Source organism: Lygodium microphyllum, chromosome 8, assembly GCF_053477565.2.
Source record: "Lygodium microphyllum isolate KBCC chromosome 8, Lygodium_microphyllum_v1.1.10, whole genome shotgun sequence".
Classification (NCBI taxonomy): domain Eukaryota; kingdom Viridiplantae; phylum Streptophyta; class Polypodiopsida; order Schizaeales; family Lygodiaceae; genus Lygodium; species Lygodium microphyllum.
The window spans coordinates 131,883,096-132,027,274 of NC_141142.1; the positions used below are offsets into that span (position 1 = coordinate 131,883,096).

A 144,179-nucleotide genomic window follows, 5' to 3' on the forward strand; every position below is an offset into this window, starting at 1 on the left:
CTCAAACTCCAGTGGGAACAAGAAGACTGCCAAATCATGACCAATGTTGAGCAACAACGTGTCGTTAAGACCTCCGAGTATGACCCCACTTATGTAGCTCCAACTTTCTATAGGGTATTGACCACCATTTGTAACTGTCCCTTCGAAGAGCACATCGTGACCCAGCCATACCTAGATCGAATTCTAATCAAGGAAGAAATACACATTACTAGCAAGATCGACTTCAGTGACTTCCTCATGGATGTTCTCACCTACATCACTCAAGTGGGCATCCGTCCTTTTGATATGGACTGCTATGCCAATCTAGAATATAATCTGAACTTCTATGATTGGCTCATCCGAAAGTAAAATGCCGCAAGCCAATGCTAAATGCCCTTGACCTCTCAACCCTTAATGCTAGAAAGGATTTAGGGTCAAGGTGAAATCAAACATGTAAACATGTAAGGTGAATGAAATGCATGGATAAACCATCCATCAAAGTCCAAGGAGTGAAAAAGAGTGAATAAAAATCAATTCGTGTGACTAAGGAAAAGGTTGTAAAGTTTTGGAATGAATGGAGTGCTTGAAGGAAAAAAATACTCTTTTGTATGTTAATATGCTATTCTTCCCAAGAAAGCATAATCAATTCCTGCTTGCTTTCCAATAATAAGTTACCTGAAGGATACTAATGGTGAAGTATGGCACCATAATAGATACCCACAATGGTAAGTCAAGAGAAAAGCAACAAACTTCCATTCTAAGAGGAGTAGGCAAAGTATGGCCTCTCGTTGGAAACAAGGGCTTACAATCAATTCAGATTCTGGCATATCCTGAATTTAGAACACCTAGTCATGGAGGAGCCCATCATCATGCAATTGGTATAGTGCAAGCTGCAAAAGTATGTGGAGAAGGTGCACCAAGCCATTGACTATGAGAAGTGCACAGAGTCCCTTCAGACCTTCAACAAAAACCGGCGAGGCACCGTCACGGTGCATTTAGAAAAGGAAGACTACCAAGTAGAAATCGAGCTCAGCCCCCCTAAGCTAGTACAAAAAGCACTAGGCCTACCAAACAAAGTGGAAAAAAGGCCAAAACAAGATGTGTACGACATGCTGGGGATGGACAAAGTGATAGTCCATACCAATGACAACATCAGCTTAGTCGATATCCTCGACCTCGAGGTTCAAATCTAGGCCAAAATGGTGCATGCTCTGTTCTCTAGTCAACAATATAATGCTTTGATAAAATAGAATCAACGTACCAATGTTGGAGAGCATTGCTGCCCAACGAGGTAAACCTTAATGGTTTGTGAGGAAGTTGATAGAGACATTGGCAAAAGCATTAGCCACCACTGGCGAAAGACCTGCATGGGGATATTCCACGGTCTCCAAAGCTAAGAAATTGTCATCCTCAAAGGCCTCCACCATTGGCTTTGGAGGAATCTTGACAGCCATCGTAAGAGAGGCACTAGGGAAAGCACAAGATGATGAGGCAGTTGGTGGGATGCCAAATAGGTCCCCTCTGCAAAAGATAGGAGCAGTCCTTAGTGCGCAGTGAAAGGACCATGTGTGAGAACAAAGGAGAGCAAGAAGCACAATCTATAGGGGCCAAGAAGTCAAAGAAAGAGATTCCACAGAAGAAGGCCCAAGGAGAGAGGGGGAGGAAGAATAAGACAGACCTACAAGGAGCACAAAGTGAGTCCAAAATTATGAAAGAACGACAAAGGAAAGAAGAAAGGGATGAGGCAAAGAGAATAAAGGAGGAATCCAACATAGTTGAGGAAGATAGAAATAGAAGAACTAAGGAGGAAGAGGCGGAGCTTAGGAAGAAGGAGGAAGACAACATAGCTCTCGCTATCCGCCTCTCAGTGGAGCAACCTTCAAGACAAGAAGAGTTAGCAACCATGAACCCAACCCGACACAAATGTCCAAGCACTAGCTCCAAGAAACCCAAAAGCCTGCTACCCCCAGTGAAACCAAGGAGGGAAAGAGCAAGGGTTTGATCCACCCTATCCCACCCACCCTACTACCACGGTAGATGCTAGCAATCTTATGGCTTGGGTGCAATTCTCAAAGAGGCAACTCAAGGTGTGAGTGTAGGAACCCCTATGATGGGTGCACGAAGACAGGCAACTGCAGACATGAAATCCAAACGGGACCTCAAACGGCCAAAGATAGAGGCATCTACAACCACTCGTCCCTCTGCACTGCCATTGTCCACAACCTACGATGCCTATGTGCAAGAACTCTTGTCATAGCTGGAATGAGAAAAAGAAGAAAAGAAGATAGTCGTAGGCTAAGCTCGAGGCCAAAAGGGAGACGATGGCAGAATCTCAATCAGAGAGAACCCGTCAAGTGGCCATTTATCAATGAGAGATCAAGGAGCTAAAAGTGAGGCCAAAGGGGAGAAGACGAGACATGGCAAGCAAAACTCCAGGGCAAAAGCACACAACCTCATGAGCCTACAATGCAATTTTGATGAGTTGGTAGCGTTGTACAAGGATTTGCAAAAAGAAAATGAAAAAATCCGAGATGTCGCAGTGCAGTTAGGAGCAGTACAAGAAGAGAGAAGCCGACGGCACCAAAAGCACATAGCAAATTTGGAACAAAGGCTAGCCTTGGAGCTTGAAGAATAACAGCGCTTGGAAAGAGAAATCAAAGAACAAGAGAAGAGACTAAGGGCATTAGCTTATAGCCACAATGAAAGCGTAAAAGAAGTGAAGAAAAAAGTAGATGACTAGGTGAATAGGAGCAAAGAAAAAGTGAGTACCTTAGCGCGTCGACTAGCCCTTGTAGAAGGCGACAAGGTGCTAGCAGAGAGTAGGGCAAAGACTGCACAAGTGACCTTGGAAGCCCAATAACACGCCTTCCTCCGCACTCTCTTGGATGCCACACAATTTGAGGGAAGAGAAGGCCATTGAGCCCTTAAGGAAAAAGTTGGTGATCACCCGTAGGGCCCTACGGCATGGGCTACACATCCAAAGGCAAATTGCTAGGCCCATAGAAGCAGAACCACCAGAGAATAGGGGAGAAGAGAGGCGAAGGCTGACTGAAGACATAGGGCCAAGTTTTGAAAGGGGACAACAAGCTGTGGCTCCTTAATGGGAGGTTTTTACAACCAAGATGCCGCCCCCTACCCCTCTTTTTGACCTCAAACACCAGCAAAGATATCTGTGCAATGACTAGATCAATGTGTGGCAAAACAAGAAGTTAGCTCCATATGTCACTGTCACTACATCTAGGGATTCTCAAGCTAGGCACGTTTGGTGGCTTCGGTTGGCTGGCTCTGTTTCTAACCCCCTAGCCCATTTTGATGTCCCACATCACGCTTAAGGCACCTCAAGGGCAGGATTTCCAGGCCTGTCTCCCTAAGCCATGCACCGCACCTCCAACGATACACACGAACTCAATCCTCAAGTGTGGGACAACACCCAGGCTTGACCCAACTCCCAATTATGCTCGCACGAGCACTATGCACCACATGGTAATGTAGACACACCCCCAGGTAGTGCATCTTCTTTTCTTTTCAGGTACAAACCAATGCTGCAACCCACCAGCTTCAGAGGCCTCATCATCCATGCAATACACTCTCAAGCCCCACCACTTCAACCAGTTGATCAATTTCTTCCAAAGACCAACCCCCTGCAACCACATCATCATCAACTTACACTTCCGCTATTGCACATGTCACAATGCAACCAAAACGAAGCAAAGGAAGACCAAGGAAGCCTTAGAACACAATATTAGTGAGTTTGGGATCTCCCAATTCCCATTTTTTGAATACCAAAAAGGTGGCATTCGGATAACATGCCCATAAGTTTCTCAAAACCATATGATGTGACCTATCATTGGAAAGCACTTAAAAAATAGAATCTATTGAGCTATAGAGCGCTTGATTTGGAGGTATAGTGTTCAAGTTATGACAAATCCAAAGATTTGACCACATGTCCTAAACTTATGGAAAATTCCCATATTTCTCAATATGGTGTTTTAGTCAAAAAGTGAATGAAGAAGCTCATTAAGAACAGTGCAGGAGATGACAACCTCTGAAGCAACATGGGGGAGCTCTAACTACTTTGGCGAGGTCCCCTCAAGGATGAGGGAAGTCCTGTCAAGGATGAAGGATACTCTCTCAACAATGGAAGAAAGCACCAAATATTCTAGCAACACTCTCTCAAGCATGAGGGAGAACCTCCGAAGACTCTTGCAAGGAAAGTACGAGGCGCAATGTAATTCATTTTATGAGAAATGCCAGGTTTCCTCCTATGCAAGTGGAAAAGTTTGTAGCACGGGCTTAGGTGAAGGGGTAAGGCAACTTGAAGGGACTAAGGAGAAGACATGTCGTAGCACCCTCAAAGGGCGAGAGGGGGATCCGTCCAACACCATCTTAAATTTCAAGGACAGATCCGCCCTCCTGCCAACATCCCAGAGGGATCCGTCCAACAGCATCTGCAATTTCAAAGGATTGATCCACCCCCTGTCCGCATTAAAGTGGGATCAACCCCAACACCATATTCAATTTCAAGGGCTGATCCATCCAACACCATCCCCTGCAAGGGCTTGTATACAAACTCAAAAAAGGCATCTGGCTACACCCATCCCACCTTCCAACTACTATCCATTCGTGCCATGGGACTAGCACTAGGCTAAGAGGGGGGTAATGTTAACCTTAGCACAAAAAAAAAGCAAAAAAAAAGAAGTGAAAAAGCGCAAGTCGGGACCTAAAAGAGGTGGCCCAGACGAACACAATGGAAGAACCAGGAAGAAGGAAAACAGTCGAAAGCACAAGGGCTGCCTTAAAAGCCAAGGCAAAGGCAAAAGTGCACTTTTAAATACGAGGCACCTCTAAAACTTTTTGTAAAAGAGCACTAGGCTCCCTCATGTGCAAATTGTAAAGGTAGATGGGCGATAGGAAGGAAGCTAGAAAGATAGGAGGACAATGGAAAAAAGGGCCTAGGCCACAGCCGGCCATGTAAAAAAGGGGATAAGGGGATGACCGCCCAAAAGGGATTTAGGGTTTTGTATATAAAGTTGAAAAGTGAATGAGGAGCTCATTCTTTGGTGTGTGGCAAAGTGGACTGATCTTCTTCTCTCCTTCTTACTTGCTTGTGTGTGCTTGAGAGAGGGAGGGAGTGTGAGAGTGTGAGGGTGAGGGATCAAGGAGAAGAAGCTCTCCATCATCTCCTCTCTTCTTCTCTTCTCTTCTCTTCTCTTGTCTCACGTGCGGCTATGGAGGATAGAGCTTGAAGGTGGAGGCTTGAGGCTGCTTGAGCTCACATGACAAATCGTGGAGCTATCGGAGTGCTTGAGGGTGGAGGCAACTCATTTGGGCATCAAGGTAAGCTCACTACATCCTGGTAGGATCGAAGGTGCCTCGACTAGGTGAGAGATAGCCCTAGGTGTTGGCTTGAAAGGCTTGAATAATAAGTGGTCTGTGGGTCTTGGCAATTGAGTGTGAGCTCGCCTCTATACCGGCTATCTCCAATGCCAGGTCATTACCCAAACAGACAGATATAGTCATACTACAATAGGAGTGAAACCACTCTCTATAAGGGGTCACATGAAAGGAAGCCCTTGAATCTATCAACCAACATTGAGTATATCCTAACAAAGCATTAGTCAAGTGAAGCATCCAAAGAAGAAGTTGCCAAGACAAGATCATCAAATATATTAGGTTGCACTGCATTAATCTTCTCAATCTTGATACTAGACTTGCTAGGCATAATGTTGTAATCATCATTCTTGTCCTGCACTTTACCCTTTCCCATTTCCTTGTGCTTGTCTTTGTGCATTTTATGGCAATGTGGCTGAATGTGACCTACTTTCCCACAATAATGATAAGTAAAACCAGACTTACGATCACATGACTTACTACAAGACTATCCACGTGTCCTAGACCGAGACCCATTAGAGTCTCTACCATAGCCATTTTCATCATGATGGCCTCTCACAGTCAATACATGGGATGTACGGGAAGAATCCACATTATTCACCTCTTCTGTCAAGATGGCACTCTGAATATCCTACTATTTCAACCCATCCTTAGCATAGAGAGCCGTACGAAAAGTGTCCCATGACTTAGATAGAGTACCAAGCAGAAATAAAGGATGCAAAGTATCCTTGAACTCGTGAAGCTAAATGACCGATTATGGAGTGAAACTCATTCAAGTGTGAGACATAGAAGTCCCTTCATTCATGCAAAAGTCCATCAACTATTTCAGTCAATACATCTCAGAGACATGACTCTACTTGTCATAAAGATTCTTAAATTGTGTCCAAAGCTCATATACAGTCTGATTTCCAGTTGCAACAATGCAGTGAACCTACTTAGAGAGTGATAAAATAATTGTGGACTTGCATGGCTCATCTAGTTCATCCTAATCCTCAGCAACAATATCTTTAGGTTTAGCACCCCCATTTTTGAGTGGTCGAACATGCAATTTCTACACTAAAACTCTAGATTTTTCAACAATTGTAATTGGTCCCATCTAGTTTCTCAATATCTAGGTCTTTCAACAGTTGTAATTGGTCCCATCTAGTTTCTCAATATCTAGGTCTTTCCACAGCTGTAATTGGTCCCATCTAGTTTCTCAATATTGAAGATAGTGCTGTCAGTAAGAACCACTAGCCATATCTAGGTCTTTCAACAGTTGTAATTAGTCCTATCCAATTTCTCAATATTGAAGATAGTGCTATCGCGCGAGAACCACTAGCCATAATGAGACCAAGCAAGTACAAAGAAGGGCAAGAAGGACTATTGTAATACCCTACAAATCAACCCCAAAACCACTCCTAAATCAAGAGAGAGATAGGAGACACTGCCAAAGTAATGAGTTGGCCATAAACTGTAAGCAAAATACTATCAAGTCTAGGTGACTGCCCTAAAATAAAATGCATAAAACTAAAATGACACGTTGTTGTAATAAACTGCAGCAATATGCTGATAACCAATTGTGAGAAACCAGAAAGAAAGAAGCCAGAAACAATCGGCACTGAAGACAATCACAACTACAATATGTTAAAAACCATACATGCATAGGCATAAATGTCATGCACATGGTAGGTCTTAAGGGTAATTGAAGAGAACTTCCAAATGCATAACCCATTGAGTAAAAGCTCAATACATAACCTAGAAGCATTTAAATACCACTAAAAACACCTTAATAGACATAAGTACCATGTCCAAGCCAAGAGATCAAATCAGCCCATGATAGGGTAATTGTATCCAATAAATATCAAGAGAGCATGTACATGTCACAATCAGCCCCATTGTCTCATTGTAATAAGCTCAAGCTCAACTGCATAAACTAAATGTTATCCAAGTGCCACTATGGCTCAGTACATAAAGACGAGTAGCTCCCACTAAAGCAAAATTTGAATATCAAATGAGCAAGCAAAGCTCAAAACATCATGTGAATGACATCTGAGTATCCAAGATCCATAGAGCATACATCCGAAAGCGTTGAATCCAAGTAGTCTAAAAGATTGTGACTATAGCGTCCAAGGACAGGAATGATAGCCAATGTCAAAGAATCCAAGCTTCAATCTCACCTTGGGAGCATGTCATAAACATATCCACATGCATACATGACAACCAAAGTGTTAGTACATCCAATATTCGGTACTTGAGTAGCTCCAAAGCATAATGAGCATAATCTTTATTAGACAATTGCTTCTTGTCCACTATGAACAACAGGGATATGATAGTCAAAACTGAGTGAATGCGAGCTCAATCAAAGCCCAAAATCATTCTAAGACATATGTTAAGCATCCCCAAGTGTTAAGCAAACATTCATGCATCAATACTAAGCCCCAGAAGCATCAAGTGTGATAAGATGCATATGCTTTTTTTAGGTAAATGACATCCAGCCACATTATTACAACAATGAAATCTCTGAGAAAACTAAGCCAAAGATGTACTCAAATCAGCCCAAAAGCATAACCAGCAAAATAGCATCCATGAAGCATCAAACATGCATTATGGAATTTATGTTTGCTGCGCAAACCAAAACAATTCTGTTTTGTGTGAAACAAACAACCAAAACCTACATAGAATCAACTTTATGAGTGCCAAGATTCATAGAGCTCATCGTGCTCTTCGCTTTTAGCTATAAAACACCTAAATCCAATATTATATGCAAAAGTCATGGTCAATATATGGCAATGATGTCAAGCTATCATAGTTGTCCATACTTCTATAGCATGCTTTGTATCCACTTAAAATGTATGAAAATGGCTACTCCTTAGCTCAATAAGCACTCAACAAGGCTTAGCTAAGCCTTGGGAAGCTCCTCAACAAGCACGAAGTAAGCTGAAACAAGCCGAAATATACCTCGATAGAAAGAGACAATGGCTACCATGAAACCTGAAGTTGAAGCTTTGAATTTGAGCTGAAGCAAAGGATGAAGAAGCTCCTAGAATGGTTAGCTCTAATGCCAGTTGAAGGGAGTGAGCTCAGAGTAGAAGCACGCGAGTGGAAGCAAGAGCTATGGTGGAAGGGGAGAGAGAGAGAGAGAGAGAGAGAGAAGATATGAAAACTTTGATAGTCACAATGTGTGATTAGCCTTCCCTTTATTCAATTGTCATTGAAAGAATAAAGTGATAGTGATGGATGCCCACCACTTGCAGTGTATAGGTGTGTGGATACTATCAATGTAGTAATACAGAAGTAGCTAGGCACATGCGCCTTTACCCCCAGCAAATCTATTCCTTGGGAGACTTGTATTCTAGCTATGATCAATTCTAGTTAGCAATTGAAGGCGAGGGCATTACCACTAAGAAGATACCTTTGGGTTTACCACACATGTGTACTCTACCAGAGGGGAAACAAATTGAATGGCACATATAATGAACAAATTATTGTGAGATTATATTCCTCGTTTGATTGTGCCATGCTTGGATGATGCTCTTGTTAAAGGATGTGTAGAAGGAGAGAAAGATGAAGAGTTGAATGATCAAGGATGTAGAAAATCTATTGCTAGTCACATCTCTGGCTATGATAAGATTCTGGCTAGACTTGAAGAGGTCCACCTTACTCTTTTTGGTCAAAATTCTATCTTTGGAGTGGATGAAGTACTAATTATGGAACATATGTATGGGCCTTATGGTAGAAGGTCATCTCCAATGAAGGTTGATCCTAATGGTAGGATGCAAGAGACAAGTTCTTCTATTTCAGAGGTATGGAGGTTTTTAGGTGCATGTGTATTCTATCTAATTTGGATATCGCAAAAGGGAAGAGAGAGAAGACTACAGAAAGGAGAGAGAAGAGAAAGAATAGGAGAGAGAACGACTAGAGAAGGAGAGAGAAAGAAGGGAAGCCATCAAAGTTGTGAGGAAGGTGAAGAGACTTAGTTGATTCAATTTATGGATACCCTAGTTGAGTCCCTTACGCCTTTTATACCCTCAGGCTGCCAGTGTGGCAAGGTATTTTCCTCATGTTTTCCCACTCTTTACATAGACGACAACAACAAAAATTGTGGATTCATGTCCTCCATCTACACCATAGATTGGGCACCAAACAACAACACAAAGGAAAGTAGCTCTAATAATGAGGACTCCAAGGAGAAGGAGGTTAAAAAGGCCTAAGAGGCACAAGAAAAAGGGCAAGGGCTACAAATCCTCGGAGAGTACTCAAAAAGCACCTACAATTACCCTCTAGTCTTCTAAGTGTGCAAACTTAGTACATCTCATGGGATGATCAACTATGCACTATTGAACAAGCATTGGTTTGGGATTTGTAAACTTCTACCCACAATATGAACATGTGTTGATATAATACACAAAGTCAGCAACTTAGGACAAGAGATGGCAAGGAATGTAGTTTTCTACACCCATAGCATGACAGAATCGTTGCTCTAGTAGTATTTACACATAGCAAGACCTAGCTCTATTTAGCATGGAATGTGTGGGTCGAGATCATGAAAGAGGCAATCAGTGGACCCCTCAAAGAAAACCACAAGACCTATTTATATTTCATGGCAAAAGGTACTAGAGGCAATAACAAAGAAAAAACATGAATTCCTTCAATTAGTGTGGTGGAAATAGTGAAAATCTTTGAGACGACTGTCAATGTCATGGCATGCTCTAATAAGCTGATTGTTTGACATGAAAAACAATCAAGGGGCCTAAATTTGACCCCAATAAGAGGAAGCTAGGCATCAAGTAGCCACTTGGTCCACATCTAAGCCACCTATGATCCAAAATCTAGTTCCACTCTTATTTTAGATGATTTCCTAGTAGTTCATTAGGATCTCGAAGTGATTTTGAGGGCTTTAGTTAAAGTTTCAAGTCCTCGAGTGCATCTAGAGAATGTTCTAGTAAATGCAACCTTGCCTTCAAATATTTCATAAGCATAGCATTGAACCAATCCTTGAATCTAGTTCTATCTTGTTGGCATCGCCTGTTGCAAATTTTGCAACCTTCAGTTCCTAACCCTCCTATCTCCAAAGTGGCAATGTCTATGATGACAACATTGGTGGACATGGTTTAGAAAGCTCAATATACTCTCATTCCATGAGGCTAGTTATTGGGCGCAACCATTTTGGTCATTGCAGTGTGGTATAATTTAGGTAAACATCATTCACTAGAGGGGCCACATGCAAGGAGTTTAATTGAGTGGGAATTGGCTTCTTTTCTAGTTCAAATAGTTAGCTAGTAGCAAGTATGCCCCTTGGGAATTCTCTGCTCTTATTTAGTCATTGAGGTTACCAATATACCATTCTTGGTTCCTTTTGTGGTTCTTAATATCAAAGTTGAGGCTGAGGACTACTACGTGCAATGGGGGATGCCTTGGCTACACCAAGTGAGAGTTAATCATAATTGTTAGGCTCATCACAAAATCAAGTTTTCCTTTACAAAGGTTGCACCTTCACCATTTACATTGCAACTTATGATTGTAGAAATAATAGATATGGTGGAGGGCTTGGAAGCTTATGAACATGAAGCATTCCTAGCATCTAATGCAGATCTAGTTCCCGAGTTCATTAAGAAGTCAAAGGATGATCATGATCCAGCTTCAAAGCTTGGCATGGAGGATTCAAAAGTTACAGCTATGACAACTTCCAATGTAGTGAAAGTTCTAGAATAAGGGGTAAGGACAATAAAAGAGCTTTTGATGAAGTGAGATTTTTAGCAAGAATTTTCTAGCAACCCTCTATTTTTATTCTACATAGTCCAATTGTTCCATCCTTTCGCACCATCACCACCCGGCTCTCTCTCTCTCTCTCTCTCTCTCTCTCTCTCTCTCTCTCTCTCTCTCTCTCTCTCTCTCTCTCTCTCTCTCTCCCCCCCCTTGTGTGTGTGTGTGTGTGTGTGTGTGTGTGACTCACATGACCTCTCACTATGTGCATCTTGTGCCTACTCTGTATGTGCATGCATGTGTGTCTTTCCATATTTCCTTCACATCCACCTAACCCCTCCATCTCCCCCCCCCCCCCCCCCCCCGTGGGGGTGTCCTAGATGCTAATTGATCCTCGATCTAGGCTTGGATAATACATTTATCACATGTTTGAATGAGTGGAGCCTCACTACATAGCTCTCCTTCTCTTGCCTTCCTTTGTCACCTTGTTTGAATCGTGCCTTTTTAGCTCCTCCTTGGCCCCAACCACATCATGCTTATCATATTTAATTGCTTATGAACCTGAAAAAAATGGAGGCAAGCTTGAACATAAACCCTCACACACACACACACACACACTCTCTCTCTCTCTCTCTCTCTCTCTCTATACATACATACATACATACATATAAATATCCCTATGGTTTGTGGTAGGTATGCCAACAATCACATCATATGAGAAGAAGGTATGGTTTGGGATAGGTATGCCAACAATCACATAATCTAAGAAGAAGGTATGCAATTGCATAGCCATAGTGGAGTCATCTCTTACGAATGCTGCATAAGTGGGATGTGTCTCTCTCTTTGGGTACATTTTTATCTATACTTTGAGCATTACTTCTCTATAAACATTCCTTCTTTATAAGTAGAAAGTTGCAAAATTCATTTCATATATTTTGAAATATATAGTTCAAATACACATCCACATTGGTTTTAATCCCCCATCCTGGTAAGCCTTAGGTGGTGAGACTTTATGCTAGTAATTTTGGTATAGGAGCAACTTTTGTCTAGAGTATATATATGTGATATTTGAAAGCAAAAACTTAATGATGCACTAATTAGATATATAATAGTTGAAGGAAAGGAGTTGTTTTTTATTCCTATTGCATTTAATACTCAAAGATAATGCCTTTACATGCCTTGAATTGTGGTTTAATAAAGCATCAATATTGGAAATACATTTTAGTAATGTATTGATTATATAATGAAATGTAGATGTTAAAGAATGAAGTCCATTGCTAATGCAAACTCTAGGTGAAATCAATAAGGTTGGCTTCTTTGGAAAATTAGAAAATAAGCAGAATCAAGGACCCACTTTAGTGTAGACCCTTTAAATTTCCTTGCTAATTTCTTAAGTGACTATTTACTATTTATGCTTCACCTTTTGATATTATGAGCAATTGAGACTAAGTTTAGGACACATTTTTGGTAGGAATAATTCAAGAAGTTTAAAAACTATTCTAGCCACAAGTTCTTCTAAATATAATCTAATGGGCAATGGGCAAATGAGAGCATGTGAACTATGTTTTGGAGGGTATCCAATCAGAGAGAGAGAGAGAGAGAGAGAGAGAGAGAGAGAGAGAGAGAGAGAGAGAGAGAGAGAGAGAGAGAGAGAGAGAGAGAGAGAGAGAGAGAGAGAGAGAAGTTTGGATATGAGATGATAGAGAGAGATAAAGGGAAAAAGTCGATTGAGGAGGAAAAAGAGGTGTAACATATAAACACGGTGGTGGTGGCAACGACAATGACAATGATGACGAAGGGTGGAATAAATAGACTATGTGAAACAAAACTAGGGGTTGCCACAAAAAGCTCCCTCCAAAAGCCTACTCTTTGTAGACACTTTGCAGTAAGAACAAGAATTCAAGTACATGATGAAGAAGGTCACCTAAGTAAAGAAGGATGAGTTGGTGATAGTGTATCTGCACAATGATTATACATCCAAGCCAATCAAGATTAGTGTTCCTATAGAACCCACTTGTATAGTAATCCACAATGCTATGAAAGTGGCATGATTCTATGTTCATTTATCTCATGCATCACAAGATTTGGAAGTACTTTGGTCATTTTCCTATGTTGCCTTCTAGTGCAACACACGGTGGAGATTGATGGGCACCTTACAAATGTGTTAGATGATCTCAACCATTATGGTGTGATGGTTAGGTGCATATAAAGTGAGTTTACATTACCACATTTTTCATTGTATAATAGAATAAGTTCCATTTCGTTCCCATTATAAAGCTCACGTTTAACATAAGAATATATGCACATAAAGCTTCACTTGAAGCTTGTTCTATGCAAGAACTATAAGGTATGAATTTGCATTTTGTTTGAAATTTTTTTCTTTAAAAAGTGTTATATATAATATCTTGATTTCATGCCAATTAAAGAAACACCAATCCATTCAAGTGCATTCTTTTAGATAATAGTTACATTTAGCAAACAATCATGCTAGCATGATAATACTCAATATGAAAAGAAAAAGGCAACTTTACTTTGTCACTAGTGTGGTTGCATGTGTCTACCTAGTTCCCCACCCTTGTAATGTTTCTTTCATCTCGACTCTTTATCTATCTTATTGCAAGACCTCAAGAGACGAAGAGCTCGGATACATGCGCAAGTGGATGCAATATATATACACGTGCTTGTGTTTGATGTCTGCTTCATATCAGTTGATGTACAATAGCTTTGGGGCCCATTTATAGTGTGTTAAATGATGGGACTTGCTCATATGATTGGAGTACCCTCATTTTTGAGTGTTATCCTAGATTTTGAGGGTACTCGAAGGCCCATTGCACACTAGCCTAGATAGACTAGGTGGTGCAACTTTTAGAAAAGGGTATCATGCTTTGAAATCAAGTTGGGCAGCATGAACATACCGAATGGGTTTTTACTCATGCGGACACCGTTTGCATGCCTCGTATTTCGACATGCAGCATATGATGTTGGAGTGAAAGTTGTTGGGGTGGATGTGAAACCTGCCTAATAATAACTAAAAGGAGTTGAATTACGTTGTAGGATGTCCTTGCTTGCCACTTTTTTTTTTGTGGTGGCGTTTTATCTCCAGCTTGTTGTTGGTAGGTAGTTTATGTGCGCTATACGAACTACAACTTGCATGTGGCCACTTCCCACTCACTTGCTCTCTTCTGGTATATCTCCACCATGGATGACGTGGCATCCGGACCGGAGTGAGACAATGCAAACCGAGGTGACTCTTATTATTTGTTTGTACGCAGCCTTGGTCAGATTGCCTTATTACTAGGCCTGGGTTTGGATGAGACCGCCGGCGTGGGGCGACGCCAAGACCACCGCCAGGTTGACGAACCCAACCCCCACGAGGTGCATGCAGCGACTCAGACCATGGCGGGAACACAGAGAGAGAGAGAGAGAGAGAGAGAGAGAGAGAGAGAGAGAGAGAGAGAGAGAGAACGAGCGATTCTTTCATATCTTTCGAACAGGAAAAAAGCGCAGCACGTAGAAGATGCCGGTTTTGCTGGTATTAGCGATCCTAGCATTTGGTGCAAAAGAGGGCGAAGCAACAGACGACAATGGAATCTTTGATCCTTGTGTCAGCCTTGTAAAACTGAAGAAAAAGGATGGTATCACCCTAGGGGTAGGGTTGGCAGGGGACGTGTCTTCATGGTACAATTCGTCAAGCACAAATCTGAACCTTCTTTCACCTTGTAGCAGCCAACTGGCCGCCGTGAGTTTCTCAAACTGTCGCTGTTTACATACATTGAAATGTTACAATCTGTCAGTCCTTTTCTTGAACCTAATCAAGTTTAGATGTAATATACTGCCATAGAGAGAGGTTAGGTGGATGGAGGTGTGCACGAGCAGTCCATGACACTGTTCGAGGTTCACATGAACTGTTTGAGGTTCATAGGGCCCTGCTGGCACACGAGTTTTTTATCGGCTTGCCTGCATATTCTCTCCTTTCTTTCTGCACGGTTTTGCCTGCATGCAATCGGCAGTTATTGTGACAGCCATTTGGGGCCTCATGCACTTCCTAAACGACGCTGTGATTAGCCTTGTATCTTTCTCTTTGATTTCATTCCACGATAAAGTGTGACTTTTTATTATGTATCCTGGTGCGCCCTACCATTGATAACAAATGTGTGAAACATGGTGGGTTTCACCTTCTAGCAAAAAATGCAAGAAAAAACAGCATTTTCTATAAGGAAATGGCGGTGTGCTAAGACTTTCTAGATTCTAGAGCCTTTCCTAAGGGGTTTTACATCTCTCACATACTATATTTGCATTTAATAAAGTGCGTGGGATTGTCTACCCAGCTAGCTGAGCATTTAAACAACCCCATGGTTCTTTAATGCGGCACATTCGCTACAAAATATTGACGTTGACTTTTTAGGACCAGTCATTGTTGTCGAAGACTGCTAATGCCAGAGAAGAGATGGGACTTTGCCACTGTGATTTTGTCATCTAGCAAGTTCCTGCTGGAGATGCTGTACCACCATCCTTTTATGTGGCATAACAATCTTTTGAAGGAGAAATTGGTGCTGATTTTATATGAGAGGTAGGAGAAGCTTGCTATCTGAGGTTTTGAAATGCTTGAGATAGGTTTTGTTTCTAACACTCCTTTTCCTGATAAGTTATTGGTTCTGGTTTCCTATGGGAGATTTGTTGCTTCGTTTAGGTGTTGCCCATGTTAAAATGTGAGCAGAAGTAGGAAAATGCAAACAATACGACCGAGAACTGGAAAGGAGATGGAAGCAATGAATGATCAGTACTTGTGCCGAAGCAGATTGATACAAGGCAGCCCTTGCACGTGACACATTATGTTTCTGAGCAAGGGTGTTGGGCGAGTGGAGATTGGAAGGATGGGAGACATAATGACCGAGTGGATAGTTGTAAGTACACATGACTCTGCGAGCTAAAACTGGTTCAAAGGTGTCCTGGTCCAAAAATAATAAAAAATAGGACAATGGTTAAAATTGGACCAAAGTGGACATGATTGGATAGAGCTCCTATGTGCCTCGTTGACTTGGTGTAGGGCTCACAAATAGGAGATGACCATGAATTTTAATACTTTCCCTCAATGGCTCTTAGATCGTGGGTATGTTTGAACTCCCAAGGAGTGCAAATGAGGAAGAAACAAACATCATAAGACAATAAACAAGCTCCACCACTTGATCCAAGATCCTCTTGGACATAATGGTGCTAGATCTTTATGTGCTTTGTGTGAGCTTGAAAATTGGGTTCCTAGCTATGGCCATGCACATCTGACTATCATTGCAAGAACTATTGGTTGTCTCTATGGAGAGACGATATTTAATATTCACCTCAAGAAAACAAATGCACTAAGTGCGCTTTAGGGTCCCATAAGCTAAACCTTAAACTTTGGTTGGTTCCATGTGTATGAAAACAGAGTGTGCTGGATCACTTGCATCCTTTTGCATCCCCCATCTCTCTACTCTGCCCATCATCACTAGTTGCGACTGTGACCATCTGAAGGCTGTCCACACCTATATTTGGTTCCAACTGCTGTCGCCATCACTCTAGGCCTTTTTGTGATTGCTCTAGCCCCTATTGGAGAGTTCCCAGCTCCTGCACTGCTTGTGAAGACCCGGTGCACTGCTGTGTTTACATCAGAATAGGCTGTCCTGCTGCTGCTCATCACTTATAGGTCTTCTACAGCTGCGGCAGGCTACCTGGCATGCTATCCTTCACTGTTGTCTGTTGCCATGAGGCATACAGGCTGCATTTTGAGTCTTTCAACACCTTTCAGCATCAGCCTGATCTGCATTTGCATCTGTAGTAGGCTGTTTTTGAGTTTTACAGCACTTTTCAACATTGGCCTGATCTGTGTTTTGCATCTACAATATGTTGTTCTTGAGTTTTAAACATTTTTCTACATCATCATCTGCTTTGATTCATGGTTACTGCACTTGGGATTTGTCTTTGGTGGATGACACACTCCAACATCTTCCTCAGCCCACTCCTACAAGAGTCATTGAGTGTTGGATTGGTTTTCCTTTGAGTATTGTGTATATACATTCATTTAGCTTCATTTGATTCTCTTTTACCCTATTTTGCATTTTTGTGTTTTTGTCTGAGTTATCGTCTTTTAGTTGTGTTTGTACATTCTATGTTTTCTTAGTGCAAACCCTAGCATATCTTCATAGGCACTCCTCTGACTTTCCCATCCCAAGAGCTAGAGATACTACAATCCTATGTACTAATAATGCCTTAGGAGCTGGCGATGGCATAACGCATTATTACAAAGGCCACCCTAGTATTGGTGGCCCTTGAGGAGATAGAGATGTCTCTACCCTACGTTTTTAATCCCTTTGTGTGTTATTGATGCATGATGCACCAATGAGTTGGGTTCCCGCATTTTACGGAGATGTGACTTCAAAGCTAATACTGTCATAGGTCTTGTTGTAGGTGGGCCATAAGAGAGAGTAGGAGATGGATTGCTTTGATGCATGCTCCGAGGACTTTCCTCTCTTGCTTGAGGTAGTAGAGCTAGCAGAAAGGAGTTTGATAGGATATACTCCAAAAGACAGCAGATTTAAGTGTTGATTGTAGAGGCAAATGGGTCCAAGAGATTCAGATGCACCCCATGAGGATCTTGTTGTGGCATGTATGAGGTTTTGTTGGACAACTTTTTAGGCATGGCTGGTTCTTGGGCTAGCATTGAGACCGATCCCTCAGCTCTATTAGGTATCGCTCGTGTTGATAATGGATCTCCCTCATCTCTTTGGTGTAGCCTTTGTGTCTAATGCCCCATGCACCCAAGCGGTGCTAGTTTGGGGACTCCATGAATAGTCTGAGGGAGGTGTTTCCACTAAATAGTGTGGGGTATCTAGCTTGGATTATGTTGTAGGCCTTGCATGTGTAGATATAGTGCTCCTTGCTCTCCACCACCTCAAGGCATAGTTTGCAAATCCACTTGGCTCTAGGGATGCAAGTTGCTCTTCCAATCTTGATCTTGAGCTGATGAAAGGAGACCTTAAGGTAGCCAACGGTTGCCTGCATGCTAAGACTTCAAGCTTGTCTGTGTTTGTTTATGTGTGTGATTGACGGTCTAACTGTATGTCCAACTGTACACAGCGAGTGTGGGACATTTAATAAGTCGGTGGTCTTTGACTTATTAACCACAGTTAGTACATTGGCTAGATGACCTAGTTGTAACTATTCTCCTCTACTAGTTACTTGAGGGAATAACGAAAGAAAGGGGATGAGCTGACTGCTCACTCTCTGTTGCTCCAAAACCTACTCTCTGTCATTTAACATGGTATCAGAGCCTTCTTTAGTAGCAGCAGACCTTGAAGTAGATCTATTCAGCAAGCCACGTGCTGCTGATTCCTGTTTTTCTTTTGTATCAGATAAATTGAAGAGCTTGAAGTATAAATGAGGTCTTTTGAAACGAGAAAGCTTTGTTAATATTTCCATCTGCTATTGCCTCTATTACGCAGCCTGAGAAGAACAGACTCCATGCCTGGTCATAGGAAAAATATCCTGCATGCATTGAAACAAGTGGACATCTCTCTCCACAAATAGGAGACTACTACTGATCTGTAGTCATATGACAGTGTGATCAAATTGGCAGGCAGCTCAGATTTAGCTGGGAGTTGGGGGTCAGCATTGAGCTAGGTAACCAGCTGCTCCACCTCGGCATTGAAACCATGCACAAGCTCGTTGATATACTCCACACAATTGCTGTCTTTGCTCTTGGTTGCCAGCACATTGGGTGTGCACCCCAGACGCCCTACCCCGGATATCACAAACCTCTGCGCCCCCAGCTGAAACAAAGTTATGAGCTGCTGTGCGAAGGTCTGAGTCACAAGCACTTTGTATTGGTCTGGGGTATACTTCTGGCTAATCCCGGTTGAGTTGATGAGATAGTTGTTGAGATAATCGTTGCTCCCCAGCACGATTGCAAACAGAGACTTGGACAGATACTTGGCGGTTGCCTTTGGACCCCCCAGCAGGCTGGAAGTTGGATATCTGTGTATTGAAGGGCAATCGGGCCACATAGTTCTTCCCAGAGCTGTCTAAGATGCCACCTGCAGCAGAGGCAAAGTTGACCCCATTCAGAATGGCTGGTCCAGTTGTGTTGGGATTCAGGTAAGCCGGAAGGAAAGGGAGCCCCAAGTATTGGCATGAGCTCATGGAGCAATATGTATGCTGTAGCAAACTGATGTAAAGCAGTCTGAATGTGACCAGCAGACCTGTGTAATGCAGGTTGAATACACTTGATGTGTATGATAACTCATAGGCAACACTGAAGTCTCAACAGACAGTGATCATTGAAAAGCTTATGCTTGGTGGATGCTTTACGAAGCATATATGTTATCTCTTATGTTTTTGATCTTGGATTGGGAGTGTTAAAGGCTCAGTGTTTGAAGATAATGACATGATAGAATGTGTCTAGAAGTTCTTCAGCACTGACACAGGGCACCGTTTGATCCACCAATGTTTTGGAATGATGGATATGACTATCAAGAATGCTTGATAAATGTTTGTGCAATACCCATGTACACCTGGGCATGATTTAAAGAGATTAAAAATTCAATTTTGGAATGCATTTACGGATCTGGAAATTACAGGCTGAAATCTGTAATTTGAATGTATGATAGTTATCACTCGAAGGTCAAAACATACTGGCATCCATTTGGTACCTGTAAGGCTTGAGTCATGCCATTGGAGCTGTAGGTTTTTTTGTGGGATATTGTGAGTATTAAGTGCCCAAATTTGGACTGATTTGCTGCTGGTTATAGCAGGGTATGAACGGTTTTTATTAGCTGGAAGAATATTTACTTTCATACATGATGTACATGCACTGCAATGTGCTCAAATGGACATGTATGGATACTTGCATGTAGTGGCAATTGTCTGAGATGCTGTGGGCTATGTTGAGGCATAAATACCCTTGCTTTGGTTGAGAAAAGGCTGCCGGTTATGCACAGTTTGCTGCTCATAGACTGCTTGTCTGTTCACTACCAGTTAAGTGTGTTTACATACAGAGTATGCAGTAAATGCAGTCCATACAAATAGGTTGTTATACCTAGCTGTATTGCCACTTGACTTGGGATATGGTTGACATGTTTATGGACTGAAATACTTTGATTTGAACAAAGGGTTGCTGCTGAAAATAGTCATTGAATTGGAAGGTAAGTTAAGAATCGTTGGTTTGTAGGAAGTTAGGCAGTGTTCACAACATGGCAAATGCAGACAGAATAGATAACATAACCCAGATAGTGGGTGAGAAACTTGACAGCAACAACTATGCCATCTGGAAGTTTCGCATGAAGAACTTCTTGATAGGAAAAGGATATTGGGATTTGGTAACAGGAGCAGAGGCTGAACCTAAATTGCCTATTGACAAGAATCCCACTCCAGATCAGCTAAGAGCTCATAGAGCTTGGACGGAAAGAGCATGCAGGGTTCTACATTGGCTGTCATTATGTATTTCAGATGCTATGGTAATGCAGATTATGAACTGCGGCTCTCCAAAGGATGCATGGAATACCTTGATCAGGTACTATGGCACTACCACAAGTGCCAGGAAGATATAGTTGAAGCAAAAATTCAATAATATGGAGAGAAAGGGTAGGTCTATTCAAGACTATGTCACTGAAATTAAGATCATTGTGAACCAGTTAGCGTCCATTGGCACATAGGTGGAGGATGAAGACATGGTTGCAGTTGCATTAAATGGCTTGGGGCCTGAATATGAATCTTTTGATGCTTCCATATCTGTGCGGGTTGAAATGCTAGATTATAATGAGCTTGTGGCATTGCTCATTCATGAGGAAGTCAAACTGGGATTGACTACTAGTTCTAGCAGCTCTAAGAGCAAGGATGCTGTCCTTTACTCAAATCAATGGGCCGTGGCAGCCGTGGTAGGGGATTTGCTCGTGGCAGAGGGGCACCACAGAATATGTCTCGTGGCAGTAATACCCAGCAGGGGTTCAAATGCACAAGGAGGTGGCAATTTTAGAGCCAGGGGGAGATCTAGCCCTAGGGGGCAGAGGTGCTTGGCAGCAACAGTGTGTCTCTGACAATCCTAACAAGGATAAGAATTGTCATTATTGTGGCAAGTACAGACACGTTGCTAAGGCCTGCTGGAAGAAGCAAGGCAATTGGAAGGGCAAGTAGCATGGACATTATGCATCATCCAGCCATACAGTGGATGATTCCGTAGATTGGTTGTTTGCCATGACTTACATGCAGAATAGGGCTGCTAAGAAGTTGAATGTAGATGATGTTTGGTATATTGATTCGGGAGCATCGAATCATATGATACCTCATGGTGACTGCTTCACAGATATGGTGCCTGACAAGAATGGCTATATATGCACAGGTGACGATACGTAGCATAGCATTGAGAACAAAGGCATAGTACCTTTGGTGATTCATGATGGCAAGAAGAAGAACTTGCATGATGTGTTGCATGTCCCATCCATTGTGAAGAATTTGTTGTTTGTGGGTTAGATGACTAAGTAGAATTTACAAGTCCATTTTAATAAGCATGGCTGCTTCATTGAAGAGTTTGGTAATGGCTGCAAATTGATTGCTTGTCGTCACAGACATGGCAGGATGTTCACATTAGATGCCACTTTACCATAGTTGAATTCAGTAATGTTTGCTTATGGTTCAGGCACAGTCAAAGACCTAGAAATATGGAATAAAAGAGTGGGGCATGTGAATATTCAATGGCTGTAATTGACGTAGAAGAGACAGCTTGTTATTGGCTTACCGAAGTTTACTTACACTGATCTTGGTCATGTATGTGATGCCTATCAATTTGGTAAAAGTCACGATTGCCTTTTGTCAGGCATGTATGAAACAACAAATGACCTTGCAATTGGTCCATTTTGATGTGTGGGGGCCAGCCCATAATGCATCTATGGGAGACTCTAAATATTATGTGACCTTCATAGATGACTTTAGTTGCTATACTTGGGTTTATATACTGAAAGCAAAGGATGAGGTGTTTGCTGTTTTTAAGTAGTTCAAGAAGCAGGTTGAGAAAGAATTTGATTACCACATCTCTTGTCTGAGATCCAATAGCGGTGGGGAGTATGTATCACATGAGTTTGACAGTTTTTTGGTTGAAAATGGTATTCATAGGTAGCTTACATGTAGCTACACTCCACAACAGAATGGAGTAGCTGAATGGAAGAATAGGGTATTGATGGAAGCTGCTCGTGCTATGATGAATGAGAATAATATGCCGCTTTACTATTGGGTTGAGGTTGTTATGACAGCCATGTACATTTTGAACAGGACTCCCATTGCAGGCATTCATGATGTGATACCCTTTCAAAAGTTGTATGGCTACAAATCTGATGTTAGTCGCATGAAAGTATTTGGTTGTATTGCTTATGTGCATATTTATGATGAAAAGAGAAGTTGGATCCGAAAGCACATAAATGTGTCTTTATTGATTATGCGCAAGAAAATAACGTATATAAATGTTTTGATCCCTCTACACTCGGGAGACACTTGTGAGCAGGGATGTTATATTTGATGAGATGGCTACTTGGTATGCATCACCTACAGCAATACTGTCTGACATGTCTTCTGCACATGCTTCTACAATTGGTTTGCAGCAGAGTACTGCATTGACATGTCCTAGTGTTACGAATGTATCATCCCCTGTCTCTCCGTGGACAATGAGATTGTGCAGTTGTGGCTCATCGTCCATTGACACCATTATGTCAATGAGGGGGAGATATGACATGATGGACAGTAAAGGAAAAGAAAAAGTTTTTGATACACCTGGCATGATGACTTCAGGCTATGACTCGGCTGATAGTCTTGACACCGAACTTGGTATTTCTACTGTGTATACGCTTGGTACTCCGCAGAGTAGGTGTGTTCCGCCTCATGAGAGAGGGGAATCTAGTAGTGTACCACAGCTCAGATGCTTGGAGAGGGTTAGGTATCTTGTGGATAGATTGACTTACAATGGTTACTTTGCGAAGCATTATGTTTATACGACGAAGGTTATGGAGGTTAAAGAACTTGCCACTTATGCTGAAGCAGTGATGGATAAGAATTGGTGCATAGCCATGGATGAGGAAACGGCTGCCTTGGCTGAAAATAGCACTTGGGATCTTGTTCAACTGCTAGATGGGAAAAGACCATTGGCTGCAAATGGGTTTATAAGGTCAAATGCAAGTTGGATGGCAGTGTAGAGAGGTACAAAGCCAGGCTGGTCGCCAAGGGATATGCTCAGCAGTATGGTCTAGACAGCAGATGGATGTGCTTTCCTCAATGGTGACTTGGAAGAGGATGTTTACATGGATCAGCTTGAAGGGTATGCGCACCCTAAGTTTCCGCACTATGTCTATAAGCTGTAGAAAGCTTTGTATGGGTTGAAATAGGTTCCTAGAGCATGGCATGCAAGGATCAGTAGTTACTTATAGAGTTTGGGTTTCATGGTTGGCAACTGATCATAGTTTGTTCACGAAAAAGACAGACAAAGGATTGGTGGTGTTGGTTATTTATGTGGATGGTTTGATAATCACAAGTGATGATGACTTTGGAATACAGAATGTCATGAGTATGTTGAAATCTGAATTTGATATGAAGGACCTAGGTGAGCTGAAATTCTTCTTGGGTATTGAGGTGATAAAGGCAAATAATGGTTTATGGTTGATGCAAAAACACTATGCCATGGAAATGCTGAAAAAATATGGCATGGCTGAATGTAAAACTCTTGATATACCTTTGGATCGAATGTTAAGTTAGACGTAAACACTGGAGCTGAAATTGATGATGTCACTATGTACAGGTAGATGGTTGGAAGCTTGATCTACTTGACCATCACAAGAGTTGATTTGAGTTATGCTATTGGGCTCATAAGTCAGTTCATGCAGAAGCCCAGAAAGCCACACTTGGATGCTATTAGACGGATTATGCGGTATGTAAAGTCCACTGTAGATCATGGGTTGTTCTATGAGAAGGATAAGGCCCTGGAACTCATTGGTTACACTGATGCGAATTGGGCTGGATGCTCATATGATCGCAGGTCTACGAGTGGTTATGTCTTCAGCTCTGGAAGTGGGATGATCAGTTGGAGTAGCAAGAAGCAGCCGACTGTTGCATTGTCTAGTACTGAGACAGAGTACAGAGGTGTTGCTTCGACAACCTGTGAAATTGCATGGTTGCTTATGCTAATGGCTGATTTGGATATGTAGGTGGATGCTCCAGTGACTTTATTTTGTGACAATCTTAGTAGTGTACTTCTGGCAACAAACCCAGTTTACCATGCCAGAATGAAGCATATTGAGGTATACTACCATTTAATCCGTGAGATGGTTCTTGCAGGCAGAGTGGATTTTATGCATGTGAAGACGAACGAGCAGGCAACATAAATCTTTACCAAGTTTTCAGGTAAAGATAAGTTCAGTCAATTTCGACAGCTACTTGGTGTACTACTGTTATCTTGAGCTTGAGGGGGAGTGTTAAGACTTCAAACTCTGTCTATTCGACATTCTAACTGTATGTCCAGCTGTACACAAGTGTGGGACCCTTGTATAGGGTCTTTTTAGAGATAGCTGCAGTTGGGCATTGGTTGAGGATATATATAGTGTTAATAACCTTGAACCAAAGGTGCTCAAGGAGCTCTGCGGTGAATAGCATAGAGTGTGCCATGTTCATTAGAGTCTGGTTCCTATGCTCTACGACTCCATATTGAGAAGGGGAGTCGGTAGAGGTGAGGTGATGAGAAATGCCGTGCTCTTGTAGAAACTCACTGAACTCATGGGAGGTATACTTACCATCACTGTTACTTCTCATACATCCTATAGGACGACCCATTTGGTTATGCATCAAATGCATTCATGTTGAGGAGTAGTTAAGGTGTCAAATTTGTGCTTTAGAAAATACACCCAAATGTATCTCAAGAAATCATCCACTATCAAAAAGAAGTATAACATGCCATTTAAGGTGGCAGTGGATGTCGGCCCACAAAGATCAACATGGATCAATCTTTGGGGCGCCTTAGCTCAACGTGTGGTCTACCGAGGGAATAGAGTGCGGTGGTGTTTTCCTCATAAAGAGAGTCATACCTGAGATATCCTAAGCAATAATACCATGATCATCCTCCTCTTGATCATTCTTATGATGGTATACCTTTTGATCCACGATATTATGGGCAAGGTTTTGCACATTCATTAGGTCAATATCTATATTGGGATCCAAACGTTTATCTTTCACGAGTTCATTTGGCTAAAAACTAGTCATTTTATCTCTTATTCTATTATGTAGACAATTTGTAGACAACTCTCTATTTTGGCTTAGTTTTGATTCTGATTTGATTACAGAGTAGTCACACCTATATTGACTAAAAGTATTTCAATGCACTTTCTTTTGACTCATCATAGATGCTCATTGTTCGTCAGCTCCTGTGTGGTGGGTAAAGCTTGGAAATGATGGAATTTTGAGCCCTCTGCTATTAGTTGAGAAAGAAATTGAGTATCGTGTAAAGGTTACTAGGTTGAATTGCACCATGAGCAATTACTAAACTAGTCCGAGAGTCTAGGATCTTGCCACTATGAAGAAAACTACTCGCCCCAAGTGGCAAAGCTGTTGAACGGGTAACAGGTTCACCCAACTTAGGGGACATAATATATATTGTCCAGCATAGCGAGATCTAGACCCAAATTATTAGCAAAATTGACGTGACTTGAGCTTGAATCTTGATTGATGCCAAAACCTAGACGCACCCAGTTACAAGGGTTGGGTAAGAAAAATGTCTTGGATGGGGGTCACATTGTCGAGCTAACAAATGCATTCCATGCTGATTAGCCTCTTAAATCCCCAAAACATGTTTATTTAATGAAAAACACAAAATTGGTGCGCGGTTTGAGAGAGTTTCGCATTCACGTGAAAATCTTCGTTATCAGTCTTCCTCCACGTGGCTATCTAGCCTTTGTGACTATTGCCACCACTCCATCTACTACTCCAGCCCCCTTGGCGACTGCCCTTCCAACTGTTGCTTGTGCTTGGCTCTTCTTCTACTGTTGCGTTTGGCCTCAAACAACCATTGCTAGCTCTAGTCGACACCTCTTTTACTGCATTTGGCAGTTTCAGCCATCGCTGGCATCATTATGCATCTCCACTACTATTGCCAGGCATCCTATTGCTTCCAATGATTTGCATTTTGGTCTTCTACACCCTCCAACACACTTTGACTAGTGGTTACAACACTTCGGATCCATCTTTGGTGGATGTTACACTCCGACACTCATTGCTTTGCCCTTGAGCATTTTGTACTCTTACATTCATTTATTGCATGGTTGTGATAGGCATCCCCCTCACTACCTGCAATCACCCACCTCCTTTGTCCTCTCAGACGTAGGGATCTCTATCCTCTGCTTATGATATGTGATCTCACATCCCTTGGGTTACTCCTATTAGTAGTCATGTTTGTTAGGCCTTGTCATCTCCTACCTGTGAGCCTCAGTTTGAGTCAGATGAGGAGCTGTGACCTGTCTGTCACTTGTTTTGATAGAGGAGGTAGCTCATTCTAGAGCATTTAGTTTTGTGTGCATTTCCCGGGCAGTTACTGCTTTTCATAGTCTCCCTACACCTATTGGACATTGTCCACCCTTTTCAAGATTTTTTTTGGGCATTTTTGGCATTTTCACCAAATGTTGGTCGGCCATATTGTTGCGTACTCTCACATGGTATTAGAGCATGGTATCATCGTTTGAGAGAGACATAGAGTGCTCGATTCTTGTAGAGGAGGCCATCCACATTAGTGGTTTGCCGAAAACACAGCTTTCTTCTTAAGGTGACAACTTCTTTGTGCAGGCAATAGTAATTCTGCCCTAGGCAGACCCTCTATGTCGACTTCCTTGTGATCGTGTAGCCGTTTCCTCCTGTTTTGGGGTTGTCTACCGCCAAAACGATTTATTTTGTTGGTGTCTTGCAAGATTTTGAAGATGTCTTACCAGTAGTTTCGCGGCTTAGATGATATAAATGAGGAGCTTTCTCAGCACTCCTTCGAATGGTAGTGAGATTATCGCATGGATCATGAAGAACGGAGGTTATGTAGCTTGTTTGTTCGGGAATAACTTATATGTTCAATCTACTGCAGAGGGGGTTAGCTATATCTTGCTATACGTTGATGACTTACTCATCACAGGCTCAAATTCTGTTGCCATATCAAAAATTAAGGCCAAGCTTAGTGCTACCTTCGAGATGACAGACCTTGGTTTGCTGTCTTACTTCTTGGGGATGGAGGTAGTTCGATTTGGGGCTTGTATTTTAGAAGTTGCTCTTCAGCTCGTGGAACAACATACTTGAGATCAAACACGGCCAGTGGCCACGCCTCTTGAGGGTTCTCAAGAACTTTGTGCGTCTACTATGGTCGATTTCTTGGCTAGCTTTTTTCATGCATTTGTGAAGGTTGTACTCATCAATCATCCTCTTCACTGCATCTTTAGCATTTATGAGTTTCCTCAAGTTGCCGATGCTATGGTACTTGAGTTGGTTGAAGACTCTTGTCTCGATAGCCAACTACTACCTATTATGCTCTTCTTCCAAGAATGGAATTTGTGCTGCCATTTTGGGTTCCTGTTAAGATACGAAGACCTCTATTAGTTCACTTGCAAGGCCCTCTATACAGGTGCTCGTACTCCCTTCTTTGCCCAAAGAGGACCGATTTGATGGTTCAAACTGCTCGCTTTGGTCATGTAAGATGGAGTGTATCCTTGATACCTTTAATCTTTGGAGTTTGTTACCCACCCTATTTCTCGTCCCGTGGAGGATCCCATTGTTGGATCATCGATGGATCGTGCCTCCTTATGGAATTGGTTCAACTCTAGAGCTTGATCTTTCCTCTTTATGAGCTTACAGAATTCTGTCCTAGTACATGTGGGCAGGTTGCAGAAAGTAGCAGACGTGTGGACAAAGCTTGCTTCTTTGTACCATCAGAAGACATTTGTTCACTGGATTACTCTCGAGAAGAAATTTTGGATGCTTGTTGTTGATGATTTTCCTTCCATAAAGGATTATATTAATAGGTTGGAGGATATGAGGGATGAGCTTTCGTCCCTTGGTAGGATGATCTCTTTAAAAGATATGGCTATGATTCTTTTGACTTAGTTGCTATCTCCCCAATTTGATGTCTTTTACACTAGCCTTCTTACATCGAGGATCCATGAGAAGCTTCTATGGGAGGAGCTTGCCCTGCTTGTTTTGGAGCATGACAAGCGCGCCAAAGAGGTTGCTAGTGGTTCCACCACCAAAGCTTTTGTTGTGGGATCGAGAGGGGGGGAAGAAGAAGAAAGGGAAGTCAAAGGCTACAAGATAGGAGAGTTCTTGAGGTTCTAACTCCAATTTGAAGAAGCCTAAATGCCCATATTGTGGGAAGGAGACATATCCAGAGGAGAAATGTTGGAAGAAGTACCGTCACCTTTGTCTGGGAGCAAAGGATGGAGCTCAGAATATCCGAGCCTTCTACCTCTACTCCAGCGGTTACCCATGATTCGGTGTTCCTTTATATTGTTGAGTTGGAGGAGCCTTCTTTAGTGGTTGCCTCATCTTTTGAGAGGCCTTGGTTGGTTGATAGAGCTTCTAGTCATATGACTCCATGAGGTGATTTATTGCAAGATCTATCCCCTTCTGAGGGTTCAATTACTGTTGGTGGCATTGTGTTGGTGTCTATTTGTGGTGTTGGCACTTTGCCTTTGTGTCGTGACTGAGCTTCAAGATCCCTTTCATAGGTCCTTTATGTTCGGGACTTTTGTTTTCCACTCCTCTCAGTTTATGGCCTTACTAGGCTTGGTACTTGGGTTGTCTTCACTGAGCAGGCTGTTTGTATTGAGGATTCTTCTACAGGGGCTATTATCACGACAAGTTGGTAGGAGAGCGGGCTTTATAGGCTTCATTCACCTTCTCTTATGCAGGGTCCTTCGAGGCAATTGCCTATTGCTACACCTGTTCCCGCTTGTGCACCATCTATTCCATAGGTTCCTTCCCATCTCCCACCATCTCCTTTGGTGGTTCCCTTGTACCCCCCATCCCCTTTAGAGGGGGACAATCTCCGTTATGTAGCTATGGATTCCTTGGCCCCTAGTGTTTCAGAGGGGGTTTCCCAGGATTGTGAGGAGCTTCTTTATTGGCGCTCTACATCAACGGACTTCATCGACATTGGCATTCCTCTTGTCACCCCAGGATCCTTTTTTCCTTGGCCTTTGCCACATCCAGGATCTAAGAGGGGGTGTTAACAGTCATGTTTGTCATGCCTTGTCATCTCCTGCTTGTGAGCCTCAGTTTGAGTCAGATGAGGACTTAAGGAGCTTTGACATGTTTGTCACTTGTTTTGATGGAGGAGGAAGCTATCTCTAGAGCACTCAGTTTTGTGTGTATTTCTCGGGTAGTTATTGCTTTTCACAGTTTGCCTACACTTGCCGGACATTGTCCACCCTTTGTAGGATTTTTTCTGAGCATTTCTGACATTTTTACCAAATGTTGGTTGGATATATTTTTAGCCCTAGATTTTAGATTGGCCGAATTTGGGGATATTTTGCTATTTATAGCCTCCCCCACTTAGTTGGTAGCTCATTCATCTCATCTTCCTCCTTCCCTAGTAGATGCACACTCTGATTCGGTCATCTTCCTCCACCTTCGATGCTGCCATCATCATCAGCCTGATTTAATGCTCTCATTGACGCTGTGGGTTGCATGCAAGGATTGATTAGTCTTCTTCCGCTTTTCCATTTGTATTAGCATTCTTTCTTGTTTAGTGTAGATTTCATTGGTCTTTCCTTGCAGTCTCTCTCTCTCTCTCTCATATGAATTGTACCCAGCCTATATACCATTTTGTACCTACTCAATTAGTTTATCATAGCATTAGATGGTAGCTTTACTGGGACCCGAAAAATTTCCCAGACATTTTGTATGTAACGTTTTGGTCTCATAGGCCAACTTGGCCTTTCGTAGACGTTAATATAACTTTCTTTCTCTCCCTCCCTCCCTTCCTCCCTCTGTGTGTGTGTGTGTGTGTGTGTGCGTGTGTGTTTCTTTGTCTCTATATTTTCGTTCTTTTCCGTTTTGCACTCTCACTACTTCTACGCAGAGCTCCAATCCTCCCTATCCACCATACCCCCATTGCACACCTTATCCATCTCCTAGCACTACCACTCCTGTTGCAACAGCCAAGAATGCCTTCATGGATAAGACTTGGTTTAATGGGTTGAATTTCATCCCTCAGTCAAACTTCATGTAACAAGTGCTTGAATCTCAGGGGGTTTGGGACCTCGTCGTTGGTCTAGACCTATGCTGACTCACCCTGATCTCAACCGTCAATGGAGAGCCCGCAATGGCACAACCAATGTTGAGTTAGTGCGGGGATTGCTTCTTGAGTTCCACTCTAAGTTACAACATTTTTCTGTTGGAGTCATCTCATTGACTGCTATGCGGTGCAAGATTACATTGATGTGTCAATCTCGATTTTGAGCTTCAAAAGTTTTCAATTAAGGAAGGAGATGATCTTAAAGTCAAGTTGGCATTAGCGGTTACTCGACGAGTTTGCCACTACTAGCTTCCCAAAGATGATGATTAGGCCATGTTTTTCTTGAACAAGTTGCTTGACAAATACTTCCATTTTATTCAGCATATTATCTCACTACCTAGATTGCTGACCTTCTACGAGTTCAAGTGCAGCTTTTGCATTATGTATGGCTACATGATCAACTCTACAAGAGGGTCTTCACACAACCTTACTCTGAGCAAAGGGGGTTGGTTGCCTCTTCAAGTGTCAGCTTTTGCATTATGCATGGCTATATGATCAACTCTACAAGAGGGCCTCCACACAACCTTACTCTGAGCAAAGGGGGTTGGTTGCCTCTTCTTCGTGAGGAAAACCAACAGCGGCAAGAACTCGCAAGATGGGAAGGCAAGCCGATCAAAGGGTGACACCTCTTTCTTAGATGGAACCAAAGAAACAAAACCCATTTGGCAGCAACTCCCTAAGAAAAATAGGTTTTGCACACATTGCTAGAGGTTGGGCCATGTGGACAAGGAGTGTTGTACAAAGGCCTAGGGTCTTCCACCTAGAAAATCATAGTAGAGTGCTGCGACTGCCTCCGCACCGATTGGCCAATCCAATGGGATTACGCCTCTTGTTGCACTATTTGCTCCATCTATCCCAGTGGTTACTAGACATGTGGTATGCGGTCAGCCTCTGTAGCCTATATCTTTCACCACTAGTGAAGGATTAGCTGATTGGCCTGCTGAACTTTATGCATCCACTTTACATTCACCTCCATCTAGGACTACCTCACCACCTTGTCAGGCATTTCATTGGCAGAGCCTTGCTAGTGGGCATATGCGATGGTAGCCACATCCTTACATTCGCTTAAGCTTTGCGCTTTTAGGTCTTTCGGCTATTGAGTCAGGCCCATAGGATTTTGTTCTTAGATTTTCATTCTTAAGTCTTCTGCTCCATTTACTCACACATACATACACATTTGCATCATTGCATTGTTCATTCAGTTAGCTTTTCCTTTTTATTTTGTTTTGTTTTTTGGAGCATCTCACTATTGACCTTTGTACTGCAGATCTTTCTCTCTTTTGCAAGGTTTTGTTTTCAGTGTAGGGCTAATAGCAGGTTTGTACCAATCCTGCTTGGGTTGGAGACTTGGGATGCGTGCCATTCCATCATGGTTTTATCATCCTAGAAGTTTTAGTCTTCTACCAGCATGGAGGCTTTCTCTCCCAAGGTGGATCGTGCAATATCTCTCTTGATGCTATCATAATGGTGACTTCTGTCTTGTTCTTCTAGTTGGGATACTTCCTCAGATCATGGTTCTGGGTACCACATGAAGACCGACATTTGGTTCTTCTTCCTTCTTTGGCATCGACATCCATGGTTAAGAGGGGGTTGCTACTTTTCTTGGTATTCTCTAGGTTTCGGCACTTGTCTTCGCCATTGGCCTTTCCTCCCCTATTGTACCTTTTCCTTTCCATTGCATGATTTGATGATCTTTGTAAAGGGTACTTGGGCAAGTGAACAATTTCGCCACAAGGGACATTGTCTAAGTGGCACTTGTTGCATGTTGTGTGAGTATTCTTAGCATGTAGCATCCTTTGCATCTCATTGTGTAGAGCATCCTCGGGCGAATCCTAAGCTGTCTCCACGAGAGGCTCTTACACCACACCACGCCACCACTCCTTCATCACCCCTTTCCTTGTCATCGACACCTTGGAGTGGATGGGTAGCTTGTTTATTTTGTGATAGGTTGGACCTAGCCATCCCTTCTTATTCTCCCATATCGTACAGTTACTTAATCGATCACCAACTAACTCTCCAGACACCTTTATATTTATTTATTAAAAAAAAAAAACTACATAGTTCATTGTGGTTCCATCCACCTTTGTAGGACTTGGGAGGCTACTTGGCAGCCAATGAGCACCCTTTGTCGGATGCCCTATCCTCTTTTGGGTGACTTCTTAGACTCCCTTGGTAAGATATCCATCGCCTTTGTAGTCTTAGTAATCCATTGGGCAGTCAGTGTGCACCCTTTGTCCCTTTATCCAATGACTTGGTTGCTTTGGGGTGGAGTGCCTTGGGTAACCTTCCTTTCTAGCCTTGTTTTGGGCCTAAGAGGGGGTGTTGAGCTAAGAAATGCATTTCCCTTCTGTAAAAGGCAAGCTTTCCCTTGTCCCTAGCTACCTTGATTCTTGGCATGCACTCCCTCATGTGTCTAGTTGGGTCGATGTGAGGTCGTCATCCAAAAACACACTGGTCCCCTTCGACGCTTGTAGTTGAGCTAGGAAGTCTCTCCTAGCCTCAATGGTAGGGAAATAGAGGATGAGAGCATGAGAAAGAAAGAAAGAAATATATATTAATGTTGGTAAAAGGCAAATGTGGCCTATTAGAGGAAAACCAATATATCTATATCCAATGTCATCTCATTGTAAGAAAGTTGAAGTGAAGATAGATGAAATAAATGTATCCTAATATGAGGCTAAGATCTATTAAAATAAAAATAAAATAAAATAAAAATGTATCCTAATATATGAGAGAGAGAGAGAGAGAGAGAGCAATGTTGATGTGTCTGTGCTTCCGCCAAGCAACCCTTGTTGCTTGACGACTGGCAACCGTAGCAGCTCGTGGTGTGCCTGTACCTATTATCATCTACTTGACATGTGTGCCTTGGGTTCCTGTGCCCTAGGGGACCGTTGCCCTGCTCGCTTGGTCTTTGACTTGTAAGTTGTTTGTACCTGGTGCGTTTGTCCTTGACCGTTGATCTATACGTCCTAACCTTGTGTAGGCATGGGGCCTTTGTCCTACTTGTTTGCTCTTTTGCCCTACCCATTGCCCATGCCTTCAACAATTGAGGTAGCTTGTGGGACACGTGTGCGTGCGCGCACACACACATACACAGATCTGCACTGCGCTGTGTTTTATGTACTACATGCAATGAGACATTGCTTCACCTCTTTGTCTCTTGCCCTATTGCGCGATAGATCTAGAATTTCATTTCCCGTGTGTGGTTCTTGGTGACCCAACACCGCATACTAGTTCGTTTGTGGATTATGGGAAATATGTCCTCTATGCCCTCTTTGTCTTCAGATTGTTCCTGCCTATTCCATTTTCTTAGATGGACAGCCGTGGGCCACATATGGCGTACTCATAATGCCTTTATTTTTGATTCGGTATCGGACATCCATGGGCATGTGGCCCGTGTGTGTGGATTGGTGTTATGGCAAATCACTTCTATGATGTCAGCTGACTTGGTCCTTCCGGACATTGCTGCTCCTTGGTTGGCGATTGTTCGCTCTACTCCAACTGTTCTTTTTGTCTGATTTATTAGAATCGGTTATGTAATAGGTCGTTTTGAGAGCTTGCTCACATCTTGTAAATTTCTACAGAGACAGTGTGAGAGAGATTGAGTATGCTGACATGATGATTTGATGTAATAGAATGTAAGAGATAGAGAGAGAATGTTGACCTGGTGGTCTCATGTAATATTTACTACTTAATTCAATTATCTTCACGAAAGAGAGAGAGAGAGAGAGAGAGAGAGAGTGTGTGTGTGTGTGACCGAAGATGGCGCCCGCTCGTGACCTGCCGCCTCGTCGTCATCTGTTGCCTGGTCCCCCCTGCGTGCAGACGGCATAGGCCGTCGCCCGTTCGTCGTTCGTCCTGGAGGTTGGGGTCCTTGCCGTCGCCCTTCCGTATCGTCAGCCTTCGTTTTCACGCGACCTGCTCCTCAGCGCCGTTCTAGTCCGTCACGGGTTTCCTTTTGCCGACTTACTGGCCACTCGCGCTGCCACGCCTGCAAACGCCCGTCTGCCTTCGTCTACTCTGCTGTCCGCAGGTCCACTTGCTCGTTCTCTTCCCTTCTGCAGAGGCGCCCGGGGCTGCGGTCAACCCTAAGCCCCACAGTCGTCAGACAGGCAGCGTCTTGACCAGCGTGCCTGTTGATCTGTACACAGAGAGAGAGAGAGAGAGAGAGAGAGAGAGAGAGAGAGAGAGAGAGAGAGAGAGAGAGAGAGAGAGAGAGAGAGAGAGAGAGAGAGAGAGAGAGAGAGAGAGAGAGAGAGAGAGAGAGAGAGAGGGTCGCGTGCCGCCCTGCCATCGCTAGGTCTGGCGCGACCTGCGGGCGCGTTTTCCTGCGCCGCCGCCGCCTGCAAACCCTACCTGTCGCCACCCCGCGTTTGCCTCAAGCTCGTCGTCGCCCCTGTTCGCCAGGCGTTCGAGTGTCGTCACCACCATCGCGGCCTGCGTCTCTGCCTCTTTCGACCAGTCACGCCTGCGCCCTGCGCTGCGGGCGTCATCCCTGGTGCCGTCGTCAGGCCGTCCTGCTCCTGGAGCTGGCGGGAGCAGTCGCCCTGCCCCTGGAGCTTGCATCTTCTGTTCCGGCCGCCCTGTCAACACCTAGCTGCCCTCTCGCTGATGCCCTATTCAGGATAGCATCCTCCTGACGCCCTCTTCCCGGACGCTGCTGACGGACCCCTAACCGACATCCCAGCCTGTCCCGTCCTGCTGTGGAGACCGCCCGGCCTGTGTTTCGCCTGTCTGCCCCTGCACGGAGACAGGTAAACCTCGGTTTTCATTAGCTCTCCTTGCTGAGTACACCCTTGGACAACGCCTCGGTACAGGAAAAAGGGAAAGCGAGAGAGACGGCAAAACAGAGGGTCAGTCCTCATTCGAGAGCAAATCATCATCTATGATGGCTGGTTTGGATCTGGACTTCATAGATCAAACAGTGGCAGCACTGGGCCCGGATTCTGATGCGGAGGAACCCGAGGATATGGTTCCATGCAATGAAGAGATGCCCCCTGGTCCTGACATCCAGCCTGCGGGGAAACGTACCAAGCATGCTTCGGAAGAGATAGGCGTTTCTCAGGATCGGTCCTATGCCCAGGTTGCTTCGGATTCGGTGGACTCTCAGGAAGTGGACTGGGAACACTTGCTGGAATTTGCAAACACTTTGCTTGGCGATTATGTTCAACATAATCAGGAAGCCTTTTCCGACTCTGCACCTGACGATGTGCTGGATGCCACCGTGGACCCAAAAACTGTCCTACGCTCCTTTTCGGTATTCTATGATCGCGCTGTGATACTTTTCTTCACTGGTCGAATCCCGTTGCTTTCCCGTATTCGCTAGTGGTTGCAACATCTGCTACAAGGGGACTGTGTTGAAGAGATTTTTATTGGCTCCCGGGGTTTTTTTGAGGTCCTGTTGAAATCAGAGACGCACCGTGCTGCTCTCCTGTCGAAACTGCCTTTGTTTTTTGAATGCCGATTGGTTCATGTGGTTCCATGGCGTCCAATGGCAGATTTTCAGCGTCTGCTGCAACGTGAATGCCCGGTCTGGGTCGAGGTGGAAAACTGTCCGGCTGTTTATTGGCCGCTATTGAAGGATGCTATGGCCGTTGTGGGCACTGTTCTGGTCCCTCCCAGTCTCCGGGCTGTGAATCGCAACCGCTTGTGTATGCTATGGGACACTGCAAGAAAAAGGCCTGCCTGGTTACGCCTCAATTGCCCTGGCATGCACCCTTTACACTTTCGTTTGAAATGGGGCAATTTTGCAGGGCATTGCTTCTCCTGTGGACAATTGGGGCACTTTATGGCCGAGTGCCCGGAACAGCAACACACTTCCCATAATGGCCATGCTGTGCCGCCCATGGAGGAGATGGTGTGTGATGCTCCATCACTGGATGCTACCCATCAGCCCCAAGCTTTGGCCAAAGGTAAACAACAGGTTGCGGGTCTGGATTCTAGCGCCAATAATTGGGTAGAAGTAGGTGCAAAAAAAGGCAACAGGGTTGTTGCGGCCATGCAGAACAATGTGCCTACTACATCTCAAGATTCCATGCGTACATACATGCGAAGGAAGGAAATGCAGTCTTCTGAGCGCTCGGCTCCTGCTATGGTTTCCTCTGGCCCCCGTTATCAGTCCGCCAGGAAAATGTCTTCGGATCGTTCTAAGGGTCCCTCTGCGAAGCTCGCATTTGATACCAGAGGTAATGTCATTACCCTGTGGGACCGTCGTTATCCCCGGTCCATCCCAAAGCCAGCAGATATGCCGTCTACTTCCAAATCTGGTCCGCAGTACTCTTTTGCAGTGTTGGCAGATTTCTTGGACGAGGGAGTCCTGGACATGCTCGCTGACAAAGTCCAATCGAGGCAAGCAGTGCCTCGCACCTGATTTTGCTTGGAGTATACATGAAAATCGCCACGTGGAATGTGCGTGGAATTTGTTCTCGCCACAAGCAACATGCTATGTGGACTGTGTTGCATGAAAATCAGTGGGATGTCCTGTGCGCTGTTGAGCACAAGAGTCACGATGAAGCCGGAAAAGTGGTAGATTGCCAGGGCTTTAGACTGTTTTATGCTGGGTCACAGGCCATGCATTATTCGGGTGTGCTCATGATTGTCCATGACAAATATCAGCCTGTTCTGATTAAAAATGATGTTCATGGCCGTTTTTTGGTGATTGAAATTATATTCGAAGGGGAAATCTTATGGCTACTTGGCCTCTATGCTCCGAATGATTCCATATCTCGTCGGGCGCTTTGGCAAACTTTGCAGGCCTCCTTGGCACTTGGTAGACGGGGCTTCTTCATGGGGGATTTCAATATGTGTGTGGATTCCTCCCAGTCCACATCGGAGCATTCGGTGATGGATACACCGGAAAGTCGTATGTGGCAGGCGTTGGCTCTTGACGTCCTCAAGCAAGATCTCTGGTCCTGGTTACACCCGTCCGCTACAGGGTTTACTTTCCACTCTGCCCAGTATGCAACAACATGGTCGAGATTGGATCGTATATATATCATGCAGAATGATGATTTTCTTCCTGAGCTGCTCGAAATAAAAGTATTGCAGCAATATGCCCTGTCGGACCATTTCCCTCTGCAGCTTGAGCTGCTTGCACAACCCATTGCCCCGTTCAAGCAATTTCTAGAGAGACTCCCTTTGCGTTTCAATTCGTCTTACCTGAAGCATGCCCTCTTTCAGGGCTATATGCAGCAATTGATCGACAGATTTCTCTTCGACTTCTCTTCTCAAGGCCCTGCGTCATTTGACCGATTGCTCGCTAATGTGCAGCGGGTTGCGCGGCAGTATGGGATCCACCATGCCTCTCTTTGTCGGCAGCGTCGCAAGGCAGCTGAGGACATGCTGGCTTTGGTTCGTTCTTTGCTGGTGGACACTCCGGATGATGCCTTTCTGCTCGCACTGGCCATGCGACTGGCGGATCTTATTAAAGAATTCCAATTGAAATCATATCAGCAGGCCAAACTGCAACATCTGACAGAGACGTTGCAAGATAATGCATGTCAAACCCATAAGTTCTTTCGAGCTCTTCACGCCTCTCCTGCTAGGGAGAATATGACCAGACTTGAGGATGCAGAAGGTCACCTTATCATGGATCCGCAGACTATTGTGCAGATGTGCAGGAATTATTTCCGTGACCTTCTCGGCACCACTTCTCCACCCTCAGATCAAATCACTCAGGCCCGTTCGGATTTTTATGACCTGGTCCGCAATCAGCTACCGCAGGACATGCAAGCTATTATGGAGTCGGATATTTGTGAGGCAGAGGTTATGGACGTCTTGTTACATTTGCCCAAGGATAAAAGCCCGGGTTGGGATGGTCTCACCAATGAGTTCTTCGAAGCTTTTGCTACCCAACTGGCGAAACCATTGCAGGCCTTGTTTCAGCAGGTGTGGCAAACCGGGATCATGCCTTCCTCATGGAAAGAAGGCCTTATTAAACTGCTTCCAAAAGTTCCTTCGCCATCTACGTTGACACAGTGGCGCCCCATTTCTTTGATGGGTTCAATGTATAAAATCTTTTCCAAAATAATGGCGAATCGGCTTCATAAGCATCTCCCGGCCATTGTGCATCCTCTACAGTATGGTTTCATTAAGGGCCGAAATATTCTGCACAATGTATTGAATGCTCAACTAGCTATTGATTATGCAAGGCATTCTAACCAGGAGGTAGTACTGATTCAATTGGACCTGGAAAAGGCTTTCGACTATCTGGATTGGTCTTTCGTCGCTGAACTTATGTCGGCTATGGGCTTTGGTCCCCGGATGTCTCGTCTAATCTACACCGTTAGCGCTGCGGCATCTTCGCGAGTCATGCTGAACGGAGGTGTTACTGAGCCATTTGTACTTGCCCGCTCCGTCAGACAAGGATGCCCTTTGAGCCCGCTATTCTTTGCCCTCGCGACACATCCAGTTCTTTCCATGTTATCCCATATGGTAGCCTCTTCTTAGTTGGCCGGTCTGTCGCTTCCTTCAGGACAGCACTTCATTAGCCAATCCCTGGCGGATGATACTTTTATGATTTTGCGGGCGGACAAGGACAACCTCAAGCGCGCATTGGATGTTTGGGGCATCTTTGGGCAAGCCTCCGGCCTTCGCATCAATGCGCTCAAATCAGCCATTCTCAGCTGCACGGAGTCGGATTTGCAGTCCTTAGATTGGCAGGGTCTGGTTGTTCCTCGTGGCTCCATTGTCAGGCACCTTGGGTATCCTTTGGGTGTCGACGTTCCACCAAAGCAGCTTCTGCAGTGGATTTCTCAGAAAATGGTGGCCAAGTTTATGTATTGGAAATCTCAAGCCTGGCCCTTCCATATTCGTCTCAAAGTGGCCCAGACAATTATGCTGCCAATGCTGACATATTTTTTGCCATTATTGCCCTGGACTACTACCACTCTCAATGCTCTTACTCAGTCTATTCGCTTCATGCTATGGAAGAAGGACTCATTGCATGCAGGTATCTCCTGGATTTCGTGGTCGCATGCCTGCACCCCTAAACGCATGGGTGGCGGAGCTATTTTAGATGCCCAAACTCACATGCAGGCACTCCGTTGGTCTCTCTTCCGCGCCATGTGTTCGGATCATCATCCATGGGTCGATATAGCCCGTTATCTCCTTGAGAGCCATGGGCTTCTACATGGCAATACCCAAATCCGGACTTCTTGGTGGCATGTTCTTAATGCTGATTCGAGGTTCTCCAGTTCCTCTTCGTCGCTGCTCAATCATTTGGTATTTTCCTGGAAACGGGTCCTTCTAAAGGCTCAGTGGCATCCAGCGGAGGATCGCTTGACTACGAATTCTTTTCAATTGGAATTATTGGCAGTCTCGCGTTTACTTGCATGGGAAGGCAAAAACGAGCTTAGACCACAATTCAACCGGATGGCTCGTTTGGGCTTGTCTTCGGTCGCGGATGCCACCCTTGCTAGTCGCAATGTGCTTATATCATTTCGTACAGCCAGGAGGCTTTACAGGATTCCGCGGGGATATAGGCCTTTATGGGAACAGCTTTTGCGGATGCTCCAGAGCAGACAACCCTTTCCTGCCCTTGCTTCAGATCATCCCTGGCAGGATTGGGACCTACAAGGCCGGCTGCCTTTAAGCAAAGCTTCTGCTAATCAAGTTTATCATATTCTGATCAAAGATCAACAATGGTTACTTACCAAAGCCAATGCTTTATGGGGCCTACGAAAATCCCGGTCCTGGTGGAGGGCAACTGTGATGGAGGGCTGGTTGAACAAGACCCCCTTCAAATGTAAAGTATTTCTTTGGAGAGTGATAATTGGTGGTCTTCCGCTTGCGTCGGCTCTTTCCAAGCGACGAATTTCCAATGGCAACTGTTTCTTTTGCACCACTGCGGTGGAATCAGCCTGCCACAGATTTATTTCTTGCCCTGTCGCAAAAAAAATCTGGTTCTTTTTGTCGGCTATTTGGCAAGGAGCGGTTGGAGTCACGGTGCGCCCCTTTGATTGGGTTTTCGGGCAGCCCAAATACCCCACTCCTGCACAGCCACATATGAAGCTCATGTATCATTTTCTTCGATATTGGGGCTGTTGGCATAACTGGACAATTAGGAATGCTTTTCTTTTTGACTCCGCCTATAATGTTCAGCGACATATTGCGAGGCTTAAGGGCCTTTTGTATTGGCAATTAGATCTTCTCCGGCATTCTGATTTGCTCTCTAGGGAGGACTTCCGTCCCTGGCTTATGGCAATTTCATCTGCCCCCTTGCCATAACTTTGTAACATGTAGCACTTAGCCCCTCTTTACATGATGGCCTGGATTGGCGTCATGTATCTTGTAATCAAGTTATCTTGTACCTTTTTTCGTAATTAATACAATTACCTTTTACGAGAGAGAGAGAGAGAGAGAGAGAGAGAGAGAGAGAGAGAGAGAGAGAGAGAGAGAGAGAGAGAGAGAGAGAGAGAGAGAGAGAGAGAGAGAGAGAGAGAGAGAGAGAGAGAGAGAGAGAGAGAGAGAGAGAGAGAGAGAGAGAGAGAGAGAGAGAGCTTGCCACACAGAGCGTGCGACAGCGTGAGCCAGCAAAGGGAACGAGCCCTTCTCTGCTTGTGGACGTGCCTTCTCTGCACAGCGGCCGTCTGTTTCTGCGTACGCGCTTCCCAAGCTTCTTCGTCAGTCCAGTGTCGGGTCCGTTTGGCCTCAGAAAGTGGAGAGCAGCCTGCGCATTCCTGCCTCCCGTGAGATCTTCGTTCGCCCTCTGACCGCCGGTATACGCAGTGATACACCATGGCTGGCCTGGACCTGGATTTTATAGACCAAACGGTGGCAGCGCTTGGTTCGGACTCTGATACCGAGGAACCCAACGATATGGTTCCGTGCAATGAAGAGATGCCCACTGCTCCTGACTTTCAGCCTGCAGGCAAACGCACCAAGCACACTTCGGAGGAGTCAATGGATCATCAGGATCGTTCCTATGCTCAGGTTGCTTCGGACTCTGCAGACTCTCAGGATGTTGAGTGGGAGCATTTGCTAGAGTTTGCCAACACTCTACTTCGCGATTATGTTCAACATAATCAGGAAGTCTTTTCTGACTCTGCACCGGAAGATGTTTTGGAAGCCACTGTTGACCCCAAATCTGTCTTGCGCTCCTTTTCAGTATTCTATGATCGCGCGGTGATACTCTTCTTCACTGGTAGAATCCCCCAGTTTTCCCGTATTCGCCAGTGGCTGCACAGTCTGCTACAAGGGGAATGTGTTGAAGAGATTTTTGTGGGGCCCCTTTGAGGTGCTGTTAAAATCTGAGACGCACCGTGTTGCTCTTCTGTCTAAACTGCCTCTGTTTTTTGATCGCTGTTTGGTCCATGTTGTACCATGGTACCCAATGGCAGATTTTCAGCGCCTGCTGCAATGGGAGTGCCCTGTATGGGTTGAAGTGGAAAATTGTCCGGCTGTTTATTGGCCACTGTTGAAGGACGCCATGGTTGCTGTGGGCAGTGTTCTGGTTCCTCCAAGTTTAAGGGCAGTGAATCGTAACCGCTTGTGCATGTTATGGGACACTATCAGGAAAAGGCCTGCGTGGTTACGTCTCAATTGCTCTGGCATGCATCCTTTACACTTTCGTTTGAAATGGGGCAATTTTGCAGGACACTGCTTGTCCTGTGGAAAATTAGGGCATTTCATGGCCAAATGCCCAGAACAGCAACACACTTCAGATGCTGGGTATGTTGCCCTACCCATGGAAGATATGGTATGTGATGTTCCGTCGCAGGATGCTATTCACCTACCCAAAGCTTTGGATAAAGGTAAACAACGGGTTTCGGGTTTAGATTCCCGTGGCACAGACTGGGTTGAAGTACGCGCAAAAAAAGATACCAGGGTGATTGCTGGCATGGAGAATTTTGTGCCTTCTGCGTCACAAGATTCCATGCGTACTTATATGCGCAGGAAAGAAATGTTGCCATCGGAGCATTCTCCTCCTGCGATGGCTTCCTCTGCCCCCCGTCCTCAGCCCACTCGGAGAGTGTATTCGGATCGTCCAAAGGGTCCACCAGCTAAGCTGGCTTTTGATACCAGAGGCAATGTCATTACCCCGTGGGATCGTCGTTATCCCCGCTCCATTCCCAAGCCAGCAGATATGCTCTACCTCCAAATCTGGTCCGCAGAACTCTTTTGCCGTGTTGGCTGATTTCTTGGATGAGGGAGTCCTGGACATTCCCGCAGAAAAGGTCAAATCGAGGCAAGCTGTGCCTTGTACCTGATTTTCTTTTACAAAACACCCATGAAAATAGCCACGTGGAATGTGCGAGGAATCTGTTCCCGCCATAAGCAACATGCCATGTGGACTGTATTGCATGAGAATCAGTGGGATGTCTTGTGTGCTGTTGAACGCAAGAGTCACGATGAAGCTAGAAAAGTTGTGGATTGCCATGGCTTTCGTCTGTTCTATACAGGGACACAGGCCATGCGTTATTCTGGTGTGCTCATGATTGTACACGAAAAATATCAACCTCTTCTTATTAAAAATGATGTGCATGGCCACTTTGTGGTGATTGAAATTTTATTCGATGGAGAAATCTTATGGTTACTTGGTCTCTATGCTCCGAATGATCCTTTATCGCGCCGGGAGCTTTGGCATACTTTGCAAACTTCTTTGTCACTTGGCAGACGGGGCCTCTTCATGGGGGATTTCAATATGTGTGTTGATTCTTCGCAGTCCACATCGGAGCATTCAGTAATGGACGCGCCGGAAAGCCGTAGGTGGCATGAGTTGGCTCTTGCTGTTCTTAAGCAAGATCTCTGGTCCTGGCTACACCCGTCTTCTACAGGGTTTACTTTCCATTCTGCCGAGTATGCAACAACATGGTCGCGGCTGGACCGCATATACATAATGCAGAATGATGATTTCCTCCCTGAGATGCTTGAAATGAAAGTGTTGCAGCAATATGTATTGTCGGACCATTTTCCTCTGCAGCTTGAGATGCTAGCACAACCCATTGCACCTTTTAAGCGATTTCTGGAGAGGCTCCCTTTGCGTTTTAACTCGTCTTATTTGAAGCATGCAATCTTTCAGGGTTATATGCAGCAATTGATTGATAGATTCTTACTGGACTTCTCCTCTTTGGGCATTGCTTCGTTTGACCGATTGCTCTCTAATGTGCAGCGGGTTGCTCGGCAGTATGGAATCCATCATGCCTCTCTTTGTCGACGGCGTCGGCAAGTAGCGGAGGGCTTGTTGGCTTTGGTCCGTTCTCTGCTGGTGGACACTCCAGATGATGCATTTCTACTAGCACTGGCAATGCGTGTGGCTCATCTTATTCAAGAGTTTCAGTTGAAATCGTATCAGCAGGCCAAATTGCAGCATCTGACAGAGACTTTGCAAGATAATGCGTGTCAGACTCATAAGTTCTTTCGAGCCCTCCATGCCTCTCCTGCTAGAGAGAATATGACTAGACTCTTGGATGAAGAAGGGCACCTGGTCCTTGATCCGTAGACTATTGTGCATATGTGTAGGAATTATTTCATCGACCTTCTTGGTTCCACTTCTCCACCTTCAGCCCAAACTACTCAGGCCTGTTCAGTTTTTTATGACCTGGTCCGTAATCAGATTCCGCAGGACATGCAAGCCACTTTGGAGTCAGATATTTGTGAGGTGGAGGTTATGGATGTTTTGTTACACTTACCCGAGGATAAAAGTCCTGGCTGGGATGGTCTCACCAATGAGTTCTTTGAGGTTTTTGCTACCCAATTGGCGAAACCATTGACGGCTTTGTTTCAGCAGGTGTGGGAAACAGGGATTATGCCTTCCTCATGGAAAGGACTTATTAAATTGCTTCCAAAGATTCCTTCGCCATCTATGTTAAAACATTGGTGCCCAATTTCTTTAATGGGTTCTATGACAAAATCTTTTCCAAAGTAATGGCGAATCGGCTCCACAAGCATCTCCCTGCCATTGTGCATCCTCTTCAATATGGTTTCATTAAGGGCCGAAACATTCTGCACAATGTATTAAATGCGCAACTGGCGATTGATTATGCAAGGCATTCTAATCAGGAGGTCGTACTGATTCAATTGGACCTGGAAAAGGCTTTCGACTATCTGGAGTGGTCTTTTGTTGCAGAGCTTATGTCTGCTATGGGCTTTGGTGCTCGGATGTCTCGACTGATCTACATCATCAGTGCAGCGGCGTCTTCGCGAGTCATGTTGAATGGAGACGTTACCGAGCCATTTGCCCTTGCCCGCTCTGTTAGACAGGGATGCCCATTGAGCCCTCTTTTCTTTGCCTTTGCGACTCATGCAGTTCTTTCGATGTTATCTCATATGGCAGCTTCCAATCAGTTGGCTGGATTGTCGCTTCCTTCTGGACAACATTTCGTTAGTCAATCCTTGGCTGATGACAGTTTTATGGTTCTGCGGGCGCATAAGGATAACATTCGCAAAGCATTGGATGTTTGGGCTCTCTTTGGTCAGGCTTCCGGCCTTCGCATCAATGCGTTGAAATCAGCCATTCTCAGCTGCACGGAGTCGGATTTGCAGTCATTGAACTGGCAGGGTATCGTTGTGCCTCGTGGCTCCATTGTCAGGCATCTTGGCTACCCCTTGGGCGTTGATGTTCCCCCAAAGCAGCTTCTACAGTGGACTTCTCAGAAACTGGCGGCTAAGTTCCTGTATTGGAAGTCTCAGGCTTGGCCATTCCATGTTCGCCTCAAAGTAGCCCAGACAATTATGTTGCCGATGCTCACATATTTCTTGCCCTTGCTGCCCTGGACTACTACTACTCTGAATGCTCTGACTCAGTTTATTCGTTTTATGTTATGGAAGAAAGATTCCTTGCATGCAGGCATTTCCTGGATTTCTTGGTCGCATGCGTGCACCCCCAAACGCATGGGTGGCGGAGCTATTTTGGATGCCCAAACTCACATGCTGGCCCTCCGTTGGTCTCTTTTCCGCGCCATGTGCTCAGATCATCATCCGTGGGTCGTTATAGCCCATTATTTCCTTGAGGAGCATGGGCTTCGGCATGGCAATACCCAAATCCACAGTTCGTGGTGGCATGTTCTTAATGCCGATTCCCGATTCTCTTGTTCCTCTTCATCACTGCTTGCCCATTTGGTATGTTCCTGGAAACTGGTCCTTCGGAAGGCTCAGTGGCATCCAGCGGAGGATCGCTTAGATGCTAATTCTTTTCAACTGGAATTGCTGGCAGTCTCGCGGTTACTTTCATGGGAAGGTAAACAAGAGCTTCGACCACAATTCAACCGTATGGCACATTTGGGCTTAACTTCAGTCGCAGATGCTACCTTTGCCTGTCGCAATGTGTTAATATCATTTCGTACAGCAAGGAGGATCTTTAGGATTCCGCGTGGATACAGGAATTTATGGGAACAACTTTTGATGGTGGTCCAGAGCAGACAACCCTTTCTTGCCCTTGCTTCGGATTGTCCTTGGCAGGATTGGGACTTTGAAGGCCGGCTGAGTTTAGGCAAAGCTTCCGCTAACCAGGTCTATCATCTTCTGATTAAAGATCATCACTGGCTGGTCACTAAAGCTAATGCTCTATGGGGATTGCGTAAATCCCGGTCATGGTGGAGGGAAACTGTGATGGAAGGGTGGCTGAACAAGACACCCTTCAAATATAAGGTCTTTCTTTGGAGGGTGATGATTGGGGGTCTTCCGCTTGCTTCAGCTCTTTCCAAGCGACGAATATCCAATGGCAACTGTTTCTTTTGCACCACCAGTGTCGAATCTGCCCGTCACCAATTTATTTCTTGCCCTATCGCTAAGAAAATATGGTCGTTCTTGTCAGCCGTTTGGAGAGCGGCGGTTGGTTTCTTGCTAAGGCCCTTTGATTGGGTCTTTGTGCAGCCCAAATACCCAACACCGGCACAGCCACATATGAAGCTCACGTTTCACTTTCTTCGATATTGGGGCTGTTGGCATAACTGGACCATTCAGAATGCTTTTCTTTTTGATTCTGCCTGTAATGTTCAGCGGCATATTGCTAGGCTTAAGGGTCTCTTGTATTGGCAGATACATCTTCTTCAGCATTCTGACTTACTTTCCTGGGAGGACTTGCGTCCCTGGCATATGGCAATTTCCTCTACATCTTTGCCATGACCTTGTAACTCTTAGAACTAGAACCGTTTCACATGATGGCTGAGTGCCATCATGTATCTTGTAATCAAGTAAACTTGTACTTTTTTCGTAATTAATACAATTACCTTTTACGAAAAGAGAGAGAGAGAGAGAGAGAGAGAGAGAGAGAGAGAGAGAGAGGTGCAAGCTTCAGAGTTTGTTCCTTTTATCTGTTGATAGACTTGCATGCAATTGGGGCAGACTCTAGATTGATTGCGAACCTGCACGTACTTAGCTAGATGCAGCGAGAGAGGAGGAAGAAAGAAAGAAATATTATCGTCTACATAAAGCCAATGTGGCCTATGAGACAAAATCTAGAGTACATCCATGTCTAATGTCATCTCATTAGTAAGGTAAATATAATATTAAAATAAGTAAGTAGCCTATGAAACAATGTTGAGAATAATTGTACGATGAGACCATAGAGATAGGGAACGCCCGTTTCGGCACATAGGAACGGATTAACGCGTTCCGAGAGGTTTGAGCCTAGGAAATGCGAACGTTCCAGCCCGTTTCCCGACCCATTCCCTCCCGTTCCAGGCCGTTCCCTGTTCGTTCCAGGGCCATTCCCTGTTTGGAACGGCCGTTCCAGCACGACATTTTTTTAATTTTATTTTTTTAACTTTCATTTTAGTGGGCCCGTTTCCCGCTCGTTGCCCGTTGCGCTCCCGCTGACTCCTTGGCCCATTTCCCTCCGACTGCGCTCCCGCCGACTGCTCTTGCCCGTTGCTCGCGCCGCTGCTCTTGCCCGTTGCTCCTGCCGACTGTCCCTCAGCTATTGTTCCGCCCGTTGCTCCCGTTGATTGTCCCTCGCTCACGTTGCTCCCACGTACTCCCATTGATTGTCCCGCCTGCTCTTGTCTGCCCCCACTGCCTACTCCCACCTGCTCTCGGAGCCCGCCTACCTCTCCCGCCTCTCTCGCCTGGCGTGACTCCAGCCCGTGATCAGATGAGGTCTTGAGGATCATTATCTCGATTCTCCCCCAAATTTGGGGCATTTTGGATCAGACTTCAGTTGTTGGTAGTTGCCCCAAAATTTGGGCCTTTCTCAAGGATTGGAATTTGGGACTTAAATTTGGCTGCAATGTCCCCAGATTTGGGGCATTGGGATCCATCATCCCGGGATCTAAAAGAGCCCCCAAATTTGGGGCACTTTAAATCAATCATTGCCCCAAATTTGGGAGTTGGAAATGCGCCAAATTTTGGGGCATTTTCAGCAAGGGAATGCTGGCTGGAATGCCCCAAATTTGGGGCATTTTGAGTCAGTCATTGCCCCAAATTTGGGAGCTGAAAATACGCCAAATTTTGGGGCATTTTCAGCAAGGGAATGGAGGCTAGAATGCCCCAAATTTGTGGCATTTTCAGTAGAAGGAATGCAGGCTGAAGTAGCACCAAGGTTTTGGCATTTTTAGCAAACATTTAACACACGCATGTTGAAATTTTGGCTGCAAATTTCTGCAAATTTATTGAACTTTATTGATTATTTGTCACTTTTATATAGGTGGCAGCATTGACATCTATGGGATCTTCATCATTCTCAGCAGGTACTTTGTTAACAACTGGATGAAGTTGAAGCACTACTTGGTCATGGTGGGATGAGGTAGATGCAGGGGTGCCATTGAGAGGTGGAGGGGCTCGCCCTTGGAAATGCAAACTTTGATCTTATGCTCGCACTAGTGGGGTTAATAAAGTGAGAGCCCATCTTCTATACGAGGAGGGGAAAGAGGTGCGTTTTTGCACCAATGTATCAATTGAGAAAAGGCAGGAGTTACTTGACCGCATAGCCACTTCTATGGGGAATTCACATGCCAGGAGGACTCCAAATATAGCAGTGGATCCAACAACATGGACTCCTAGGCCAGTAGGACATGGTGCTTCATGCAGAAGACCACTAGGATTAGTGGCTACGCAGTCTTCTCATGGGCCATCAGTGGCAGCAGGTCGTGGCGTTAGACAGAGTTCATTGTACACTTCATGGGAACCAAAGAAAAAGAGGAAACAAATGCAACAGTGGCACACTTTTTTTACTGTGACCATATTGCATTCAAATCAGCCAGGTCACCTTATTTTTTAAATATGGTGACAAAGATTGCAGAGTATGGACCCACATATAAGCCCCCTTCATCAGAAACTATCAAGACTACATTTCTTCAGAAGGAGAAAGCAGCCATAGAGATTGCAACAACAAATATTTGCAATCAATGGGCAAGAAATGGAGTGACATTGATAGCAGATGGATGGAGTGACACACGCCATAGGTCCATACAAGGTGTTGTCGCATATTCTCGTGGAGATGTATACTTTATTGGTAGTCATGATGCTTCAAAGACTGGAAAGAGTGCAGATGTATTGGCATCCGAGTGGTGCGAGGTAGTGTAAGCTATTGGGGCAGAAAATGTAGTGCACTCTGTGGCAGATGGTAAACCTACAAATAGGGCAGTAGGAAACATTTTAATGGCAATGTATCCACATATCACCTTTAGTCCATGCATGGCGCATTGCTTGAATTACTTGTTGAAGGAAATTGGGGACTTGCCATGGATTGCATCTCTTGTTGCGAAAGGCAACAAGATTATCACATTTATATGTAATCATCAGTACTTGCATGCTGAGTTTCGCAAGAGAAGTGACAAAGAACTTCTCAAATACTCGGATACACGATTTGCATATAACTTTCTTATGCTTGGCCGATTGCACTATTGCAAAGGTGCAATTAGGGAGCTATTTGCTAGTGATGAGTATGAAAATTGGACTGGGGCTGCCACTGCTACTGGTGTGTTATGCAATGCATATGTCTCTGATAGAGATTTTTGGGATGAGGTGGATCGCACCAACCAAATGGTTGATCCTATTATGCATATGTTGAGGCTTGCAGATGGCATGGATCCATGCATTGGAAAGATCTATGAAGGTATGGATCGCATGATTGAGAGGGTGGAGAGTTTGGAACCAAATGCAGACAGGCATGAGCAGATCAAGGAGTTATGTATCAACAGATGGAATGAGTATGACTCTCCTATGCATGCTGTAGCATATGTGCTTGATCTTGAGTTTCAAGGAAAGATGCAAGAAAGAGACCTTGAGGTAGTCAAGGCTTGGAACACATTGCTTGCCAGGCTTTATCCTAGCCGTGAAATGCAACACAAAATTAAAAATCGGCTCTTTGTATACCAGCAAACATTAGGGATGTTTGGTACAGAGGATGCACTAGAGGACATGACAAATATTGGGGCTGCTTTATGGTGGGAGGACTACGGGGTAGAAGCTCCAGAGTTGCAAAGTTTGGCTATTCGTATTCTTAGCTAAACAATTAGCTCTTCTTGTTTAGAGCAACTATGGAGCTCATTCAATCACATTCACTCAAAGAAGAGAAATCATCTTGGTACAATGAAGACGAATGACTTAGTTTATGTGAGCTCCAATCTTCGCTTGCTAGCTCGTACATCACTTGCAAAGGCTGATTCTTTTATACGTTGGGAAAAAGATGACGATGATGATGATGATGGTGATGGTGATGGTGAGGATGTTCAGGAGGATGAGAATTCAAGCATAGTGGAGCCATCTTCCATGAATTAGAGTGCTTAAGCCTTAGCAGCTAGCCTTTTGGAACTTTAGAGTATTGACTTGGAAATTGGGGCTCTTGTAACTTGGATCTTTAGACTTTAAAGTTTAGTGCATATTTTGTGTCTTTGCAATGCACACTTTTTGGACTTCAACATTGTTGATTACAATGTTGAATCATGAATGCGACAATCCATTTCTGATTACAATGTTTTGAATCTTTATTATTGTTGAAACTTGATTATTATGTCTCTAATTTCACGAATTATGGTTGTTATGATATCTCTCTCTAGATTCTAAGACTTAAGTGTTGATTCTCTCTCTCTCTCTCTCTCTCTATATATATATATATATATATATATATATATATATATATATATATGCCGTTCCCTCCGTTCTTGCTCCCTAACTTTGGGCGTTCCCCCCGTTCCAGGGGGTCCCGTTCCCGTTTTCCGTTCCTGGTAACTATGGATGGGACTATGCTAGGGTTGAGCCATGTCTAGTGTTGTCCCATTGGTAGAAAAGAAAAGAAAAGGAAAACCAAATCTGATAGAAACATGTACAAAAATTGTGGTGGAGACTATAGACTATAGCTGATCTCAAGATCTGCACATGATCTCAGCTACGATGTGGTTCCTAATTGCTCTAGTGGTATGCCTAATGGCGAGTCTTCGGTGTCTCATGATAATGGCTCCGATCTGGTTGTGGTGCGGCCTCCTTGTAGATGGGGTTATCGTGCTCGACGAAGTGAAATGGCTCTATCCAATGTGACTCCATAGTGTGGAATGTAAGGTGTCTGGTGTTGAAGTGGCTCTGTCTTTGCTAGGCTAGTAGTGTCAGTAGGGTCGAGTCAGTGGAAAAAGTCAGGCATTGCTCTGTGTGGGTCCCTCTAGGTGAGCTCGCCTCCTATCTTGCAATAGTGCTGTGTGGTGCCTTTATAGCTCCAGGAGAAAAAGATCTAGGCATCTTTGGTCCTTGTACTTCATGATGTGACAAAGAGGTCGAAAACCATCACGGAAGAGGTAGTGGTACCATCCTCATATGCCATAGTACACTATACATCTGCATATGTAGTGCTCCTGTGTCTCAAGCTCTTTGCCTCAAAGCTGGTAATTGTATCCTATGTTGGGGTATCTGCCCATTTGCTTGTCGATATCTATAGCCTATGAGAGGAGGTGCGAATCTGTCCGATAGCAGCCCGTATGCTGTGGGAGAGATGCATGTCCATGTATGCTGGATGAATAGTAAAACCATCATTAGAGACATAAGAAGTGACTCCTGTAGAACTCCATCCTTGATCCTAGAGGGAGTGGTGGGTGGGTGCATGTCCTCACTATCTTAGTTCTCAAGATATTAGCTTTGATTACTTGATTCAGCTCTAGTCGGTTGAGAGAAAGTGTAGGGTAGTCAAAGCTGTAGTCAAAAGGTGGAAGGCAGTCAATATCCAAACCATGTAGACCCATCCAAATAGTCATATGTGAAAACCAATGGTTCTTCTCACTTCATGTTGCTAGTTGTTTAGATGAACTTAGTGCCAAGCTTGAGTATCTATGATGTGGAAGCTCCTATAATCTGTGCCAAAAGGTCATTGCCTTGAAGAGAGAAACACAAAGAGAGAGAGAGAGAGAGAGAGAGAGAGAGAGAGAGAGAGAGAGAGAGAGAGAGGCAACGCCTTTGTGTAGACAGAGATTTGCAGCACAGGAGAGAGAAAGAGAAGGTTCCTTGGAAGACCTGCACAACCTTTAGGTGACCCATGTGCTCACAATCCAAAGACCTGCATTGTAGACTGACAAAGATAGTGAAACAAAAAGAGGAAGGGAAATAGCTACAGGGGTGATGCTAATACTGTGTTTATGGACTGATCAGAGGCTATAGTTGTTCCAAATTCCATAGCTAACGATGAAAAGGAAATGGTTTTATGGATGGAAGAAATGGTACCTTGTTTAGATAATTAGTCAGTAGACAAACATCCCAAATATGCTTCCGATGGATCTATGGGCTTTGCGAAGGCTTCTACTCCGGTGCGTACTCTTGTCCGCTCTTATGTGCAAGTGGCCACTATCTTTGAGGACTCTCGAGAGTTGGATTGGAAGTACTTGCTTGAATTTGTAAACACTTTGTTGGATGATTATGTCATGAGGACATGTATTTTTGAAACCTCACTTAACATGTGGATTAGTTTTTAATTACATAGTTAAGTGAATGTTGCACATGTGAGGTGTAATTGTGGTTAGAGTAAATTTACGAGCTTGGGACTCGAGGAAATCACGGGATGTCAAAGGCAAAAGTTGCTATAAGTTATGCCGCACAGGTACTTGGTGGTATCTGGTGCCAGTTGTTGGCCTAGGTCTTCATTTGGCCATAAGTGTCTGATGGTGACACTAGAGAAGTGGCGTTTCATGCTACCTAACACCAATTTGATGGTCAAAGATGGCGCAGAGACACTCGAGAATGGAAGTTGCCTAGCCAATTTAATTATTGGCTAGTTAGATTATTTTTCGAGGCACCAAAATAATTATTAGATTAGTTTTCAATATTTAAGGACTGAAAATTAATATTTAATTATGGATAATGCTGGAAAAACCATTTGGGGAGGTTGCCACTTGTCAAAAATGCCCATGCAAGATTGAAAAACGTCTTTAGAGGTTGGAGAGAGGCATTTTTAGTATATTCAGCCTACAAGAGAGAGGGAGGAGATGTTGCTGGTCTGATTTGCAGCCATTGGAGGACCTTCTGAGGCAGCTAGGGGCAGAAGAAGACCAATCAACAGCAGGTGACAGTATCTACAGGCTGTTGAGATAGGTCTACAAGCTATTGTGGCAGGGAAACAGCTGCATTTGATCGATTTTTAGTCATTCTTCGCGATAAAACTCTGAATTTTCTCTCTCTACAGCTTTCCCTCTCATCTCTTAGCCATTTCACAGTCTTCCTTCGAAGATCTCAGCATTTGGACCCTTGGAGGCTGAGAAATTGCACATTTCTATGTTGTAAACTCTAATTGGAAGCTCCAAGATTTGGAATTTTCAGGACTGAACGTGAAGTTCAGCTAAATTCAGGTGGAGAACTAGCCAACCATTAAATTTGGGGCATTTTTATTGTCTATGAAGTGGGTGAAGGCCAATTAAGTGCCCGAATCAAGGGGCAAATCAGAATGAAGACTTGCTGGCCACTTTGGATAGCAAGGGGAGTTTGGATTGCGAAGGGGATCGGGAGTATCCCATTGTAAATCAACTTCTTCTTCAATAAAGCTAAAAAAATACCGAAAGGGGCACCAATTTTGGGGCCAATCAGGTGTGCATTGTCCAAGATCAGTAGGTAAATTCGTATTTTCAGATTTGTATTAGTTGTTTGCTGCTATAATTTAGTTGTAATCAGGGATTGACCACCCATCCACGAAAGGAAGGCTGGTTACAAATTATGTTTACCAAAATCTTTACAGTACCGTAGACAAGGTTGAGGAAGATGTTGTGGATGCTAATGTGGATACTAAGGTTGTGCTGCACTCACTTTTTGGTTTTTATGAAAAGGGTGTCATATTGTTTTTAACAAGTAGAATTTTGATGCTTGCCCAAATTTGTCAATGGCTTAATGTCTCCTTTAGCATGAATGTCCCATCTAGGTGGAGGTTGAAGCTTGCCCAGTGGTATACTGGCCGTGCTGCTAATTGGAACATATTATGTATGTTGTGGGATACTGGCCATAGGAGGCCTAATTGGGTGTACATAAACTGCTGCAGTATACATCCATTTCTCTTTCAGCTCAAATGGGGAACCTTTGCAAGCCATTGCTTTTCTTGTGGACAATTAGGTGACTTTATGTCGGAGTGTTTGGACAACGTGGATACAAATGTTGCCCCTGCGGGGGATGTGGACATACACCCTTGACAAGAGAGTATATGGGCAACATTTGGGCCAGACCCTCAGCTTTGTCATGTGGTGCCCATGTCATCAATGGATCTCCATAATCTCTATGTGATGTAGACTTTGTGTTTGGTACCCCTATATCCTGGTCAGCGTGTAGCTCTGATCTTCTTTGTTCTTTGGATTGTCACCCTTCTTTGTGTAGATGCAGTGTGTGGGTTCGCTATTTGGAAAAAATTAGTGAGTTAAGATTGTCTTCCCCCTCTTTATAGGATGTTTGAGTGGAGTAATGCTTTGCGGAGCCTTTGGATCTCAAGTACGAAAATTGGCACAAGCGTCAGTGGTCTAGATTTCCATGACTAGTCTCAGGGAGGTATCACCTTTGAAAAGTGTGGGGTATCTTGCTTAGATTGTATTATGGGCCTTGCATTTGTAGATGTAGTACTCCTCACTTTCCACCTCCTGGCAACATAATCTGTAAAACCTCTGGACTTTAGGGATGTGGGTAGCTGTCTTTGTTTCAATCTCCAACTGATGAGAGGAGAGCTTGAGCTAACCAATGGGTTCTTGCATCTCATGCGGTATGTATACGTCTAGGTATCTATGTCTCTCAATGAAACCGCCCATCTTCGGCCTCATAAAGTGGTCCTCGTAGTATGACATCTTTGTTGGGATAAAGGCCCTTTTTCACCTCCGTGTATAGTACACTTGCACTATTTAGTTGTGCATGTGAATGCACCCTTACGTGCCCTAAGTATAAATACATTTTATTCTTTGTGTACCAACACATTGTTGGTACATGCAAATTGAATCGTACTTTCACTCACTCTCTCTCTCTGTGTCACTCTCACTCCTCGAGCTGCTGCTCACTCCTCCAGCTGAGTTCCAACAATTGGTATCAAAGCAAAGGTTGTGTGCGTTTCCTGAGACCACAGGCATTAGCTATTAGTTGCAAGATTGATAGGCGGCAGTCAGGTCGCGAACAAGTCGAGCAGAGAACAGCTCGAGGCAGATGGCCAGTCGAGTCCAGCCGATTAGGCAACAACCAGGTGTGGACCTGGCGGTAGGCGACCAGGCAGCAGCGTGGACCAGTCCAGCATTCAGTGTGTAGCACAGCGACTGCAGCAGGCAACGGCAGCAGGCGTGACAGGCCAATGCAACGACTAGCGGGCAGCAGGTGCAGCGGGCAGCAGGCAATAGACGCACCTGATGGTCGGGCAGCGGGCAACAGGCTGCAGTGATAGGTTGCCGGTAGACGGGCCATGCGATGCCCTAGTGGGTCAACAGACCCCTCCCTTTTTAAAAAAAATCAGAAATTTCTCTAATTTATGAATTTTCCCTTTGCCTTAACGGGGGTTCGCCCTTTGGAAGCACAATCATCAATTTTGTGCAAATTTGGGCCTGAAAATTTGGGGCTTTTCCCAGATTTGATCTCGTCTATGCCTGGCAATGACATTCAGGTCAGAAATTGTAGACATTGTGTGTTTTGACCTCAATCAAATTAGGGATTTTGCCAAATTTGTCAGAATTTTACTCTTTTCGAGTAAAATTTCTTGACATTGGACCCGAAAAATTGGGGCATTTCATGCATTGGTAAAATTTTGCTCAGCTGGGTCAGATTGGCTGACATTTATGCATTGTTGGACTTGGAACTTTGGGGTTTTGTGTAGAATTTGGTAAATTTCTGCAGTATTTACCCGTGTGGTGGCTGGTTTATGTATAAACAGCAGAGATTTATTACTGTTTGGGGAAGAACAACAATGTATATGCTGGTTCAGCTTGTGCTTCTGCAGTTCGGTGCATTTACTCTTGTGGTCGTGATAAAAATGGTTGCAACTTCTTTCAATTCAGATATTAGGAGTTTGATGGAAATCAAATGGTTTGATGGTCATGGCTTTGACCTTTGGAAAGACCGTATGCAGGGCATATTGTTCTTAAAGGATTGTGAAGATGCTTTGCAGGAAGATAAACCCGCACAAATGTTTGATGCAGATTGGGTTAGAGTTAACAAAAAGACTGTGGCTTACATAAAGATGGATGCCACTGATGACATTTTGATAGACATTAAAGGTTTAGATACAGGTTATGAAATATGGGAGAAGCTGAAAACTACCTATGAGGTCACGACACCTGTTAATCAGGTGCATTTAATGCGCAAGTTGGTGAATATGTGACTGGATGAGTCCAAGCCTGCAACTGAGCACTTGAGTGCATTTACTGGCATTTTAAATCAGCTCAAGGATGCAAATTTGGATTTTGATGATAAGTTGAGGGCGATCTTTTTGATCATGACACTACCTGATTCTTGGGAGACCTTGGTGGTTTCTCTTAGCAATAACCCCAATCTCTCATATGATGGTGTGAGGGGCTCAATCTTGAATGAAGAAATTAGACGTTTGTCTAGTGAGAAGGCAATAACTCAGCTTATAATGTAAGAGGTAGGACTGAAAGGAAAAATGCAAATGCTGGACAGAGAAATAGAAGCAAGAGCAAAGGAAAGGAAAAGAGTGACATTACTTGCTATTAGTGTAGTCGGAAGGGCCACAAGAAGCCTGATTGCATGTATTACAAGAAGGAATAAGAGAGAGAAAAATACAAGAGACAAAAAGAAGAAAGAGGATAAAACAGATGCATCATAGGCAGCCAAAGGCAAGGAAAAGGCCAATGTGGCCTCCAGTGTAGTCATAGAGGAGCTTTTAGATACAAAGGCTGATGTATTATGTGTAGTTGATTATGATGCCCTTGTATGTCATATATAGGATATGCAGATTACCAAGGCTGATGTGATTGATGCAGTTTTGTCAGTTAATGATGGTGTCACTCAGACTTGGATTGTAGACTCTGGTGCTTCTTTCCATGTAACTCCTTGTTTGGAGTGTTTTGCTATGTTCAATGTAGGCAGTTATGGAAAAGTGTACCTTGGAAATAACCATGCTTGCAACATTGATGGGATTGGCACTGTACACTTGTCTTTAGATAATGGGCAAGAGCTTGTGTTGAAAGATGTTAGATATGTGCTTGGCATCAAGAAGAGTTTACTATTTGTTAATCAACTTGACTTGCATGGTTATACTACACTGTTTGTGGTGGTTCGTGGAAATTGAAAAAGGGCTCCATGCTGATTGCAAAAGGAACCAAGAAGGGCACTTTGAATTGTTTGTATGGTAAAGCTTTGAATGGCAAGTTTCTTGCAGTTGTTGAAATTGGTTGTCATTTGGAGTTATGGTATAAGAGATTAGGCTATATGAGCCAAAAAGGACTTGATGTCCTTATCTCTTTGAAGAGGGTTGATGGAAAAGGCTCTAAACTTGACTTTTGTAATGACTGCCAGTTTGGAAAGCAAATGAAAAATTCCTTTTACTCTGGTGTCTCTCGTAAGTTCAATGTCTTGGACTTAGTGCATTCTGATGTATGTAGTATGCCCATGAAATTGTTGGTTGGTGTTGCATAAATTGTTTTTTTTATTGATGATTGTTCCAGGAAGATTTGGGTGTATTTGTTGAAAAAGAAAAGTGAAGTGTTTGCTTTTTTTAAAACTTTTCATGCATTTGTGATCACTTAGACAGGTAGAAAGCTGAAATGCTTGAGAACTGATAATGGGGGTGAGTTCACAACTACTTAATTCAAGTCTTTTTGTGACTTTCATGGAATTAAGAGGGAGCTTATAGCTCCTTACAGCCCTTCTTTAAATGGGGTGGTTGAAAGATATAATAGGACTTTATGTGAAAGAGTGCGGTGCATGCTATCCATTGCTAATCTCCCTCATGAATTTTTGGGAGAGACAATTAAAACCGCAGTTCACATTTGCAACCGCTCTCCAAACAGGTCCTTAAATAATGGTATCCTTGAGGAGGTTTGGTTTGGCAAATCGGCCTCATATGACCATTTATGCATATTTTGTTGTGATGCTTTTGTGCATGTTAGAGACGAGCTGAGGAATGAACTCCAAAATTCACCAAAGGCATTTTCATGGGCTATGGCAATGAGGGTGAATTTGGCTACAGAGTGTGGTTACCTCAGTCCAAGAAAATTATTTGCAGCTGTAATGTTGTGTTTAATGAGGCAAAATTGTTGAAAGGTACTTTAGCCTCTAACGAAGACATGAAAAAGGTCAAATTTTAGAATTTGCAGCCACCTATTACTTCAAATAAAGAGCCTCATGGTGCTGTACCACAGGCTGAAATTGATTTTCAGCCGGTTATTTTTGAGCCAAATGATGATGGACAGCAAATAGAAGCACAAGGAGGTCATGGACAGCAAGATAGACTTGCTGATTATGAAAATGCAGGTGCTGGTAATGAAAATGAAGGTGCTATACAACATGAACAGCATGCTGAAAATAGCTTAAAGCAACCAATAAATGCTGAAAATAACATATCTCCAGATGTAGACCCAACTCCTGAAAATATAGATAATTGGGTACATAGGTCTACACGTATAAGAAGGCAACCACATATGTATGACCCCTCTTTGCACTATGTGATACTTACAGATGAGGGTGAGCCTCTTACATATAAAGAGTCCATGTTATACAAATTCAGTAATAAGTGGGAGCTAGCTATGCAGGAAGAGATTAAATCTTTGTATGCTAATGATACTTGGGATCTTGTGTCGTTGCCCAAAGGAAGCCTCTTCCAAATAAATGCGTTTACAAAGTAAAGACAGTTGAAGGGAAACCCAAGTACAAGGCAAGATTGGTTGCTAAAGGGTATGCATAGAAGAAAGGGATTGACTTCTAAGAGGTTTTCTCACTTGCTGTGAAGATGACCACTCTACGTATGCATTTTGCTCTCACTGCTGTATTGAACTTAGAGCTGTACCAAATGGATGTAAAAACAACTTTTCTGCATGGTGATATTGATGAGGAAATCTACATGAAACAGCCTGAGGGCTTTGTAGTTCCTGGAAACGAGCAATTGATGTGTAAACTAAAACGCAGCTTGTATGGGCTGAAGCAAGCACCATGGCAGTGGTACAAGATTTTTGACACTTTTATGCTCTCTCATGGGTTTACACGCAACCATGCAGATCATTGTTTTTGCGTGAAAAAGGATACAGATGGCAGCCCCATCATACTTGATTTGTATGTGGTTGATATGTCGCTAGTTGGGAAAGAAAGGCGAGCTTGGATGCTCTCAAAGATCAGCTGAAATCAGCCTTCTCCATGAAATATTTGGGGAATGTAGAGCATATTTTGGGCATGAGGATTCGCAGGGATAGAATGCAGAAATTGCTGTTTCTATCTCAAGAAAAGTACATTGAGAAGGTACTGGACAGATTTAACATGGCTGAAGTTAAGCCTTTTGGGGTACCCTTACCTCCTTATCTTAAGCTTAGTAAAGCTAACAGCCCAAAAGGTGACGTGGAAGCAAATGTTATGAAGGGAGTCCCTTATGCATCTGCTTGTGGCTCTCTTATGTATGCTATGGTTGCTATTCATCGAGACATTGCTCATGCAGTGGGAGTTGTCAGCAGGTTTATGTGAAATCCTGGCAAACCACATTGGGAAGCTGTCAAGTGTATTCTTCGATACCTAAAGGGTACACAAAGAAAGTGTATTTGCTATGAGCAGGGTGCACTTAGTTTGTAGGGTTATTGTGATGCAGACATGGCAGGTGACTTGGACACTCATAGGTCCACTAGCGGGTATGTCTTTACAAATGCTGGTGGGGCCGTTTCTTGGTGTTCCAGGTTGTAGAACATCGTAGCACTGAGTACTACTGAAGCTAAATACATATCAGCTATTGAAGCTTCTAAGGAAGCTATATGGTTGAGCAGACTTGCAGATGATCTCGGCATGTCTATGGATACTGCTGTATATTGGGATATGATAGCCAGAGTGCTGTGTATCTAGCTAAGAATGCCATATATCATTTACGCACAAAGCATATAGATGTGCGATATCACTTTATCAGAAAGATTTTGGAAGATGTTCTAATCACATTGACCAAGATCAAAACACAGGACAACCTTGCAGATGTTCTCACTTAAAGTCTAAGCAAATCTCAGCATGAGCATTGCATACGACTAGTGGGAGTTGGTTAGAGGTTCACATTAGAGGTTCACATCAGACCTTTAAGTGGGAGATTGTTGGGATAAAGGCACTTTTTCACCTCCGTGTATAGTACACGTGCATTATTTAGTTGTACATGTGAATGCACCCTTACGTGTCCTAAGTATAAATACATTTTATTCTTCGTGTATCAACACATTGTTGGTACACCCAAATTGAATGGTACTTTCACTCTCTCTCTCTCTCTCTCTCTCTCTCTCTCTCTCTCTCTCTCTGTGTGTTACTCTCACTCGAGCTGCTGCTCACTCCAGGTGAGTTTCAACAATCTTCAGGGGGAGGTGCTAATGGGGTAAGATCCATGTATGCTAGATATGTAGTTGATAGAGATCTTGTTGTATGGTCACCATGTTCCTCTCAATGTGAGAGAGGTGTATAGAGGGAGAGTTAAGGTCATACTAGAAGTAGGAAAGGGGGGAGGGGGTTCCATGTCGATCCCATATCATGTGAGCCACTGCTCTCTTTGTGTATATCATGAGCTCTCACGTCCTACTTGCTCTTGTTGTCTGGAAGCCTTGCGAGCTCTTCTAGGTAATCTGCCTGGGTGCATGCCTTGTTCTCTGTGTATAAAGTTGATGGTTTGGAAGAGAGCCTCTGTCATCATGGAGGGTGCTACAAACTTTCCTATCATAATCTCATGTGATACTGATGGTTTGCTGTAGATCATTCGTGAGAGCCTATAATCTGCGGTCTCTCAACTTGTGTCCATAGGTATGTATTCAAGGCACGGGGAGCTACATCCACACCAATAGGATAACCCAAGTGTCAGGTAATATCTCCTTTAGAAATCACAACTCCATGCCAACCCAAAGCTTGCAAATCATTCTTTGTACAAGAAAGCACTGTATATTTTTGAGCATTAATATGAAGTCTTTATGCTAAAGCAAAGAGATTCCACGTAACCATTGCTCGATTAACATTAGTGCAATTAGCCTTAATAAACATAAAGGAATCATCAGCCAACGATTGACCCAAAAGTTGGGCACTACTAGGAAGAGACAAACCAACAATGTCACCTTGATCAGCCAACTTATCTAACAATGAGAGCATTGGGTGAGTGACCAAAGCAAATAGCAAAAGGCTGAGAGGGCAGCCTTGCTGAAGAGACCGAGACAAGGCAATTTCATCTATGATCCCTCCATTAAGTGTAATATGAGCCACAACACCTTGACTAATGGTATCAACAAGAGAAATCATGCAAGGACCAAATCCCATGTTGGACATCAACTTCCGCAAGAAAGACCAGTTGACATGATCAAATGCCTTTTCAAGATCAAGCTGAAGCATAACAACTTGCTAGCGTGAGGCTTTGGCATAATCAATCCCCAGTTGAACATTCAAAATGTTATGCATTATATTCTATCCCTTAATGAAACCATATTGATGTGGATGAACCAAGTGCAGGAATACTTTTTGCAATCTGTTGGCAATGATTTTAAAGAAGATTTTATACAAAGAACCCATAACAGAAATGGGTCTCCATTGTTTCAAAGAGGTCGGAGAAGGATGTAAGAGATGGGAAATAAGGTATATAGAGGAAGGTATAAAAGGTGAAGGTACCAATCATTCTATATCCAGTTTTGACATAATACAAGTCTCCTTCATCTTCTCTCTCTGGAGTCTCCTTCATCTTCTCTCTTTCTCAGCTTTCATGGCTGCCATTTCTCTCTCATTTTCTAGTCTTTCTCTCTCCTCATCACTCTCTTTCTCTCTTTTACACATTTTCTTCTTTCTCTTTTGCAGTCTTCTCTCCTCTCTCTCTCTCTCTCTCTCTCTCTCTAGTCCTCTCCTTGATAAGTGGTACTAGAGCTGCTCAGGTTCATGATCTAGTTAGTCACATTTCATTTAGTTTTTCCTCTTCAGTCATACAAATCCAAGAACTTCAGGTACCCAGGTACAAACATGGCAGGGAGCACTGGAGTGACCAATGGACATTCTCGAGAAGAAGACAGGCAGCATTGAAAACTTTTCAGAAATTTCATCATAGATTTTTCTAAAACTATCAAAGATGCCATAAGAACATTTTGAAGGGCATTCTCCCCTGCTTGTCTCCAGGCTGCTCAACCGAGGAAGAGCTCTCTTCAAAACCAACTGACCGATCTTCCTCTATGTCTCTGATGTCTTTTGCAATTCCTTGTGCATGTAGAGCATCATACACAGCTTCAGGAGTTACTGCAGCATCTGCATGGGTTAAAACAACATGAGAAGCAGTCCTAGGGCTGTTGTCAAGTGATTCAGCCTGATACGCCCGTTCTCCTTTTAAACCCTCTGACCTCATGATCCCTCCCACCTTTTGAAATGATGAAGGCATTGCATCAATCTCATCCGGGGTTTTCACCGGTGCAACTCCAAAATCTGAGCCCTCTGAGCCGATGAACTCATCCTCAAAACCATCACCATCTCAGTCAGAGCTCTGCTTCTGCTTGTTCAATTCATCTTGCTGTTTTAACTTCACTTCAAGGAGTTGTTCAAGAGTTTTCGTTCGAAGCTGCTGGGCATACTGCTGCTCTCGAAATTCATACTGCTAAGCAAAGTTTTGTAAGAAAATGGCTCCCTTTTACCAGATGACATCATCTCAAATTCCAGTTGTTCTCCAGTATCTATCCTGCCTTCTCCATCATCAGCACCTTAAGCAATACAAACACCCTTATCAGTAAGTGCGACCTCTGAATTTGTTGCACCATCTAAACCTGATATTGTACAGGATCCAAGCTTCTCATCTGGATGATCCAGAGATTCCTTGTCAAAACATTGAACAGGAAAATGCTGCACCTTCTTCAAGCCTGAAGGAAGAGCACACAGAGATCCATCAGGTGAGCCAAAAGAGAACTTCAGGCTTCAACTTTGCCAAAGCAACTTTTGCAAGACCCATCAATTTATTTGCCTTCAGATTGTCTTCATCCATCACCTAAAGTACAAGTGCCTGTGTTTCTTGGTCCTCTACATCAAACTCCAAGACCTTGTTCCATACTGGATTCAAGTTGTTCTCAACAGTTTCTGAATGATCTTTGAACAGAACACAAACATAGGCAATGACATATGGGTCTGATTTCCCAATCATTTCTATGTTCTTTAATGAGAGCCCCTTCAAATATGTAATCCTCAGTCTTCCTTGAAGTTTCAGATCCAAATCACTCAAATAAACAGGAGTCTGGGCAATTGGTACTATTATCCTTTGAGGCCATTCCAAGGTGTCAGATACAGCATTCTCAACAATATTTTTGATTACATCTGATATACCTGGCATACCAGATAGACTTCCACCAATGAGTTTCAGTTTGTACCTTATCTCATTTTGGCTCAGCTAAGAGGGCCACAGTTACATCTGCAATACATGGTATGTCTTCAGCAAGCTTATGTATGACTCGAACTTTGGCAAAGATCCTTAAATCTTTGAGCTGAATAGGTAGAGTTGCATCAACTGGTGTTTGAATAAGCAAGAATAATACTCGCATCACCTCCCCACTTGAAAGGCTTTCAGGAATCTTGTCTGACAGCCTCTCCAAGCACCTGAATCTATTCAAAGATTGAACATAGCTGTCCTAAGATGGAGCATAGCTGTCCAGGGCTGGGCAAAATTGTTGCAATCTGGGCAACATTGTTCCTACCTGCATGATGCTGTCCTCAGACCTTTTGAAGGGTTCCATAGCTGTTCTATGCTGTTTTTCTGAGATTCAAGGCTTTTGCAGAGAGATCTATCACAAGATCTGGTGTCCAGCAGATTAGTTTTCTTGTGCCTACATGGTATTTCAGCTGTTTAATTCAGATTTGGTGCTTTTCGGTCTTGGTTGGTGAGATCAACAGGGTCTACATTGATATTAGAGCTTCTTTACAAGAATTGGGAGGTTGTACGAAATGCCCTTTTGTTGAATGAGTCTAGAGGCTGTACAAAATGCCCCTCTATTGAATGAGTGTGAGGTTCTTCTATTGCCATATTGGATGACATTCAACTTGGTTGACAACAGGGATGATCTTGGTACTTGACAGAGATGAACCAGCTGGTACAGAGCTTCTTGCTTGTTTTATCTGATCAAAGGAGCCTGCCATGTCAATCTTTCTCATATTTGAATCTAACTCATGCTCTTTGACATAAAGCCTTGCACCAATTAGAGACTTGTAGGAGAGGCACCAACGCTGATCTTAGTAGTTGACATAGCTTATTGATGCAATTCACCATGTGCAAGACAAGAACAGAAGTATGTTCTAAGAATCAGAAGCATGAACAGTATCTCAGAAAGCACAAGGGTAGTTGAAGCCACTAGGAGTCAGTCACTGTCTCTTCTCTTCCTTTTGAGTGCCAAGAGAAATAAGGTGCCTCCAAGGTTGGCAATAGGTTGACACCTGAAATTCTGAGGAAAAATCTATTGTATCTGGGACTTGCTTCCTCTTGTATTTACCGGCCTCCATTGCCACTGCTTGCACTGTACGACAGATCCATCATACCAGAAATCATAAACATGGCTGAAGTGACTGCATTTGCTGTTATCGAACATACCTCGAGACATTAATCTTGCTGTCGTCTCTGGTTGTGCTTGCTTTTTCAGATTCTGAAAGCAACTTGATTACAATGGCAATTGAGATCAATAACTCCAGCTCATTGAACAAGGTTGGCTTCAAACACAAGCTAATATTGATAAACTTGGAGCATTAATTGATCATTATATTGCTCTTATGAAGGCGGACAAAGAAAATAGAGCAAGACTTGAATCAAGTATGGATTTTCATCACTGTGGGTATTATCAACAACATGATGAGTATTCTCATGGGCATTATGCCCTTGATGCTTATGCTTATGGCCAACATGGGATATGGTGATGCGATACACTATGATCTGCATACATCTTATGAATATGGGTAGCAACAACATGCAAATGAACATGAGCAGTATGCAAGTACATTTGGAGAGCATGTTAATGCTTATAGATATGATGCACCATGTCATAATACAGAGTATCATTCCGTTGAACCTTGGCAGCAGAATGGCTATCATGGACAACATGCTTATGCGTATGAGCAACCATCTTTTCAGCAACATAGTTATGATTATATTTGTGAACCTTCCTTAATTCAAGAGTCTAGTTCTTATGGACGTGATGATAATGGTCATGCTTATCCGTACTCTTTTAGCTTTGATCATCAACAAGTTCATAACTACCATGGTATCATGTATCCCAATGAGTTTATACCTCATGATCACCCAAATGTAATGATGAGTTCTTTTCAAGGTGCTGATGATGAAGAAGAGAGCATTGAGCAAGTTGAACAACAAGAAGGGGATAATGAGCAACATGATCAACAAGAAGATAAGCAAGAAGAAGACAATAACCAAAAAGATGTACAAGAAGGGAACAATGAAGAGCAAGATGTACAAGATGATGACATATTAGTTGAAGAATCACATGAGTCACTCACAGATGTGGAGGGTTATGTTGAGGGTTTTAGAGTCTTGGAGAAACCTCGTGATGATCTTATAGAGCATCATTTTCCACTTAATCAAGATGAAGATCATGAAAACTAACCGTACGAAGAAGACCTAGCTGATCAGCAAGATGATCCTTTAGTAGAAGACAATGTATATGAAGATCACTTGGTAAGTGATCAGTCTTATGGACCATTTGAGGATGAGTATGAGAATGCTAAAAATGAAGACTCTGGAGTTCTTGATCATGCTTATGATGGATTAGTTGAGGATATGCATTTGCTCACACTCAATTAGGGTCTACACCAACTAGAAGATGAGTGTTATGCATATGATTATGGTTATGAAGACTTGGATAATGATTTTGATCATTGGTATACTGATAATGAAGATGTGCATGAGACTCATGATGGCTATAATTTGATGGATGATGGATATGATTATAGTTATGATTGTGGGGATCTTTCTTCCTACCCATTTGACCCGGGTGGTCAAGATTATGAGTTTGATGACAATTTTCCTCTTCTTGATCATTATTATGATGGTATACCTTTTGATCCAGGAGGTTATGGGTAGGATTTTGCACCTTCATTAGGCTAACATCCATATTGGGGTCCAAATGTTGATCTTCCAGAGGTTTATTTGGTTGAAGACTAGTCATTTTATCTCTTATTCTACTGTAGACAATTTGTAGACAGCTCTCTGTTTTGGCTCAGTTTTAATTCTGAATCTGATTACAATGGAGTCACACCTATCTGGGCTGAAAGTATGTTCAATGCACTTTCTTTTAACTCATAGCACACTTGATTTGGATGTGGCCATCAAAAGGTATCTTAATTTTACTATAGTAGGGTCTATAGTAGACAGCAAGCTATCTATTGTTTGCCAGGTGTCCTTCTTTGGAGTTATGGTGGTCTAGTTCTCAGTTTTATAATTTCAAATGGATGTCCATATGGTCTATTTGCTTTTCCACTTCTAACTCCATCCATTACTTAGTATGTATTAGTGCTTTTTCTATTTTTGTAGCCACTTGTAACAGAGTAGTACTTTGATTTCCTTTACATTCGGCCATTGTAAACAGTACACCAATGTTTTTGAGGACAAAAACTTCTTTTGAGTAGGGATGGAATGTGAGAGATGGGAAATAAGGTACATAGAGGCATGTATAAAAGGTGAAGGTACCAATCATTTTGTAGCAAGTTTTGACATAATACAAGTCTCCTTCATCTTCTCTCTCTCAAGTCTCCATATTTTCTCTTTCTCAGCTTTCATGGCTGCCATCTTTCTCTTTCAGTATTTCTCTCTCCTTTTCTAGTCTCTCTCTCTTTGTTGGGTATCTCACACGCCTTACTTACGCCTACGCTCATATGGGAGTGTGCGGGTGATCACTAGGACACTGGGGCACTTTTTACTCTCGGTAGGAGAGGTTTTTTCCCCCAGATTATGTGTACTATTTTGTATGTGCTTGTGGTGCACACTTACGGGCACTTACTGTGTTCGGGTGTGAACAGCCCCGTATAACCCTAAGGTATAAGGGTTATCATTTGTACTTTCATCTGACACTCTATTCAGTACTATTGCATTGGGTATCGTGCTCAACTCTGTCTCTCACTCTCACACTGTCTACTGCACTTCAGCTGCACCTCGATCCTCTCCCATCTGACATTTGGTATCAGAGCTGTCCTCAGTCAGCAGCCTGGAGTCCCCGTCAGTCTTGCCCCCGAGTCGCCAGCTCTAGACCTGCCCAGTACTGCTCTGCGCGCAGCTCACAATCTCCACGTCAGCAGCTGCCCGTCTTCTCACTACAGTCGTCCACGTCAGCAGCTGCCCGTCAGCAGTCGCTCGTCAGCTCGCGAGCAGCTCCACTTCGCCAGGGCCCTGTTTCGTGCAGGCGGAGTCAACGCCTGCTCGCGACCTGCCTGCCCGCTTCAGATTCGCGCAGCCCGCCAATCAGCCTCCCGCCGTTTTTGACCACGTGCAGCCCGCCTGCCCATCGCGACTGGTCAGCCCGTCTGACAACCTGCTCCCGCCTGCCCGCCTGCCTTTGTCACGTCAGCAGCTCGCGACGTGCTGCACGACCAGGTAAAATTTTCAAAAATTTTATTATTTCAGCCCAGAATAAAATTCTGGAAGCGGCGGTTCACACGCGGTTGGCACAAATTTACTGGAAAAGTAAATTTCATGCAAATTTCTGACTGAATGGTCAGAAAATTTTGGGGCTTTTGTGTATTTGGAGGACAGATGCATTTAAACTGCTGATACAGTCACAGACCGACTGTTTTTGACAGAGATTTTGGCAAAATTTTGGGGATTTATTCATAACAGTGTTGCACTGCACTGTTTGCACATTGGGAAACGTGCTGTGTCTGTCTGTGACACATTGAATGCACATTTTGGGGCTTTTGTAACAGACATTTGTGACAGAAATTTTGGGCAGAAAATTTTGGGGCTTTTGATGTTTTAGTGCTGCTGAGCACTAATTGCACCTTGGGAAGCGTGCATCAGTGACAGTTTTTTGTGACAGAGTACCCTTTGCACATTAATTGCAGACTTGTGTTTGCTGCAATTTCTGGAAATTTGCAGATTTCCAGTCCGTACTGCATTGACATTGCTCTATTGCCTTTTGGGAAATAATGGCAAATCAGGGAGGAGATGTATTCACCTATGTGTCCAAGGAAGACCGATTGGATGGGAACAATTATTCCCTTTGGTCTTTTATGATGAAGAATGTATTAGTGGCAAAAAATTTGTGGGATTACGTCAGTGGAGAGGAAGCACGACCGGGAGTTGTGGCTCCCGCTACTCCTCCTCCAGGAGGACGTGCAAGAGGGCAACCTCAGCCCCCTCCACCTCAGCTCGCTCAGCCACTTCCCCCAAGAACTGCAGCTCAGAAAACTTGGGATACACGGGATGCACAGGCTATGTCGCTGATTGCATTGGCAGTTCAGCGTTCTATCATTCCTCATATTCGTTCAGCAGCTTCTTCACAAGAAGCTTGGTTGATATTGGAGCAGATGTTTGCAGGAAAGAATGAGACTCGCATCTCTTTCTTGAAGAAAGAGCTAGAGACTCTAAAGATGAATGAGGGTGATTCTATGCAGGATCATCTCAACAAAATTCAAGACTTGCGGGAGCAACTCATGAATGTGGATGAGTACTACTCAGATGCGCAGCTGATTTCTACGACATTGAATTCACTGGCTCCCTCTTACTTGGCTTTTCATACTGCCTTGAACCTCACTATGAGGATTTCGAAAGAGCCCATCACTTTCATTCAGCTTGTCAGTTTGCTTCTAGAGGAAGAGCAAACTAGACGGAACAGTGGTGTGGATGGTATAGCCTCTGAGCAGGCTTTTATGTCAAGGCAGAAGGGTAAAAACAGCCAAGGGAAAAATGCTTCGCAGAGTTCTGGTAGTAGTAACACTTCACAGACAAGTCAGAAACAGGGGGGCACGCAAGCCAAGAAAGGAAAATGCCATTACTGCAAGAAGCCTGGCCACTACATCACTGAGTGCAGGAAGCGCATCGCCAAAGAGAAGAAGGAGTCAGGGATGTCTGTTTCTGCAGCTCCTTCCACTGCTAGTGAGTCCGCGTCCTTTGTTGCAGACAGGGACTATTGTTTTTACACTTGTAGTTATGATGTCTCTTGGGCTGATAGAGCATTTAGCTCTACAGAAGATGCTGACACTTGGTTCTTTGACAGTGGTGCTTCACGGCATATCACATCTCGTAGAGATTTGTTTGCTTCTCTTGGTGCACCTCCCGTTGGGAAGTCTGTTCAGTGTGCTAATAATGCATCATACCCTGTTCGTGGTATTGGGGAGATTCAGCTTACAGCCATTGATGGCTCTATTCTCCGCCTACAGGATGCTTTGTATGTGCCTGGCATTAAGAAGAATCTGCTTTCCATTTCTTCTATGGCACGTTGTGGTTTGCAGGTCACCTTTGATGATGACCGTTGCATGGTCCGTGACAAGGAACACATGACATTGGTCTTGACAGGTTCTCTGTGTCATGGGTTATATGAGTTGGATGCTCTTTCGGTAGATCAGTCTGCATATTTGACATCCACTCTTACTCCTGCTATGTTAGAGGCAGAGTTATGGCATGCTCGTTTGGGGCATGTAAACTATGGCAGCTTGATGCTATTACAGCGTACTCAGATGTTGGAAGGATTACCTCTCTTGGAGAGACCTCCTGAGCATTTATGCGAGGGTTGCATTTTGGGGAAAATGCATCGTTTCTCTTTTCCCCGTGATGTTGCTTTTAGAGCAACAGCCAGATTGCAGCTTGTGCATTCGGATGTTTGTGGGCCCATGCAGACACAGTCATTGGGTGGTTGTTACTATTTTGTAACATTTATTGATGACTTTACACGTTTGTGCTGGGTCTACTGTTTGAAAAAGAAGTCAGAAGTGTATGATGCATTTTTGGCTTTCAGTGCACTTGTGGAAACTCAGTCTGGTTGCAAGATTAAGACTCTCCGTTCGGACCGAGGGGGGGAATACATGTCCTCTATGCTGAATTCTTATTTGCAGCAGAAGGGCATTATCCATCAGTACACTACTGCATATACTCCACAGCAGAATGGGGTAGCAGAGAGGAAAAATCGGTCACTTATGGAGATGGCCAGATGTATGCTGAAGGCAAAGAGTTTGCCTCATAGTTTTTGGATGGAAGCCGTCATGTGCGCTTGCCACATTTTGAACAGATGCCCTACCAAGGCCTTGAAAACCGTCACACCTTTTGAGGCTTGGCACAGCCGCAAACCTTCTGTTGGCCACTTCCGTACTTTTGGGTGTCTTGCATATGCCCATATTCCATAGGTACTTCGAAAGAAGTTGGACAGCAAGGCTGTAAAATGCATCTTTATGGGATATAGCAGCGAAAGCAAAGGCTACAGACTCTATGATCCCGTGACCAAGAAGGTTTTTGTCAGCAGGGATGTTGTATTTGATGAAAAATCAGAATTATCCTTGGCTGGTTTTGATACATATCAGGCTGCCCGTGATGTCTTTGAAGGGCTGCTGCCCATCACATTTGGTGATTCAGCTGGTACTTCAGCAAATGAACCTAATGTTCAGCCAGCTGCTCCTATGGAACATGCAGTAAATCAGCACATTGCTGAAACTGAAATTCAGCAGGAACTTGTACACAGTCAGGAAGCAAGACAGGTGCCTAGATGGTACACGCAGACTATGAGAGATAGTCATTTGGAAACACCCTTGGCTGGTCGTACTCGAAGGCAAACTCGACTGCATGATTCAGCACATTCCATGGAGTTTGTTATGGCAGCATGTACTCATGATAATGAGGAGCCTGAATGTTTTGAGGATGCACGACATAGTGTGCATTGGATGGCAGCCATGCAAGCTGAATTGGATTCTATTCATAAGAATCATACTTGGGATTTGGTGTCTTTGCCAGTTGGCAAGCGTGCCATTGGTACGAAATGGGTCTACAAATTGAAAAGGAATGCAGATGGATCCATAGATAAGTACAAGGCACGGCTGGTAGCTAAAGGCTACGCACAGAAAAAGGGCATTGACTATGAGGAGACCTTTGCTCCTACCTCCCGTATGACGACCATTCGGTCTATGATTGCCTTGGCTGCACATTTTGGTTGGAAAGTGCATCAGCTGGATATAAAGACTGCATTCTTACATGGGGAACTTCAGGAAGAAGTGTATGTACAGCAGCCCATTGGTTTTGCAGTTGAAGGCTCAGAAAATTTAGTATGCAAGCTGAAAAAAGCTCTATATGGTTTGAAACAAGCTCCACGAGCTTGGTACGCAAAGATAGATGCTTTCTTGCTTAGTCAGGGGTTTGTAAACAGCCCATCTGAGTCTACCCTTTATGTACATAAAGAGGGGGGATCCATGCTGATTTTGTGTCTATATGTAGACGACCTTTTGCTCACTGGAACACGTGCTGATCAGATTTCAGCATTCAAAAATAATTTACAGCAAACTTTTGACATGTCTGACTTGGGTATTTTGCACTATTACTTGGGCATCCAGTTTGTACATGATGCTAGAGGAATTGGATTATGTCAGTCAAGGTACATTGGGCAACTTCTTGAGAAGTTTGGCTTACAGGATTGCAAGCCAGTTTGTACACCCATGGAACCTGGGCTCAAACTGTCATTACATGATGACAGTGATTTGTTTGATATCCATACTTATGCTCCAGCAGTGGGATGTCTCATCTATCTATGCCACACTCGGCCAGACATACAATTTGCCGTTTCAGTTTTGAGCAGGTACATGCATCAGCCTCGTATGTCGCATTGGCAAGCTGTGAAGCGTGTGTTTCGTTACTTGCAGGGTACTAGAGCTCTTGGATTGCTTTATGCCAAGGGGGGACCACTGCAGTTACATGCTTACAGTGACTCTGATTGGGCTGGTGATTTTGATACTCGTCACTCCACTAGTGGCAATTGTTTCTTTCTTGGCTCGTCATGCATTTCTTGGCTTAGCAAGAAACAATCCACTGTTGCCACGTCGTCATGTGAAGCTGAGTACAAGGCAGCCTTCACTACTGCAGTTGAGTGCGTATGGCTTAGACGCTTACTTGCTGATTTGGATGTATCTGTTACAGAGCCTACTCTTTTATATACTGACAGTCAGAGTGCCATTGCAGTGGCACGGAACCCTGTGTTTCATGCTCGCACGAAACACATAGAGATTCACTACCACTTTGTCAGAGAGAGGCTACATGCAGGTGATATCAGCCTTGTCTACTGTCCTACCACCAGCAATGTGGCAGACATCTTCACCAAAGCTCTTCCACGAGACAAATTTGAAGCATTTCGCGATGCTTTGAATTTGACGCCCTTTGGTGGCGGATGATCCTTGTACACTTGATCACTCTTCACTCCAGGGGGGTTTGTTGGGTATCTCACACGCCTTACTTACGCCTACGCTCATATGGGAGTGTGCGGGTGATCACTAGGACACTGGGGCACTTTTTACTCTCGGTAGGAGAGGTTTTTTCCCCCAGATTATGTGTACTATTTTGTATGTGCTTGTGGTGCACACTTACGGGCACTTACTGTGTTCGGGTGTGAACAGCCCCGTATAACCCTAAGGTATAAGGGTTATCATTTGTACTTTCATCTGACACTCTATTCAGTACTATTGCATTGGGTATCGTGCTCAACTCTGTCTCTCACTCTCACACTGTCTACTGCACTTCAGCTGCACCTCGATCCTCTCCCATCTGACACTCTTCTCATCACTCTCTTTCTCTCTCTTTTGCATCTATTCTTCTCTCTTTTGCAGTCTTCTCTCTCCTTTTTCTCTCTCTCCAGTCATCTCTTTGACAAAGGAATCTTAGGCAATAACCGAATCACAGTAATCTTCTAATCCGAAGGCATCCAATTGGAATTCCACACTTGCTGATACAGGCGAGTTAATAGATCCTTAATCTACTCAACATGAGCTGAAAACAGCTCATTAGGAAGCCCATCCTAGCTAGGGCTTTTCCTTCGTGGTAAATGGAACAACACATCCTCCATTTCATCCTCTGAGATATCAGCCTCCATCAAATCAACCCATTCAGGCTTAACCTGATTACTAACCAAATCGCAAATGTATCAACGAGCAAAGTGAACAACATAAAAAAGAATCTTTTGTGGATCCAACAAAGATTTACAAAAGTCCACACACATTTGAATGATGGAAGCAGGATTAGTCACCATAACACCTTGCTCATCCAACAAATGCACAATATTTTCTCGAGTATATTTTTGATTTAAATGAGCAAAAAATTGATGAGATTGATAGTTATTATCATGCAAAGCTTTCACTTGGGCCAATAATTTGTATTTAGCATATTCTTCCTCGTGAAGAGATTGAACTCTACATTTCAACCATTCAATGCATGTGAGCAAGTCAATAGTAGTATCCCCTGATTGATATAGAGACAATAAGTGGGTCAACAAAGGTTGCGAATGCTGCAATTCAGCTCGAAAAGAAGAAGCATGCTGAATACCATACTATTGGGAAAATGCTCGTGCATTATCCCTAAAAACAACCCATGCTTCCATCCCTCCAGATAGGACCCTCGAGCTAAAACAAGCAATCAATTGTTGAATACATTTCAAAAACTGATTTTGCAGCAGAAAAGATTGGTTGAAACTTAGAGGCAAACGAGCAAGGAGAGCCTTAAAGGCATGGACAAGTTTGTGGATCAAATCCAAAACCAAAGGATAGTGATCTGACAAGGCATACTGTCGTTCCACTCATATATCAGTGACTGCAGGAAGAAAAGAATCACTTTGAAAAATGTAGAATCTATAAAGTCTGGCCCAAATGTTTGGATATTGAAGAGAACAATAAGTATATCCAGACTGTGAAGGATGCATCTAGGACCACATGTCCCGTTTCAAAGACAGCTGCCAAAGCATCCCAAGTTTGCTACTCAGGACCATCCATGACCAAGTGTGGTGAAGTTGTCTGATCCGTAGATACACATGCATTAAAATGATCCATAAAAAAACCTTGATGAGCCATGGAAAGGCAGTGCTAGTCATCCCTAAGTTGACAGCGTTCCCGAGTAGTAGAAGGAGCATATATGCCCACCAACCACAAAACCTCTTCCTCATATATGATTTTCAGCATCGGAAACCTGCTGCGAGGGTCCTGAGAAACCAAGGATGGTTGCAAGGAAGATCTAATGGCCAACAAAACTCCAGATTTGTATGGAATCTGACCACTAAAAAAACTGTATAATCCTTGTATACATAAGATGATCTTGTCAAAACATGCTGTTTGTGCTTAACAGCACAAGAAACATCTCAATTACTAGCTAACATAACTTTCCACAATTGATATTGCTTACTCCTCGAAGAAATGCCTTTAGCATTCCATAAAGCAAGTCTCATGATTAACCACAGGAGAGAAAACTCCCTTTTTCTAACAGCTCATTCATCTGACTCATAATCTTCTCTTATTGGGCTACATTGACTCTATAGGGTGGCTTATTAGGGAGGCATTTTCCAAAAAGATTTATATCATGATCTTTTGGAAAGCAATCAACATGGATTTTCAGAAATGACATGTGATCCTTCTCTAACTTAGACATGTTTCCAACATTCTCACTCTTATCTTTATCCTTAGTAAAAACCAAGTACACTCAAATATAAATTTTCATTACTTTAGAAATGACAGTTGCATATACAACATAGATAGATTCACCTTTCAATATTCTGTTAAGTGTGAGTGTCTTTTCCTTATATTGAATAGCCATCTTTTTTGCACAAGAATCAATCACTCCCTGTATATGGTGACACCATGGCATACCAAGCAATACATCACTACCCTCAAGTGGAGCAATGAAGAACTTTTCATTGTCCACATATCCCTGTATATGCAACCAAAGCTTTTCAACGAGTGGTGTGACAAGCTCTGCATGGCCTTTACATGCCATTCCAACTTCCCCCATGGGTCTCATCTCATCCTCTCTCATGCGCCTAGAGGAGCTGCCATGTCAACAGAGATGAAGTTGGCTCGTGCACCATTATCAAAGAAAATCAATGCATGTTGATCTCTAAATTTGTCCCATGCTCGACACAACTCAGCAACATCATCATTGGGCTTATCACTAACAACATTGGGCACCATTCCTATTGATGTATTGGGTTTCTTTCCTTTAGAATCTCCTTGATTTTCTGTTTTTTCAGCTTGTTGCCTATTGGGACAATGCTTTGCAATGTGACCCTCTTGTTCATAAATAAAACATTTATTTGCAGCCATCAATTCTCTACGTTGTGCCAATGTTTTCGAGCCCTTTCTTTGTTGTTTATTTACTGGCTAATTTTCAGATCTGCCCCTTTTCTCAGCCTTAAACAACTTTTATTCGGCTTCTCCCCACTCTCTAGGAAGCCGGAATCCTTTCCATGCGGCAAAGCATTGGCTGTAGTAGCAGTCTCTATGAGTTGAGACATGCTAGACACCGTGGATTTAATGCAAAAATCCCAGATTCTTTTGGGGAGCCCACAAACATATTTTTTCACTTGTTCATGAAGGGTTATGGGGCAATTTGAAGTAATAGGCAGCAATGCATCCCAAAACCTCTTATTATATTACTTCAAATTCTTGCATTCCTTAGCATCTAACTTAAGTTAAGTTGTTATAATGTCCACCTCAAACGTACTTCTTAACCAATTTGATGGAAACATTTGCTTGAATTGTACACAAGTTGACGATACTCTACCAAAAGAGTGGACCACCGTTGCAAGGCATTTCCTTTCAAGAAAGTGGCCGTCTTTAGAATCTTGGAGGACTCTGTGAAGTTTCCCCTTGAATAGGTTGTATCAAATCGCTAAATGAAAGTCAAAGCTTTCATCCTATCTCGTGCAGCGTTGAAAGACTCAAACTTCATTGCTTTTCCATCCTCATCAAGAGTCTTTTGTTGCCCCTTTGGGTGTCAAGTTGTCATACATTGGTTGCTACAAAAGGGATGCATTCGTTGAATTTACATTAAAGACAATGCCAAACGGAGCATTGGCATGACTAGCATTCATTCCTTGAGTCCCATAAGCAGTTGGGGGTGTTGATGCATTACCAAACATGCTACTTTGTGCCCCAGGCATCAGGCTAATGTTGCTATACATAGGATTTTGCATATTTTCAGGCACATTTGAATTCATTGGGCCTTGCACACTATGCATTGGCTACTGCATACCACGGGGATTCGTGCCATACATTTCTGTATATGGTCCTTGTCCAACCATAGCATGAAAAATCATGCTTCCATAAAAATAGCTTGGCTGTCCTACCATAGCATGCATGCGTAGCTGTCCAAAATCCATTGGATTTGCACTTCCATAATGGCCTTGCATTTGCATTTCTTGCCTTGTAGGTAGCAACTGTTTTGCTTAATTAGCATCTTTGGGAGCTTCAAGTGAAGGGTTTGGCATTACCTTTGGTGCACCTCACTGTCTCAAATGTGTGGAAGATTTCTTCTTCTTCTTGTCTTTGTTGTCCTTCTTTGAAGTAGTAAAAAAATTGGGTAAATTGAGGATCCCTTGCCAATTCAGCAAAGAGATTTGCTAATGTCCTCATCCGATTCTTGAACTGGTCATCAAATTTCTCTTCACTTTGCTAGTCATGTGTCTCATTATGCCTTGAAGGCCTTGCAACTTGCCCAACAACATCATTTTCAGCTTACCGTCCATGGTTTGAGCCTTGCCCAAGATTAGACATTGCATTTCCTTCATTCCCATGTGAATGTTCATACTGAGAGGCATAATCATTGCTTCATTGCATCTCATTGTATGAAGACATATTGCTGTAATTTCTCAGCTGAGAGCAAAAATCAGCACTAGCACAAAGCTTTGGCTTGCAATGAGGTGCCTCTGGCCCACCAAATCAAGGGATTGAGTGGTATCCCGACAATGAAACCATGAAATCAGCCTTTCTTCTTGGAAAGGATGATAATTCCCTAATCAAGCACTTAATTACAACAATCAGCAAATAAACATAAATTGAAATGCACAATCTACTTTAATAATCTTAGACAAAAGACACACGGTTGGCCCCAAAACTAGCATCCCTTTCAATATTTCTTAAGTTTAATTGCTAGTGGATTGAGTACAAGTTGAGATTTCATAATCTCCTTTGCTGATCCAAAAGCCCCTTGGTATACATACAATCAGTGAGCAATGGACCAGTTGGCCCTTGATTTTCACCCAGGAATTGCACAAACGGAACCACCAACTGGCCGAATGTTGCCCCAATTCAAAATCGATGGCTTGGCAATTGAAATCCCTATCAATTCCATGAGTTTTAGATGCTGATTTTAGTGTACAATCCCTTCCCCTGTTGGCATGGGTCCCAAGGTGATTGCTAAACCCTAATTTCTGCAGAAATTTAGGGTTTATAGCAGAGATCTCTTTGTGTCCACCGAATTTGGTTGAGATCTGCTCAAAATGGCTAAGAAATGTTGAAATCTCTTGAGAATGGGTTGAAGGTGAGAGAAAGCGAAGATGAGAGAAATTTGATTTTCTTCTCAAGAAAACCCTAAATTTTGCCTACTCCAATCTGCATTTAATGCAATCACCTATTGCCAAGGATCTCCAAAATGCTATCACTTGATCGGCAATGCTGTTGCCAGCCCTTGGAAGGTAACTCCTTGCTATCCCCTTTCTGTTGAGGCCCCCAGATGCTATCTTTTGCACCAAATAACTAGTCTCTAATTAGAAAATGGACCAGTAGCTCTCTCTCTCCCTCTCCCAAGTTGTAAATTGATTGAATGGCTGAGATCTAGCCCCAAAAATGTTTGATTAGTTCGCACGGGTATTTTTGCCAAATGGCAGCCTTCTAAACCCATTTTTCAGCATTGTCCATCCATTTAACTAATTTTTTGAATTAAATAATCCTGAAAATTAATTTCAGCCCTTTGACCCTGCCCAAAATCAAATGTGTCCATCCATAGTTAAATTGCTGAGGCCATTTGCAACTTCGAGTGGTCCGCAACCTTTGTTGACCCTTAGACTAGCATTAATTAATTAATTAATTAATTAATGGTAGTTCCTAGTGTCACCATTGACACTTATTGGCCAAACAACTGTCCTAGGGTCAAAACGGACAACAATTGATCCCCAAAGCCCAGTTGGCATAACTTATCACAACTTTTGCCTTTGACTCCCATTGCATCCTTGGGGTCCTTGGCATGTTATCATGAAATAACTGCCGTGTGTATCACTTGTGTTAAACCACCTTGCACATTTGATAACTTAATCAAATGTTATTAGTAAGATTAAAGCATCTCAAAATTTTATGTCCTCATGACTTGTTTTGCCTCCTTGGGTCCTCAAAGTCATACATATTATACTGTTTGCTTTGTATCATTGCATTAAAGTCTTCCACAAGAAGAATCTACCCCAATCCAGAGTAGTATATAATGTCATCTGATAGGTCAAGAAAGGGTGACTCCCTCTTGCTCCTCCATCTCCATCTTCCTCCCGTTGTCGTGTCTCCCCGTTAGCATACCTCCACCCTTTTGGTTGGTGGGAAGTAGCATAGGGCGATACATAGCATTTGACCTTGTGAGATCTCCACCCGCACCCCCATATATCGAGCTTCAGGGTCACATGCCATGACACATACACAATCTTGTAGCTCCTGTAGAATCAGTGCTAGTACTCATGTTGATGCTTGTGTGGTGTCTCTTGTGGTGTCATGGTGATTTTTTGTATTGCCCTTGTAAGCTGACTCTCAAGTATATCCTTGGACTCTAGGTAGACCTATCTCTGGGCTTTGATATGTCTTTGTAATCATAACTATATCCTACTTCTCCATCACCTCCTCCATCCTCGCTGGGTGTGTTCGCGCTTGCAATTCCATACTACCATCCTCTAATGTGGGTGACTCATGGGCCAAAAATCCCTATTCAACAACCTTCCCATCAATGATGACTTGGCCATTTGTGTATATTACTTTTTTCCCTTTCTTGCATGCCCGGATCACCTTAGGCATGTGAGTCCTTCGATGCTCCACTTGCATCTTTGTGAGATCTTCATTAATGAAGATGGGATCTCCTGGTAGCCCCTGTAGGATCACTCTCTTTTTCATGAAAGTTGTGCAGTCTCCTATGTCTCTAAACTACTTCTTTGGGTCATTTCCCTACTTTCCATGCTTTAGTAAAAGGAAGGGGATCTTCCTCGTAACCAAGCTACAAGCAAAGTATTTTTCCAAGACTTTTTGTGGAGGAATCTTCCTTTTTGGGTATCCCATTGACTCGTACATTGAGCGATCTTGCTTGCCTTATTCTTTGTTGATGTTTCTTCAGACCACCTCTATCCATCTGTCTTCTTTGGTTGCCATTTTTTCTTTGATTTCTTTTGTCATCACTTGAGAAATTTCTTCCTTCATTGTCATGATGGTATCCTCTTCTACTTCCCCTTCCTCCTTGCTATTATTCTTGAAGGCAGCAATCTTCTCTTGCATTTTCAACATCTTAGTTGCATGGTAATCTTCTCTTGCTTCCGTTCTTCAGTTTCTTGCCAAAGTTTGGTGATCCTATCCAGCAAGCCTCTTTGCATGCCATTGAGGTTGATGTCATCCCTTTGGAGGCCAAACTTGACCTCTAGGACAAATTAGATAATTCTTTATGTTCCACTTTGGATATCAGTGCCATGGAGGCACATAGAAAGGAGAAAAAGACAAATGATTAGAATGAAATAATCTCTGAGCTCTTACGACTCATAAGAGCTTTAATTACAACATCAAGTTCTGATTATAAGTATAGAGGATAGCTCAATTCCGTTAAAAGATACATTTCCATTTTGGGGAAGTGGGTGCCGAATTCCCTGATAACTACTTTTCCTCTTCGATACACTACCCACTTACCATTTCTTCATGCTTCTCTGACTTTGGCTAATTCTGTTGGTTGATTTTGGAGATGAAGTGGGGACAATTCGTCCACTATCCACACTTTGTTCACTTGTAGGGACTTAGTGTACTTCATCACCACTATCTTCTCTATCATATCCGTGTAAGTAAACTTTGCTTGTGTGCCTTTTGGGATAATGCTGATGGGGTCTCCCAAATCTACGAAAGGGACAACCTTGCTTAATTGTAGTTGTAGGACATCTGTTTCTAGTATGAAATCTTGTTCAAGCTTTGGAGCAAGATTCTCCCTATCCCATCCCATGGGGTGACCACCAATTCCTATTTCTCTCTTGTTACTTGCAATCCTCCCATTCTCCTTGGTTACCGACATAACCTCTTTACAAAAATGTGTTGAACTAGATGAATTTACTTTTTGTATCTGGTTGGCTAATTTTGCTTGTAATGACTCATAATATGTTTTGATGTGAGCAGCAACTCTCACATAACGCTCAGGTTACAGTCTTTCGGCCTGTAATTGAGCAAATTGTTCAGTTGGAGGTGGACAATGCAAGTTATGTTTCGTTTAGAAATAATGTAAGCTAGCTTTCCTTGGAATTTTCAGATGATTGCGTGCTTGAAATTATTCACTCTGATTATGTCTGATACAGTAATCATTTACAGTTTGCAGGAAATGCAAGCCTAATAGTTTATGCTGGACGGAATCCAACTATTGTCTCAAAACCTCGCTTCTTTCTCTATGCTGATGTAAGACTCTCAAGAATCTAGCTATCAAACAATAGTCACTGTTCTGTAATGTATTGAGCTTTTTTTGCTTTTCAGGGAAGAGTTCCAGCACTTACATTGAACCTATATTTTGTGGAGGGAAAACTTACACAGATGCTCTGGTGAGTTATTGATTTTATGGAAGTATTAATCTTCTGATTGCTGAGCTCTTTGATGCTCTGTTTACCTATTTATCTGCTTGCCTTTTGGGACATTCATCCTGTTGGAATTTTGCATGCAGTGATTTTGTTTATTTTGATGAATCATGCTGGCCCCAAGTGCCCGCAGGCAGAACCTTGAACCCTATGTTGAGCTACCTAAATTTGCCTTCTAAGTTATCACCCTTTTTTGGTCATTAAACAACCAAAAACAGGTATCTTTGCTTTTTGAACGAGACATGATGCTTATTCTTGCTCTAGGATGTTCTATAAATAGCGACTCAGTGTGCCCACCACTTTCATCCCTTATCCCTAATCCCAGTTCATTTAGTACCAAGCACTCCATCTACTCCATTATCTACACTCCCTTCTGCTTTTGGCTGCTGTCCCTTGTCACCATCAACTTAGAGGGGTTGCCCAGCTGCCCAAGGTGTTGCATAGCTGCCAGAAGGGCTCCCATTATTGTGGTCAGACTTAGGTTGTGCTGCCTAGCCTATGGCAATCTGCTTTAGTTTGTGCTGTCTGCTTCTAAGATACAAAGTACAAAGAACCCTTTAAAGAATAGCTAAGTATGTCACAAACACAATGATTGTGTGAACAACTGATGTGGTGGGCTATAATGCTAGACCATCTAAGGGGCAGTACGAAAAAAGGGTACTAGAGTCCCATGTCCACAAGAAGGCATCTCTCTCCTCATCCTCTCATAGCTACCATGTATCCTCTCCCATTTCCTATGGAGAGTGTGGATGATCTTCGTCCAAATTCTTGAAAGAGTCTCTATTGTGGATATGCCTTGAAGGTCTATAGCATGGCTGCACCTCGTGGTCCAAATGTATTGAGCAATAATAGCGATCAGCTACCTTCTATAACAGTGTCCATGGGTCCATAGTGCCTACGAGGAAATGAGAGTAGTGATCCTACTCAGATGCTATGCAATGATGAGGAAAGAAAGGCTCCCTTGAAAATCCTCATATCCACTTGTTGGTCCTCTTGTTTGTGGCCCAAGCTAGAGCCCCCCAAGTTATGACCATGGTCTCTCTTGTGTAATGAAGGATCATTAGGAGGGCTCCCCTCCATACCTCTCGAGCTCTAGGACAGCCCCATAGGCAGTGTCTTTGTTTCTCATTTGGCTCACTATAAGGAAGAGATGGGGTGGCATTGGCTCATGAGTTGGTAGAGGCTCTAGGGCAAGCAATGGGGGCCCTAAGCCTCTCCACAATTGAACAATAATAATAAAGTTTCTCACCATCAAAGGACTAGCCACAAAGGATCCTAAAGATATGTCAAAGCAAATGTTAGATAGGAAAGATGCCTTCCTCATACCCTTCCTTTCTACCTTGAAAGATGCTGCGGACAAGTGGTAAGTCAAGTTCCAAAAAATCACTTTCCCTACTTAGACTTGTCTTGAGAACGAGTTTTTCAAGGGCTACTGAATGGGAACCGTGATGAGAAGTGCATCCTTGAAGAGCTTAACTTTCTCAAGTACAATAATGAAGACATGGTCCCCAATCATCTCATCTAGACCAAAGTATTAAAAGCTCACCTTCTTACCTGTCGTAGAGACATCATGGTATGACAATGGGTTACTCGTGTACTTCCAATGAAAGTGGGGTAAAAGAGATATCCATTTTAGATGCATGGCGGGTGGGAGATCCAATGGATAAGAGAGGGTGTATCCTCATGCTAAAGTTTGAAAACTTGGATGAGAAAAAAGCCTTCCTTACAAGACATGGGGCCCTCAAGGGAGAAACTTTACCTTGATTTATAAGACACGTGGGATGAGTTTGGAATTGCAATGGAGGGTTACATTTGGATGCTAGATAATTTTGAGGATAGTTTTTGAAGTATGGATATATCCATGTATATGGAAATGCACCAATACAAAGGAAGCCAAGTGTCAAATGTGTGAGAGTACATATGGGAAATTGCATTCTATAAGCACAAGCTAGAAAGCCTAGTGGCACTAAGGGCTCTAGGGGTGTGGCCATACTTTTCTGAGAGGGACTTAGAGATGTTGTGCAAGTGATGCATAAAGATTAAGATGCACAATACTTGTGGGTTAGAATACATGCAAGGAGACCACATGACATCTTCCTTTTAATATGCTACTTTTCCCTTGCAAATCCAAGCTATGCTTCAATATGAGGATATAATAAGATATGCTAACTTGGGAGATCTATTATTGGTAGGGGATTCTAATGCGCAGAATGGGGCAAGATAGGGTGGCTTTTACATGCAAGAGGATGCCATGTTCAAAGAGATTAATGTAGATAAGGTGAGTCTACATAGGACGGCCCAGGGCAGAAAGTGAGTACCTATGGGACACATTCAACAAGGTAGTATGTGAGGGATTCCCTGAAATTTGGTTAGACCATACTATAGTTGCACTCTTTAAGAGTGGTCATCCTTTGGTCCCTAGTAACTATAGGACCATCATTATCGACCAAACATTGGCCAAGATATACAAATCTATGAAAATGTTAGATTTAGAGCATGGCAGAAGCTATGGATGTTGGAAGGTGAGGACTAAATTCATGTTGACATGGACAACTGTTACACAAGTGAATTAGGTTCCAAGATAGAAGCTTGGATTCGTAAAGACAATCTTGTGTATTGGACTGACAATGACAATGAAACTAATTGAAAGAGGAAAGCATCATGATATTGTATTCATCATTGTGAAAGTACAATGCTTTATAGTAGTTAGATTGTTCCACTCTCCTCATTGTGCATATGGGATTTAGGACATCTCTTCCTGGAGCATACATCATCTGTCTATTTCTCAACACCCCCTCTCAAATGATGAGTTTCTACACCTGCTGGCATTTGCTCCCCTTAAATACAGACATGGACCAAGAGACTAGCTCTTTGGCAGCCTTAGTCAGGTCAAGCTTGAAACTTTACATTTTTGGTAGGGTTTGTTACATTCACCCCCTCTCAAATGATGAGTTTCTACACCTGCTGGCATTTGCTCCCCTTAAATACAGACATGGACCAAGAGACTAGCTCTTTGGCAGCCTTAGTTAGGTCAAGCTTGAAACTTTACATTTTTGGTAGGGTTTGTTACATTCACTATGGGAAGCAGATCCACTAAGGAAAAAAATAGAGATCCGCTATGGAAAGAACATATGAAAGATACAATGAAAAATTCTTTAGAACAATTTGTCAAAGTTGTTGATGGTAGCAGAAGCATCTTCTTCTTCTTCTTCTTCTTCTTCTTCTTCATTCATGAATTGGTTCTGGTGGTGATCATTATGCATGTGCTGTGCTATTTTCTTGTGGAAACATTCACTGGCTATATGGCAAGTCTTGTCACAGTAATGACATATAATCCGATCCTTGTTGTTGGTGTTGAGTCCTCGACCACAACCTTTTGATCCATAAGTGCCCTCGGTGTATAATAGACTGTTGTTGGTGGTGTGTTCCTTTGCATCCTTGCTTTTAACTTTGCTTTCTACATCAAGTAGTAAGTGCTCAATATTTTTAAGTGAGAGAATTGGAACATTACTTAGGGTGGACACAAGACTCTCATATGGGTCCTTATTTACACTTGCAAGCAGTACGGCTATTGCTTCATCTTCATCAATATTCTTCTTAAGAGTTGCAAGTTGGGTTCTTAGGCTCTTGAACTTGTTAATGTGTATGGTCATGGAAGTACTATCTTTTATATCTAGTTTATAAAATTGCGCGAGTAACTTTACCTTTGAATTCTTTGCTTGGGTACCAAAGATCCTGTTAAGTTCCTCCCAAGGAGTTCTAGCATCTTTGATGCAAGAGATATGATGTAACACATCATCTTTTAGTCCCCAGGCAATGATGCCTAGTGCCTTGTTATTCATCTTCTTCCATTCTTTGGTTTTTGGTGGAGCTATTGCAAGGATCCCACTTTTTGAATCTTATTTCCCGCCATTTGCATCACCTTCATCATCTTCAAAGAGATCCTAGAGGTCTTTCCTCATGAGGTGGTACATGGTCTTTTCCTTCTGGGCATGGAAGCCTTCTCCATTGAACTTTGCTATTTGCTCAAGCTCTACGATGTTGATAAGCTTCAAATAACTAGTAAAAGAGTTGTAGTTCAATTTTTCAAGAGAAACAAGAAGATTAGTGTCAAATTGACACTAGTTGAGTATTAATGGATACTAGTCGGTGCTTGATTTGCTTTCTCTCATGAACTTTGTGGATGACTTCTGAGCTTCCTCGGGAACTTCCAAATTTGCAGGGAACTTTAGAGAGTGTAGCACAGTGATTAAAATCACCGTTGATATTTTCAGTGAGAAGAAACATTGAAAATATCAAGCTTTGAAGCTTTGGTTATGGCTGCCCACAGAGATGACAGTTAGGGTTTCACAGATTGTGAGAGATAGAGAGAGAATTTTGGGGAGCCCTTTCAGCCTGAGATTGCCCACTTGGGGGTCTTCAAATGCCCCATGATCATCGTCAACATTGTGGTCTGTATGCGTGGTGCAGGCTGTACAAACAGGCGCAGGTGCAGATTGGGCAGCGATTGACAAAAAACGTAATGTTGGGCTCTGGCTGGAACAATGTTGGTGTTTGATGTGCCATAGAGAAGCTTTGGGAGTCGAAAAACACTCTCCCAGAAGGAAGCATTGGAAGATATGGCCTGTAGAGAGAGACCTAGCTGCTCAAAGTAGAGTGGCTATGGCTGCCACAAGGTCAAGTGGAGATGGAAGTGAGAAATGGGACCATGAGCTGGATTTGAGCTAACTTGAGGTTAAGAGGGACTGAGAGAGCAGAGAGGGGAGTTATGCCGCTTAGCTGAGCTCTGATACCATGTGAAAATGTCAGATCTAGAGCATGGCAGGAGCTATGGAGTTTGGAAGGTGAATACTAAATTTATGTTGACATGGACAATGAGTAGACAACTGATACACAAGTGAATTAGGTTTCAAGATAGAAGCTTAGACTCATAAAGACAATCTTGTGTATTGGACGAACAATGACAATGACACTAACTGAAAGAGGAAAGCATCATGATATTGTATTCATCATTGTAAAAGTACACAATGCTTTATAGTAGTTGGGTTGTTCCACTCTCCTCACTGTGCATATGGGATTCAGGACATCTCTTCCTGGAGCATACATCATTTGTCTATTTCTCAACAAAATCTATATTGGAGAATGGGCTCGATGTATCTACACAAGGGCAATCTGGTTTTAGGCGTGGATACATGATATTGAGAGTGCACAACAGAAGAAGAAACATGAACATAGAAATATGGGAAGAGGGAGACTAATATGAATGTAGAGAATAGAAGGAAAAATCTGCATTGATCTAAAAATGGAATGCTGAATACAATCTGGACTGATCAGTCCTTGCACACAGCCCAAGGCATTAGTGAGGGCACTGGATCATACTGATATGGAGGAGTACGCAGGATGACAGTGATTGTGTTTTGGAAATCTGCAAAACAAGATGGGAGAGGCTTGTTGGGGCTGCCATAGCAGCAGGCTGCGAAAGTGGCTGACCTGCAGTTGGCTGCATTAATTGCAGCTGACCTGTTGCAGGTGGCTGCAATTAATTAGGTCATTACCACCCTTGCCAAAAAGAAACCTTGGTTTCAATGTTTTGGTGAACATCTCTTCTACACCTTGTCCTATAGAAATTGAATAAAATTTGGCCAAAACAATTTCTACTAGCACGGTTTTCCGGCTGTACCTCCACTTTCCCCTCTAGGTCTCTTTATTTAAATACTATGGTGTCATCCTCTTAGACATTCACATTTGGTCCTCTTAGTACTTTAGTAGCGTCAACACTTCTAGTTACCCTTTTCCAATCCCTCCCTCACAAACATTGTCTTTCGTGCTGGTACTGTTGCTGGAATTGTTTGCCTCTTTGGGAACAATCCTTCAGCTCCAATTAGGTCTCACTATTTTTTGGTCCCTCCTCCATTACCTTAATTTCTACTTCAACCATACCCAATAGATCCCACACAAATTTTGTTGTAGCCTCTCTTGTATCCCACTTCACAATCACTAGACACCATTAGTTCATGATCTTTATAGGAGCATATGATTGAGAGGTCAATGACGCTCTCAGCTCATTGTCCAATACTTCTACTAGTACAGTTGTGGTGATATAGATGATGACATTTATTGTACTTCTCATTGTTTGACACTATAAGATTTAGATTTTGAGGAGGATTTGCCCCATCTTGCCACTTTGAAGGTCCATAGAAATCATCAATCTCATTTGTCTTTTTTATATTTGCATTTGGAATTTCAATTGCCTCCCCTCATCTCATCCATCCACCCATGCCATGCTTCTCCATTCCCTCTAGTTCATTTACATACTCTAACCCCGACACTTCCTTTCCTCAATGAGTCTCTATGCAAGACTTGTACTCATCAGCACAATAACTTGACATTGAAACCATTTTCACTATCCTTCACTTATTGAGGGAAACATTAGCTGCTAACCACATCCATAGAACCAATATAGCTGACCCTCTTATCCATAACTATGTCCAAAATGATAAAATCCCGTCAATAATTCTACCTCCACTATTTGACTTTTACTATTTTTTTCATTAATACCTTTATCTTCATGCTTTCCATTATCCCTCCAAACGTTTTAGAGCTGCCCAAGCTCGGAAGCCTTTTATCATTTATCCAAAAGGAGAAACTATATTTGGGTAGGCTTCCTTGCTTGGGCCCTTTAGAATCCCCTTAATTGGCTCAACAAAATCAAAAGAACTATGCCAAAGTCACTCTTTGATCTGCCTTTTTCCTAACTTGATCCAACATCTTCTCTCTTTACCTTCTTGCATATCCAAAGCCTCTTCATCCAAACCTTAGAAATAGTAATTCTACCCTAAAGTTATAATTTATGCACATGAAAAAGTCAATTGTTCCCAACCTAATATTTCTTCACATCTAACTCCACCAGTCGTCATTCTAGCTCCCCTCCCTTCTCCACGTACAGGACATGCCTACTTGTCCTCGAGGATGGTAAAGCTTACTATTTGGGTGGATGTTCTTCATGCCAATCTTGCAGAGTGTCGACAACAAATGTAGGGACATGACCGGTAGTTGTTCAAGTTGCAACACTTAATGGATATAGAGAACTGCATAGATGGTGGAGCTCCAGTAGTCCTTGACAAAGCATGGCATGAGGATCTGTGCCCTTGAGGAGGATCATGCTAGAGATTGGGCCCACTTCTAGCAAGCCGGTGACCTCCTTTGTGGTCTTGAGGATAGACTTTGGTGAAGTTCACGAAGGATGGTGAGCCATCTTGTGGTGGGCGACTTGTACAACACTTGGCTGTACAACATAAAACAAGCTCCTATTAGGATATACGTCGGCTTTTCTAGGGAGTTTTTAGTTTTCTGGAGATATTTTTTTGGAGACATTTGGACTTGACTCTAGAAAACTTTTGGGTTGAATAGCTCTTTGGAGATTTTTGGGAGATATTCCTTGGGACTTTTTGGCCTATTTTCTGCAGAGATTTTTTGCTCTAAAGATATTGCTACATAGAGATCAAGCAGTCTTCACTGAGAATTTCCAGAGATATCATGTAAATAAGAAAAAGATGTATGTAGATTTTTCTCGTCCTCTTTTTTCAGAAAAAGGGCAACTTTCAGAAAAAGGGCAAACCATTGTAAAGTGTCATATTGAATGATGGAAGTGTACTTTCTTTTGCTCCTCACTCTTCTCCTTGCGTGTATTTCTCTCCTCTCTCCATTCCACTCCACCTTACTTCACCTCTCCAAGCTACCTAAATCCACTCACCTTACTCCACTCCCTTCTAATTGATTCCACCTCCATGATATTTTATGGAAACGACTTCTCTCTTTCCTTCAACAATCTTTCTTTGTCCTCTCTATCACCATTCTCTAGCATTCTCTCTCCTCTCCACTCTCTCCTCTCTTCTTTTCATCCTTCCTCTTCTCTCCCCTCTTTCTTCTCTCTCCAACCTTCTCCCTCTCCTCTCTATCTCTTCTCTCTTCTCTCTAGCATTTCCCATGTTCTCCAACCTTCTCTTCATCCTTCCTCCTCTCTCCCCTCTTTTTTCTCTCTCCAACCTTCTCCCTCTCCTCTCTATCTCTTCTCTCTTCTCTCTAGCATTTCCCGTGTTCTCCAAACTTCCTCTCTCTTACATTCTCTCTAGACTTCCTCAGCTTACGTTTTCTCTCCGGATGTCTTCTCTTTGCATTATCTCTTTCAATTCTCTCTTTGCATTTTCTCTTGAATTCCTCGACTTACCTTTTCCCTCCAAATTACTTCTCTCTGCATTTTTTTCGGACTTCTCTCTTTGCATTTTCTCCAATCTTCCTGGACCTACATTCTCTCTCCAAACGCTTTTCTATATTTTCTATAAACGTTTTCTCAACCTACATTTTGTCTCCATAGTTCTCTCTAGAAGTTCAAGAGACTTCTTTTGCAGCATTTCTTGAGACATTTTTGTAGCACTCCCAACATTTCTAGAGACTTTTCTGTAACATTTTTGAGACATTCTTGTAGCATTCCAAAGAGTTCTCGATGTCCAAAGACATTTTCATTTTCATAGTAATTCTAGTGACATTTTTGCAGCCTTTCCTGAGATATTTATGAAGCATTTCTAGAGACTTTGTAGCTGTACCACAGAGTGAGTATACTGCTCTAAGGAACCCACCCACATTGCGCACACATAAACTACAATTTGTGTGGGGCATTCCCTTCAGCACATTGTACCAGTCTCAGTCCCGTTCCCCTTCCTATGCTGATGATCCACCTACCTCATTGTAGGGAATAGAGAGTGGTCAAGGATCACTTACACATTGTACCTTCCCTTTGGTTGGTCAAAAGCACAGATTCCCCTCTTGTGCCAATGATTTGCCTATTTCATTGAAGGAACAAGGGAGTGGTAAGGAACCATCTCAACAAAGACTTTTTTGGCATTACTTGCCTAAAAAGAATAGGTATTGTACATTTTGCTAGAAACCCGACCATGAGATGACAAGTATCATTCCAAGGCCAAGGGTATTAGAACAATACTAAAATCAAACCTTTGTCACTATTAACTAAATGTACTCGATCCACATCAAAACCCAATCCTGGCCCAAAACCAACCTTGACACCTTGGGCTCCATGCAGGGACTGATCAGCCCAGATTGTATTCAGCGTTCTTTTGGAGTTCAGTGCAGGTTTCTTCTTTCTTTCTATTCTCTCTTTGCAGTCTCTTCCCTTCTCTCTTTGTGTTCGTATTCTTTTTCTGCTGCACACACTCACAGATATCCCTTCCTTGTATCATCCCTTTGCATTGCATTTCATTTCAACATTCATTTCATCACTTTCATTCCTGTAAAAGGGAAATTTGGCAAGTGAAAAATTCCCATTTGAGAGTATTGTCCAAGTGGTACCTTGCTGCATAAACATGCCCATGCATTGTCTAGCATGTTTCCCTTTTACCTCGTCGAGTGGAGCATTCATAAGCTCTCCATCGCTGACCCAAGATTTTGAGGACGTATCTTACTACATCCACTATTTTACCTTCTCATACTTGTATATTGATACCCTTGATTATGGTTGTGCATATGTGAGTCTCTCTTTTGTATGGACTACTGAGCTAGGTCAATGAAATAAAAAGACTAGGCTGCATAGGAGTTATCATCACCTTTGCGATCATTGCAGGCCCATTGACAATCCATTGTGACACCTTCAGCTCAATGTCTTGATTATGTCTACGATCCTAGTAGGTCCTTGGGTAGCTGGAGTCAACCCTTGTTCTAAAGCCTTGGTCTCTTTAAAGTTTAGGCTGGGATCTTTTGGTCAAGGTTGAGCCATCCCTTCACTCTCTTCAATCACTCTTTTTTTGGGTCTGAAAGGGCATATTGAACCAGCTAAATTTTCTTTCTAAAATTTCATATTTTTCTAGCTCATTAAACAGCCCTAAAAAGGACATTTTGCTTTTTGAATGAGACATAAGACTTTTTCTAGCTCTAGGATGTTCTATAAATATGGACTTTGTGTGAACACTTTCATCCATTATCCCTAATCCTAGTTCATTTAGTGCCAAGCACTCCACTGACTCCATCATCTGCACTCTGTTCTGCTGTTGGTTGCTGCTGCCTGCTGTCGCCTGCCCAAGGTGTCACATAGCTGCCAAAAGGTCTCCCACTGCATCGTCAGCTCCAGATTGTGCTGCCCAGCCAGTGGTGGTCTCCTACAGTATGTGTTTTCTGCTTCAATACTCTCCATCAGCTGCTGTCACTTGCCCTTGGTGGACATAATCTAGCTGCTGCCACTAGTCATCACTCTACCTTGGAGGCTGCTTTTTTAGTTCTAGGCTGTTTTCCAGCATCGACATCCTCATCTACAAGAGTTGCCTTCTTCCAATTCATCTCCAGATTGCTGCATTGTTGCTGCCAACTACTTCACGGTATCATCTACTGCATTGACTAGTCCACAACTGCTGCATTTTCATCACCCTCAACTCCAACCTATTGGATCAACATCATCATTGGTGGTTTTTTTGCACTTGGGATTTGTCATAGAAGGCAACAGACGCTCTCCAATATGCTCCCTCAGTCTGTTCCCATGAGAGATAGTGACTATTGGATAATCTCTGGTCCTTGAGCTCGATGTAGATCATATTTCATTCATTCATTCATTCATCTAGCATTCATTTTTTTTTTCAGGGAGAAGAAGATTTTATTAATAACACCTTGGAGAAAACCCCCCTAAGGTGAAATACAAAAAATTTCAAGGAGCTCTATAGAGTAGCTAAGCACATACAAGTACAATGGATTTAACATTCATTCATTATTTTCTTCTTTGCACTCTTCTTTGTGCTCGCTATGTTCTAGATGTGTCGTTACACTCTGAATGTTTTCTTTGTGCAGACCCTAAGGTATCTTCACAGCCTAGACACTGACATTTCCTAAAGTCTGGTGGACTCAGAAGTAACACCAAAGGAACCTTCCCAGATCCGAACAAAGCGTTGAGGGGGTAGAAGACTAAGATGGAGCTGGGCAAACTAGTGGGGTATTGCAGGCTGGGAAGACACTATTAAGGAAGAAGGGATGATGGCAGATGGGGACTTTCTGGCCTGTTGGTGGCAAGGATCATGAGCAGCAAGGTTTTTCCAGAGTGGAAGGGGACAAGTTTTGAAGGAACAAGGAAAAATGATGGGGATAGTAAGGTTCATAGTGCTAACCTTCTGGTGGATGTCAGCTAACAAAATGCTGTTGGGACAGAGCTGTAAAAGCGACAGCTAGGGATTTTATTTTGGAGTGGAGGGGAACAAATTTTGAAGGAAATTAAAAAATAAACATGATGATAACACTAATGTTGATAGTGCCAAGCTTGTAGTTGAATCCATTACATTTCTCAAACAATAGACATGTTTACACTCCATGAATATATCTTCTTCCCAATTTCTCTGTACATGGCTGAGGGTAGGACCACATTTTTATTAAATTATTCATGGATGGGTTGCCAGATTAGTAGTTGTTTTAAGCAAACCATGAGAAATAATTTTGAAATGATAAAGAGAGGAAAATATATTTAAACAATGTGGGTAAAGAATTTCTTCAACAAATAGGAGAGATCCGTACAAACCAAAGGGATGGATGTGTGAGCTAAGAAAGCACAGTTGGGATAGAGCTGCAAACATGAGAGCTAGGCAATTTTGAGATAGCTAATTGAACTTCTTTAAAATGTCATTTCTACATAGTCACACAAGGGTTATATGGACAATAAAGAACAATGTTAAATATGATTTATCAGCAATTTTTTTTTACAACTTTCAGTATGGGATAGGCTTAAGGGCTACATGGCACCACAATCATGTAGGCAATATTATATTTGAGTCACTTATGAGAAAGCATAACAGAAATGACAATCACTCAACTATAAACAGCTTCTTAATAGTGTACCAACATTGTATAATATATAATAGCACCAAATGTGCCTATTGAAAACTTATTTCATCCAATTGATATAGTCAATTTGATTTATTAGAGTTGAATTTTGATATCAACACCAGGAAGGATGACAGCTGTGCTCTTTGTTACTCAAAAGATCAATACTGCAGAGATGGTAGTTGTGTTACAAAAGAAGCAGATTGCACCAGTGCTGACACATCAAACTCCACTATTACAGATTACAACTGCAGGCTTGCGGTAAATATAACGAGGCCCTATTTGCTTATCTCTTGGGAACATTCAGTTCTTCAAACACAATCAGTTATGCTGCATGATTTTAGCCCTGTATTAAAGAAACTGTTTGGACCTACTATATGTTGAAAGAGGGTCAATAAAATAAGAACAAAATCACTATCCTAACAATGAATAATTGGAGACTTCAAACATCTGAGATGTTTTCTCTAAAGCCAATCTTTGGTGAGTCTGGTGGGCTCGAAATAAAAAGCCATTTATGGCCAAGTGTAGCTTGAAGCTCACTAGGCTACTATAAAATGTGTAGCTTACCTCAATCCAAAAAGCATGTTGTGGAATAGGTAGTTCACAGCATGCCCATGGGATAACCCTTAGTATTAGATAGGCATTTAGGCTGACACGGGACAGTCGCTGGTGATTAGTGGGTAGCTTGGCATGCAGGAAAAATGCAATCTGCACCAAAATTGGCTCTCTAGTGGTTGATAGGGTAGACTTCAAGCATTGTATAACTGGGAAATGTTTTTTTCCCAAAAGCAAAGGGAAAAAAATCTATTAACAAACACCTCAGAAAAAACTTCCTGATGCAAAATACCAAATAAACCTATATATTGAATCATACATAAGATATTATAGAAAGTCTAATGCACGGTTTGTGTAAACAGCCAATAAAGCAGTTTGTAATGCCAATTGCACATAGCTGATGAAACAGCCCTAGGTGCTCTGATCTGAGTCACTTGGCACAAGGTACTTCAGCATTTAAACACGAACTCTTGATCTCTTTAGAAATATCTAAAAGCTAGATATGTTGGACATACTCTTGAATGCTAGAGGAGCAGCTTGTTCATTTCCAACCTGGACTGGCTAACTCTTTGAAGCAAGCATAGAAGCTAATTGACTTGTTGAATCATCTTAAGAAGGCCAGCAAGATCATATATGATGATTATTTGATGTACGTTATGCAAAAGGTTCCAGATTCCTTTAATGCTTTCAAGACTCGAGGGAGATAATTCTGTATCCCTTTGCAACATGAAAGAGTCCTTGTGTCTTTGAAGGGTATGAGGACTTGGGTGAAGATAGTAGAGCGTGAGTGTACAAATGGAAGCATTGAACACAAAACAAGGAGAAAGAAGAAGAAAGAAAGAAAGTTATATAGCGTTTACAAAGGCCAAATCAGGCTACAAGACAAAATAGACACATTTGAAACTCAGGGAACTATTGTGTTTTGCAAGTAAAGTAAATAGCATATAATTGTAAAGAAATGCCCTAACATAGGAACGCAAATACAATCGTACAACAAAGCACAAACTGATAACAGAACACAGTTAGGGTTAGGGTAACTGAGAGACAATGGACACAATGAATAAGAAACTGAATGAATCTAAATAGTACAATGCTCATGCAACAAACATACTATGCAACGAATGAATATTGAACCTTGAACTCTCTTGTCTTGAGCATTGGGGTAGAGATAAATGAGCTAGAGAGTGTGTCACTCCGACGAATCTTGAAACATAGTAAGGTGGCCTCCTAAGATGTTTGGCAGCAGCAAATGCAGCAAGATAAATGCTGGATTTGTATCAGAAAAGCAAATGAGAAAAAATTTGCAAATGCAGCCTTCAGAGTGTAGGCAACAAGGAGGATGATAGCAAGGTGATCGAAATGTAGACAGATGATGACGGTGACAGCACTAGAGGTCAAATGCCCTCAGAGTGAAAACATAGCCTTTGTGTGGGTCACTAGTTGGGGCAGGTGATGATGCAGCGAACATAGCATGGGCAGGCTACCAGGCTGAAAACGCAGCCTCTTGGATGTGGATGTCAGTTGACGGCAGCAACAAAGGGTAGAAATTGTGATGAGAAGGTTCGAAATAGGCATCAAAATGTGGTAGACAGTGATGGGCAGCTTTGGCTGAGATATCCTTCGCGAAAGGGGTATGGGTAGTGAAGCTTTGGTACGTGCAAACTGCAAAAATGAGATTGGATTAAGTGGGAGGGTAGGTTGTCTATTTATTGAATGTTTGGGATCTTCCAAATTAGTATTTACGTGTGGGACACTGAAACTCTGTCAAACTTTGTTTATTTAAAAGGAATGGTTAACATTTATTTATTAATTTGAGTTTTGGGACTATTTAATGAAAGATAATGATAATTTAGACTAACACCCCCCTCTCAGACCCAAAATTGGAACCAGAAAGGAATTGCAAACAAGCCCAAGCCCCTTTTCTTTGCTTTTTCTCAAGGCATCCCATCCCAAAGCAGGCAAGGCATTGAGCAAAAGGTGTAGGTTGGTTGCCCAATGACCTACCAAGACTACAGAGGCAATGGTTGTCTTACTAAGGGAGCCCAAATGTTCACCCCAGAGAGGACAAATCATCAAATAAAGGGTGCGCATGGGTTGCCCAGTGGCCTACTAAGTCCTACAAAGGCAAATGGAAACACAATGGACATTTTTTTGTTTTGAGAGATTTTGTTTTGACTTTAAAAGATTAGCATTAAGTGAGGATTTTTCAAGAATATTTCGATCGATTGAGTAACAATGTCCCAAAGAAAGATAGGGATGGTTAGCTCCAAGACCTTCACAAAACAAACAAGATTATTCCAACCACTACTAAGTGTCAATGGCAAAGAACATAGACAAAGTGTGGTAAGCAACTATGGTGGGTATGTGGAGAGGCAAAAAAGAAGGGTGGAAAGCAAGCTAGACAAGCTAAGCAAGCAAGGGAGATTGCTATGTGCAATGCCATGAATATGGTGGGGATCTAGGGTCGACCACTCCAAAGACTGAAAATGGATAAATGCTCATAGATGTATATTTACAAGAATAGAATGTCGATGCACTTGAGTTATGTAGGAGACAATGCATACGTGATCATGCTCATGCAAAATGCAATGCAATGGTGCCACTACCATGTACTTCGTCCTTCTCAATGATAGCTTGGAGTGCGAGAATGTGGTCAAGGGTAGAATACCCTCTCCTAAAATCTACTTATCCATTTGTGTATGGTACCCTTTTTCTCTGCTCATGTTGTAGTATGGATCCATAAAGCTTGGCAACTATGATAGCCCTATAATTAGTGGGAACCATAGGATCTTTGGCTTTTAGGTTTATATTATTCCCTTAGCTGGTAATTGGCAGGGAAACCTTTACAAAGGGCTTTGTTGAAGAAGTTGGCTAGTAGTGACTCTAATTATCCTATAGATTTCTATATAAACTTTGCTAGTACTTATACTATTGGACTTTAGGCTGTTTATCCAATTTCATGGCTCAACAATGTGAATATCCTCAAGTCCTTTGTTTGAGAGGTTTAAAAAAAGTGTGATTTTCCTTAGATAGTTGGAAAACCCAGTTGGATGCCTTGACTTGAAATGATTTTGGTTGTTAATATGCTGGGAGAGTTGCTTAAAGCCTTGGGCAACTCTTGGAGTGGTGGTGGAGGCTCAGCCTGAGCAAGAGAGGACTAGTATGTGCTCTATGGGTTGCTAGGGATGCAAGTGATCAAGTTCTGATGTTGGTTGATGTCTAGGAGAAGTGGGAGTGAAGATCTTAGGAGTTCTTGGGCCTCGTAGCCATGGGAGCTTGCAAGAGAAGAAAGGGGAAGGGGCAAAAGCAATACATTCCTTGTATCACTCCAAATGAGGCTTTGTCTGGCAAACATCTTGCTCACTTATGTGTTTTTGATTTCCTTGCTTATGCATTGTTACTTATGCAATATTGTAAAAATTGAATGAGAGGGTCGCAAGATATATCTTTGTTGCTTACAATCCTACAAGCAAATGTTACAAGTTATATCATTCGTATACTATGTGTATTTTGGTCAATCCTAATGGTGTCTTTGTGAAAGATCTTCAAGAGCCTCTACTTTCAACAAGGAGACAATTGTAGTTATTGGCACTAATTTCACATGGTAGAACAAATGGTCCAAATTTCCCTATAAAAACTGTATGCTATGTGCATTTTTCATCACTCTCAATCATTCCATTGGTCATTCTTCAGAGGGACACTATGCATATGACCCACTTCTATGGAAAACCCATCCTTAGCATGGTGCCTTGTAGAAACTCCTAATCAATTGTTCTATAAGACTTCTCTAAACTGAGAAGTAACACAATGAGGTCTTGTCTCATGTGTGCAAGAGTTGTGGATTCCCAAAGGGTAAAAGTATTATTAGTATATTGCACTCTTGACAAAACATGTCTAGGTCAGCTGGATGATATTTGGCATGAGAAAAGCTAACCTAAGGCCAATTGCTTTGGGATCTTATAGACTATGCCAACCAAGTAAATAATTTCCACTCTCCAATCAGTCACCAAGCCTTTTGGGACAAGGTGAATCCATCCCTCCAATAATCTCTTTGGCATATCTACTAACGCTATAATCTCCTAAAGGGCTACAAGAAATCTTGTGTTGATAAAGTACTACTCACTATATTACCATAAGGAAGAAGCTTTGAATGCTTTTCACCGATGATTCTCCTTCCATGAAGGATCACATTAACAAGATGGAGGAGTTGTGGGATGAGCTTGCATCTATCAGTAAGAGGATTTCATTTGAAGATATGGCGATAGTTCTTATCACTCATCTCCCATCTCCAAAGTGTGATGTCTTCTATACTAGCTTACTTGCCTCCAAAATTCGGGACATCATTCTATGGGAGGAGTTAGCTCCTCTTGTTTTGGAGCACGAGAGTGACTCAAGGAGATTGGAGCTAGTGGATTTGACTATACTAAAGGCTTTATTGCGGGTTTGGACTTGCTGTAGTTAGTGTTAAATCGGGTCATCCACCCTTTCCCCAAAAGGAAGATTGGTTTCATGATTCCATCGTTGGGATACCATCAATTCCCTTGCATTGTTGGGTCCATGATGGCACCTGATTGGAAGTCAGAAGCATTTAAGTGCTGAAATTGTATTAAGGTAAGTGTTACAACAAGAATTTCTTCATACAATGAGATGGGATCAAGTAAGGATGATGCATCTTAGTTTGTAAATCCACAAAGTGAAAGGGGGAAATACAATGCTTGATCTTGGACAAAGCATGCAGAATGGGCAGCAAGCTGAAAATGTTGGTGTAGACCAATTTGCGGATCCTTCTAGGCCTCTTGATGTTGATGACCAACATGAAAGTGACAAATATGATGAACAATTCAAAGATTGATTGAGGACAACATTTGATATCTTTGCTTAGTTGGGCAAAGGATCCTTAGTTTACTTGGTTTTTGCATTCTTCAAGGAAGGGTAGCAAAGGCAAGAATAGGAAGTCATCTTCTAGAGCTTTGGGACAGTAGGATGTATTGGGGCTCTTTAGCCTCATGATAATCCCAATGTGTACAATGAACAAAAGCAATAGGTACCAATAGGGCAATTGATGCAATTGCAAGGCCAACTTGATAGTACCAATTCATTTGATTATGGACAGCAAGGCATGCATGCTAATTTGGGTTATTTGGGCGACTTTGGAGGTGGATCAATTTTCCAAGCAATGGCTCAAAACACTTCAGCCATGGGAATGCATGGATCAAACATATATTGTATGCAGCCACCTATGCAAGGTATGCGAGGCCAAATGTATTCAGATATAGCAAGTGGAATGCAGAACCCAATGTTTTCTAATGTTGGCATGATGTCCAGTGCAAAAAGTAACATGTTTGGTAATGCATTTATACAGCCAGGAATGTTTGGAATTCATGGGACAGTAGGTGGTTATATTAATGCACCATTTAATGCTAGTCAAATGCTGATTTCCAGACTTCTACAACAGAGCAACAGCTGATTTGAGCATATTTTGGCCATGGAAACTTTGAATTTTCTCTCTTCATCTTTCTCATTCTCTCAGCCAATTCACAGCTTCCCCTGAGAGTTTTCAGCCAATTTCAGTCCTAGGAGGGTGCAATTGGAAAATTTCTATTGCTAAACCCAAATTCACAAAAGAAATTAGGGTTTACCAGCCACCTTGAGAAGAGTGCTTAAAAATTGGAGCCTAGTCAGTCGCCAAAATTTGGACATTTCAGTGAATTTCAAGGGACCAGGTAGTCAACATTAGTTTTGGGGTGAAATTTGTCATCCATGGAGCAAATTGAAGGTCAATCCCTACTCAAACCAAGGAGCAAATTGGTTTGGAGACTTGCAATTTGCTTTTGAAAGTAAGATGCATCAGATAGTGAAGGACATTGGAGTCAAATCTCAGTGTACTATCCAATTCTAATAGAAGCTAAAGAAATACCACAAGAGATGCCAGTTTTTGGGGCCAACTAGGTGTCGAATGTCCAAGATTGATCAGTAACAATTTCATTTTAGCTTATGTAAACTTTATGCTTGCTGTTATCAATAATAAATCAGGTCATTACCACCCTTTCCCCAAAAGGAAGGCTGGTTTCACCTACCATCTTGTAAGCGAAGCATTGGTCTTGGAAGTTGGTGTAATAGACTCTCTGAGACATAACTCCCCAAGCACCGAGAGTATTTTGATGGCCTAAAGAAGGCAATCAAGTGACAATTTATGGACCACGACCCTAATTGACGAGAGGGTGCTGAGGGCACCTCTTTGAAACCGCATCATTAGAGGTCATGTCCTTTGAATCACAACCCTAAAGATCAACTGATTTGAGCAATTTGAGGGATGAAACAATCATTGAGGCTTGGGAAATGAATTATGATAGTTGTTCCATCACCAAGCACGGAGTAGTTCCTACCATCAGCCCTCCTATCAAAAAAGGCTATTGAAGTTCAAACATTCAATAGGTTGGGGCTGTTCTGGAGTGCTCAAGTTGACCCTAAAACACCTCTTCCCTAACAGGGTACTTTGGTAACCTTGACAAGGGGGTCTGTGAGAGCTGGACGTATCATGCCCTTTAAGGAGTGCACTGCTGGTTAGTCATCTACCAATTTACAAGCCAGAGATGACGCCTCCAAGTCTGCCATTCTCTCTTGGATGTCCAGCTCTACATCTAGATCAAACCTGATCTGAGGGAAAGCACTGGTCGATAGAACTGTGGGGGCTGCAGTAGAGACCCCTGGGGAGGTGGACTTGTCACTATCCCGTGAATCAAATTTTATCCTTCATCTTGCTCATGTGAGGATTCTGTAATTCACGGGTTTTTAAGCCTTGCTGATATTGTGAAATCACCTGAGGGGAAGGAAGGATGGAGCCCATTGCCTGAAATGTACAAAGGGTAGGTATGGAGGCCATGTTGACGGCTGTAAGCTGGAGGTGTTGGGAGGCAAGAGCTGGCAGCTGGAGGAGATGGGGAGAGTGCAGGCTTGGCAGGGAGGAGGGGAAGGCAGTGGGCAAGCAGAAAGGCAGCATGCAGGAGGGAGACGCAGGGAGGGAGGTGGGCAGACAGAAGGGCAGTGGCAGAGGGCGGCAGGTGGGCAGGCAGAAGGGCTGCAGGCATGTGGGAGGAAGGTAGCAGGCAGGCAGGACAACGGGCAGTTTGAAAAAGATCAGGTGCGGAACAATGAAGGCTGGCAGGCAGTAAGGGATGTCATGGGCAAGTATGGAAGGGTGAGGGACTGGCAGGCAGAGAGGGATGGTGAGGAAGGAGCTGACAAAGAGTGCTGGTTGAGAGGAAAGAATAGGTGGCACTACCAACATCTGGGCATGCTCCAACTGGCGTCACAGGAAGTGTCAGTTCCCCCACTTTTCCGGTTTTGAGAGGGGACCTTTTGTTTGGCCCTCATCCACTTTTGTATTTATCAAATTTCTTGTGTGGAAACGTAAAGGAAATAAAGGAAAAGGTTAGAAATTTGAACTTTTGAGCAAGAGTCGATCCTTTTTCCTTAATAGTTCTAAACAGAGTGTCCATAGTCATTTTATGCATCAAAATCTTCACATCTTGGCATGCTTCTCCATAGTGTTAAGAGTGTTGTACATGGGCTTTTCAAACAATGCATTGAACATGGCTTCTTGTTGTTCCATCTTCATCCTCTCTTCATGCACAAAGAATTTCTTCAGCTTAATGCTCAGGCCTTCATATGGGTCTTCCTTCTTTTTATTTTGAGTGTGTTGGTACTTGCTGCATTCTTTTGCTATCTGCTTCCTCTGCATTTTAATCTGCAACAGAAATTCAGCTTTAAAACCATATAAGGGGTCTAAATCAGCTTGCTCAAACGCTTTTTTATTATGACACAACCATATTTGCCACAGATATAGGCTTCTCAGCCAATTCCATATGATCGGGTGCAGCCCATAAATTTCCCTAATGATGAGCTCCTTCCAAGTAATTGTCATCGGGTGAAAGGAGGCTATCATTTTCTGCAGCAGATCGAGAGCATTGGAATTATTCTAACAGGAGAAAAATAGGTGATGGATGGTCTCTTCATCTTTCTGATAGTGGGGACAAAGCCCTATGCCAATTCCTAGCTTCCTGGCTCTACCACATGTCCTCACTGCCTTCATCAGGATAAGCCATAGCAGGCAAGAGATTTTTGGTTGGATTCAGGTTTCTGCCATATCGTTTGAAATCAATATGGCCATTGATGCTGACTCCAATTTAGATGCCATCTCTTGTTCAGCTTTTTACAGAGTTTACCATTGTCATTCTTTTCCTGAATGGGCAGCAGAGGATTATCATTGAGCCAGCATATGCCTCTATGGTTGAATTCCCTGTTGATTTGGATTGCTTTACATATGTGGGGCCTCCAGGAATTTTGTTGAATGAACCTTACTTCTCCTCTTGAAAGTTGGTATTGTTCAGCCAAGATTCCCAAGTTCTTCCAATCTCCATGGTTGAAATCCCATAAATCTGCTTTCCCCTCAACATCTCATTCTACTTCCCCAAAATGGCAAAATGTCATCAAGAGGGGATATTTAGAGTTTGTCGAGCTCCATTTTGGGTACGCTTACAGTCATACCATTTTAAGTTCATTGAGTGGCATGCCACTTTTAGGTCACTTCTGTTCATCATCAAGTGTTATCCCACTTTATAGGAGACCCACTCGTACAGACGTTAGTCATTCACAATACATTGTTCGATTGCATGATTGTGCGTTTGCCCCAAGTGTGTGTTCAGAGAGTGCATTCATTGTCCTGTGTTGTCCCAGCTTGATGGTGTCTTTTTTATGCAAGTGCTTAGTGGTTGCTAGAATCTCTATCATTTGGGCTGTCTACTTCTGCATTTTGGTGCAAGCCAACCTTGCATCATGCACATGATTGCATGGTTAGCTTGTCACTCAGGCATGATCCTAAGGCCAGTTCCAAGTTTGTCATTTCAGCACCCTCCCAGTTCCAGTTCAAGTTGTGTTCAAGCACCCCTTGACTCAAGACCGAGTGTTGGACTGATTGCCCTTTCTGTTCAACAGGATGCTCCAATGATTGTACATCCTTCAACAAGCGAAGAAAAGCAAATATTCCTTTTAGAGGGGGGGATCCTATGGCTGCAAAGCCCACATTCATTTCATTTCATTTTTGCTGATCTAAACGTATGCATAGAAGCAAAGTAATTGGTTCACTTGGAAGACCTGAATTTCTGATCAAGCTTCTGCATGTAACGTAGCTCAGGGAATATTCCGAAGAGTGATGTACTACTCCCCTGAAGATTTTCTGAAATTGTTTGGTGGCCAAATGCATAGTCATGAAATTTCTCTCTTTTTGTTAATATGAAGAAGATTTTCCGAAATTATTTGGTGGCCAAATGCGGCAAGTGGGGTGCTGTTCTAATTGCAACTGTTTACACAGCTATCCTACAAGAGAGTGCATTTTCAAATTGTGTTTGAAAAGTTTTGATCTTTAGCTATAAAACTCAGCTGTAAGTGAGATCTGGTTTGTGTCATAAATTTTGCCTTCAAATATTATTTGAACAATCATAACTGCTTCTAATAATGCAAACAGACTAGGTCTCAGCTTTGTCATCTTGACAACAGTCTATAAACTAATGTTTTCAATCTGCATACAAGGAGGTCTCTCTGCCATGCAAAGCATACCTCGCCTCAATAGATAATCTGCCATCCTTCTCTTTCTAGCAGTATAGTGTCCTTGTCTCAAAGCATTCCCTTAATGGGTCATTCTGAATGATCCAATGTTAGCTTTATGGTCTTCCCTTAGATTCTTTGAATAACTTTTTCAGCTGTACTTTGTAGCACATTTAATCAGAGTTGTGTGTTTCATATCACTGTTTCAGATCATTGTCACATTTTCCGGCACAGACAGGTATCATCAGCTTTTGACTACCTGGTATCAATTGACCAACATTAACAGATATTCGATGGCTTCTCTTTTCAATGCCATTGAAATTGGGATCCAAGAAAGCCTTCAAAGGTTGGACAGAGGGTAGAAAATGTACATGGCATTTCCGTCATCTACCTTCAAAGGCTGTATTTTTTGTTAATCATTATGCTCTTATGTACAAAGACCAAGCCAACAATTTTACATAGATTAAAGAAAACTTATTTAGCCTCTAATATCTTTTTTGTTTAAATGAAAGTTTGTCAAACCTACAACCAAAGCTTTGTATATTGTTTGCGATTACACAAGTTGTTACAATTGTGAAGACACACCATCAGGGCCTTTTTCTTTGGTGTAGCCAATGCAGCTGGCCCTAAATTTTCAGAATTTTCAGGAGTTGGTTACTGTACTTTTACAAGAACACAGCAGGCAAAATAGATCTAATATATGAGTTGCAGATGCACCTTCTATAGTTGATCAAAGAGGTAAAGGAAAGGCTTTTTCAAATAGCAAACAGAAAGTTGCTACAGATTCTCCATCTTCGATCTTTAGTCCATAAATATCAATTTTGAGACTTGTAATAGAGTACTTTCCTTTAGTTCCGAATGTAGTCTCCACTGTATGTCAAACTTCATAAGCACTCTTTGCTCTATCCACATGGTGGACAAGTTCTTCAAGAGCGGTCACAATGATTCCAAGTACTTGCTTATCTTTCTCCTTTAGCTAAGGAGTTCGTTGTGTTGCTTGTGCTTCAGCTGTTGATCTTACGGTAACTCCAGTAGAACTTGATGAAGCTGGTTGTTGACTTTGGGCTAAAGAAATGACATGCCATAGCTTTTTTCTTCATGAGATAACCCTCCATTTTGGCTTGCCAAGTATGGAAGACAGTTCCATCAAACTTAACATTATGAAACTTTGACAAGAGAAATGAGTGTGTAGAGGCTCGGGGAAGCTTTAGCAATGAGTGTCAGACTTCAGTACCGACAGCAGCATTTTATAAGTGATAAAATGATGAAAAACAGCCTTATTGTAAATTTGACTATGGCTGCCTACGGAGGTACAGTGCTTGCAGAGCTCATTGCGAGCAATAGAGAGAATGCTTGCAAACCATGCTGTAGTTAGGGGACTGTATGGGCTACAAAAGCTCTCACAAAGCTTAGAGAATGAGTGTAGCACAGACAGCATGAGCAGGTCAAAATGCGCTAGTTTTGGGTTTTCCTACATTGTCGTCCAATAGACGTCATAATGTTGGCAGCTAATGTGCCAGGCTAAAGCGCCATGAGCAAGAGAAGATGCTCTCTATTCAATGCCTGAGGTGATGATGTCTCATTGGAGAGATATGGCTCCTCCAAGTTGGGTGGATAATAGGTTTGCTAAATTTGGATAGTGAAAAGCAGGAGTTAATGTGAAGAAGACAATGCTGACTCAAGAAACATGCTTCCTCCTAAATGAAAGATGAATGTGTTAGAGTGAATTTGTGAATCTAGGCTACAAGATATCTGCTCTGATGATACCATGTTGAATGAATGTCAGATGTCTGGCAAATAACTCAAGATGGTTGAAAGTAAAATAGTCATGGTTTAAATACATGAGACTGAACACAAGTAAATGTAGACTAAAATGCAAAAACTTGTATTAAAATTGAAAGAAATGTATGTAGTGGTAAATTAATCACATTGCCTGAAAAGCTATAAAGTAAGGCTGTAGTTGCACTATAAACCTAATAATAATTCTGTAAGAATGAATTGTCTCTATAAAGAATGAGAAAACCTCACTTAGCAATCTATTGCTGCCTGTATAAGGGTTAATCCTCAACATTGTGTTATTTTTAAATTGTTGATCAACAACAGATAGATAAGCTTGATCAAAAGGCCATCGTGTGTTGAAAACTAAACAAGATATTATAACATAATTTTTTACAAAGAATAAAAAGGTTCACAAGGCAGTCTATTATTGCCTGTATGAATAATCCTCAACATAGTATTGTTATTTAATATTTAAATAACAAATAAAAATGAAGGCAACATAATTGATAGGCCATCATGTGCTAGATAGATAGTTCAAGCTAACCTTAGTATTGATTCGTTAATTAAGTTTGTTTTTGAAAACCAACATGGAAATGGCTAGTCTCGCAACACTGTGCCGCCATTGATGAAAACTTTGTTTTAATCACAAACAATAATGATGATAATGCTTAAATGCTAGCCATTTCGTTGCGATTACAACCCTAGACCTCATGAGACTCATGCCCCTTTGTTACCAATCAGCCTACACTCCTGCATGGTACCCTCATGAAACTCAAGCCCTATGGCGAGGCTGGCCTACTTGTATGGGGTGCTGTATGGTGCCTACATGATATGAGAATGCATTAAAGATACAAAAGAAGAAATTATAACCCTATTTGGGTATCATTTTTTAAGCTATCTTTTTCTCCTCGTTTGAGGACGAAATGCACACAAATTGACGAAAAGCTTTCTTGTGTGTGGTGATGAAAATGCAGAGGCTGATGAAATGCTCTGAGATAGTGACGAAATGCTCTGAGGCAACATTGATTGCTTGATATAGTGACGAAACACTCTCCTTGAGTGACCGAATGCTTGTAGAGTTTGCAGTGATAGCTTGCATATGAAAGGACACTCACATAGTAAAATATGCTCGTGTGGTGAATGCAAACGTGCACACATTGAGACAAAATCTATTGTAGCAAACATGGGTGAACCAACATCCCCATGAAAACAGGGTGCTACCCCGAATGAAGAACAACCCTTCCAGACCAACCCCCCCCCCCCCAAAACTTTACCAAAGACTCATATGCAATGCACCCACACCAACAAGCATTAAAAGACGCCCAAAGGTTGCAAAATTATTGAAAACAACAAGCATAGGAAGCATGGAAGACATGAAATCCTTCATACGAGCTGAAATTAAAGAGATGTATGCATCAATGTATGATAAAAAAACAACAAGAAATGAAAACATATATGCAAACATGCATTAGTGAGTGGGAGCAAGGTAAATACAATGAAACAAAGAATTACAAGCTCAAATGACAGACATCTTTATAAAACTAGATACAACTTGGAGAAAGGAAATGGAAAGCTGAAAGAAATATATTAATGCTTGCATAATCATCAAAGATGAAGAAATCACTCAACTTAATCGAAGCTAGATCCATATAAGAAAGACCTAGTAGCATATAAAGAGAAACTTGATGTACAAAAGTCATCACACAATGCACCACACAATTGTCATTAAAGAAAATAGGAGGGCAAGCATGCCTAGGATTTGAGGCACAAAAGGAAGGAAAATATGTAGTGTATAAGGACAATGGGGTGATTATTGCAGAACATCACCCACAATGACGGTGTGTGGCCTATGAGAAGCTTAGGTTGTCAGTATGGAACTAGAATGGTGCATTATGCCTAGATCCTAGATATTTTGAGGATAATTTTTGAAATATGGATATAGCCATGTATATAGCAACACATCAATGTAAAGGGGGTCGATTGCCAAATGTCTATGGGTAGAGATGGGAGAGTGTATTCCACCCACATGCTAGAAAGCTTAGTAGCACTAGGGGTTCTAGAGGCGTGGCCATACTTTTTTGTGAAGAAGTTGGAGATGTAGTGCAAGTGACATTGAAAGACAAATATGCATGATACATGTGCATTAGGATACACATAGAAAGACCACATGATATTTTCATTGCTATATGCTATTTTCCCCTTGCAAATTCAAGATATGCTCCACATAAGATGGATCACCATTTGATGTATTGTATGAAGATATCATGAAATATGCAATCTTGGGAGACGTTCTATTAGTAGGGGACTTCAATGTGTGAATTGGGGCTAGACAAAGTGGCTTTTATATACAGGATGATGTTGTGTTTAAGGAGATTGATATAGATGGGGTGGTTCTACACAAGATGTCCCTAGATACAGAAATAAACACATATGGAACACACTTACTAGCTTTGGGTAGTGCACATGGATTAGCAAGTTTCAATGGCCTCTCATGTTGAACAAGATCAAACGCTTTGACATGTTGGAATCACAAGCGAGGAGCAAGTACAATGGATTTCTTGATGGGTTCACCAACATTGATACCAAACATTAGAAACTTTGAGATCTCGAGGTGCCCCATTGGAATAGCAACTAACCATGCCATCTTAACCTTCTCAGTCTATTGTGGATGCCCCCCCTAGGCATCCCAGATACCACTTTGTAGAGGAGACCCATTGGAATAACAACTGACCATGCATCTTAACCTTCTCAGTCTACTGTGGACGTATGAGATATACATTATTGTACCCCCCAGGCACCCTAGATACCACTTTGCACAGGAGACCTCACATATTTATAGTGGCTCTATGTGTGATGGGATACGAATGCTAGACTGTAACAAATCATCAGAAGAATGCACAAGGGACTTGGCAGAAGCTTTTCATACTTCAGATATGTATGCATTCCCCTGCATTGTATAATCAGGCAAACCTCCATGCTCTACAAACCCCCAAAATGGTTGGTATGATAATGAATGCAGAGACACTCGCACAGAGCTACAGGAGGAGATTGCTTTAGGCATTTGGACACACCACCAAGCAAGGACACTTTTCAAATGCCTTGTACAGAAGAAGAAATGTACTTGGAAAAGTTTGAGACAATTATTTTAGCTATTCTTGGGGCAAGACAACAAAGGGCATGGTAAATGTATCATGAAAGGAAACCCTCTATACACATTACATCACCTAATGCTTGGTTGCATTATGGAAGGCGGCTATATGATGTGCAAGGACAGACACCCATATGAAGGGAGGTGAACCCTGAAGTGGAAGCACAAGCGGCAGCAAGAGCTATGGTGGAAGGAGCATGAGCGAGAGAGAGAGAGAGAGAGAGAGAGAGAGAGAGAGAGAGAGAGAGAGAGAGAGAGAGAGAGAGAGAGAGAGAGAGACTCCAAATGTGGAAACTCCAACCGTCACAATGTGTGATTGGCCTTCCCTTTATTCAAATGTCACTGAAAGAATAAAGAATAAAGTGATAGTGATGGGTGCTAGCCACTTGCAGTGTTGTGTAGGCGTGGGTACTATCAATGTAGTAATATACGAGCAGCTAAGTAGAGGCACTTTTACCCCCAACAACCTCCCACATTTAAACGTGAATCTTTCTCAGTGAGAAGGGGGGAAAAAAAGTACAAGCGTACATAAGTACAACATGATGAGGAAAGATGTCATCTCATCCTACGCCCATTATCTTTCTCAGGAAGGCAAGACGCTCCACTGAGAGACTTTTCGTAAGCAGGTTTGTAGGTTTCTGGTAAGTCGAGATCTTGACAAGATCAACAGTCTTGTCCTCAATGACCTCATGAATGAAGTGATATCTCACCTCAATGTGTTTGGTCTTCGCATGGAATACCGGATTCTTGGGTAACTAGATATCACTCGGAGAATCCGAATGCAGTGTAGTAACCAAGGTTAGCAACCAAACGGCCTAACCAGATGGCCTCCTTGCAAGCCTCAGTGGGTTGCAACATACTCAGCCTCTGTAGTGGAGAGGGTTGTGCATTTCTGCATCTTAGACATCCATGAAACAACACCTCCAGCAAAGGTGAACACATAGCTAGAAGTGGACTTCCTACTATTTGCATATCCTGCATAGTCCGAGTTAGTGTACCCCACGACTCTTGTATCTTGGTTGCCATAGCAAATGCACATATCAATAGTGTCCTTTAGGTACCTCATGATACCTTTCATGACATCCCAATGCCTCTTGCCAAGTGTAGCCATATAACGTGCCACAATACCAATTGTGATCTAGATGGGTGGCTATCATGGCATCCATAAGACTACCCATTGTGGATGCATAGGGAATCTTGGCCATCTCGACTTTCTACTCATATATTTGCAGACAATTGGCTTGTGATACCTACATGAGAAGGCAATGGATAGCCAATAGGCTTCACATCGTGTATATGGAAGCGCTCAAGGACTTTATAGATATACTCCTTTTATGACAGACAGAGTAGTCTCCCTGAGACCTATCATGCGTAATGCGCATACCAAGTATATGAGAGGCATGTCCCATATCTTTAATCTCAAAGCTCTTTTTGAGCTGAGCCTTAACAGCATCTAGCTCATCAAGAGCTTTTGTGCTAAAAGCATGTAATCTGCATAGAGTACCAAAATTAATAATGAACTATCACGGGCTTTCTTTGTGTATAAGCATGGATCCATAGCACTATGATTGTACCCTTATGAGTGTATAAAAGTATCAAACTTATGGTACCATTCCCTAGGTGCTTGCTTTAGACCATAAAGACTCTTCCTTAGTCTACACACTTGGTGTTCCTTACTAGGCTCTGCAAAACCCTTAGGTTGCTCCATGTATATCTCATCATGCAATTCCTAATGTAAGAAAGCCATCTTGACATCCAATTGATAGAGATCCAAGTCAAATTGGGCAACTAAAGCCAGGACTAAGTGCAAGTTAGTCATCTTGGCCGCCATAGGAGAAAATACTTCATCAAAGTCAGCTCGTACTTAAAACCCTTAGCAACCAATCTAGCCATATATGCTGGCTTGAGGTGGCTAGGGATACTTTTCAACTTGTACACCCCCACTTGCAAGGCAAAGCCTTCTTGCCACTAGGCAAGGAAATTGGATCCCACCACGTATGACTCTTATTCAATGAGTCAATCTCAGACTGCATAGCCCTCTCCCAAGAGTGATTGCCACCCCTCCACATAGCCTCATCATAGGTGAGAGGCTCTCATACATTTGTAACCAAGACATAATACATGGAGGGCGTATAATGGTCAGGAGGTCGTCTATCTCTAGTAGAATGCCTCAAGGCAGGCTGTGTTGCCTGCCCGACATCCTAGCCATGAGTATTAGTTACTAGTGGTTGCAAGCTATCTAGCTAGTATGTGCGGGAGCATGAGGGCTCCTCCTAAAAGATAACCATGCGTATCTCAAGCACTTTCTCAGGCTATGCATCTTATATTCATGGAAGACTACATCATGACTATGGATGACTTTTCGCGTGTGGATCCCAAAGAGATGGTAACCCATCTCACATGCTTCTCCATATCCAAGGAAATGTATTTCACACTTTTTAGATCCAGCTTATTGTGTTGGTCCTTGGGCACATGATAGAAGGCCTCACATCCAAAGACACACAAATGAGCATATGAGGGAGGCTTTCCTATTCATACCTCCTCTGCAACTTGGAAGTCAATACCATTGTAAGGTGACTTGTTAATGAGATGCATGGTAGTAGAGACTGCCTCAACCCAAAAACACTGCGGTAAGCCTGCTTTGCTAAGCATACTGCGGACTCTCTCCTAGATAGTCCTATTCATGCGCATATTTCTTTTTCAATAATGCAAATGCAAAAACTCAACCATACCATTCTAGGGAGGGGTGTAAGAGGTGGTCAACTGACAATTAATACCTCGCTTATCACAAAAATGCTCAAAGGCACATGAGACGTACTCACCCCCATTATCTGTCCTTAGGCATTTCAGCCTATACCCAGAGTGATTCTTTTGCAAGAGCAAGTCAAAGTTGAAAGACGGCCAAGACATCAGATTTTAGCTTTATGGGATAAGCCCAAACCTTATGTGAATAATCATTAATAAATGTGATAAAGAACATCACACCCCCTAATGATTGAGAGGGCATGGGTCCACATACATTTGAATGCACAAGAGCTAAAGGCTCACCCATGAGTGGAATACCAGAATTTTTGTGTGAATTCCTAGTCTGCCTGCCATATAAATAGTGATCACATGACTCAAAATGTGAGTAGACAAAAGGTGGAAGATACTGCAAAGCATTAAGAATTTTCATTCCCTTTAGGGACATATTCCCAAGAAGATGAGCATGCCAGAGAGATACATGTGGGATGATAGAACTCATCGACAAAACATGGTCAATAGTACTAGATACAACCAAACGGGTAGAGACTGCCAGACTTGGCACCTCTTGCAAAAACAAGCTTGTCACGAGTTATCTTCTATGCAAAATCATCAAAGCATATATGATAACCTACATCATCAAGCTACCCAACAAACATAAGGCTTTTAGTCAATGCGGTTACATGACGTACATTATGCATAACAAAAGTGCTACCAGAGGGAAATTGTAGAGTGACATCACCAATGCCAACAATAGGAAGAGATCGATCATCACCTAAGGCACACTGAACCAGATACACTACGATAGGTATGAAACAACTCACGATAGGGGGTCACATGAAAAGATGCATCCGAATCAAAGAGCCAACATAGTGCATTATAGATTGAGCCTCGGTCAGCTGAGAGGCATCATAGGAAGAGGCTGCTAATATGTAGTCACCATTGTACTCCTTAGGTTGCGTGACATTTATCTCCTCAATCTTTACACGAGACTTTGCACGTATAATACTTTGATCATTGGATTTCTCTTACACTTCTCTTTTCCATTTTCTTTGTGCTTATCATTGTGCATCTTATGGCATCGTGGCCATATGTGTCCTTCTTTCCCACAATAATGACATGTAAGATCAGACTTATGTCCATGGGACTTGCTACATCCACGTGACTTAGATCGGGACATTTGAGAGTCCTTCCCACGATGATCATTATCTTTCTTGCCACTTCTCCACCTCTAATGGATAAAGCATGTGAATTGTGAGAAGTATCATTGTTTTTCCTATTAATTTCTTTAGTCAAAAGAGTACTCTCTACATCTTTCAATTTCAGCCCATCAAGTTTGTTGGTACAAATCGCAGTGTGAAATACATCCTGAGACTTAGGTAAAGTGCCAAGCAGAAACAAAGGATGCAAATTATCCTGAAAGTCAATACCTTGTTGAAGCAGATTCTTCATGATAGAATGAATAAAGTGAGCAGACAATGGGGTCCCCTCCTTCATGCGGAGATCCATCAACTGTTTAAGCCAATACATTTGTGAAGTAGAACTCTGCTTTGCATTAAGTTCACGAATCTATTCCCATAGATTCCATGCACTTTGATTTTCATCTTCAACAACATTATTGTGGACCTCTTCAAAGAGTGATAAAATGATAGTAGACTTGCATAATGCATCTAAATCAGCCTATCATCATCATCCATGTTCTCGGGTTTAATCCCCTTGTTTCTTAGTGGCTTAATTTGCAATTTTTACACCATAACCTGCCATCTTTGAGACTTCTAGTAGCTATAGTTGGTGCAAAAATGACCAGCCCATAATGAGTCAAACATAGAGGCAGACGATACAAAAAATAGGCCGTTGTAATTAGTAGAAAACATGCCAAAACCACTGCCACAAAACATGCTAACAATAAGTGAAACTGCTTTAAATGACCAATTGTCCACCAAATATGACCAAAGGGGTGTCAAACAGTAATGATTGCCCTCAATAAATGCTCACAGGTCTACAACTTACAACTTGCTATAAGAAATCACACCAGTAGGTAAAAGAAGCCAAAATTAGAGCTATCACTGATACATGACCGACTGCAACTGCTAGGAAGCAAATACATCTAACAATGTGAGTGAAAAAGAGCAATGGACACTAAGAACTGTCAATCAAGTAGGGTGTCCGACAAGATACATCTCATAGACATAAAAGTTATGCATGTAACAAGTCTTGGGGTAACAAAAGAAACCAAGCATAGACACAATTAGGGCAGTGTAAGTAAAGCTCAATATAGAGCCATTCATGATGCATACATAACTGACAACACCGTGACAAAGATAGGTGCTTTCCCAAGAGTCAGATCAACCCATAAGGATGAACTGGATACATGAAGCACAGAGAGAGACCATATACATGTTAATGTCCCACGATCTCAAGCTCAACTATAAAGTCAAAGCTCTATGTACATCCAAATAGGCCAAAATCTCCCACTAGAAGGAAAGTCAAATGAAGACAGAGCAATGACTGCTCAAATACATCAAGTACATATCATCAGACATCAGACATCCAAGTAGGATACCTTTGAAGCATAAATCCCAAAGTAGCTCAAGCGCATAAAGCATAAAGCACTAAAGCTTCCAAAGTCAAGTAGTCGAAAACCGAATAGAGTATCCAAGATCTCCAAGATGCTCAAATGCAATCATAAATAAAGCCCCAAATGGTGGTCAAACATAGACATTCCAAGTAGCATCCATTTCTGACATAAGCATCAAAGCATGAAGCCTAGATGTCAAGCATAGACAACAGGCATAAACTATCACAAAGAATGCAAACTATAGTCCAATGCTAGTTAATGTAGACCAAAACAAAGCTTAATCATTGCTCAAAAGCATTTCAGAATTAAAACAAAGCATTTTCCAACCTCCATATACATGTGTATGGTCAAATGAATCACCGAGAAGCACCCGTAAGTAATAGGTAGAGCATACATTGACCAAATAGGCTTTAGACTTGGTAATTACATCAAGAAATTCATTGTCAAACTAAGTAAATCAGTCCTCCAAGCTCAAAGCCACCTCTTCATAGTGCATATAGAACACTCGAATCATAGCCATGACCAATAGGCATATAAAATGCATGTTAAAAGAGGTTCATCCCTATTGCAGTGAATACACTCTCAAACCAAGATATTTTAGTACCAAACTCAGCTCCAAATCCAACCCATAATATGAGCATAGCATTCCCATACATGTAGACATCACCCCAACATAACTTGGCATCATAAGACCAACAAAGCTGACCATAGAAGCATCAAACAGGTGCTGCCTTGTATTTCCAGCCAGGAAACCTCAGCCAAAATAGAGTAAATAAAGTGGTTAAATCAGTCCAAAATCAACTCCAAGAAATGACATAGCATCCCCAAATATATAAGCATCAACCAGGCAAATAAAATTCCAAGAGTGGAAGGATCAATGCCAAGCATTAAAACCAAGTGTATAAGTGCTTGTATAACTGCCCTATAAAGAAGATATGCTATAGGAGATGAAAAACATGAGTTGCTACTAAAAAAGGGCTTATTCCATGAAATGTGTTGCTAAACTAGCAAGGTGAGGGCCATGGGGTACTTCTCCAAGACTTGCTCGAGAAGGCTCAAAGAGTGTCCAAGAAGAATGCAACCGATAGGAAGCTCTAACGGAATGGCTATGGCTACCAACAAAGAGATGATTGTTATAGGTATTTGAATGGAAGCTAAGAATGTGGTGGACCAAGCTCGAGCTCATGAAGAAGAAGGCTCTAATAGCAGTTAAAGGGAGGTGAGCCTTAAAGTGAAAGCACGAGCAGGAGCAAGAGCTATGGTGGAAGGATCAGGAAAGAGAGAGAGAGAGAGAGAGAGTTCAAATGTGGAAACTCTAACCATCACAACATGTGACTAGCCTTCCCTTTATTCAAATGCCACTAATAAGGAATGAAGTGACAGTGATGGGAGCTCGCTGCCTGCAATGTGTGTAGGTGCAGGTACTATCACTGTATTACTACACAGGCAGCTAGGAAGATGCACCTTTACCCCCAATACCATGTAGCTTCTGCAGGCCTACAGGTCAAAAAAAGGGCATCTTTCACTAGTTAAATGGACGTAGAAGCAATTTATAGACTGTAGAATGGAAAGGCATAGGATTAGGATGGTTTAATAGTAGAGCACTTCTCACATGCATGTGGCCATACTAGCACCCATACGAGACCCATACTAGCTGAAATGTTCAATATGGTTGTTTGTGAGGGATTCCTTGAGAGTTGGTTGAACCATACTATAGTTCCATTATTTAAAAGCGGTGATCCTTTGATCCCTAGTAACTACAAGACCATCATGGTTGGCCATACACTGGCCAAGATATAGGGCTCCATATTGGAACATGAGCTTAGTGCACGGGCAAAGAGGAAGGATAGAAGAGCACAAGGACATGGCTGGTTTCAAATGTGAACACACCACTTTGGATCACATCGTCACACTCAGAGCAATCATGGAGGAAGGAGAGGCTCAAGAAAAGAATATCTATTGTTGCTTTATAGACTTTTGTAAGGCATTTGACACAGTACCTCGAGCACATTTCATATAGAGACTATAGATATTGGTGTGCCAGAAGGTATGCAGTGGAGCATCTATGCACTACATGAGAAAGTGATAGGCCATAAACACACATCTAGAGGGATGTTTGAAAGAATTCACAACACCATAGGAGTAAAACAGGAAGGTCGACTGTCACCCACATTATTTGGATTATATATAAATGATGTGTTTGAATATATTAATAAGGGAGGAGGGACTAGAGCTAACTTAGCTGGAGGATTGATATTGTACTTATCTTTGATTCACCAGAGGGCTTGCAACAACACTTGGATGCATTGCACACTTTTTGCAAGGATAAAGACCTTACCATGAATCTTGGAAAAACCAAAACGTGATGGTATTCAATACCTTGGCAGCATGGTTGACCCAATTTATGTATCAGTTCACATTTGGAGAAGATATAGTGGAGCATGTAAGTGATAGTATTCAATACCTCGGTAGCATGGGTGACCCGATCTATTTATCGGTTCACATTCAGAGGGGATGCAATGGAGCATGTAAGGTAATATGTATACTTGGGAGTCACCTTCTCTAGCTCGAGATTCTCATTGAGAGGGGTAGCTGAAGCCCCAACTAGCAAGAGGTTATGCAAGAATTGGAGCCAGTGCACTCATGTACAATTTCAAGAGCCCTGCACCAAATTATGGTTGTTTTGAAAGGGAGCGACAGATCGAAGGTTGGACTCGAGAGCTATGGCGGGAGAGCAAGAGCAAGAAAGGGAGAGACTAGAAATGGGAACTTCAACAGTCACAATGTGTGAGCGGGCCTTCCTTTATTCAAACTGTCACTAAAAGAATAAAGAATAAAGTGACGGTGACGGGCGCCCGCCACCTCTAGTGTGCAGTGGCGGTGACTGTCAGTGTAGTAATACACGGGCGGCTAGGCAGAGGCGCCTTTACCCCCGACAACCTCCCACTTAAAGGTGAATCTGCCCCAGTGAGGAGTGAAAAGAAAAAGAAAAAAGACAGTGCAACACGTATACATGTACAACAGGATGAGGAAAGACGTCATCTCATCCCACGCCCATCAACCTCCTGAGGAAGGCAAAGCGCTCTGTAGAGAGGCTTTTCGTGAGCAGATCTGCAGGATTCTGGTCAGTTGAGATCTTGACAAGATCAACAGACTTGTCCTCAATGACCCCACGTATGAAGTGATACCTCACCTCAATGTGTTTCGTCTTCGCATGGAAGACCAGATTCTTGGCTAACTGAATAGCACTCATAGAATCCGAATGCAGTATAGGGATAGCATCAATACCAAGGTCAGCAACTAAACGACCCAACCAAATGGCCTCCTTGCAAGCCTCAGTGGCTGCAACATACTCGGCCTCTGTAGTAGAAAGGGCCGTGCATTTCTGCACCCTGGACATCCAAGAAACAGCACCTCCAGCATAGGTGAATACATAGCCAGAAGTGGACTTCCTACTATCTGCATGTCCTGCATAATCAGAGTCAGTGTACCCCACAACTCCTGTATCTTGGCTGCCATAGCATATGCACATATCTGCAGTGCTCTTTAGGTATCTCATGATACCCTTCACGGCATCCCAATGCTTCTTGCTAGGTGTAGCCATATAGCGTGGCACAACACCAACTGCAAAGGAAATATCTAGACGAGTGGCTATCATGGCATACATAAGATTGCCCACTACAGATGCATAGGAAATCTTGGCCATCTTGGCCCTTTGCTCATCTGTCTGCGGACAATCAGCCTATGATACCTTCACATAAGAAGGCAATGGACAACCAATAGGCCTTACGTCCTGCATGCAGAAGCGCTCAAGGACTTTATGAATGTACTCCCTTAGTGACAAGTAGAGGAGTCCCTGATGCCTGTTGCGTCTAATGCGCATACCAAGTATGTGAGCGGCCTGTCCCAGATCTTTCATCTCAAAGCTATTCTTGAGTTGAGCCTTAAGAGCATCTGAGCTTTCCCTGCTATTAGCATATCATCCACATAGAGTACCAAAATCAATAAAGAACCATCATGGACTTTCTTCGTGTAAAGACACGGATCCATAGCACTCCGGCTGTAGCCCTGTGACTGCATAAAGGCATCAAACTTATGATACCACTCCCTAGGTGCTTGTTTCAAGCCATAAAGACTTTTCTTCAATTTGCACACTAGGTCCTGCCTGCCGGGTTCTGCAAAGCCCTTAGGCTGCTCCATATAAATCTCATCATGCAAGTCCCCATGTAAGAAAGGCGTCTTGACATCCATCTGGTATAAATCCAAGTCAAGCTGAGCAACCAAAGCCAAGACTAAGCGCAGGGTGGTCATCTTAACCATAGGAGAAAAGACCTCGTCAAAGTCCACACCATGCTTCTGCTTAAAACCCTTTGCTACCAATCTAGCCTTGTATGCCGGCTTGGGGTGTCTAGGGGTACTTTTTAGCTTATACACCCACTTGCATGGCAAAGCCTTCTTGCCCGTAGGCAAGAAAACCAAATCCCAAGTGTCATTCTTATGTAGGGAGTCTATCTCAGACTGCATAGCCCTCTCCCAAGATTGACTGTCACCCCTGTGTATAGCCTCATCATAGGTGAAAGGCTCTCCTGCATCTGTAACCAAGACATAATGTATCGAGGGATGAAATCTATCAGGTGGACGTCTGTCTCTGGTAGACCATCTCACGGCAGGCTCTGCTGCCAGCCCAACTGTCTGTCCAACACCCTGACCATGAGCATCTGCTGCCGCCTGCGGATCCTAGAGACAGTAACCCATCTCGCCTGCATCCCCATAACCAAGGAAAATGCATTTGACACTCTTGGGATCCAGCTTACTTCTCTTATCCCTGGGCACATGGCAAAATGCCTCACATCCAAAGACACGGAGATGCGCATAAGAGGGAGGTTTTCCAGTCCATACCTCCTCTGCAACCTAGAAATCCAAACCACTAGAGGGTGATTTGTTTATGACATGCACAGCTATAGTAACTGCCTCAGCCCAAAAGCTCTGTGGTAGGCCTGTATGTCTAAGCATACTGCGTACACGCTCCTGGATGGTTCTATTCATCCGCTCAACCAAACCATTCTGGGGGGGGGGGAGGTGTAGGGGGCGGTCAACTGACACTTAATACCCCTCTCATCACATAACTACTCAAAAGCACGTGAGACATACTCACCCCCATTATCTGTCCTTAGGCATTTTAGCCTATACCCAGACTGGTTCTCAACCAATGCAAGCCATCTTTGAAACACAACCAAGACATCGGATTTCAGCTTAATGGGATAAGCCCAAACTTTTCGTGAAAAATCATCTATGAACATAACAAAATACTTTGCGCCACCCATAGACTGACAAGGCATGGGCCCACAGACATCCGAATGTACCAATGCCAAGGGCTCACTCATGCGTGGCCTACCAGATTTCTTATGCGTAGACCTAGTCTGCTTGCCATAAAGACAATGCTCACATGAATCAAAACATGCATAATCAAGGGGTGGTAAGTACTGCAAACTAGAAAGCATTTTCATTCCCTTCAAAGACATATGGCCCAAATGGGCATGCCAAAGAGATATATGTGGGATAGAACCCATAGACAAAACATGATCAAGGGAAGAAGCTGATACAATCAAGGGGTAGAGACTACTAGCCTTGGCACCTCTTGCAATCACAAGTCTGTCTTCACGAGTGATCTTCCATGCAGAGTCTCTAAAACATACATGATATCCTGCGTCATCAAGCTGTCTAGTTGACATGAGACTGCGTATCAAAGCAGGTACATGACATACATCCTGCATAACAAAACTGCTATCAGAAGGAAACTGTACCCTAACATCACCAATGCCCACAATATCAAGAGAGCTGTCATCACCCAAGCGCACAGAACCCGAAACAGTATGGTATGAATGAAACCACTCTCGGCAAGGTGTCACATGAAAGGACGCGCCTAAGTCCAAGAGACAACACTGTGCATACATAGAGTGTATCTCTGTCATCTGCGAAGCACTAGAAGAAGCTGCTAGGATATAATCATCATCATCAATATTCTCAGGCTGCATAACATTGATCTCTTCAATTTTAACACTGGACTTTGCAGGTACTATGCTGCGATTAGAAAACTTATCCTGCACTTTGTCTTTTCCCTTATCTTTGTGCCTTTCATTGCGCAATTCATGGCATTGTGGCCTAATATGACCCTTTTTCCCACAATGGTGACAAGAAACATCTGCATTACTGCCACGGGATTTGCTACGTGACTTCCCATGAGACTTGGACCGAGATTTCTGAGAATCCCATCCATGGCCACTACCACTGCCATGCTTTCCATATCCATCATTCCTGCCTCTAACTGTCATAGCATGAGACACACGAGAGGTATCCAAATTCTTACGGTTAACCTCTTCCTATAGAAGAGCACTCTCAACATCAGATAATTTCAAGGTAGCAGTAGAGGCACATAATGCAGTGCAGAATACATCCCATGACTCATTAAGAGTACCAAGCAAGAAAATATGAGTGACATCCTCTGCAAAAGTGATGTTCTGCGAAGTCAAGTTCTTGAGTATAGCATGGAACTGGCTCAAGTGAGCAGACATAGTCACATTCTCCTTCATGCGCAGATCCATAAGCTGCTTCAGCCAATACATCTAACTCGTTGGACTTTTCTTGTCATAGAGATTTTTTATCTTTTCCCACAACTACCATGCACTCTGTTCTTCCTCAAAGACATTATAGTGAACCTGTTCTGTGAGAGACAATACAATACTGGACTTGCATAACTCATCAAGCTCAAGCCATTCCTCATGTGGGATATTTGCAGGCGAATGCTCGCTTAACCTCAAAGGTTTGATCTGCAATTTCTGCACCAATACCTGCCAAATCTGGCTCTTCCAATAAAAGTAATTCGTGCCATCAAGCTTATTGATGTTGAAAATAGCATGATCAGTGGACGAACTCACCATAATGCAGGCTGGAAGACTGTAGATAGTTCAAAACTGCTTGTTGTTTACTGCAGAAAAATGGACAGATGGCTCATTTGTAGCACTACAGGGTGGTCTTCGTCTAGGGCATTCGGCAAACAGGTGAGTGATTCCAAACTCTGGGCATCTAAGATCGGCCTTTTCCTGATTAGCTTGCTTCCATTTGGGGTAACATGAGGAGATATGTCCTGGGTGTCCACAAGTTCAACACGAGATCAGTTCTTGGGTCTGTCCCCCAAATCCTCTGCCTCTACCTCTACCTAATGCCATCACAGTAATCCATAAGGATTGCATTTCCCTCTTCATCATAAGATATGCAGAGGTGCACATAAGGCTCTTTGCCGTGATTGGAGCATCTCTCGATGGATGGGTTACGTAGGGTCCAAGTGGTCTAATATGCCTGTGGGGTTCATCTCCATCCTTGGAATGGTTGGTTTGGCATCATTAGGTGCTAGGAGAGCCAATGGGGCTCCCCTTCTGAAGAAGTTTTGCAACCTATTCGCTAGGTAAGGTTGTCAGTATGGTTGCAAGTATGGGAATCTCCTCTCAGTAGTCGGCAATGCATGAGATCGTGACCAAACCTACCACAATTGGTGCAAGGTCGGGACCTTGGGTCCTGATACTCGGCTGATAGGTGGTTTCCACCATGATACATGCATTGGACGTGAGGGCGTGTAGGTCGTCTCATAATTTCTTGTAATTTAGCTAGCTCCGTCTTCATCTTTGCTAAATCTTGTGTGCCCTTTCCTTTATCCTTATAACTTTGGCCTGATCTTTTGCTTGATGTTGAAACTCTTTCGGAGTTTCTAGCATCTCAGGTTGAGCTCTTGGAGCTTCTCTCTTTGAGTTGGTCATCCACTCTAATTGCCTCGCCAAAGACCCTAGCTAGCATGTCTCCCTGCAAGCTTGAATTGCCTAGCAAGCCCTTGTAGAGTTCCTTGCTTCATATCCCATTGATGAAGACTATGGAGATTGCTCTTTAGATAGGTTGCTCACCAGTTGGGATCCTCTTGATGAAGAGACTCCAGACATGGGTGACGTAGTCTCTAATGTCCTCCTTATCTTTTTGCTTGATGTTCATCAGTCGCATCAGGAGGTTATCGGAGTACCCATGCTTAGAGAATCTCTTAATGAAGAGACTCTTGAGGTTATTCAAGTAAGTTCACTCAATAGCATCCAAACTCGTGTACCAGGTCCTACCCTTATCTCCTAGGCATAGACCAAAAGCTTGTGAGCGCAAAGTAAGATCGGTGAGGCCATTGGCCTCACATACTTTCTTGAGCTTCTCCATGAAGCTATATGGGTCATCGTTTGGGTGGTACTTGTTTAGCAATGAGGCCGCCATTGCATTGGCGCTCTGCTTGGTGGATGCATTGTCTAGCAATCACTTCATAAGAAGCTCGTTGAGTGTGAGATCTCCTTCCAGTGCTCTTTCCCTTTCTGCATCAAGTCTTGTCCTATTTCAACTGTTGTGAATCCAGCACATTCCTATATTCTGTTGCAAGCTCTTGGCTTACTGCTCCTAATTGTAAGTCACTATGCCCTACAAGGCTTGCCATGCTAGTCTCCTCTCCTCTTCGAGACCCGCTATGACATCCTTGGATGTTCTACCGTGGTGGTCTATCCGGGTCTGTAGATCATAGTTGGCAACTAACTGCTGGATTTCTGTTGGGAACCCACCTAGGTCAAGCTCTTCGTCTCATCCGTGGTTAGTGCTTGACTCTGCCATGTTTGCGGTCTCTTGTTCCACTAGGGTGGCGGAATCCATTACTCCCCAATGGTGTTGGTTCTTGCTTGGTTCTATGCTTGGGATTCTCAATCACCCAACTATGTTTTAGGGACTTCTTGTACTAGTGGGTTTGTTTTGATGGTTAGGTCTGAGTGAGTTGCTTATTATTTACACACTCCTCAACTCAAACTCACTTGGTGTACGTGTGAATGCTCTCTTTCATGCACTATGCGAAATCGGGCTCTTGGCTTTTCAGTGCACCAAGTTATAAAATCAATGTGGGATGTGAATGCAGAATAATGGAAAATGCAACTCACACTATTATCCTTTTTTTTTGTAGCCTAATGTGGCTCTAGGCACGTTCTCTGGCTACTCCTAAGGGTTATCCATGGCCTATTGCTCCTCTTTGCTAGATCCGGATGGAATTGGGGTCTATGACTTGGTTTTGACTCTAAGTGGGGTTGGACTCTTGACTAGGGCACTAGAGGCTACCTCTAGGCCATAGGTTATGATTTCCCGTGTTCTCGGCTTGTGTAAGATGGGTCGTTTATCTCAGGCTTTGGTATAGAAGCTATATTTTTAGTTGAGCTGGAATTTCCCTCTTAAAGAGTGGCTATCATTTAATGATTGGGAGATGCAAAGTCCATGCAATGCCGTCTCTTGCACTTAGAATGTCTGGACGAGACTTGTAAGATGGCCTCACAATACATGGAAGTCACTCATGCCTACGCAAAGTCTACCACAATAACTTCATCAAATAGAAAGAATTTAAAGAAGGTGATCTCATCCTTGCCTATGATTCACTCTTTGGCAAGTTTTTTGGAAAGCTTCAACATGCTGGATGGGCCCTTATAAGGTACTTGTAGCCGATCCTAATGGCTCTATTCATATCCAAGCCATAGATGCCTTTGATGATCTCTTCTTGATCAATGGTTATTGCCTAAAGAAGTATTTTTTCCCCTGGGGATTTTGACAATCATAGCCGACAATCCCTTTCCCCCTTTGAAAGGTGAGGATGATCGAAGCTTGCATGGGAGAGGTATGGTGGGAGAGCAAGAGCAAGAGAGAGACAAAGACTCACAATGTGGAAACTCCAACACTCACAATGTGTGATTGGCCTTCCCTTTATTCACCAGTCACTAAAAGAATAAAGAATAAAGTGACAGTGACGGGCGCCAGTGCCTGCAGTGTGTAGGTGCGAGTACTGTCAATGTAGTAATACATGAGCGGCTAGGCGGAGGCACTTTATCCCAACAACCTCCCAATTAAAGGAAAATTTGCCCTAGTGAGGAGTGAAAAGGGAAAAGAAAAGATAGTACAACATGTACACATGTACAGTAGGATGAGGAAAGACATCATCTCATCCCACACCCATCAATCTCTCGAAGGCAAAGAGCTTCGTAGAGAGGCTTTTGGTGAGTAGATCTAAAAGATTCTGGTTAGTCAAGATCTTGACAAGGCCAACAAACTTGTCCTCAACGACCCCACGTATGAAGTGATATCTCACCTCAATGTGTTTCGTCTTCGCATGGAAGACTAGATTTTTGGCTAACTGAATAGCACTCATAGATTCCGAATGCAGTGTAGGGATAGCATCAATACCAAGGTCAAACTGCCTAACCAGATGGCCTCCTTGCAAGCCTTAGTGGTTGCAACATACTCGACCTCACTAGTGGAAAGAGCTGTACAATTTTGCACCTTGGACATCCAAGAGACAGCACTTGCAGCATAAGTGAACACATAGCTAGAAGCGAACTTTCTACTATGTACATGTCCTGCGTAATCAGAGTCAGTATACCCCACGACTCTTATATCCTGGCTGCCATAGCATATGTTTATATCTGTAGTGCCCTTCGAGTACCTCATGATACCATTCATGGCATCCCAATGCTTCTTGCTAGGTGTAGCCATATAGCATGCCACAACACCAACTGCAAAGGCAATATTTGGACGAGTGGCTATCATGACATACATAAGACTGCCCACTGTGGATGCATAGGGAATCTTGGCCATCTCGGCCCTTTGCTCATCTATCTGTGGACAATCAACCTATGATAGCTTCACATAAGAAGGCAATGTATAGCCAATAGGCTTCATGTCCTACATGCGAAAGTGCTCAAGGACTTTATGAATGTACTCCCTCTGTGATAAGCAGAGGAGTCCCTGATGCCTATCATGTCTAATGCGCATACCAAGTATGTAAGAGGCTTGTCCCAGATCCTTCATCTCAAAGCTCTTCTTGAGCTGAGCCTTAAGAGCATCTAGCTCATCATGAGCTTTCCCTACTAATAGCATGTCATCCACATAGAGTACCAAAATAAGCAAAGAACCATTGCAGGCTTTCTTCGTGTACAAGCACGGATGCATAGCACTATGACTGTAGCCCTGTGATTGCATAAAGGCATCGAACTTATGATACCATTCCCTAGGTGCTTGCTTCAAGCCATAAAGACTTTTCTTTAACTTGCACACTAGGTGCTCCTTGCCAGACCCTGCAAAGCCCTTAGGCTACTCCATGTAAAACTCATCATGCAAGTCCCCATGCAAGAAAGCTGTCTTAACATCCATCTGGTACAAGTCCTAGTCAAGCTGTGAAACCAAAGCCAAGACTAAGCGCAAGGTGGTCATCTTAACCACAGGAGAGAGGACCTCATCAAATTCAACATCATGCTCCTACTATTACCCTTTGCTACCAATCTAGCCTTGTATGCCGGCTTGGGGTGGCCAAGGGTACTTTTCAGCTTGTACACCCATTTGCATGGCAGAGCCTTCTTGCCACTAGGCAAGGAAACAAAATCCCAAGTCTCATTCCTATGCAAGGAGTCTATCTCAGTCTGCGTAGCCCTCTCCTAGGAGTGACTGTCACCTCTGTGCATAGCCTCATCATAGGTGAGAGGCTCTCTTGCATCTATAACTGAGACGTAGTGTATGGAGGGTTCAAATCTATCAAGTGGGCGTCTATCTCTAATAGAACGCCACACTATAGGCTCTGCTACCTACTCAAAAATACCCTAGCCATGAGTACCTACTGTTTTTGTAGGCTGTCCAGCTCGCTGTATGGTAGCTCGTGGCTCCTCTTGAAATATAACCATGTGTATCTCCATGACTCTCTCAGGTTGCCTATGCATATTGTCTTCATGAAAGGCTACATCATGGTGGCTGCGGATGACTTTCCCCGCATGCGGATCCCATAGATGATAACCGATCTCTCCTACATCTCCATAACCAAGGAATATGCATTTAACATTCTTAGGACCCAGCTTGTTACACTTGTCATTGGGCAGATATGGCAGAATGTCTCACATCCAAAGACATGTAAATGTGCATAAGAGGGAGGCTTTCCTATCCATACCTCCTCTACAACCTGGAAATCAATGGCACTACAGGGCAATCTATTAATTGTATGCATGGTAGTGGTAACTGCCTTAGCCCAAAAGTGTTGGGGTAGGCCTCTATGACTAAGCATACTGCTTTGCCACTCTGGAAAGGGATGTAGGGGGCAGCTTAATACCCCTCTCATCACATAACTGGTCAAAATCACGTGAGACATACTCACCCCCATTATTTGTCGTTAAGCATTTCAGCCTATGCCCAAACTGGTTTTTGGCCAAAGCAAGCCATCTCTGAAAATTTGCCAAGACATCAGACTTTTGCTTTATGGGACAAGCCCATACCTTATGTGAAAAATCATCTATGAAAGTAAAAAAATACTTTGTACCACCCATAGATTGACAGGGCATGGGCCCACAGACATCAAAACGAAGCAAAGTCAAGGGCTCACTCATGCATGACATACTAGACTTCTTATGCATAGACCTAGTGTGCCTGCTAAAGACAATGATCACAAGAATCAAAATGAGAATAGTCAAGGGGCAGTAAGTACTGCAAACCAGAAAGCATTTTCATTCCCTTAACGGATATGTGCCCCAAACTTGCATGCCAAAGAGATACATGAGGTAAAGACCCCATAGACAAAGCATGATCAACTGTAGATCCAAAAATAACTAAGGGATAGAGGCTGCCAGCCTTGGCACCTCTCGCAAGAACAAGCCTGCCCTACTAGTAATCTTCCATGCAGAGTCTCCAAAAGATACATGATATCTTGCATCATCAAGCTATCGAGTGGACATGAGACTGCGTGTCAATGCAAGTACATGATGTATATAGTGCATAACAAAACTGATGCCAAAAGGAAACTGCAACCTAACATCACCAATGCCAACAATCTCATGAGGTTTCCATCGATTTTTAGGTCTTACACCCCTACTGATTCACAACATTGATTTGTTAAGGTTTTAAGTGTGGGAATGCATCCCTACGCATCTATTTTGCATAGTCATGTGAACATGTCTCTCTATCCAATCTTTAAATGGTGCAACATCTTTTCTCTACCCTGCTAAGGTCCCTTCCCCACCCACTCGTCTTGTTTTCCCCCATACCTGGGGTCTTTCCTTCCTCCTTCCGCTATTTCTCTCTTTTTCTCTACCCTGCTAAGGTCCCTTCCCCACCCATTCGTCCTGTTTTCCCCCGTACCTGGGGTCTTTCCTTCCTCCTTCCGCTATTTCTCTCTTTTTCTCATCTTTTCATGTAAACGTACCCTTGCTTCACTAGAACTACACTTTAATGTCATAATCATGTTTGACCCTTTGAATTGGATATTTTTTCCTTTTATAGTACCTTGTTTCGACTTATGATTCATCCGTTATTCATTTTTTACTATTTTTACACTCATTGGACGTATTTCCATGGGCACAACCCCTATCCTTTTGAAATTTAAAATCTGACCTTATAACCCTATTTTTCCTCGTGAATTGGATATTTTCCCCTTTTAGTACCCTATGTTTTGAACCCTAGTTCATAAGTTATTAATTTTTTATATATATTACACAAATCAGATGGGTCTTCATGTGAATGTATCGTTTTTGCTTCGAAACCATGGTTTGACCTTACACTCTCAATTTTCTACTTCCCGTGCATATTTTTTCTTTTCATAACCCATCATTCTAATGCACGCATTGGTCGTTATAACTTTTTGAGTGTTTGCGTGCCGCGTCTGGCCCCCCGCCCGTGTTTTCCCCACTCTCATCTGATCTCAAAAGTTCAAAATTTTCTACCCTACCTTTTGCATTTGTGTGCAGGATGAGGGGGCGACTGTAATTCATCTTTCAATCTTTTAAAAAAACACACACACACAAAAATAAAAACAAAAGAAAACAAATCCTCCCCCTTTCCCTCCCCCCCCCAACGATTCATTCTCCTCCTCCTTCTCCTTCTTCTCTTTCTTCTTCTTCTTCGTCTTCCTCTTCTTCTTCTCTCTCCTCCCAACCTCCTTCTTTCTCCTCCTCTTCTTCTTCCTCCTTCTTTTTCTCCCCTCCTTCTATGCTTCCTCCTCTGTCCTTACTCTCTCCTCTGCCCCACCGGCCGCCTACACCCACCTAGTCATGGCCCTATTGTTGCCTTCTTCGAGGGCACATTGTCATTGCCACCACCTCCGCCTCCATCACCGTGCCACTACCCCCTTTGCCCCTGCCCTCTTCATCCTCTCCTCCTCCTCCTCCTCCTCCTACTCGTCTTCTTCTTCTTCTTCTTCTTCCTCTCCCCCTTCCTTTTCTTCCTCTCCTTCCCCCCTCCTCCTCCCCACCACCTCCTCCTCCTCTTCCACCCTTCCACCTGCCACCCACCCGCCCCCCATAAACCCCATTCCCACCCCCCATAAATTTCCCCCTTCCACCCTCCCCCTCCCTTGCCTTTTCCCCACCACCCTTCCCATAAACCCCATTCCCACGCTTCCCCACCGAGTTCCCCCTACCCCCAGTTTCCCCTCCCTAGCCCCTGTTCCTACCCCCCATCTGCACCAAAACCCACACCTAAATTCACATCGTCAATGGCCCCACCCCCGCACTCTCTTCCCCTCGTGGTGCCGTCTTTTTTACTCATGTTCACACACAACATGGTCAACCGTGGCACATGTCTCCTTGCTAAATTACAATTGTTGAGACCCTTTAAACACAAAAATAAATAAAAAGTTTACAATAAAATAAAATTAAAAATTAAAAATATAAATCCTTGTAAAAGAGCGCTAAGCTCCCTCTTGTGCAACTTGTAAATGTAGATGGGCATGGATATAGGAACCATGTAAATAGGAAGGAAATAGAGAAATATGACCTAGGCTAGAATGGCTGGTCATGTAAAAAAGGGATGGGTGCCCAAAGAGGAGTAGGGCATGTATAAAAAGGCAAAAAGTGAATGAAGAAGCTCATTCTTGTGTGTGGCCAAAACTAGCTCTCTTCTTCTTCTTCTTCTTCTTCTTCTTCTTCTTCTTCTTCTTCTTCTTGCTTGTGCTTGTGCTTGAGAGAGGGAGTGTCAGAGAATGAGGGAGTAAGTGTGTGAGGGTGAGGGACCGTGGTGGAGAAGCTCTCCATCTTCTCCTCTCTTCTTCTTCTCTTCTTTTCTCTCCTCTTGTCTCGCACGTGACAATGGAGCTTGGAGCTTGGAGCTTGAGGATCGAGCTTGCTTGAGCTTGCACCTTGGATCATGGAGCTATCGGAGAGCTTGAGGGAGGAGGCATCTCGATTGGGCATAAAGGTAAGCTCACTACACTTGCAGTTGTGAGAGCGCACATGACTATATGAGAGATAGCCATTGCACTTGGCTTAAAACACTTGAAATGATAAGCGGTCCATGGGTCTTAGCGATTGAGCGAGAACCTCACACAACATGGCACATGCATCATGTGCCAAACACACATCATAATTTGTAATAAAAGAAACTAACAATCACTCATGTATGCATTGGCCAAAAACTGCTACACACATGATAAATTCTAAGAATGAATTTGCATTTAGAGACCATATAGGTCAGGATTGTAGTCATGGTTTGTGCTTAATGCGTCGGTCAGTAAATGTTATAATGGGTAATTAAGGAACCATCAATTTCTTTTCTAAGATTTATCAATCAATAAAAATTTTATCCATTGATAATATACTTCTTAAAATCCACAGTAAATTAAAGCTGAATCTACTCACTTCTCACACTGATCAATAACTCAATGAACACGCTACGTGGGAGTGTGGGTGATGCAGTCTACTTGTCTGTCCAGTGTTCATATGATCAATTCAGTCTTGGTTCAGTAGTGTCCATGTGTTGTGGTTTGTTTGGTTTTGGGTATTATATTGGTCATGATGTTGTAATCAAGGGTACGATATGTACGTTTTGATTTTTTTTACTACATGATACCTAGATCAAGGTGCCTCTGCATTACATCTCATGAAGTTTTCAGTTGCACATGTGGCTACGTCACATCAAACTTTTTTTTTTACATGATACTTAGATCAAGGTGCCTGTATGTTGCATCTCATGAAGCTTTTGGTTGCACATGTGGCTACGTCACATCAAAATTTCTATAGGATGTGGTTTGTGTGGTGCAGTCACAATGGTCATGTGCACAAGTTGATACTTGGTGGATCTCTTATCTATTTTTGTTCTATTGTTTTACGGGCATTCTTTTTATGTCTATGGTGTGTGTCTTGTTATCATCTGAATGGCATTGCAACCCGTCTAATATGTTTCTTTGCTCTGTTGAGATTATTCTCCAATGTTGAAATCGGACTTGTTATTAAGGCCAACCTTTTCAATTTTGTGGTTCTTTCATTGCTACTAATTCCAGATGATCCTACTCTATGTGATGAGTTATTATCCTCTTATAGCAAGTGGACTGATTATGTCGAAGATACCATTGTTACGATGATACCCACAAGCTTGGGGAAGGTTTTGTCTCTTTCTTTTATATATAGGTTTTTCCAACAGCCCCTCAGCTCTTAGCTAATGAGGACATTATCAAGGTGTTGCAAAAGCAAACCCGTACTATCCTGGATCCTAAGAAAGTTCTCACCACCTAAGGTGTCTAGGTCGTAATGATCTCTGATCCATTTTGAAAGTTGTTGTATCAATTTTTTTAGGACAGGTTTATGCCTTCCAAGACTCCATCCAATTACTTGTCCAAAGAGTTGTTCTCACTGTCTCCAGAACTATGCTTAAAGGAGTGGTTATTGATTGGAGTTTATACCTTTGTACAAATATGGATCAATATTTTATCAAGGTCACTAGGGATAGTGTGACTAATGTCACCTATGGGTTGTATTTATATGCTTTTTTGGCATATTCTGCCCATACCAAAGAAATTCCATCACCTTTTGAAAATCTTCCAATGGTTCCTCCTCCTACGAAAGATCTTGAACCCATCCCTAAAGATAATGATTCTCCGTCTCCTTTGGTGATTCAAAGAAAGTAAAAGTGCATGGCTGAAATTGTTCCAGTTCTAGTTCCTCCAATATGAATCCTTGCTACATCAAGAAATGCTCTTATTGCATGCTTTACATCTACAAACTTATTTAGGGCACATAGAGATGGTAATATAGAAATGTCAGTTCCTTCTTTGCACCGCTTGTTGATGGCAAGAGATGCCATTCCTTTCTTATGTAAGGATATTCAAAGCTCCATTGAGATATCAAATACTACATGTATTTAGTTATATTCCAGTAGTCCAAGGAGGAGTTATGCAAGGCCACTACACATAGCTTGTTTCTACTACAAAAACCCTATCTAATTTATTTAAACAAATGGAGCAACATACTAAATTGTTACAAGCTCAAAAAGTGGAAATATCCTCTTTGCAAACCCAATTAACTACAGTCAAAACTCAAGTAGCTACTATTACTGAGAAAAAATATCGTCTTTCTAATAAAAACCAAGAGTTCCAAGCTTTAATTGTTGCACAGATAGTAGAGCCACAATTAGCAAACTCCACAGTTGATAGTCAAAATACTCAAATCAAGGAGTTGAAAGAACAATTGGCTCAGTTACGCTCTATTCCGCCAAGTCCTACTATATCCCTAATGCCTTCTTTATCACATACAAACTTAGTTGCTCTCCAACGTAGTGTGATGTTATGTCTGCTATTTCAAGACAAGGTGGAGAGGCTACAATCTAGAATGGAATTTTTCTGGACCTATTTTGAGCAATTTATGGAATATATTTCACCAAATCACTCTTTTTTTGTGCATTATCAATAACAAAAGCTAGCCTTTTATATGAAGTTTTCCACTATGGATTTTTGTCCTCTAGAGGATGGATGGAGTGGTGCTTGGTCCTCTAATCTTCTTGTAAAAGTGGTGAGCATTGTATTTGAAGCCTCTATTACAGCTGACACCATGTTGATGGCTTACATGTATATTCAAGGTGATCTTGTGATTCTAGAGGATAAGGATTTTTCTTGGTATGTGGGGGATATTATTTTGCAAGGTGTCCTTTATATTTGATATCCAGAGATATGAATAGATGAGATTTTTCAAGGTTATTCATCCAAAGTGGCTAACTATGTTAAAGTTTCTTGGCATCCAATGATAGATTATGTTAGGAGGATCTTTTAGCCCATATTTCTACACAAAATCCTTTTGACACATCCTTCTTAAAAGCTTACAATCGTCAATTGGTTTTAGGTCCATCAGTACCTTCACTTGTTTATTACAAATGGCCCAAGATGTGATTTTTATTTCTCCATACTCAACTTCCCATGTTATTCGTCCACTTCTTTTCAATCTCAATCAGATCCCCAATTATCTATTTTTACTCATTGTTTGTTCATTATAGATTGTGTCTTTCACCTCCTCCTCCTTGTCCTCCATTGTCTACTACTATTCCAGCATATTTCCTAACTCCTTTCTTATTAGATTTTGTTAAACTATCAAAATCTCCATCTTTAAACCTTTCTTCTCTTTATGATTTTGCATATCTATCACTTCATCCTTTTCTATTTATTCTTTTCCTTCTTTCACATCTTTTATTTCTGATCCACCTCAATTGGTTAGTAGCCACTCAGCTTTTGATTTGCAGATACCTAGATACAAAGGATGGAGTCAGACAGATTTGTCGACAGGTCCCTAGATTAATTAGTTTGTCATTCCACTGGAATGGAAGACTCCTATACAAGCTTATCAAAGTTATTTAGAGTTTTCCTCCTTCAATTAAATTGGCTCATTCAAGGTTATTTAGAGTTTGCCTCCTTCAATTAGATTGGCTTCTCATTTTACTTGGTACTTAGCATGCATGCATCGTCATTCTCATACTGATCAAAAGTCAATACCTAAATCATGCCTTAATGCTAATATGGATGTTGATCCCCATCAGTTGGACATATTGTATTTCCATGCTTTATGTCTTCTAAGGAGATACTTATACTTGCGCGGAGAGAATGTGTTGTTTCCAATTTTTTCAAAATCCTCCTAGGACATTTGTATATCAATCCCTTTTCATAGACAAATTTAGAAACCATCAAGATTTTAAGTGTGATACACTCCATTAATTCTTGATGTATCTTTGATAGGCCATAATGATATATTCTTTTTTTTTAAAGGAGCCACCCAATTGACTATTTAATGTATAGTATACGTATGGTGTGTGAGTTATGTATGAAGGATTTGTGGTTTAATGAAGCTGATCAAGATGATGGTTCTTTAGTGATTGCTTAGTTTTTAATGAATTGCAATGGATAGAAGAAACCTATTATATCCTTTCCAAAATTTTCATGATTTTATCTTTTTAGGATGAGTTAATGGATAAAAGACGTTTTCCTTTCATCAAAATTATTTGAAAGATGTAGATTATTAGAAGGGATCATGGATTTGTTCAAGCTAGAGTTGATAATTGAATATGGTTATTTTAGAGATTTTATTATCTTTTTTCAAGGTTGCGAGGATGCTCCCTTAGCTACGTGTAAGGATGTGTTAAGTAACTAAAATGATTGTCTTTATAGCTATCTTTTATTGGTGGATTTTTGAGTGGTTTTTCCTTAATTTTGTGGTTGATTATTTGGCTTTTGGATGGATTGAAAGTGTTTTCAAGTGTGTCAAAATTGATTGATTAGGTTTGAGAAGCTCATAATGGTTTTTAGTTGAGTTATAATGTGTTGATTGGTTCTATTGTGTGTTTGTTTGATTTTGATAGGTTTGTTTTGCTCTTGTTTGGGTTTGTTTTCTTTCTGATTGAGAGGCTATGATCGTAAATGAATGGTTTGAGAAATGATTGAGAGTGAGTTGGATGATTTTTTATGGTTTGAGTTGGTTTTGGTTTGAGTTATATGGTTTTTATGTCTCCTGTAGATCTTTTGTAGTATACTATTGAGCTTGTGTATGCCTTTTGGTATCTTCTATAGGCTTCTATAAGTGTTTTGATGGATGAATGTTTAGCTTGTGGATGTTTTCTAGCCTTGGAAAGAGAACAATGGAAGCTCTTAATGGATCAAAGAAGCAAAAGAAGTAGTTGATGAATATTTGAACTAAAGACTAAAGTAATAGTGACACGAATGAGCTCTCAAGGGACACTATACTGACTCTGGTGCCCCTTCATATCAGGAATACCTCTTGGGAGGGGTATCCACAACCAAGAGAGGATTATTGAGTGTCATTATTTTCTATTCTCGTGTACTATTGAGAGAGAGCATATGTGAGAGAGAGAGAGCCAATTTCTATTAAGAAACATTGTATTTACACGACGATCAAAGAGATTGAGATAAAGACTATGAAGACTGTGAAGATGATTAAATATGAATACTATGTGATGAATTCCATTCAAAGTTGATCATTTCTTTGTGTTATTTTTGTTCTTTGATCGTTTCTATGAAGAATATGTTGAAAATTTGTTTGATAAGTTCGTGGGAGATTCACTACATGATGATGTGTAAAGATTGGTTGTTCTTGGTATTCTTTTTCTTCTTATGGTTGATTAAAGTATGAAGAACATGCTTGTTGGTGTGACAATAAAGATTTTCTTGTAGTAGTTTTTCTATTCTTTTGGTGTTCCTCTTGGGGCTCCAACTATCAAGATAGAAATTGGATCATTGGATTGTTGCCATTCATCCCTCCACCATGATTGGTATGCACCACACACTATCCAATGTCAAATTTCCATCCCTTGCATAGACCAAACGCTAATGCTTTTCTTTTCTGCAAAGTATGGCCCATACACCTCAAGGATATGCTATAAAGGCACATTTCACATATGAGTAAAAATATACTCAATGATTTCTACAATTCATATACTTTTAAAATATCGACTTAGTATGCACCATATAATGTGTGATCAAATTTTTACCCTATGCTTGCACTATATTTTCTAGAAGCTTTGCATAGCATCAATGAACTCTTGCTTATCTCCATTGTCAAACACCATCTTTCAAAGTAAGGGATCCCATTTATTGAGACTAACCCGTCAACCTTGTTTTACCTCCAACCATTACTTTGATTAGGAATTGCAAAGTGTAAATTTTTCCACCCATCAGCATAATCTTGTGGCCTACAAATTGTGATATTCCGTTTCTCATTGATGGGTACTAAAAGAAACTTCCTAGCTTTTGCTCCTCCAAAGCAAGGCTTTTTAAGTAAGTTACCAGTGTTTCATTATCTCTTCTCATTTTTTTCAATCATTACTTAATGCTCGTGTAGCCCAATTTCTAATAGCACTCACTCCACATTCCTATTTGTTGCAATCACTTCTTTTTCCAGTTGCATCTTATAAGCAAAGAAAATATATTCATACATAATTTTCTCCACGATTTTGACAAAATCAGGCAATGAAAAAATATGAACATGATCCAATGGAATATTGAAGATGAGATTCTAAGTGGGATCTTCTTTATCATACGCCGATGCAACACTTGTTACCCTTTGCCAATTCTTCGTCTTGTCCTTTTCTTCCACCCTCTTTGCCAAGTAATACAAGCATGGATGCTTTGCATTTACACCATTGGAGATTCCACATCCTAAACCCTAAACCATACCCTTCAACTGAGAGCATCTCATTATATTCTTGAGGATAATGGATTATGTTTGGAATGCTTATGTGTATAAAGAATAGTTGTAGCATCTCAAATGTTTCCTTAGGAACCTCAAATATATCAAACCACTACATGTAGTGCTTTGATTAAACACTAAAGTTTCCTAGGTTATTCTTGTTAAATTGTAAAGCTTTGTTCATCAAAGTTACACTAACTCTTTTAAGCTTTACTATTTTGAGGACCTCTCTTGCATGTAATTTTATGAGGCAAACTAATATATTGTAACATATTACCATTGTCGTCTACACCTTGTATAGAACTAGACAATGATTGTTGAGCTTAGTGAACTTCACCTCATATGCATTTTTTGTCCCAATCTTTAGTGTCTTCATGCCATGAACATGCATGGAATCTCCTATCAACTCCAAAACCTTTGCATTAAGTTGTCGTCTGGCCTTATTAACTTTGAAGGTCTAGGAAGAGGCACATTCTAATTCTCTTCAACACATGACAAAACTCAATCTTCACAGCCTTGAATATTTTTGATATCAGCCCTGTCACAAATGGATTGTGCATCCACAGTTGAAAACTCATTCAATACACCTTTTAATATACACTCAATCACCTTCTCCTTTCATAGCCTTGAACTTTAGATTGCTCAAAGCATTTTCCAATGTACTTGACTTTTAGCAATCTTCTAATAGATGATCCAAGCTTACTCTCACCTAAGTTTTCATTTTGAGCTTCCTTGCATGCTTTAATATGTTCCTTCCACCAGCCGCTATTCACAATTAACTCATTGATTAGCTTCTTATTTTGTTTGTGCTCTCGTGTTAGCTTGTTATTGAACTTTTTAAGGTTACCCAATTGTATCTTTGGCTCCTCATATGAGATACCAATGTCATGGATAGTGTCTTCCATTGTGACAATCTAGTTATTTTGTTAAATTATAGTCTCATTCAACTGTGCTGCTTATCATATGAGGTATTGTATATGAAGTTGATGTGTAGCGATCACATCATGATAAATTTTTATGGTTTCGTGGAAAGTTATAAATACTTTGAATGCTGATAATTAAGCTACTTAGTGTAATCGAGAAACCCATTATTACCCTCCCATACAAACTTCAAAAAATTCGTAATTTTTGAGAAAGTTAGAGGTCAATTGGTTAGGGGATCAATTGGGTAGATTCCCCCATCAACCCACAAGTCCATGTGCTTCAATTCCATTTGTATGTAACTCTATAGAACCTGAGGGTTGTCACTGGTATACTGCTGGGGCATATTCGACCACCTCTATTTTAATATGCAACTCCTTCTTTCCTTATTCATTTTACTTATTGCTTATACCCTAGTTGCAAGAATATGAATTGATTACATCGATATGCTAATGAAAATATGAGATTTAGTATCTAGAGAGTTAGACTAGAGAGAAGCCAAAAGACACACTTATATGTTAATAAGGAATAGGGCTATTGAGTTTATAGTGACAATGGGAATAGTTGGTTTAGTATCTATATGGAGATAGGTTTGAGAAGATGCACATAGTTATTAATAGAAATAGGGAGCCTACTTGGTTGTCTAAGGAGATAGAGTAGAGATCCATAGAGAGGCACACAAAGGTATCAAGGGGAAGAAGGTACCTTAGTGCAATGAGGGAGGATAGATAGACAAACATAGATAGATTGCATACAATGGTTATGGATGAGTAATTGTGAGCAAGAGAGGTATAAATAGTTTTATGTGTTAATGAAGGTTGCATAATCATAGAGAAGAGGTTGCAATAGAGCCATAAGAGAGTAAAGAAATGAAAAAAATGGCTCAGAGAGTAGAGATATCCAAGAATTCTCGTATTTTAGGAATTTCAATTTTACCTCCAACAAACACAAAAATTGACCAACAAGTTTATTTTTTTCTAGAATTTAGAATATAAAAAATATCTAAAATATCTTCTTAAATTTTTTTACATTTTTATTTTTCTCATTTTCAATTAAAATATCAATTATTCGTATCGTAATCATTTTGCATTGAAAACCAAGCACCATATGCTCACAACCAACTCATTTTTTAATATAAAATTTGGTTGAAAAAGGGTTCTTGAATGATGAAGAGAAAGAATCTAAGTAAATCCTTTGTGGATAATATAAAAAATGTAAAATGAGATTGCAAAAGTGGAGAGAGAAGAGGATTATTTTACTATTCCTTGTTTTAAGGAGGAGAGAGGGGAAAGGCCCATTTTTGAGTTTTTTTTTTTTTGTGATACAAGAAGCAAATAAGATTAATGTAGCTTCTAACTGGAGTCGAAAGGATGCAAGAGACACATTGGAGTTTCTAGACAATACACTCATGGATATAAGTTCAAGATCTATGGCACTGCAATTGCAAGAAGAGATGTACGCTCTGTCTCTTGTATGAGATGTTTGCCTCCTAATATTTTGAGTTTAGAATTATGAATATATATATATATATATATATATATATAAATTGTTCTCTCTCACAAGCATTATTGCCAAATGTATTCTTCAAGGTCTCAAGGACCATTCACACCAAAAATTGCTAAGTCCTAAAACACCGACTTATTCAATGTCCGCATAGTGTGGTATAGCTGGACATCCTAAGTGTCGGGTACAATCATAATTGAAGATAGATAGATGAGCTTGAAGTCTAACACTCCCCCTCAAGCTCAAGACAACATCTGGACACCAAGCAGCTATCTAAAAACACTGAACTTATCTTTACCCAGAGACTTGGTAAAGATATCCGCAACCTGCTCATCAGCCTTCACATGCATGAGATCAACTCTCCCTGCAAGGACCATCTCTCTGATGAAGTTGTAGTGTACCTCTATGTGTTTTGTCATGGCATGGTATACTGGATTCATAGCTAGGAGTACATTACTCATATTATCACATAACAAGGTCACTAGAGCATCCACCTGTATATCCAAATCAGCCATAAGCTTGAGCAGCCATGCAATCTCACATGCTGTCAATGCAGCACCCCTGTACTCTACCTCAGTACTCGATAAAGTAACCGTAGGTTGCTTCTTGCTACTCCAATTGCCCGAAAGCATAGCCACTAGTAGATCTACGGTCATATGAGCATCATGCCCAATCTGCATCCGTATATCCAATCAGTTTCAAGGGCTTATCTATTTAACATATCTCATAATGTGTCTAACTGCATCCAAATGCGGCTTTCTAGGCTTCTTCATAAACTAGCTTATGAGCCCTACAGCATAGTTCAAGTCAAGCCTAGTGATGGTCAAGTAAATCAGACTGCCAACCATCTGCTCTGTACATAGTCACATCCTCTACTTCAGTCTCAGTGCTCATGTCTAGCTTGACGTTCTAATCAAGAGGTGTATCCAATGGTTTGCATTCAGCCATGCCATATTTCTTCAGCATTTCCATGGCATAGTGCTTTTGCATCAACTATAAACCATTTTTCAGCTAGAACTACCTCAATACCCAAGAAATACTTTAGTTCTCCTAGGTCCTTCATGTCAAATTCAGATTTCAGCATCTTCATTACACGCTGTATGCCCAAGTCATCATCACCAGTGATTATCAAATCATCAACATATATGACCAGCACTACCAAGCCACTGTCAGTCTTTTTCATAAATAGGATGTGATCATCCCTACCAATAGAAAATCCCAATCTCTGCAACAAGTAGTTACTAATCCTTGCATGCCAGGCTCTCGGAGCCTACTTCAGCCCGTACAATGCCTTTTTGAGTCTACATACATAATGCTGAAAATCAGGGTGTACATACCCTTCTGGTTGAACAATATAGACATCCTTTGCCAAGTCACCATTAAGAAAAGCATTCTTCAGCCAAAGCAATCACAGTGCGTATGGTTGCCATCTTGGCAACAGGGCTGAATGTTTCCTCATAATCAAGTCCATACTGTTGGGCATACCCCTTAGCAACCAGCTTGGCTTTGTACCTTTCAACACTGCCATCTAATTTGCATTTGATCTCATAGACCCATTTGCAGTCAATGGTCTTTTTCCCTTCAGGCAGTGGCACAAGATCCCATGTCTTATTTTTAGCCAAGGCATTCATTTCCTCATCCATAGCTGCACACCAGTTCTCATCTTTCATTGCTTCAACATATGTACCTGGTTCTTTGATCTCCATCACTTTTTCCATGTAAGCATAATGCTTTGCAGAGTAGCCACTATACGTCAAACTGTCAACATGATATTTGACTCTCTACGATCGTCTAGGTTGTGGTGTGCACTGCTCGATTCCGCTCTCTCATGAGGCGGAATGTACCTGCTACTCTGCCTTGTGCCAGGCGTATAGATAGTCAGAATACCAAGTTCAGTGTCTAAAGTGTCAACAGACTCATATCCAGAAGTCATTCTACTAGGTGTCATCATACCAGATGCATCCTCAATAGCTTTCTCTTTTCCTTTGCTGTCCAAGACATCATATCTCCCCCTCACTGACATATAGATGTCAGTGGACAATGAGCTCCTCAATCTCCCTGTCCATGGGGATACTGTTTGACCACTAGGACCTATCATAGCAGTGCTTTGCTGCAAATCAACTGTAGATACATGAGTGGAAGGCATATCCAATGGCACTGCAACCAGTGATACATACCAAGAGCCCATCTCATCAAAGATAACATCCCTATTCACCAAACTTTCCCTGGTAGAGGGATCATACATTTGTATGCCTTCTTCTCCTGCAAATATCCAATGAAAACACACTTATGTGCTTTTGGATCCATCTTCTTCCTTTTCTCATCTAGAATGTGCACATAAGCAAGACAGCCAAAGACTTTCATGTGACTTACATCTGGCTTATAGCCATACAGCTTCTCAAACGGGGTCATCTCATGAATACCTACAATGGGAGTCTGATTCAAGATATACATGGCTGTCATAACAGTCTCAACCCAATAATAGAGCGGCATCTTTTTCTCATTCATCATGGCATGAGCAACTTCCATCAAGACCCTATTCTTTCTTTCAGCTACCCCATTCTGCCGAGGAGTGTAGCTGCAGGTAAGCTGCCTGTGTATGCCATTTTCAGCAGAAAATTTTGAAAATCATTTGACACATACTCCCCACCGCTATCTGATCTCAAGCAAGAGATATAGCACTCAAATTCCTTTTCAACCATCTTTTTAAACTGCTGAAAAATAGCAAACACTTCATCCTTTGTTGTCAGAATGTAAACCCAAGTATAGCAGCTGTAATCATCAATAAATGTCACACAATACTTTGAGCCTTCCATAGATGCATTATGGGCTAGGCCCCAAACATCAGAGTGCACTAACTGCAATGGACATGTACTCTCCCTTACATGCCTGACAAATGGCAACCTCGACTACTTACCAAACTGGCAAGCATCACATACATGACCAATATTTGAGTATTCAAACTTGGGTAAACCTGTGACAAGCTTTTTTTTTTTTGCATAATTTGCAGCCTTTGCAAATTCACATGCCCCACTCTCTTGTGCCAAATTTCCAAATCTCTGATAGTGCCAGAACCATGGGCAAACATAGTTGAATTCAGCTCTGGCAAAGTAGCATCAAGAGTAAACATTATGCCATTCCTGTGATCGTGAGCTATTAACTTGCATCCATTGCCAAACTCTTCAATAAAGTAGCCATGCTTATTGAATCTAACCTGCAAGTTCTGGTCCGTCATCTAACCGATAGATAGTAAGTTCTTCATAATCAATGGAACATGCAGTACATCATGCAAATTTTTCTTTCTGCCATCATGAACCACAAGAGGCACTTTGCCTTTATGCTCAATGCTATGCTACGTGTCATCACCTATACATACATAGCCATGTTTTCTAGCCACCATGTTAGTGAACCAATCACCGTGAGGGGTCATGTGGTTTGATGCCCCTAAATCAATATACCAAACTGCATCATCAGTGGATTTTTCAGCAGCCTGTCTTATACATATTGCATGGCAAATAGTCTATCCCCTGAAGCATCATCTACCTGACTAGGCGTAGCAAAATGTCCATGTTGTTTGCCCTTCTGATTGCCCTGCTTCTTCCTGTAGTCCTTGGCAATATGCCCATATTTCCCGTAGTAATGACAATCCTTATTCTTATTCGGATTGTCAGATGGGCATTGCTACTGTGCCAAGAGCCTCTACCACCTCTTACATTCGATATATGCTGGTTGTTACTTCCATAGGATGCATTCTAGTGGCCTCCTCTGCCAGACCCATAGCCTCTACCATGGCTGCCACGGCCATGTTGATTGGAATAAAAAATGGCATCCTTGTTTTTAGAACTCCTTGACTCTATAACCAAGCCAAGTTTAACCTCCTCATGGATAAGCAATGCAACTAGCTCATTGAAATCAGGCATTTCAGCCCGCACAGACACAGAAGTGTCAAAAGACTTATACTCAGGCCTCAAGCCATTCAAAGTCACAGCTATCATGTCTTCATCTTCAACCTGTGAACCAACAGATGCCAACTAATTTGCAATGGTCTTGATCTCCGTGACATAATCATGTATGGATCTAATCTCTCTCCATGTTGTTGAACTTCTGCTTCAATTGTATCTTTCTGGCACTTGTGGTTGTGCCATAGTACTTGACCAAGATGTCCCAAGCATCCTTAGGAGAGTTGTAGTTCATTATCTGCATTACCATGGCATTTGATATACATAGAGACAACCAGTGCAAGACCCTGCGAGCTCTTTCTGTCCAAGCTTAATGTAGTCATCTCTAATCAGTTGTAGGTCAATTTGGGAGCTCAAGTTCAGCTTCGAATCCAGTCCACCAACTCCGAGTATCTTTTACCTATCAGGAAGTTTTCCATTTTGAACTTCCAGATGGCATAGTTATGGCTGTCCAACTTCTCCCCCACAATCTGGGTAATATTGTCTGTCCTTTCTGCATTTGCCATGTTGTAGACCCTGTCTGGCTACCTGCAAACCAATTCTTCTTAACAGTTCAGCTCCAGCCTGCAACTGTTTATGACAGTTTTCAGCACTCTATGTGCTCAGACATTCAGATATTCCAGCATGAAAACAGTGGTACATATACATCTTGACACTTGGCAATCACCTAGGCAATGCAGCCTGCATGTACAGATTGCATTCAATGCAAAACCAGCATGTATTTGGGCAACTTGTTCATGTACAGATAAGCAATCTGTAGGCTAAAAAATGAAAGTAACCAGTAGCTCTTTTTGAGCTCAACACAGAGGGTACGTGCCCCAAGATCACTTACAGTAGTTTAGAGTTATATCTTTGCATATGGGGTTCTAGACATATCAACCTGACACTTAATGTAGCATGAACTGCAAATACAAAAGCAAGGTACACTTGCTATAAATTTCAATCAAGCATAAATAGTCAATGACAGTGTATTTCAGTCCACCAAACTCTTCAAACATCATAGACATGTACCACCATACATGGGATCCAATACATGAGCTGACTGCTTCCAAGTTGTCCCATCTTCAAGAGCAATATCAGACAATGCATTCACAGTTCATGACCATCCAATAGAGTGTCAAAGCATTTGTTTTTTGATCCAAATTTCAGTTTCCAAGAGCATCCAATGCTCATGTCAATCCTCAAACAATTTTGCAGACATATCCAATGTCATACATGTCATCAAGACCAACAAAAAAAACATGTAATCTTCTAATGTAGATGAATGCTTGTTATAGACTGTGAATGATAGTTTTTAGCCTATCAAGAACTCACAAATCTGAATTCTTTTGACAGCAAAATTCAGTTTATAAGCATGGCATTTAATACATATGTCTTCTTTGCATGTACAGAAGCTCAGATGATTGTTTTGGACATGTTTGAAGGCTCCAACCTCATGTTTGACATGCATACATGATGTATGTACCCTATACACAGCAGACAGTGAATATTTCCAGACCTGGAAATAGTCCTTTCAGCTCATTGATGAGTCCCTGACCAAGTACGGACATGTCCAAGCTTTCTAATAACCTCTCAAAGAGCATAGGCAAGCTCTATATCAGTCTGAGAATGATGTAAGTGACAGTTTGCAGACATTTATGACAGCAGTAGAACCAGGCGCAATCACGTAGGTAGTAGATCTAATGGTGGCAGCATATGTTGATGATGATGATGATAAAGATGAGCACTTGGATGTGCTCAAGGGTGCTCCCCAAAGCTCCCACAGAAGCCTCAAACACTAACATGAAGCATAGACTCCATCTGACGAAAATGCATACCTTGTTGCACAGACAATGACAGTCAATGGTAGTCAACCCTCTTCACTTCAAGAACCTGTGTCTTCACTCCTGAATGCTTCACTCCACAGAGCCCAGTCATGGGTGCTTTGATGCCATGTTCAAAGTCAGAGACAGAGACAAAGAGTTGGAGTAACAGTGTAGGGTAGCGTGCTCTCACTACCTTCCATTATTCATTCTCACACATAACTAAAGTGAATAGTACAACCTAAGGTCTCAAGGACCATTCACACCAAAGACTGCTAAGTCCTAAAACACCGACTTATTCAATGTCCTCATAGTGTGGTACAACTGGACATCCTAAGTGTCGAGTACAGTCATAACTGAAGACAGATAGATGAGCTTGAAGTCTAACAAATATAACTATAGTGTAAACGTACAAAGAAACAAATACAAGGCTAATCAGCCTTTTGATCTTCAGTTTCTCATTCCTTTGAACTTTCCTCTTTTTTTGGTACGGATTTATGTTCATCACTTTCATTCATCATCACTAGTTTCCTCACTACATGTTGTTTTTTTTTTTGTTAGAAGAATTTTAATTTCACAGGCACCCTCTTCTCTTAAGGCTGCAGAGAAGATGGATCAAACTTCAAAGGAAAATTTTTCAATGTACATTTCTTTGTGGAGACAACAAAAGTATTTTTGGTGGTTGACATGGTTGTACCCTTACCTTTCTTTGTAGAGGCAAACCAAGAGATGATAGACTAACATGACTAACATACACATGCTAATAGTAAAAAGGATAGTGTAAAAGACATCATACTTCAGAGATGGAAGTTGAGTCAAGAGAATCATCACCATATCCTCTAAAGATATCATCTTGCCAAGGAATGCAAGCTCATCCCTCATATCCTCCAATTTGTTGATGTGATCCTTCATGGAAGGAAAGTCAACAATACTGAGCATCCTGAGTTTCTTCTCCAAAAGGTGATCCAATGGAAAAATGTCTTCTAATGATACAAAGAAGCAATTTTTGTCCACACTTCTGTCACTCTCTTGCAACTTGCATACATATTCTAGGATGAAATCCTATAGGCTCATGAAGAGGAAGGATCAAACTATAGAGTTGAGCCGATCCCTAGGGCTACATGATCCATTGTCGATCCCACTTTGGGATCCTCCATCCCACAAGATAGAGAATAGGATGAGTAACAAACTCCCAAAGATCTAAGATGTCAATAATACACTCCACCTTGCAAGACCAAAGTGAATGATATGATTCATATAGTTAGTCTTCTTTGGGCAAAAAAGGGAGAATGAGCACATGCACTAATGGTGGAATCGTATGTATCCAAGGGCCAAAAGGATGCACCCTATGGAAGACATGAAGAGATGGGGGAGAAGATGGATGCTCTAACATGTGTTTCCTGGCAAGAGAGGGTTCCCATTTAGAACAAGGCTCTAACCTCCAATCTTCATGGTGATCATGTTGCATATCAGAGGGAGTATGAATATGCTCCTCATTTGAGTCATCAAAGCCTTATGATAATCTATATCTCCTTCAAACACACTAAATCT

The 144,179-nt window shown here is 42.3% G+C and overlaps 1 protein-coding gene and 2 pseudogenes across 3 annotated transcripts; 1 reads left to right on the forward strand and 2 right to left on the reverse strand.

Moving 5' to 3' along the window:
• Positions 1-14,196: 14,196 nt before the first annotated feature.
• Positions 14,197-103,504, forward strand: LOC148032867 (uncharacterized). Of its 3 annotated transcripts, none has more exons than XM_087684183.1 (7): positions 14,197-14,430; positions 14,550-14,794; positions 80,198-80,299; positions 80,387-80,470; positions 80,546-80,610; positions 92,634-92,769; positions 102,876-103,504. In XM_087684183.1, exons 2-7 carry the CDS (start codon positions 14,573-14,575, stop codon positions 103,026-103,028), a joined length of 762 nt encoding a protein of 253 aa, XP_087540309.1. In that variant the 5' UTR covers positions 14,197-14,430; positions 14,550-14,572; the 3' UTR covers positions 103,029-103,504. The 3 variants fall into 3 exon arrangements, with proteins under 3 accessions (XP_087540309.1, XP_087540311.1, XP_087540310.1); XM_087684185.1 differs by having other exon boundaries at positions 102,953-103,504; XM_087684184.1 differs by lacking the exon at positions 80,198-80,299.
• Positions 16,538-19,227, reverse strand: LOC148032868 (GDSL esterase/lipase At1g71691-like; annotated as a pseudogene).
• On the reverse strand, positions 62,349-63,594 carry LOC148032869 (calcium-dependent lipid-binding protein-like; annotated as a pseudogene).
• Positions 103,505-144,179: the final 40,675 nt, after the last annotated feature.

Coding starts and splice junctions, on each gene's coding strand:
- LOC148032867 (XM_087684183.1), top strand. CDS start 14,573: ATGCCGGTTTTGCTGGTATTAGCGATCCTAGCATTTGGTGCAAAAGAG. Junction 14,795..80,197: donor GTAGCAGCCAACTGGCCGCC/GTGAGTTTCTCA, acceptor TGATGTGAGCAG/CAACTCTCACATAACGCTCA. Junction 80,611..92,633: donor AAACTTACACAGATGCTCTG/GTGAGTTATTGA, acceptor TATCAACACCAG/GAAGGATGACAGCTGTGCTC.